The sequence below is a fragment of the Lissotriton helveticus genome, chromosome 4_1, assembly GCF_964261635.1.
Source record: "Lissotriton helveticus chromosome 4_1, aLisHel1.1, whole genome shotgun sequence".
Taxonomy (NCBI): Eukaryota; Metazoa; Chordata; class Amphibia; order Caudata; family Salamandridae; genus Lissotriton; species Lissotriton helveticus.
This window is the reverse complement of record NC_136063.1, coordinates 60629163-60773341: the sequence shown is the minus strand read 5'-3', so window position 1 is coordinate 60773341 and position 144179 is coordinate 60629163. Positions and strand designations below refer to the sequence as shown.

Below are 144179 nucleotides of genomic sequence, written 5' to 3'. Positions count from 1 at the left end.
CTGTGTCCATTAATGCTTGTTCGAGCTTCCTACCATAGTTGCTTACCCTGCCTGTGTCCATTAACACATTTTAGAGCTCTCTACGAAGTTGCTTATACTGTCTGTGTCCATTAACACCGGTTAGAGCTCTTTACATCGATGCTTATACTCCCTGTGTCAATTAGTGCCTGTTAGAACTTTATACCATTGATTCTTACACTGCTGAAGCCCATTATTGCTTGGTAGAGCTTTCTGTTATTGATGATTAGACTGCCTGTGTCCATCAATGCTTGTTAGAGCGCTCTACAAAGTTGCTTACACTGCCTCTGTTAATTAATTCCTGTTAGAACTTTATACCATTGATTCTTACACTGCCCGTGTCCATTAATACTTGTTAGATCTGTCTACCATAGTTGCTTACACTGCCTGTGTCCATTAATACTTGTTAGAGCTTTCTACCATATTTGTTTACCCTGCCTGTGTTCATTTACGCTTATTAGCGCTTTCTTCCATATTTGCTTAGAGGCATTACCTGGTGTGAAATCGGCGAGAGTGTGAGCAGTGCCGGGTTGCGGAGTGCTGTCTGCCCCCCCCTTTGGACGCTGATTATTTGACGGCTCCATACGCAGGTTCAAGGACATCAACTCCCATGGTGCATCTTGACTCGCTCACCTGTGAGTCATTTCTGGGGGAGGCACTTTGAAGGAGAATAAAAACGCTGGACTCCTTCTCTCCCCGTGGGTGTTTGAGGCATTACCTTGTGTGAAATCGGCGAGAGCGTGAGCAGTGCTGGGAGGCGGAGTGCTGTCTGCCCCCTCCTCGGTCAACCTTTGAAAGCAGGTAACAAGGTCTTCAAGCGCCAAGTTAGAACGAGGAAAGTTAAGCCAGCAAAAAAGAAACCAGCAGCGGCTCCCCCAATAGTACTAGAGGATCCTCAGCCAGAGATCGTCTCTGCTAACGCCATCCCAGCCCCCCGGTTTGGGCTACTCACCTTCTGATAGATTTTCAAACACAGATATAGCAGCTTATCAAATCTCACTTTAAAAATCTGTTGAGTCGAATTGATAAGGTTGTCTCCTTGCTAAATAGCAAGGAGGGGGGGCAGACATCTGCCTCTACTAAGAGGCTCTAGTGGAGGTAAACTCGAATCCCATTATGCAGGCTAAACAAAGTGTTATCACCGGTAATAGTACCCACAGTGCAAGCTCGACTTTCATAGTGGAACATGCGACTAGCCCAAAGTTAACCATCGTGAAAAGCCCCCCTGGGTCTGTTACCCCATGTAGGGCAGCTCTTACTAACGGCTGCCCCGGTCCCCGAGCCATAAATGTACATGATGCTAATACGAATAACGCAGGCCAGTCCTTGGGCCCATACAAAATAGCTTCCAATTTGTCATCTAAGGAAACACATCAGTCCTTACCCTGTTTACAGCTCCCCCCTGCGGCCACTCCGTATGTAGTCATATTAACAGGAGTTCCCCCATCTCCCTCAGAGCGAGGTGAAACGTTTCATGAGCTTAAGAATAAAACCACTTTTTGGTTAAATAAGAATCGTCCCCTAATGGGTCTGGGCCAAGGAGAAATACTATTTTTCAGGAGAGCAAGGTGGCTGGGGACCAAATCTAAAGACATTAGTCGGGACTGCGTGGTAGTCCATTAACACCTGTTAGAACACTCTACATAGTTGATTACACTGCCTGTGTCCATTAAAGCTTGTTAGACCTTTCTAGCACAGTTGATTACACTAAATGAGTCCATTGACACCTGTTTGAGCTCTCTACATAGTTGATTACACTGCTTGTGTCCATTAATGTGTGTAAGAGCTTTCTACCACAGTTGCTTACACTGCCTGTGTCCATTGACACCTGTTAGAGCTCTCTGCATAGTTGATTACACTGCCTGTGTCATTTAATGCTTGTTAGAGCTTTCAGCCACAGTTGCGTACACCTCATGTGTCCATTAATACCTGTTAGAGCTCGCCCTCTACATAGTTGCTTACACTGCCTGTGTCCTTCATTGCTTGTTCAAGCTTTGTACCACAGTTGCTTACACTGCCTCTGTCCATTAACACCTGTTATAGCTCACTGTGCTGTCTGCCCCCTCCTCGGCCAAGGAGAAATACTATTTTTCAGGAGAGTAAGGTGGCTGGGGACCAAATCTAAAGACATTAGTCGGGACTGCGTGGTAGTTAACTTTAGGGATCGCAGAGCGGTAAACCACATTCTAGATTGGGGTAGCCCCAAAACTCCGGGCGCAATTTCTCCTTTACCCTTGGGATATTTCTACCCGCGGGAGATAGCACCCGGTGGTTTTGATTTAAACCGACCCCCCCTCGAAGACCAGGCCGGAGTCTTTAATCTTCCTGTTGCAAACCGTTTTAGCGCCCTGGATTATGTGGATTGACTACCTCCCCTTTCCAGGTCGGACAAAGCAGATTCTCCAGAAGCAGGTCTCCCCTTGAAAGAGAGCCAGAGGACAGAGGGTGGGACTCCCGTCATTAGATTAGAGACTCATGAAGATGGATCACCACTGAGCCTAAATAGTATAGCCCATAGTCCTTTTGATTACATGGACTATCCCAGTAATTCGGTTAGAGTGCTCTCACCCAACACGGCCTTATCCCCCGTAATTACTCCCCCTAGGGAATAGCTACATAACACATTGATTGGGTCTTGGAACGTTGCTGGTATTTGCTCTAAACTAGCTCTCCCAGATTGGGGAGAGCTTCTGGACCAGTATGACCTCTGTTCGTTCCAAGAAACATGAGCATTAACAGTACCCAATAGGGTGGGATTTGCATCTTTCCACACCCCAGCCCAGCAGGGAGTAAGAGGGAGACCATACGGGGGCCTGTGCACGTGGGTTGGCACCCACTTGGGTTGCTTAGTGAAGGTAATAGATTCTCACACACTGGATATTCTATGTACCCTTCTTGAATTTCCGGATGGTAGGAGAGTGGCTATTTTAATGTCTATTCGCGCCCTATCCCTCTTAATGAGGTATCTCCCACTTTAAATGCTCTAGATGAGCTCCTTACCTTATTTCATTCACCTATGCACAGAATTGTGGGTGGCGATTTTAATTGTCATTTTGAGCCTCTAACAGGAATTACGCCCATTACACAAGATGAGGACTCTGTTTGGTCCATACAGGAATGCTCCTTGTATCCAGCAAAGCGTTGGTCGCCACTAGCCCTACAGTTAAATAAGCTCACTATATTTCATTCCCTTAGAGCCTGCAATGGCAGATTCCATCCTGACGTTCCTGGTAATACCACTTATAATAGAATGGGGAAAGGCCCAACCATTGACCATTTAATTGCCAGTGTAGAATTTTGGTCCCACTTAGAGGGTTTCAGTGTGATTAAAAGAATAGACAGTGATCACAATCTACTGTCACTAGAATTAAAATACACGCTGGGATATTCCCAAAGTCAGGGTGAGATGGAGTGCCCACCTGCTACAAACTTAATCTTAGCTGCAGGAGGCAGACTTATTAGATGGGCAAATTTTGTGATAGTACAAGATAAGCTAGCTGACGTATACCTTAATGCCGAACATCTCCTTGGGGAAGCCTTTGACCTTTCGGCAGATAACCTTGAGCACTCATACTTTTCTACTCTCTGCACTATCCATATTAATTGAACTACCCTATTGGCAACCTACTTTTACACTACTGTTATAAAAAGCTGCGGCCAAACAATATGGGTCAGTGGTATACCAAAGTATGTAGGCTGGCTAAAAGTGCGCTTCTATGGGAAGTTAAAAATGGAACTCCTGTAAGTATTAGGACAGCTAGGCTCAACTATAAGAACATAATTGCAGAGTCTAAGTCGGAGTGGGAGGCCACAAGATGGGTAAACATTAAGGGAGCACTGCATGGACGTGATTATAGGGCTTTCTGGAATTTAGTTAGAACAGGTTCGGTTGAAGGACCTCCAGCTTTAACCCCTAATCTGAGCGAAGAGGTTTGGATATCACATTTTAAAAATGTGTATGTTCAAAGTGATACTCCAACTGTTGCCGACTCCTCTCCCCCAATGAATGGATTGACTGGACCAGGTTGTCGTGGGGTAAATGTTAACGATTGTCCACCTTGCACCATGATGGAAGTTCAGTCGGCACTGAGGAGCCTATCTTTGGGGAAGGCTCCGGGATTGGATAGGATTCCCGGAGACCTGTTCCTTGGTGAGCAGAAGGTTTGGGCGCCTTACATTTGGCTCTTCTTTAATGCTATCCTCCATGGCATGGAGATCCCCCTCACATGGGTGGGCGCGGAGATTATTCCCGTCTTCAAAAAGGGCTCCCCTCTTGATCCGGCAAACTACCGCCCCATTAGTTTAATTGGCGTCCTCCAGAAACTGTTTGCCCGCTTTTGATTAAGTAGGCTTCAGTGTTGGATCGAAGAACATCAGATCCTCACTTGCTTGTTAGAGCTTTCTAACATAGTTGCTTACACTGCATGTGTCCATTAACACATGTTTGAGCTCGCTGCATAGTTGCTTACACTGACTGTGTCCATTAATGCTTTTTGGAGCTTTCTACCATAGTTGATTACACTACCTGCATCCATTAATGCTCAATAAAGCTTTCTCTCATAGTTGCTTACACTGCCTGTGTCCATTAACACATTTTAGAGCTCTCTACATAGTTTATTACACTGCCTGTATCCAATAATGCTAGCTTGAGTTATCTACCATAGAGGCCTGCACTGACTGTGTCCATTAACTGTTAGAGCTCGCTACATATTTGCTTACACTGCCTGTGTCAATCAATTCCTGTTAGAACTTTATACCATTGATTCGTACACTACCTGTGTCCATTAATGCTTGTTAGAGATTTCTACCATAGTTGCTTACACTGCCTGTGTCCACTAACACCTTTTAGAGCTCTTTACATAGTTGCTTACAATGCCTGTGTCCTGTAATGCTTGTTTGAGCATTCAACAATATTTGCTTAGACTGCCTGTGTCCATTAATACATGTTAGAGCTCGCTGCATACTTGCTTACAGTACCTGTGTGAACTAATTCCTGTTAGAACTTCATACCATTGATTCTTACACTGCCTGTGTCCATTAATGCTTGCTAGATATTTCTACCATAGTTGCTTACACTTCCTGTGTCCATTAACACCTGTTAGAGCACTCTACATATTTGCTTACACTGCCTGTGTCAATCAATTCCTGTTAGAACTGTATACCATTGATTCGTACACTACCTGTGTCCATTAATGCTTGTTAGAGATTTCTACCATAGTTGATTACACTGCCTGTGTCCATTAACACCTTTTTGAGATCTCGACACAGTTGCTTACACGGCCTGTGTCCATTAACACCTGTTTGAGCTCTCTACATAGTTGCGTACACTGCCTGTGTCCTTTATTGCTTGTTCGAGCTATCTAACACAGTTGCTTACATTGCCTGTGTCCATTAACACCTGTTAGAGCTCGCTGCATATTTGCTTACACTCCCTGTGTCAATTAATTCCTGTTAGAACTTTATACCATTGATTCTTACACTATCTGTGTCCATTCATGCTTGTTAGAGCTTTCTACCACAGTTGCTTACACTGCCTGTGTCCATTAACACCTTTTAGAGCTCTTTACATAGTTGCTTACAATGCCTGTGTCCTGTAATGCTTGTTTGAGCATTCAACAATATTTGCTTAGACTGCCTGTGTCCATTAATACATGTTAGAGCTCGCTGCATACTTGCTTACACTACCTGTGTGAAATAATTCCTGTTAGAACTTCATACCATTGATTCTTACACTGCCTGTGTCCATTAATGCTTGCTAGATATTTCTACCATAGTTGCTTACACGTCCTGTGTCCATTAACACCTGTTAGAGCACTCTACATAGTTGATTACACTTCCTGTAACTATTAATGCTTGTTTGAGCTTTCTACTGTAGTTGCTTACACTACCTGTGTTCATTAATGCCTGTTAGAGTTTTCTACCATTGTTGCTTACACTGCCTGTGTCCATTAAAACCTATTAGAGCATTCTATATAGCTGATTTCACTGCTTGTATCCATTAATGCTTTTCGAGATTTCAACCATAGTTGCTTACACTGCCTGTGTCCAATACCAAAAGTTAGAGCTCACTACATAGTTGCTTACACTGCCTGTGTCCATTAATGCTTGTTAGAGTTTCTACCACAGCTGCTTACAGTGCCTGCATCCATTAATACCTGTTAGAGCTCTCTACATAGTTGATTACACTGCTTGTGTCCATTAATGTTTGTTAGAGCTTTCTACCATAGTTGCTTACCCTGCCTGTGTCCATTAAATTTCAGAAGAGGTGTCTCTTGTGGAATTATCTAAATGCAAATCTGGGTCTCCTAGGGACCCCTGGCCAGCAAAACAATATAAGGTATTCGCTACTCTTTTCAACCCCTTTCTTAACTCCATCTGGAACAACTCACTGAGATTGGGTAGGTATCAAGAGATCTGGAAGCATGCCTGTCTAGTTCCTATTTTGAAAAAGCCCAATGCAGACCCTGATAACCCGAGCAATTACAGGCCGATTTCCCTCTTGCCGGCCCCTGCCAAAATCTTGGAGAAGCTGGCGCATCTACAACTTGCCAGCTTTATAGAGTCCCAGGGGCTTCTGCATGACTCCCATCATGGCTTCCGTTCAGGCCATAGCACAGAGTCGGCCCTGATCGAAATGGCTGACTCTGTGCGGTGGACACTGGATCGAGGGTCGAGGGCGGTGTTAGTGCTGCTGGATCTTTAGCAGCATTTGACACCATCTCTCACAAGATTCTTCTGAGAAGACTGAGGGCCAAAGGTATTCAGGGAACCGTGTTAAAGTGGATTGCCTCTTTCTTATCTAACCGTACCCAGCAGGTACATACCCCTCGTTACACCTCTTTAGCTAGGCCACTTAAATGGGGAGTCCCTCAGGGCTCATCGCTGAGCCCGCTCCTTTTTAATGTGTATTTCACCCTTTTAGCTGAATGATTGCACAGGCTGGTATTAAATCCACCTCTTATGCTGATGATATTCAGCTCCTCTTTTCTCACGATGAGCCCTCATCTACTACATTTGATCTCCTGAAGTCATGCCTTCGGAACATAGCAAAATGGATGGACCGGAAGTTTTGTTTTTTAATCTGCCTTTTCTCTGGAATCTAATCTCTGGTGGTCGGAAGATATGAGTGAGGCCCGTGCACCTAAGGATTCGATCAGGAATCTAGTTGTCCGATGGGACAACCAGCTTTCCTTCGGTTCCCAGGTTCAAACAGTTGCGGCAGCCTGCTTTTCAAAGATCAGAACCATAAAAAAATTGATAAATTATCTGCCCGGTGATAATCGCAAAACCATAGTCCATGCCCTGATAACCTCCCATCTGGACTATGCCAACGCTTTATTCCTGGGCCTTACAGCAGGTCTGTGTCATAAGCTTCAGACTGTCCAAAATGCGGCGGCTCGTCTGGTGAGGGCATTCCTCCCAGGCATCACATATCCCCTTACCTCCGCAAATTACATTGGCTCCCCCTCTCGAAAAGAATCGAGTTCAAAGCATTGACAGTGGCCTATCGAGCCACGAAGGGTAAAGGACCCGCTCACCTTAAGTCCACTTTACGTCCTTACTGTAATTCCAGAACTCTTCGTTCCAACTCTCAAGTTCTGCTTGTGAGTCCCAGATTCAAAAGATCCCGATTGGGAGGTAAAACGTTGGAAGGCTATGAACCTCCCCGCGTTGGAATAAGCTTCCGTTGTCCCTCCGCTTGAGCCGGTCTGAGCTTGAGTTTCACAAATATCTCAAAACCTTCCTCTTTGGTTCCTAAGCACCTGTCTGCGCCCATCTATTGCCTGTTCTATTAGCGCCAGGACACCCCGTTGGGGTAGCTGCGTGCTTTACAAAACACACAAATAATAATAATTAACTCCTGTTAGAGCTCTCTTCATTGTTGATTACACTGTCTGTATCAATCAGTGCTTGTTTGAGCTTTCTACCATAGTTGATTACACTGCCTGTGTCCTGTAATGCTTGTTCGAGCGTTCTATCATCATTGCCTAAACTGCCTGTGTCCATTCACAACTTTAAGAGCTCTCTATAAAGTTGGTTACACTGCTTGTGTCCTTTAATGCTTGTTCAAGCTTTCTACCATAGTTGCCTACAATGCCTGTGTGCATTAACACCCGTTAGAGCTCGCTGCATAGTTGCTTACACTGCCGGTGTCAATTAATTTCTTTTAGAACTTTATACCATTGATTATTACACTGCCTGTATCCATTAACTCTTGTTCGAGCTTTCTACCATAGTTGCGTACACTGCCTGTATTCATTTACGCTTGTTAGCGCTTTCTTCCATAGTTGCTTACACTGCCTGTTTCTATTCATGCTTGTTAGAGCTCTCTACATAGTTGATTACACTTCTTGCATCCATTAATGCTTGTTCAAGATTTCTACCATAGTTGCATACACTACCTGTGTCCATTAATGCTTGTTAGAGCTTTCTACCATAGTTGCTTACACTGCATGTGTCCATTAACACCTGTTAGAGCTCGCTGCATAGTTGCTTACACTGACTGTGTCCATTAATGCTTGTTATAGCTTTCTACCATAGTTGCTTACACTGCATGTGTCCATTAACACCTGTTAGAGCACTCTACATAGTTGATTACACTGCCTGTGTCCATTAAAGCTTGTTGGAGTTTTCTACCACCGTTGCTTACACTGCCTGTGTCCATTAACACCTGTTAGAGCTCTCTACATAGTTGATTACACTGCCTGTGTCATTTAATGCTTGTTAGAGCTTTCAGCCACAGTTGCTTACACTGCCTTTGTCCATTAACACCTGTTAGAGCTCGCCCTCTACATAGTTGCTTACACTGCCTGTGTCCTTTATTGCTTGTTCGAGCTTTGTACCACAGTTGCTTACACTGCCTTTGTCCATTAACACCTGTTATAGCTCGCTGCATAATTGTTTACACTGCCTCTGTCAATTAATTCCTGTTAGAACTTTATACCATTGATTCTTACACTGCCTGTGTCCATTAATACTTGCTAGATCTTTCTACCATAGTTGCTTACACTGCCTGTGTCCATTAATGCTTGTTAGAGCTTTCTACCATAGTTGCTTACACTGCCTGTGTCCATTAACACCTGTTAGAGCTCTCTACATAGTTGAGTACACTGCCTGTATCCATTACTGCTTGTTAGAGCTTTCCACCATAGTTGCTTACACTGCCTGTGTCAATTAATTCCTGTTAGAACTTTATACCATTGATTCTTACACTGCCTGTGTCCATTAATGCTTGTTGGAGCTTTCTACCATAGTTGCTAACACTGACTGTGTTCATTGATGCTTGTTAGAGCTTTCTACCATAGTTAATTATACTGCTTGTGTCCATTAACCCCTATTAGAGCTCTCTACATAGTTGATTACACTGCCTGTGTCCATTAAAGCTTGTTAGAGCTTTCTAGCACAGTTGATTACACTAAATGAGTCCATTGACACCTGTTTGAGCTCTCTACATAGTTGATTACACTGCCTGTATCCATTAATGCTTTTTCGAGATTTCTACCATAGTTGCATACACTGCCTGTGCCCCTATCACCTGTTAGAGCTCTCTACATAGTTCCCTACACTGCCTTTGTCCATTAACACCTTATAGAGCTCTCTACATAGTTGTTTACACTGCTTGTGTCCTTTAACCCCTTAAGTGCTGCCGTCGGCCAACGGTCGTCACGGGCACTACCTCCCCAGTGCTGCGTGCGACCGCTGGACGTCCAGTTCAGCACCGGATAATGGACAGCGCAGCACTGGGGAGGTTTGTTTACTAGCTTTAAAGGGGTTAATGCTTCCTCAAGCTTTCTACCATAGTTGCTTACACTGCCTGTGTCCATTAACACCTGTTAGAGCTCGCTGCATAGTTGCTTACACTGACTGTGTCCATTAATGCTTGTTATAGCTTTCTACCATAGTTGCTTACACTGACTGTGTCCATTAACACCTGTTAGAGCTCTATACATAGTTGATTACACTGCCTGTGTCCATTAATTCTTGTTGGCGCTTTCTACCACAGTTGCTTACACTGCCTGTGTCCATTTACGCTTGTTAGAGCTTCCTACCATAGTTGCTTCCTCTGCATGTGTCCATTAATGCTTGTTAGAGCTCTCAACATACTTGCTTACACTACTGTCAGCTGTCTACAATAGATAGTTGCTCACAATGCCAGTGTCCATTAACACCCGTTAGAGCTCTCTACATAGTTGATTACAATGCCTGTATCCATTAATGCTTGTTCAAGCTTTCTACCATAGTTGCATACACTACCTGTGTCCATTAATGCTTGTTAGAGCTTTCTACCATCGTTGCTTACACTGCATGTGTCCATTAACACCTGTTAGAACACTCTACATAGTTGATTACACTGCCTGTGTCCATTAATGCTTGTAAGAGCTTTCTACCACAGTTGCTTACACTGCCTGTGTTCATTAACACTTTCTTAGAGCTCTCTACATAATTGATTACACTTCCTGTATCCATCAATGCTTGTTCAAGCTTTCTACCATAGTTGCTTATACTACCTGTGGCCATTAATGCTTGTTAGAGCTTCCCACCATAGGTGCTTACACTGCATGTGTCCATTAACACCTGTTAGAACACTCTACATAGTTGATTACACTGCCTGTGTCCATTAAAGCTTGTTAGACCTTTCTAGCACAGTTGATTACACTAAATGAGTCCATTGACACCTGTTTGCGCTCTCTACATAGTTGATTACACTGCTTGTGTCCATTAATGCGTGTAAGAGCTTTCTAGCACAGTTGCTTACACTAACTGAGTCGATTAACACCTGTTTTAGCTCTCTACATAGTTGATTACACTGCCTGTGTCCATTAATGCTTGTAAGAGCTTTCAGCCACAGTTGCTTACACCTCCTGTGTCCATTAACACCTTCTTAGAGCTCTCTATATAGTTGATTACACTTCCTGTATCCATCAATGCTTGTTCAAGCTTTCTACCATAGTTGCTTACACTACCTGTGTCCATTAATGCTTGTTAGAGCTTTCTACCATAGTTGCTTACACTGCATGTGTCCAGTAACACCTGTTAGAACACTCTACAAAGTTGATTACACTGCCTGTGTCCATTAAAGCTTGTTAGAGCTTTCTAGTACAGTTGATTACACTAAATGAGTCCATTAACACCTGTTTGAGCTCTCTACATAGTTGTTTACACTGATTGTGTCCATTAATGTGTGTAAGAGCTTTCTACCACAGTTGCTTACACTGCCTGTGTCCATTGACACCTGTTAGAGCTCTCTGCATAGTTGATTACACTGCCTGTGTCATTTAATGCTTGTTAGAGCTTTCAGACACAGTTGCTTACACCTCATGTGTCCATTAATACCTGTTAGAGCTCGCCCTCTACATAGTTGCTTACACTGCCTGTGTCCTTTATTGCTTGTTCAAGCTTTGTACCACAGTTGCTTACACTGCCTTTGTCCATTAACACCTGTTATAGCTCGCTGCATAGTTGCTTACACTGCCTCTGTCAATTAATTCATGTTAGAACTTTATACCATTGATTCTTACACTGCCCATGTCCATTAATGCTTGCTAGATCTTTCCACCATAGTTGCTTACACTGCCTGTGTCCATTAATGCTTGTTAGAGCTTTCTACCATAGTTGCTTACACTGCCTGTCTCCATTAACACCTGTTAGAGCTCTCTACATAGTTGAGTACACTGCCTCTATCCATTAATGCTTGTTAGAGCTTTCCACCATAGTTGCTTACAGTGCCTGTGTCAATTAATTCCTGTTAGAACTTTATACCATTGATTCTTACACTGCCTGTGTCCATTAATGCTTGTTAGAGCTTTCTACCATAGTTGCTTACACTGCCTGTGACCCTATCACCTGTTAGAGCTCGCTACATAGTTGTTTACACTGCTTGTGTCCTTTAATGCTTGTTCAAGCTTTCTACCATAGTTGCTTACACTGCCTGTGTCCATTAACACCTGTTAGAGCTCGCTGCATAGTTGCTTACACTGCCTGTGTCCATTAATGCTTGTTAGAGCTTTTACCATAGTTGCTTACACTGCCTGTGTCCATGAACACCTTTTAGTGCTCTCTACATAGTTGATAACACTGCCTGTATCCATTAATGTTTGTTTGAGCTATCTACCATAGATAGTTGCTTACACTGCCTGTGTCCATTAACACCAGTTAGAGCTCACTACATAGTTGCTTACACTGCCTGTGTCCATTAACACCTGTTAGATCTCGCTACATAGTTGCTTGCACTGCCTTTGTCCATTAATTCTTGTTAGAGCGCTCTACATACTTGCTTACACTACTGTCAGCTGTCTACCATAGATAGTTGCTTACAATGCCAGTGTCCATTAACACCTGTTAGAGCTCGCTACATAGTTGCTTGCACTGCCTTTGTCCATTAATTCTTGTTAGAGCTTTCTACCATACTTGCTTACTCTGCCTCTGTCCATTAACACCTGTTAGAGCTCTCTACACAGTTGATTACACTACCTGTGTCCATTCATGCTTGTTAGAGCTTTCTATCATAGTTGCTTCGTGTTAGACCTGTTTGGATTTTTTGCGTAGTCCCTCCTCATTATTCTTTATTTTGTCCCCTTTTTGCCCCTCATACCCTTAATAATTTTTGTGTCTACTACTTTTTATAGGTGTTGGTCAAGGGGATAGGTGTTCTTTTTCCCCCCATAATCTTTTACCTCAGGCCCAGAGGCCTGTTCTGACAGGGAAAGTTGGAGCCACAAAATGGTGGCTACCAACTGCCCTAACTGCCAAGTCCAGAACTCACCCATAGACCAGCATAGGGCATTCCAGAACCTTCTGGTCCATTCTGGACCACTGAAGGGCAGCCTATAAAAGGCGGAATGCGGGGCAGCCATTTTGTCTACCTGAGAGAGTCAGTTGGAGGACAGGCTGTAGCTAAGGGTGGGAAGAGGTTAGACATAGGGTTGACCTCCTAGATAGGGAAGCTGCCTTAGTGTATCACCTCATTATCCCCTTTTGGGTTACTTGTCCTGACCCCGCTGTTAAGGGTTACTGGAGACCCTGGGCGCCTAGCTTGCCCCTTGTCCAAACCATACAGGGGAAGTCAAAGGAGAAGGAGACTGCAGTGCTGCGGTACGCAGTCCTCTTCCCAGCAGAAAGAGACTCAGGAAGAATAGCCCTCATCCCTAGACCCCAACCTCCATCCAAACCTGAGTAATAGGAGGGACTTTGCAGAGTGGGAGCTGAGGTGAAGAATCGAACTAGCACTGTTCTCCTACCTTCGTGGGTGCTGGGGAAGGCTTGTGCCCTGGTTTCCTGGGAAGCCCTGGTTGTTCGTGCAGTTGGCCGGTCCCTGGAGTTCCTGGTGAAGGGAGCCGGTTTCTTGAGGCAGCGCCGTCCCCACTGTGAGCGGGACCCCTGGGGTGCTGATCGCGTTCTGTGACAGCGCCTGCCCCGGGATCCACTGAGCCTGAGAGGCTTTGTGAGGCTTCTCTCTGTGGACGGGACCCCGGGGGCGCCTTCCGCGCTTCTGGCGCATTGCCTGCAACGTACTTCCTCACTTGGAAAGGGGAGGACGAGTCTCTGCTCAAAAGCGCCTTCGCGCATGCCCCAGTCGTGAACGCGATCCCCACAGGAGGGGCCTAGGATTGAGCAGGCTCAGACGAGTAGTGTCCTTCCTGAGAGCGGCCGCCGGGAGAGGCGGAACTAGAGCGAGCGCTTCCGCGCATGCCCGCCGAGGGAGTGTCTTCATCAAAGAGAGGCGCCGGTGAGGCTCCGTCTGTTTGCCGTGTGATCCTGCCTTCTCCTCCTGCTCGAGTGCCACACTGAGGAGCTGGCCCGAGCAGGGAGGGGGAGTAGAGAGGCCCGGTAGGGGCCTGGGGGGCATCGTGGTTTCTGCCCTTAACGCCTGATAAGAGGAAACCTCCCTAAAGAGTCGGCCCGAGCTGGGGAGCGCTGAGGAGTCTGCTGAGGTGAGGGAGCCTCTTCAGCCTCGGTTCCTTGGCCCCCTCCTCTTCCGCTTTACCCCTCCTTTTGGCGCAGGACGACTGCAGTATCAGCTGAACTCAAGTAAGGAGGTGTACTGCAGGGGGAGAGCGGCACTAGAGGTTATCTGGGAATAACCCACATCCTAGTAATTGCCACAGCTGAGTGACACACAGGAGGGAGTAACTTGAGGGGATCATCAGCAACTGTGTACCAGAAAGTGAGGGTGGTTGGTGCTGTGAGAGACCAGTATTGTGCACAGTACAGTAACCAATTGAAATTGATTCTGGAGTCTTATGAACTGTACCATTGATGTTGGTCATGGACTTGAGAAAGCAAGTCTGAAGTGTTATTAATAATTTATTGACAAGTGTACTGTATTCTTGAACAGGTTAACATCTCAGGAAGTGGAATATTGATTTGAAGACAACTAAATGTAAAGTACTGAAGAAGCTAATTGATAATTTGCTAGTAATTTAAAAGGTATAACTGCTGATTCTAAAGAAACCTGAAATGTTCTAAGCTATATATATTTTGAGAACAAAGAGAATATTATTTTTATAAAGCAGTACTTATTTTTCCACATTTTTGGTGTAGCGTTTTCTTTTTGAGTTCTATTGCGGGGTTTTACTGTTGGGTGGTCTGCAACCTTCACACTGTGCCTCTAGAAATTGCATGTCTTACCCCTAGGCCAGGCTACCCTTGGTGACCTGGCATCTCAGGTTCTAACATTTGGTGCCTAGCGGTGGGATACTGACTTGGTTGCAGCTACTCACTAGTAATTTAACGCAATACACTAACCTACACCAGGAGTTTTCTCCTTGCCGCCCTCCTAATTTGAATTTTGTTTTTTCTAAATTTATTTCTGGTGGTGGGTGGAGGTTAACCTCAGGTCACTTCTTGGTTTTCTCCTGTGAGTTGATTCTATCCCATAGTAAAAGATGGAGTTGAATTTTAAAGAGCTGGAAGCCAATACTGTGGCCCAACTCAGAGATTGGTGTCAGCATCAAGGGGTATTTTTTAATAAAGGTGCCAAGAAAGGAGAGTTGCTGACAAGCATAAGGGCATGGGTGGAAGCTCATTTAAGGGAGGAACCAGAAACTGAAGAGGGTGAAGGGGACACTGTCCCTGAGGCTGCATTGTTGAACCAAGTGGGAGGTGGGAATCTGCTGACAGGTCCCAGGATACCTTCAAGGGCAAGCAGCAGCATCTCAGACAGGGGTTTAACTGAAGCCGAGCTAGAAGATAGGAGGGAGGAGAGGAGAATGAAGTTGGAATTAGCTAGGATGGATATGGAAAGGGAGGAAAGGAGGTTAGCTCATGAGCGAACCATCAAGGAGATGGACCTACAAGCCGTACTAAGAAGGTCTCCCAATCCTGATAATGGTGGCAGCGAAAATAAAGTGAACACCAGGGAATCCAGACCCTATTTACCCAAAGATGTCATTGCTAGCTACACCCCAGGTGATGACATTGCCAAATGGTTGGCCGCCTACGAAGTTTCTTTAAGGGCTCACGGGATCTTAGAAACTCACTGGGGAGGTGGGCTGTATAAATACATGCCACCTGCTGGCAGAGACACCTTGTTGGCTCTGGAGCAGGATGAGCAAACCCACTACCCTGCAATGAAGGTGGCACTGGTGAAAAAGTTTGGACTTACCCCTGAAAGGTACAGACAGAAATTCAGGGGAAGTCACAAAATGAGTACCCAGAATTGGGTAGACTTTTTAGACTACGCCAAGAAAGCTTTGGAGGGTTGGGTCAAGGGCAGCGAGGTGAAAGATTATGAGGGGCTGTACAATCTATTTTTGAAAGAACACCTCCTCGAGAAATGTTTTCCCGAGTTGTGCCAACACCTGGTGGACAGCAAGCTGACCGATCCCCGGAAGCTTGCAGAGGAGGCGGACACTTGGGCAAGTACCCGGGTGTCCTCAAAGGGGACTGGAGGGGATTCTCAAAAAACCGGACAGGGCGCCCCCCAGAAGAAAGAGGGAGGAGATAAAAAGAAGGAGTTCTCCAAAGGTCCCCAAAATAATTTCCAAGGTAAGGGAGCAGGTTTCACCCCTAGGGCAAACCCGCCCAGAAACCCTAATCCTGGCCAAAGCCAGCAGCCAAGGGTTCTCCACTGTTTTGAATGTGGTGGTGTTGGACATTATAAGGGAGATGTCAAATGCCCAAAGAGACCACCCCCTCCCACCGGAGGAAAGTCACCGGGAGTAGCTAGTGTAGCGCTCGGGGAGGAGTTGCCCTTAGATAAGGGGGGTGAGTGGGCGGGTGTCACCTTAGTGTCCCTGGGAGAGCGGGAGATGGTTCCAAAGATCCAGGTGCCCCCAAATACTACAAAGTATGGGCAATGGGTCACCATCAATGGCCAGAGAGGGGAAGCTCTGAGAGATACAGGAGCCAGTATGACTACGGTGAGGAGTCAACTGGTGTCTCCAGAGCAGGTTGTTCCTAATGTACTCCACCCCGCCGCGATGGCTGACGGCAGAATGGGCCACTATCCAGTGGCTGAGGTTCCCTTTGAGTGGGAAGGGGTTGCAGGTTCACTTCGAGTTGCCGTAAGCCCTGCCGTGCCAGTTGATTGTCTGTTGGGGAATGACATGGAGCACAACACTTGGAGAGACGCATTCTGCGATGCTGGGTACACCTGACTGGGCCTGTGTAAGCACACGGTCTGCGACTGCCCGGAGAGGGAGTTCGCCTGGGTTGGAGCCTGGAACAATGGCCCAACCCGCTGCCAAAAAGGGACAGAATCGGAGACAGGGACAGCCTGCTTCGGCTTCCACGCCCCATGTGACAGATCGGCCACCTGCGGTGGTAGGCCAGGAGTCCATGGAGGGGGGAGTAGACTCTTTGGAGGATTTACCCATCCCTGCTGAATGGCATGTGGAGGGAGGTCCTACCAGAGAGGAATTCTGTAAGGGGCAGAGGGAGTGCCCTACCCTTGAGGGACTGAGGCGTCAGGCTGAAGCCCAGGCAGCAGGTGATGCTACGGGACATCACCATATTTACTGTTAGGATGGCCTCCTCTACAGTGAACCTAAGGTACCTCTACCTGGCTCATCAAAGGCCTTGGTGGTCCCGCAGCAATACCGAGCCTTTCTGCTGGAATTGGCTCATGCGATACCACTGGCAGGACACTTAGGCCAGGACAAGACCTTTGCACGGCTTGTCCTCCACTTCTACTGGCCTCAGATGAAAGTGGCGTCCAACACATACTGTAGGACATGTGTATCCTGCCAGGCAAGTGGGAAAACAGGGGTGAAGCTAAAGGCTCCCCTGGAACCACTTCCTGTCGTTAGCACCCCCTCTGAAAGGGTGGGCATCGACATTGTGGGGCCATTGGATCCACCAACAACAGCTGGTCACAGGCCAGAGGTCATCCTGATGCTGGTGACTGATGGTGCTGAGGAAGCAGAAAGCGAGCCTCTCCCAGATCTCTTTTCATGCCAAGAGAAGGAGGGGTCGGTGGAGCGAGTGATTCTCTCCCCATCCCTAACTCCTGAGCAGCGAGAGGATTGCCGCCAGGTATTGGGGCAGTACTCTTCGCTGTTCTCCCTTGTCCCGGGAAGAACCCACCTGTGTACCCATGATGTGGACACAGGAGACAGCCCCCCAGTGAAGTCCAAGACCTACAGGCTGTCGGACAAGGTGAAGGCTAGCATCCATGGCGAAGTTGCCAAGATGTTGGAGCTAGGAGTGATAGAACCTTCCAGCAGCCCTTGGTCCAGTCCGGTGGTGCTAGTCCCAAAAGCCGCCCCACCGGGCACCACACCAGAGCTGAGGTTCTGTGTGGATTACCGAGGATTGAACTCAGTTACAAAGACTGATGCTCATCCAATCCCTAGGGCGGATGAGTTAATTGACCGGCTAGGAGCTGCCCAATACCTAAGTACCTTTGACCTCACTTCAGGGTACTGGTACTGGCAGATCTCCTTGACAGATGGAGCAAAGGAAAGGTCAGCCTTCTCCACGCCTGAGGGACACTTCCAGTTCTGTGTGATGCCCTTTGGGCTCAAGAACGCCCCTGCCACATTTCAGCGACTGGTGAACCAGGTCCTCTCTGGAATGGAGAGTTTCTCTGCTGCTTACCTGGATGACATTGCTGTCTTCAGTAGCAGTTGGGAGGACCATTTGCAACATTTGCAAGCAGTTCTCCAGGCCCTGAAACAAGCTGGATTGACCATCAAAGCCAGCAAATGCCAGATTGGGCAGGGGTCGGTTGTGTACCTTGGACACTTGGTGGGTAGGGGGTCAGTGCAGCCCCTGCAGGCGAAGATTGAGGCAATCATGGCCTGGGAACCCCCCAAGACACAGACTGAGGTCCGAGCTTTCCTGGGCCTCTGAGGTTACTACCGTCGCTTTGTGAAGGGGTATGGCACTATTGTAGCGCCCCTCACAGAGCTCACCTCCAGGAAACAACCTCGACGGGTAGTTTGGACAAAGGCTTGTCAGCAAGCCTTTGAAAAGTTGAAGCAGGCAATGTGTGAAGCACCGGTCCTGAAGGCTCCCGATTTCTCCAAGGAGTTCATTGTTCAAACAGATGCATCTGAACATGGCATTGGGGCAGTGTTATCGCAACTAAATGAAGAGGGCCTGGATCAGCCTGTAGTCTTCCTATCCAGGAGACTGCTTCCCCGGGAACAGAAGTGGAGTGCAATTGAGAGGGAAGCTTTTGCGGTGGTGTGGGCTCTGAAGAAGCTGCGGCCATACCTCTTTGGCTCGCACTTCCTGGTTCAGACTGACCACCGCCCCCTTCGTTGGCTGATGCAAATGAAGGGGGAAAATCCCAAGCTGTTGAGGTGGTCCATCTCCCTACAGGGAATGGACTTCCGGGTGGAACACCGGCCTGGAGTGGACCACGCCAATGCAGACGGTCTCTCCAGGTATTTCCGCCTTAGTGAAGAGGACTCCCAAGGGGTTGGGTAGTTCTCCCCACTTTCAGCTGGGGGGGACGCGTGTTAGACCTGTCTGGATTTTTTGCGTAGTCCCTCCTCATTATTCTTTATTTTGTCCCCTTTTTGCCCCTCATACCCTTAATAATTTTTGTGTCTACTACTTTTAATAGGTGTTGGTCAAGGGGATAGGTGTTCTTTTTCCCCCCATAATCTTTTACCTCAGGCCCAGAGGCCTGTTCTGACAGGGAAAGTTGGAGCCACAAAATGGTGGCTACCAACTGCCCTAACTGCCAAGTCCAGAACTCACCCATAGACCAGCATAGGGCATTCCAGAACCTTCTGGTCCATTCTGGACCACTGAAGGGCAGCCTATAAAAGGCGGAATGCGGGGCAGCCATTTTGTCTACCTGAGAGAGTCAGTTGGAGGACAGGCTGTAGCTAAGGGTGGGAAGAGGTTAGACATAGGGTTGACCTCCTAGATAGGGAAGCTGCCTTAGTGTATCACCTCATTATCCCCTTTTGGGTTACTTGTCCTGACCCCGCTGTTAAGGGTTACTGGAGACCCTGGGCGCCTAGCTTGCCCCTTGTCCAAACCATACAGGGGAAGTCAAAGGAGAAGGAGACTGCAGTGCTGCGGTACGCAGTCCTCTGCCCAGCAGAAAGAGACTCAGGAAGAATAGCCCTCATCCCTAGACCCCAACCTCCATCCAAACCTGAGTAATAAGAGGGACTTTGCAGAGTGGGAGCTGAGGTGAAGAATCGAACTAGCACTGTTCTCCTACCTTCCTGGGTGCTGGGGAAGGCTTGTGGCCTGGTTTCCTGGGAAGCCCTGGTTGTTCATGCAGTTGGCCGGTCCCTGGAGTTCCTGGTGAAGGGAGCCGGTTTCTTGAGGCAGCGCCGTCCCCACTGTGAGCGGGACCCCTGGGGTGCTGATCGCGTTCTGTGACAGCGCCTGCCCCGGGATCCACTGAGCCTGAGAGGCTTTGTGAGGCTTCTCTCTGTGGACGGGACCCCGGGGGCGCCTTCCGTGCTTCTGGCGCATTGCCTGCAACGTACTTCCTCACTTGGAAAGGGGAGGACGAGTCTCTGCTCAAAAGCGCCTTCGCGCATGCCCCAGTCGTGAACGCGATCCCCACAGGAGGGGCCTAGGATCGAGCAGGCTCAGACGAGTAGTGTCCTTCCTGAGAGCGGCCGCCGGGAGAGGCGGAACCAGAGCGAGCGCTTCCGCGCATGCCCGCCGAGGGAGTGTCTTCATCAAAGAGAGGCGCCGGTGAGGCTCCGTCTGTTTGCCGTGTGATCCTGCCTTCTCCTCCTGCTCGAGCGCCACACTGAGGAGCTGGCCCGAGCAGGGAGGGGGCGTAGAGAGGCCCGGTAGGGGCCTGGGGGGCATCGTGGTTTCTGCCCTTAACGCCTGATAAGAGGAAACCTCCCTAAAGAGTTGGCCCGAGCTGGGGAGCGCTGAGGAGTCTGATGAGGTGAGGGAGCCTCTTCAGCCTCGGTTCCTTGGCCCCCTCCTCTTCCGCTTTACCCCTCCTTTTGGCGCAGGACGACTGCAGTATCAGCTGAACTCAAGTAAGGAGGTGTACTGCAGGGGGAGAGCGGCACTAGAGGTTATCTGGGAATAACCCACATCCTAGTAATTGCCACAGCTGAGTGACACACAGGAGGGAGTAACTTGAGGGGATCATCAGCAACTGTGTACCAGAAAGTGAGGGTGGTTGGTGCTGTGAGAGACCAGTATTGTGCACAGTACAGTAACCAATTGAAATTGATTCTGGAGTCTTATGAACTGTACCATTGATGTTGGTCCTGGTTTTGAGAAAGCAAGTCTGAAGTGTTATTAATAATTTATTGACAAGTGTACTGTATTCTTGAACAGGTTAACATCTCAGGAAGTGGAATATTGATTTGAAGACAACTAAATGTAAAGTACTGAAGAAGCTAATTGATAATTTGCTAGTAATTTAAAAGGTATAACTGCTGATTCTAAAGAAACCTGAAATGTTCTAAGCTATATATATTTTGAGAACAAAGAGAATATTATTTTTATAAAGCAGTACTTATTTTTCCACATTTTTGGTGTAGCGTTTTCTTTTTGAGTGCTATTGCGGGGTTTTACTGTTGGGTGGTCTGCAACCTTCACACTGTGCCTCTAGAAATTGCATGTCTTACCCCTAGGCCAGGCTACCCTTGGTGACCTGGCATCTCAGGTTCTAACACTTCCACTGCCTGTATACATTAATGTAAATGTAAATGTAAATGTACATGTATTTATATAGCGCAAATCACCGACACGGTATCTAAGAGCTTGCTTAGGGAACCCATCCTGGTTTTCCCCGGCAGGGTATCCACAAGGTGAAAGCCAGGCATCCCGCCGCGAGGGGCCATAGTGGAGATTAAGCAAGCTATTGCCTAGAGTCGCAGCGTGTGACCCCGTGAGTCGAGTAGGCACCGTAGCGAGAATTGTCGAGTCCGTGGAATTTTTGAGCCCGAGACCCGCCGAGGCGGGGAATCGAACCCTGGTCCACGGCCGATCTCAGCTTCCGGGTCTGCCGCCTCTAACCACTGAGCCACGCTTCTCTTAATACATTTTAGAGCTCTCTACATAGTGGCGTACACTGCCTGTGTCCATTAATGTTTGTCAGAGCTTTCTACCATAGTTATTTACACTGCCTGTGTCCATTAACACCTGTTAGAGCTCTCTACATAGTTGCTTACAGTGCCTGTGTCCATTAACACCACTGCCTGTGTCCATTAATTCTTGTTGACGCTTTCTACCACAGTTGCTTACACTGCCCGTGCCAATTAAGCTTGTTAGAACTTTCTACCATAGTTGCTTACACTGCCTGTGTCCATTAATGCTTGTTAGAGCTTTCTAGCACAGTTGCTTACACTAACTGAGTCCATTAACACCTGTTTGAGCTCTCTAAATAGTTGGTTACACTGCCTGTGTCCTGTAATGCTTGTTCGAGCGTTCTATCATCATTGCCTAAACTGCCTGTGTCCATTCACAACTTTTAGAGCTCTCTATAAGGTTGGTTACACTGCTTGTGTCCTTTAATGCTTGTTCAAGCGTTCTACCATAGTTGCCTACAATGCCTGTGTGCATTAACACCCGTAAGAGCTCGCTGCATAGTTGCTTACACTGCCGGTGTCAATTAATTTCTTTTAGAACTTTATACCATTGATCATTAAACTGCCTGTATCCATTAATGCTTGATTGAACTTTCTACCATAGTTGCTTACACTGCCTGTGTCTTTTAACTCTTGTTAGAGCTTTCTACCATAGTTGCGTACACTGCCTGTATTCATTTACGCTTGTTAGCGCTTTCTTCCATAGTTGCTTACACTGCCTGTTTCTATTCATGCTTGTTAGAGCTCACTACCTAGTTGCTTACACTGCCTGTGTCCATTTATGTTTGTTAGAACTTGATACCATTGATTCTTACACTACTTGTATCCATTAATGCTTGTTAGAGCTTTCTATCACAGTTGCTTACACTGCCTGTGTCCATTAACACCTTTTAGAGCTCTTTACATAGTTGATTACAATGCCTGTGTCCTGTAATGCTTGTTTGAGCTTTCTACCATAGTTGCTTACACTGACTGTGTCCATTGATGCTTGTTAGAACTTTCTACCATAGTTGCTTACACTGCTTGTGTCCATTAACCCCTATTAGAGCTCTCTACATAGTTGATTACACTGCCTGTATCCATTAATGCTTTTTCGAGATTTCTACCATAGTTGCATACACTGCCTGTGACCCTATCACCTGTTAGAGCTCGCTACGTAGTTGTTTACACTGCTTGTGTCCTTTAATGCTTGTTCAAGCTTTCTACCATAGTTGCTTACACTGCCTGTGTCCATGAACACCTTTTAGTGCTCTCTACATAGTTGATAACACTGCCTGTATCCATTAATGTTTGTTTGAGCTATCTACCATAGATAGTTGCTTACACTGCCTGTGTCCATTAACACCAGTTAGAGCTCACTACATAGTTGCTTACACTGCCTGTGTCCATTAACACCTGTTAGATCTCGCTACATAGTTGCTTGCACTGCCTTTGTCCATTAATTCTTGTTAGAGCTTTCTACCATACTTGCTTACTCTGCCCATTAACACCTGTTAGAGCTCTCTACACAGTTGATTACACTACCTGTGTCCATTCATGCTTGTTAGAGCTTTCTATCATAGTTGCTTCCACTGCCTGTATACATTAATGTAAATGTAAATGTACATGTATTTATATAGCGCAAATCACCGACACGGTATCTAAGCGCTTGCTTAGGGAACCCGTCCTGGTATTCCCCGGCAGGGTATTCACAAGGTGAAAGCCAGGCATCCCGCCGCGAGGGGCCATAGTGGAGATTAAGCAAGCTATTGCCCAGAGTCGCAGCGTGTGACCCCGTGAGTCGAGTAGGCACCGTAGCGAGAATTGTCGAGTCCGTGGAATTTTTGAGCCCGAGACCCGCCGAGGCGGGGAATCAAACCCTGGTCCACGGCCGATCTCAGCTTCCGGGCCTGCCGCCTCTAACCACTGAGCCACGCTTCTCTTAATACATTTTAGAGCTCTCTACATAGTGGCGTACACTGCCTGTGTCCATTAATGTTTGTCAGAGCTTTCTACCATAGTTATTTACACTGCCTGTGTCCATTAACACCTGTTAGAGCTCTCTACATAGTTGCTTACAGTGCCTGTGTCCATTAACACCACTGCCTGTGTCCATTAATTCTTGTTGACGCTTTCTACCACAGTTGCTTACACTGCCCGTGCCAATTAAGCTTGTTAGAACTTTCTACCATAGTTTCTTACACTGCCTGTGTCCATTAATGCTTGTTAGAGCTTTCTAGCACAGTTGCTTACACTAACTGAGTCCATTAACACCTGTTTGAGCTCTCTACATAGTTGGTTACACTGCCTGTGTCCATTCATGCTTGTAAGAGCTATCTACCACAGTTGCTTACACTGCCTGTGTCTATTAACACCTGTTACAGCTCTCTACATAGTCGATTACACTTCCTGTATCCATTAATGCTTGTTCAAGCTTTCTACCATAGTGGCTTACACTACCTGTGTCCATTAATGCTTGTTAGAGCTTTCTACCATAGTTGCTTACCCTGCCTGTGTCCATTAAATTTCAGAAGAGGTGTCTCTTGTGGAATTATCTAAATGCAAATCTGGGTCTCCTAGGGACCCCTGGCCAGCAAAACAATATAAGGTATTCGCTACTCTTTTCAACCCCTTTCTTAACTCCATCTGGAACAACTCACTGAGATTGGGTAGGTATCAAGAGATCTGGAATCATGCCTGTCTAGTTCCTATTTTGAAAAAGCCCAATGCAGACCCTGATAACCCGAGCAATTACAGGCCGATTTCCCTCTTGCCGGCCCCTGCCAAAATCTTGGAGAAGCTGGCGCATCTACAACTTGCCAGCTTTATAGAGTCCCAGGGGCTTCTGCATGACTCCCAGCATGGCTTCCGTTCAGCTCATAGCACAGAGTCGGCCCTGATCGAAATGGCTGACTCTGTGCGGTGGACACTGGATCGAGGGTCGAGGGCGGTGTTAGTGCTGCTGGATCTTTAGCAGCATTTGACACCATCTCTCACAAGATTCTTCTGAGAAGACTGAGGGCCATCGGTATTCAGGAAACCGTGTTAAAGTGGATTGCCTCTTTCTTATCTAACCGTACCCAGCAGGTACATACCCCTCCTTACACCTCTTTAGCTAGGCCACTTAAATGGGGAGTCCCTCAGGGCTCATCGCTGAGCCCGCTCCTTTTTAATATGTATTTCACCCCTTTAGCTGAATGATTGCACAGGCTGATATTAAATCCACCTCTTATGCTGATGATATTCAGCTCCTCTTTTCTCACGATGAGCCCTCATCTACTACATTTGATCTCCAGAAGTCATGCCTTCGGAACATAGCAAAATGGATGGACCGGAACTCTTTGAGACTAAATGCAGAAAAGACGGAAGTTTTGTTTTTTAATCTGCCGTCCCCTCTGGAATCTAATCTCTGGTGGCCGGAAGATTTGAGTGAGGCCCCTGCACCTAAGGATTCGATCAGGAATCTAGGGGTCCGATGGGACAACCAGCTTTCCTTCGGTTCCCAGGTTCAAGCAGTTGCGGCAGCCTGCTTTTCAAAGATCAGAACCATAAAAAAACGGATAAATTATCTGCCCGGTGATAATCGCAAAACCATAGTCCATGCCCTGATAACCTCCCATCTGGACTATGCCAACGCTTTATACCTGGGCCTTACAGCAGGTCTGTGTCATAAGCTTCAGACTGTCCAAAATGCGGCGGCTCGTCTGGTGGAGGGCATTCCTCCCAGGCATCACATATCCCCTTACCTCCGCAAATTACATTGGCTCCCCCTCTCGAAAAGAATCGAGTTCAAAGCATTGACACTGGCCTATCGAGCCACGAAGGGTAAAGGACCCGCTCACCTTAAGTCAACTTTACGTCCTTACTGTAATTCCAGAACTCTTCGTTCCAACTCTCAAGTTCTGCTTGTGAGTCCCAGATTCAAAAGATCCCGAATGGGAGGTAAAACTTTTGAAGCCTGTGCCTCACAGCGTTGGAATAAGCTTCCGTTGTCCCTCCGCTTGAGCCGGTCTAAGCTTGAGTTTCGCAAATCTCTCAAAACCTTCCTCTTTGGTTCCTAAGCACCTGTCTGCGCCCATCTATTGCCTGTTCTATTAGCGCCGGGACACCCGGTTGGGGTAGCTGCGCGCTTTACAAAACACACAAATAATAATAATTACCTCCTGTTAGACTAGCTCTCTACATTGTTGATTACACTGTCTGTATCAATCAGTGCTTGTTTGAGCTTTCTACCATAGTTGATTACACTGCTTGTGTCCTGTAATGCTTGTTCGAGCGTTCTATCATCATTGCCTAAACTGCCTGTGTCCATTCACAACTTTTAGAGCTCTCTATAAGGTTGGTTACACTGCTTGTGTCCTTTAATGCTTGTTCAAGCTTTCTACCATAGTTGCCTACAATGCCTGTGTGCATTAACACCCATAAGAGATCGCTGCATAGTTGCTTACACTGCCTGTGTCAATTAATTTCTTTTAGAACTTTATACCATTGATCATTAAACTGCCTGTATCTATTAATGCTTGATTGAACTTTCTACCATAGTTGCTTACACTGCCTGTGTCTTTTAACTCGTTAGAGCTTTCTACCATAGTTGCGTACACTGCCTGTATTCATTTACGCTTGTTAGCGCTTTCTTCCATAGTTGCTTACACTGCCTGTTTCTATTCATGCTTGTTAGAGCTCACTACCTAGTTGCTTACACTGCCTGTGTCCATTTATGTTTGTTAGAACTTGATACCATTGATTCTTACACTACTTGTATCCATTAATGCTTGTTAGAGCTTTCTATCACAGTTGCTTACACTGCCTGTGTCCATTAACACCTTTTAGAGCTCTTTACATAGTTGATTACAATGCCTGTGTCCTGTAATGCTTGTTTGAGCTTTCTACCACAGTTGCTTACACTACCTGTGTCCATTAATGCTTGTTAGAGTGTTCTACCATAGTTGCTTACACTGCCTGTATCCATTAATGCTTGTTCAGGCTTTCTACCATAGTTGCTTACACTACCTGTGTCCATTAATGCTTGTTAGAGCTTTCTCCCATAGTTACTTACACTGCATGTGTCCATTAACACTTGTTAGAGCACTCTACATAGTTGATTACACTGCCTGTGTCCATTAATGCTTGTTAGAGCTTTCTAGCACAGTTGCTTACACTAACTGAGTCCATTAACACATGTTAGAGCTCTCTACATAGTTGATTACACTTCCTGTATCCATTAATGCTTGTTCAAGATTTCTACAATAGATGCTTACACCACCTGTGTCCATTAATGCTTGTTAGACCTTTCTACCATAGTTGCTTACACTGCATGTGTCCATTATCACCTGTTAGAGCACTCTACATAGTTGATTACACTGCCTGTGTCCATTAAAGCTTGTTAGAGCTTTCTATCACAGTTCATTACACTAAATGAGTCCATTAACACCTGTTTGAGCTCTCTACATAGTTGATTACACTGCTTGTGTCCATTAAGGAGTGTAAGAGCTTTCTACCACAGTTGCTTACACTGCCTGTGTCCATTAACACCTGTTAGAGCTCTCTGCATAGTTGATTACACTGCCTGTGTCATTTAATGCTTGTTAGAGCTTTCAGCCACAGTTGCTTACACCTCCTGTGTCCATTAATACCTGTTAGAGCTCGCCCTCTACATAGTTGCTTACACTGCCTGTGTCCTTTATTGCTTGTTCGAGCTTTGTACCACAGTTGCTTACACTGCCTCTGTCCATTAACACATGTTATAGCTCGCTGCATAGTTGCTTACACTGCCTCTGTCAATTAATTCATGTTAGAACTTTATACCATTGATTCTTACACTGCCCATGTCCATTAATGCTTGCTAGATCTTTCCACCATAGTTGCTTACACTGCCTGTGTCCATTAATGCTTGTTAGAGCTTTCCACCATAGTTGCTTACACTGCCTGTGTCCATTAACATCTGTTAGAGCTCTCTACATAGTTGAGTACACTGCCTGTATCCATTAATGCTTGTTAGAGCTTTCCACCATAGTTGCTTACACAGCCTGTGTCAATTAACTCCTGTTAGAACTTTATACCATTGATTCTTACACTGCCTGTGTTCATTAATGCTTGTTAGAGCTTTCTACCATAGTTGCTTACACTGCCTGTGTCCATTAACACCTGTTAGAGCTCGCTGCATAGTTGCTTACACTGACTGTGTCCATTAATGCTTGTTATAGCTTTCTACCATAGTTGCTTACACTGCATGTGTCCATTAACACCTGTTAGAACACTCTACATAGTTGATTACACTGCCTGTGTCCATTCAAGCTTGTTAGAGCTTTCTAGCACAGTTGATTACACTAAATGAGTCCATTGACACCTGTTTGAGCTCTCTACATAGTTGATTACACTGCTTGTGTCCATTAATGCGTGTAAGAGCTTTCTATCACAGTTGCTTACACTGCCTGTGTCCATTAACACCTGTTAGAGCTCTCTGCATAGTTGATTACACTGCCTGTGTCATTTAATGCTTGTTAGAGCTTTCAGCCACAGTTGCTTACACCTCCTGTGTCCATTACACGTGTTAGAGCTCTATACATAGTTGATTACACTGCCTGTGTCCATTAATTCTTGTTGGCGCTTTCAACCACAGTTGCTTACACTGCCTGTGTCCATTTACGCTTGTCAGAGCTTCCTACCATAGTTGCTTCCACTGCATGTTTCCATTAATGCTTGTTAGAGCTCTCTACATACTTGCTTACACTACTGTCAGCTGTCTACAATAGATAGTTGCTCACAATGCCAGTGTCCATTAACAATTGTTAGAGCTCTCTACATAGTTGATTACAATGCCTGTATCCAGTAATGCTTGTTCAAGCTTTCTACCATGGTTGCTTACACTACCAGTGTCCATTAATGCGTGTTAGAGCTTTCTACCATAATTGCTTACACTGCATGTGTTCATTAACACCTGTTAGAGCACTCTACATAGTTGATTACACTGCCTGTGTCCATTAATGCTTGATAGAGCTTTCTAGTACAGTTGCTTACACTAACGGAGTCGATTAACACCTGTTTGAGATCTCTACATAGTTGATTACACTGCCTGTGTCCATTAATGCTTGTAAGAGCTTTCTACTACAGTTGCTTACACTGCCTGTGTCCATTAACACCTTCTTAGAGCTCTCTACATAGTTGATTACTCTTCCTGTATCCATCAATGCTTGTTCAAGTTTTCTACCATAGTTGCTTACACTACCTGTGTCCATTAGTGCTTGTTAGAGCTTTCTACCATAGTTGCTTACACTGCATGTGTCCATTAACACCTGTTAGAACACTCTACATAGTTGATTACACTGCCTGTGTCCATTAAAGCTTGTTAGAGCTTTCTAGCACAGTTGATTACACTAAATGAGTCAATTAACACCTGTTTGAGCTCTCTACATAGTTGATTACACTGCTTGTGTCCATTAGTGCGTGTAAGAGCTTTCTACCTTAGTTGCTTACACTGCCTGTGTCCATTGACACCTGTTAGAGCTCTCTGCATAGTTGATTACACTGCCTGTGTCATTTAATGCTTGTTAGAGCTTTCAGCCACAGTTGCTTACACCTCCTGTGTCCATTAATACCTGTTAGAGCTCGCCCTCTACATAGTTGCTTACACTGCCTGTGTCCTTTATTGCTTGTTCGAGCTTTGTACCACAGTTGCTTACACTGCCTCTGTCCATTAACACATGTTATAGCTCGCTGCATAGTTGCTTACACTGCCTCTGTCAATTAATTCATGTTAGAACTTTATACCATTGATTCTTACACTGCCCATGTCCATTAATGCTTGCTAGATCTTTCCACCATAGTTGCTTACACTGCCTGTGTCCATTAATGCTTGTTAGAGCTTTCCACCATAGTTGCTTACACTGCCTGTGTCCATTAACATCTGTTAGAGCTCTCTACATAGTTGAGTACACTGCCTGTATCCATTAATGCTTGTTAGAGCTTTCCACCTTAGTTGCTTACACTGCCTGTGTCAATTAATTCCTGTTAGAACTTTATACCATTGATTCTTACACTGCATGTGTCCATTAATTATTGTTAGAGCTTTCTACCATAGTTGCTTACACTGACTGTGTCCATTGACGCTTGTTAGAACTTTCTACCATAGTTGCTTACCCTGCTTGTGTCCATTAACCCCTATTAGAGCTCTCTACATAGTTGTTTACACTGCTTGTGTCCTTTAATGCTTGTTCAAGCTTTCTACCATAGTTGCTTACACTGCCTGTGTCCATTAACACCTTTTAGTGCTCTCTACATAGTTGATAACACTGCCTGTATCCATTAATGTTTGTTTGACCTATCTACCATAGATAGTTGCTTACACTGCCTGTGTCCATTAACACCAGTTAGAGCTCACTACATAGTTGCTTACACTGCCTGTGTCCATTAATTCTTGTTAGAGCGCTCTACATACTTTCTTACACTACTGTCAGCTGTCTACCTTGGATGGTTGCTTACAATGCCAGTGTCCATTAACACCTGTTAGAGCTCGCTACATAGTTGCTTACACTGCCTGTGTCCATTAATGCTTGTTAGAGCTTTCTACCATACTTGCTTACTCTGCCTCTGTCCATTAACACCTGTTAGAGCTCTCTACACAGTTGATTACACTACCTGTGTCCATTAATGCTTGTTAGAGCTTCCTATCATAGTTGCTTACACTGCCTGTATCCATTAATGCATTTTAGAGCTCTCTACATAGTGGCGTACATTGCCTGTGTCCATTAATGTTTGTCAGAGCTTTCTACCATAGTTATTTACACTGCCTGTGTCCATTAACACCTGTTAGAGCTCTCTACATAGTTGCTTACAGTGCCTGTGTCCATTAATACCACTGCCTGTGTCCATTAATTCTTGTTTGGCGCTTTCTACCACAGTTGCTTACACTGCTTGTGCCAATTAAGCTTGTTAGAACTTTCTACCATAGTTGCTTACACTGCCTGTGTCCATTAATGCTTGTTAGAGCTTTCTAGCACAGTTGCTTACACTAACTGAGTCCATTAACAACTGTTTGAGCTCTCTACATAGTTGATTACACTGCATGTGTCCATTCATGCTTGTAAGAGCTTTCTACCACAGTTGCTTACACTGCATGTGTCCATTAACACCTGTTAGAGCTCTCTACATAGTTGGTTACACTTCCTGTGTCCATTAATGCTTGATCAAGCTTTCCACCATAGTTGCTTACACTACGTGTGTCCATTAATGCTAGTTAGAGCTTTCTACCATAGTTGCTTACACTGCATGTGTCCATTAACACCTGTTAGAGCACTCTACATAGTTGATTACATTGCCTGTGTCCATTAATGCTTGGTCAAGCTTTCTACCATAGTTGCTTACACTGCATGTGTCCATTAACACCTGTTAAAGCTCTCTACTTAGTTGATTACACTTCCTGTATCCATTAATGCTTGTTCAAGCTTTCTACCATAGTTGCTTACACTACCTGTGTCTATTAATGCTTGTTAGAGCTTTCTATCACAGTTGATTACACTACTTGAGTCCATTAACACCTGTTTGAGCTCTCTACAAAGTTGATTACACTGCTTGTGTCCATTAATGCATGTAAGAGTGTTCTACCACAGTTGCTTACACTGCCTGTGTCCATTAACACCTGTTAGAGCTTTCTGCATAGTTGAATACACTGCCTGTGTCATTTAATCCTTGTTAGAACTTTCAGCCACAGTTGCTTACACCTCCTGTGTCTATTAACACCTGTTAGAGCTTGCCCTTTACATAGTTGCTTACACTGCCTGTGTCCTTTATTGCTTGTTCGAGCTTTGTACCACAGTTGCTTACACTGCCTTTGTCCATTAACACCTGTTATTTCTCGCTGCATAGTTGCTTACACTGCCTGTGTCAATTAATTCCTGTTAGAACTTTATACCATTGATTCTTACACTGCCTGTGTCCATTAATGCTTGTTAGAGCTTTCTACCATAGTTGCTTACACTGACTGTGTCCATTGATGCTTGTTAGAGCTTTCTACCATAGTTGCTTACACTGCTTGTGTCAATTAACCCCTATTAGAGCTATCTACATATTTGATTACACTGCCTGTATCCATTAATGCTTTTTCGAGATTTCTACCATAGTTGCATACACTGCCTGTACCCCTATCACCTGTTAGAGCTCGCTACATAGTTCCTTACACTGCCTGTGTCCATTAACACCTTTTGGAGCTCTCTACATAGTTGTTTATACTGCTTGTGTCCTTTAATGCTTGTTCAAGCTTTCTACCATAGTTGCTAACACTGCCTGTGTCCATTAACACCTGTTAGAGCTCGCTGCATAGTTGCTTACGCTGCCTGTGTCCATTAATGCTTGTTAGAGTTTTTACCATAGTTGCTTACACTGCCTGTGTCCATTAACACCTTTTAGTGCTCTCTACATAGTTGATAACACTGCCTGTATCCAATAATGCTTCTTTGAGCTATCTACCATAGATAGTTGCTAACACTGCCTGCGTCCATTAACACCAGTTAGAGCTCACTACATAGCTGCTTACACTGCCTGTGTCCATTAACACCTGTTAGAGCTCGCTACATAGTTGCTTGCACTGCCTGTGTCCATTATTTATTGTTAGAGCGCTCTACATACTTGCTTACACTACTGTCAGCTGTCTACCATAGATAGTTGCTTACAATGCCAGTGTCCATTAACACCTGTTAGAGCTCGCTACATAGTTGCTTACGCTGCCGGTGTCAATTAATTCCTGTTAGAACTTTATACCATTGATTCTTACACTGCCTGTGTCCATTAATGCTTGTTAGAGCTTTCTACCATAGTTGCTTACTCTGCCTCTGTCCATTAATACCTGTTAGAGCTCTCTACACAGTTGATTACACTACCTGTGTCCATTAATGCTTGTTAGAGCTTTCTATCATAGTTGCTTACACTGCCTGTATCCATTAATGCATTTTAGAGCTCTCTACATAGTTGCGTACACTGCCTGTGTCCATTAATGTTTGTCAGAGCTTTCTACCATAGTTATTTACACTGCCTGTGTCCAATAACACCTGTTAGAGCTCTCTACATAGTTGCTTACAGTGCCTGTGTCCATTACCACCACTGCCTGTGTCCTTTAATTCTTGTTGGTGCGTTCTACCACAGCTGCTTACCATGCCTGTGCCAATTAAGCTTGTTAGAGCTTTCTACCATAGTTGCTTACACTGCCTGTTTCCATTAATGCTTGTTAGAGCTCTCTACATACTTGCTTACACTGCTTGGGCCCATTTATGCTTGTTAGAACTTTCTACCATAATTGCTTACACTGCCTGTGTTCATTAACACCTTTTGTAGCTCTCTACATAGTTGCTTACCCTGCCTCTAGTCTCCCTGCATGTTCCCTGTTGCTGTTTCATTATATGCAGCTTGGTAGAGGATTGGTAGCCTGACTCTACTAACCAAATAGTGACTGGGGCATGGGACTGACATCTCAATAGGAACCTTAAGGGCTTATTATCAGTGATGTTCAAGGAGCACATAGGACTTAGAGGTCCCCTGTCCTGAGAGACACACAGATATTGCATACTAGAGAATTTAGGGCAGTGTATGTGGAGTGTTAAGTATCACTCAAAATGTTGCAAATGAAATATGATGTCACATTAGATTAGATTAGATTAAAGTATTTATAGAGCGCATGGCTGCCTGGGCAAAAAGGCGTCCCAGCGCTAAGACCAGATCAGAGTGGAGAATTTAGGAGGGAACTAAATCTGAGAGAATAACCAGGTTTTTACGAGCCGTCTGAAGATGTTATGATCGGGTTCAGCATGATGGTAAAAAGGGAGGGAGTTCCATAATTTAGGTGCCAGGCATCTGAAAGACTGACCACCAGATCTGGCCTTGCGTATACGTGGAGTGTATGCAAGACACTGGTTGGTGGAGCGCAGTGCTCGGACTGGTGCATACAAGGTGCACAGGCCGTTGAGAATGTTTGGGGCTATACCTATCAGTATCTTATGCATGATACTGAGTGTCTTAAAGCTTAATCGCTGCTCAATCGGTAGCCAGTGAAGACGATGGAGAAGGTTGAAGGCGTGACTGAAGTTCGGTATAGCAAAGATAGCACGTGCTGCCGCGTTCTGGACTCGTTGCAAGCGCGTCATCACCGATTTGTTAGACCCTAGGAGGAGAGCATTGCAATAGTCCAGACGGGCTAGGATAGATGCCTGAACAATCAGCTGGCGTGTTTTAGCATCAAAGAGACCCAGAACTGGTCTCAGACCACGGAGTATCCCAAACATTTTCCGGCCACTGTTTTATCATGTGTTTCAAACTTCAGATCTTTATCTAATAGGATGCCCACATTTTTTAACATGTTTTTAGAGTCTGGGGGGTTACCAAGTGTCCGAGGCCACCAGTCATTAGTCCACTGATGGGAATCTTTGCCCACTAAGTGGATTTCTGACTTCAAGAGTTCAATTGCAAACAATTATTAGTCATCCATTCTGCAATAGCAGAAATAACCTCTTTAAATTTTTGTTTGTCTTGGGTGGGGTTGTTGGAGAGAGTGCACACCAGTTGGGTGTCATCGGCATATGACACCAGGGACATTCCCCCAACTTTGGCTAAGCTGGCCAGAGGGCTCACATACATAATAAAGAGTGTGGGGCTTAGAGCGGATCCCTGAGGGACCCCACATTGAAGTGTGTGGGTCTGGGAGGCAAAAGGGGGAGCTGTCACTTGGAACGTTCGTTCCGAAAGAAAAGAGGCAAACCAAGCAAGTGCTGTATTTCCTATTCCAATTTCCTCCAAGCGTTGGAGTAATATTTCATGTAACAGTGTGTCAAATGCCGCTCTTAGATCAAGCAGCACCAGGACAGATGTGCTGCCTGCATCCACCGCAGATTTGAGGTGTTCAGCAACCGTTAAGAGGGCCGTTTCGGTGCTATACTGGGAACGGAAGCAGAAGATGTTGTTAGTGTCTAGAAATTGCGTAAGTGCAGAATTTACATGGTCTTCCAGAATTTTCGACATAAACAGGAGCAATGAAATAGGACGGTAGTTTTCTGCTTTGGAATCGTCAAGTGTGGGTTTTTTAAGCAGGGGAATTACTTTAGCGTGCTTCCATGTTTCTGGCACTGTTGCAGTGGAGAGGGAGTGATTAAGTAATTCTTGGCATGTAGGCAGAAGATCTGATTGAATTTTCCTAAAAACTTCAGGTTTTAGAGGGTCAGCCGGAGAGCCAGATTTGATTTTATTAACTAATTTCTCTAACTCATTAAGGGTCATAGGGGGGAAAGATGGTAGAAGAGGAGAATCAGAGTCAGGATTCATGTTCAAGTTCCAAACATTGGGGGCAATGTTTTAGGTATATATCTTCAACTTTCTTCACGAAGAAAGTAGCCAAGTTCTCACAGTTTGAGTTAGAGGTGATAGTATTACCAGATTCTGCTGGAGGAGAGGTCAGGTCCTTCAGAAGCGAGAATATGGTTTTGCTCCAATTCATGCTGGTCGAGATCAAACTGGAGTAGTGAGTTGCTCTTGTTTTACGAACCAGCTTATGGTATCAGTTAATAGCAGTTCTATATAGTAGTTTTGCTTGTGTATCAGATGTTTTCCTCCAAGATCTTTCCAGAGTTTTACATGTTTTTTTTGTCAGCGTAAGTTCTTCATTGAACCAAGTGTTGGCGCGAGTACTTTTGGAGTAAGTGAGTTTGGTGGGAATGCATATGTCTAGTGCTTGAATAATCCATTTTTGAAAGACGCAACAGTCTCGTCCATATTGTTGGATTGTAGCAGAGGTTTTGCTCTTAAGGCTGAACTCAAATCTGCTTCCTTAAGTTTGTGCCATGATCGTTTGAGTGAGGGCAGCTGGTTGGGCCGAGATTTGACGCCACTTTTTTTTAACCGTATAGAAGTGGTCGGTCCATATCATAGGAGGGGAGTTAGCACTTCCAAAATCTACAGATTTGATAATATTGGATCTAAGAGGTGCCCTGCTCTATGTGTTGCCCCGGGGGTCAGCTGAACCATCTGACACACTGCCAGATCCACAATGAAGCCGAGAATCTCCGGTGCGTTCTGCAATTCTAGGTGGAGATTAAGATCACCTATGATTTTGGCAGTGTGTAAAGCAAGGGATGTCACCATGTTAGACAGGGCTTCTCGGAAGCGCTTAGAAGGCCAGGCGGGCGGTAGATCAGGAGGCCGGAGAAGGTAAAGTTTTCTCCTAATGTGATTTTAAAAAGTGCATTCTGGCAGTCAGGTAGATCTACAGGAGATAGGCTGCACGAGTGGGTTAACTTATATATGATCGCAATGTCACCTCCTCTCCCCCTTGTTCTGTCCATGCTTTTTATGGCATAGCCAGTAGGCAGAGCGAGAGCTAGTATGGCCCCCGATGATGCACATAACCACGTTTCCGTTAGGAAGAGAATCTCCGGGGAGTGGTGCTGAAGGAGGTTTAGACCTCCGCATGATGTTTAGATAGGGAGCTACAGTTTATACTCAACAGAGTGTAAGATGGCGTAGTATCATTATAGGGAGTAGAGTATATCACTCGGGCCGGACTAAAGGCGCATAACTCACATGTTGTGGGGTGCTCTGTAGGGGCCCAATCATGGGTTTTACATGTAAGTGTCCTGTTAAGTGCTCATAATTCCTCCCCCGAATAGCAGAGTCTTGAAGTATTGGGAGGGGCAGGGTCCCTGGCTCCTGGCGACGGTCCGCGCGGACAGACGCAGACAGGCTTGCCTTTGGCGCGCCTTCGGCGTGCCAGCGGCGCACCCGCTGCGCGTTCTGAAGCCGGTATGCATTTGAGACCTCGGGAGACAACGAGCTCCGCCGGGGCTGTGCGCTGATTGACTCGCAATCAGTCAATCAGCTAGGGTGACAACAAGAATTCTCCAGTGGCGGCAGCCACGCGAACAAACTGCGTGTGAGCCGAGGAGCAGGTAAAAAGGAAAATGAGTGCCCAGTTCAGAGATTCGTGGGTGCAATTTTAAAAGTTTAAAAAGTTTTCTCAAAAATTGTCCCCTAATAAATTCCCATCAACATTCACCACAGCAGAGCAGCGTGAACTGGCTAAGTGAGCTTTCAAGCCTCGGGAGACAACGAGCTCTGCCGGGGCTGTCCGCTGATTGGCTCGCAATCAGCCAATCAGCGACGGTGACAACAAGAATTCTCCAATGGCGGCAGCCACGCGAACAAACAGCGTGTGAGCCGAGGAGCAGGTAAAAAGGGAAGTGAGTGCGTAGTTCAGAGATTCGTGGGTGCAATTTTAAAAGTTTAAAATGTTTTCTCAAAAATTGTTCCCCCAGCAAATTCCCATCAACATTCACCACATCAGAGCAGCACATGAGCATTTCAATAACAATGAAATCTCACACATGAAATGATTAACCCTGGGTGAAGCACTACGCTACGCTCGCGTAGTTTGCAAAGTTTGCCCAACTTCGCACTACGCGAGCTGCATGTAGCACAGTGCGAACACGCGTAGTGTAGTGCAGCGATCATTTTTTGCTTGTTCGCGGTCCTCAACGTCATGTTCGCGACCGCGAGCAAGCAAAATGACATCCCTGCGAGACTCTCCAGGTCAGGTTTCTCATTGCGAGTGGTCGTGCATGCTCACGACTGCTCTCGATGAGAAACTACCAGTTCGCGTTGAGAAAGCTGCCGCTCGAGTAAAAATCTACTCAAGCGGCAGAAAACTACAGCTCGCACTGTGCAAGATGCCATTTTCAATGATTGCACAGTGCCGGATGCTTGTTCGCACTGTGCAATCATTGAATATGCAACTTGCACAGTGCGAACATGCTACAAAGCATCTCGCGAAGTGCTACGTGAAGTTCGCGTAGTGCGAGGTGCACTTCGCGTAGCTTCGCGTAGCGCTACTTCGCGAACTACGCCCACCCTTAGAAATGATGACGCAAGTGAGCATGTCAATAATGTGGCAATATCACACATGTAATGTGATGTCACACGTGAGCATGTCAATAACGTGAAAATGTCACACATACCATAAGCTAACTAAACAATACGCAGCACCCACCACATGTATATACAGTGCCTGTAGGCACCAGTGCATACAAGGTGACTGCTCCAACCAACACACCACACGAGAGAAGTCTCACAGACTTTTTACAGAGTGAAAGGTGCTTTCACTTCTCTAGTCTGCTCTGCGTGTACACCAGACATGGATCCAGTATGTGTAGGCACCCGTGCACACCCTGTGACTACTGCCACCAACACACCACACCTAAGTGTGGAGTGCAGCTCCGAGGCACGTGTTTCATGTGCTTTGCAGCTGTGTCATTAACACATCATATTAATTGTGGTGCCTTGTTTGGGAACAGTTTGGCAACAGTAAAGCTGTCATAGTAATTAGACTGCACCTATGCACAGTGTTTGTGTGTTTAGCAGCAGTGGTAAAGGTACCATAGTAATCAGGCTGCACCGATGCACAGTGTTGATGTGTTTAGCAGCAGTGGTAAAGGTGCCTTCCTAATCAGGCTTTTCCTATGTACAGTGCTGGTGAGCTTGGCAGCAGTGTTGTAAGGGTGCCATAGTAATCAGACTGCACCGAGGCACAGTGTTGGTGTGCTTAGCAGCAGTGGCAAAGGTGTCTTCATAATCAGGCTGCTCCTAGGTGCAGTGCTGGTGTGCTTGGCAGCAGTGCCGTAAGGGTGCCATAGTAATTAGACTGCACCGAGGCACAGTGTTGGTGTGTTTAGCAGCAGGTCTGTAAAGGTGCCATAGTAATCAGACTGCACTGAGGCACAGTGTTGGTGTGTTTAGCAGCAGTGGTAAAGATGCCATAGTAACCAGGCTCCATGAGGTACAGTGTTGGTGTGCTTAGCAGCAGTGCTGTAAGGGTGCCATAGTAATCAGGCTGCACCGAGGCACAGTGTTGGTGTGTTTAGCAGCGGGTCTATAAGGTGCCATAGTAATCAGGCTGCACCGAGCAACAGTGTTCATTTGTTTAGCAGCAGCACCATAAAGGTGCATTAATAATCAGGCTGCAACAATGCACAGTGTTGGTGTGTTTTGCATCAGCACCATAAAGGTGCCCTAGTAATCAGGCGGCACCGAAGCACAGTGCTGGTGATTTTAGCAGCAGTGGTAAATGGGACATATTAATCAGGCTACACCGAGGCACAGTGTTGGTGTGTTTAGCCGCAGTGCCGTGAAGGTGCCACAATATTATGGCTGCACTGATGCACAGTGTTGGCATGTTTGGCAGCAGTGCTGTAAAGTTGCAATAATAACCAGGCGGCACTTAGGCACAGTGTTGGTGTGTTTAGCAGTGTTGTCATTAAGGTGCCATAATATTCACAGTCTGTCTTCAAGCTTCTGATCTCTTGTTTTGTGTTGTTCCAGGTGTGCCACAGTGTGACCCTGCGTGTGCTGATAACGAGCTGTGCACGAACAACGCAAGATACTCCGAGTGCAAGTGCCATCAAGGCAAATACACAAATGCAAGTAAGTTTGTAAGGTTCTTATGTATCGATGCAAACACAGACTCTAATGCATCCCTATAGTGAGCACAGCATATAATAATACCACTCTCATCAGTAACATGTCATATGTTAACACAATTGGGTAAGGCATCACAATATTTTCCCTCTACACAGACCAGAAAATTTGATCCCAGCCGCTTTCTCCAGTATCTACATAAGATACATCTGATCACCTGAGCAAAAAGCCCATGTCCCAGTGATGGACAGATGGCAGCCCATTGTGCTGTGTATGACATCATAACACAATTGATTACATCACTTTGTAGTGTAGTTCCTATATTCCCAATAGGCTCTGCGCATTGGAATAGTATATCCTATAGATGAGACGTAGGACTGAGATCGACTAAGTCTCTATTGAATATACTACACTTAATTTTGTGTGCCAGCTAGCTCAGAGGTCACTAGAAACTTTCTCGAATAAACAAGAAGGGATTAGTTTCTGACAACCGCATAAACCTGACTACTTTGTTTCCCCAAGATAAAACGTATCTTCAGAGTCGTGGAAACAATAGATAGATATTTCTCTCAGTCAATCGTGCATGCTTCATTTCCCCAGAGGTGCAGAGAAATGGATAGACAGGCGTTTTCAATAAAAAGGTTTTATTGAACAGTCTTCTTTCTCAATCATAACTGAACTGCTACAATTGTAAAACTGGTTGTAAAACATAATGCATACAGTAGAAAGAGTAGAATAAAATAATACTGTAAGAGCAATGTATGGTTCTGAAACCATAGATAAATACATACATAAATAACAGTGGCTAAAAGTACTCAACTGGTGCGTCTAAAATACGCCTACTCCGATGTACCTAACCTAAGCTTGGTACAAAGTGAGGTGTAGCATAAATGTAGTATTCTTTTGCCAAGAATCTGCCCAAGATTTCTCTAAGGGTCTAATCAGCTCCGTACCTTAGTTCAGAATGAAGAAGGTCAGACTCGGGTAGCTTGAAAATACTAGAGCTGGATTTCTCGGCAGGAGAAAAGACAGCGTCTCTCTCAGTGCGTCTGCTGGAAGGTCAGCTTCCTTCGGCACTTGCTGTAGCAGGATGCATCAGGCAAGTAGATAGTCGAACTGCTCCAAACCACCGTGTGTTTGCTAAGGCAAGTGTGGTCATATTTATACCTTGAAGTTGCCGAGTTTGACGTAAAGGCGGACATAATAACGTCATTAAGGACTCTCAGTTCATTGAAAACTCCATGAGTTCTTGGATAAGTCAGTTCTCGAGCAAGGAAAGTCCCTAGCTGCTGAAGAAATCGTTGTAGATTTTCAGAACTAGTTGAAATAGCCCTGCCATATTTGGACTGCATGAGCTATGCCTAAGTATGGTTATGATTTCTATGCCTATATAAGGATATGGTGATTTATACCTATATAGGGGCATGAATCTGGAAAATTACAATAGTGTCATTGATGACATCACTTATGATTTCTGGTGAATTTACGAGGTCTGTTGTGTTTGAGTCACAACCATAACTTGATTTACACAGTGGTGGCTCCTCAGAAATGGGGAACAAGTGTTGCCCCACTGCATAAAGTGATAATACCTGTATGTACATTTTATGCTTCCAGCCGCCTTGCGGACAGGTGGGCGGGTGGGCGGGGATTCTGTGCTCTCAGAGCAGGGCAAGAGAGGAGTGGTTTGGTCACTCCTAAGTGCGTAATGACTGTTTGATTGGCCGTCTCGGGCTCTCAATCCAGTCATGCGCACTGCAATCGTTCTCATTGCAGGCTGAATTACAGCCTGCATGGAGTACAAGTCCAGGATCCAATTCCATTGTAGAGACTCTGACCAGGACGATCAACACCAATCACAATGCTGCACTGCTGCACTGTGATAGGTCAGGGGAGCCAGAGTGCCTACCAATCACAACGCTGCAATGCAGCGTTGTGTGTGATTAGTAAGTGGTGCCTGGCTGTGCTTCCATCCGATATGGAAAAGGGCAGAAGTGGAGACGCGGGACCCGGCGTAACAATACATTTTTAAAATGTTTTCTTTTAAATATGCGTGACCCCTCCTCCCCGTGCAACCTGCCCGCCCCGACACCCGAAAGCCATACCGGCTGCCGCTGGATTTACAAAAGTGCATTTTCAGTGAAGCCCATATTTTTTTTGACACCCATCTACACGTGGCTGCAGGGGCTTGGATGTCTGTAGGATTAGGCCTCTCTACCCAATCCACAGCTCGCGGCCATCTCCTACCGTGGGCTGCTGCGAACAGAAAAGGCCGTGTGCCATGAGGTCGACCTTACCCCTGGCTGCTAACTGTGCCCTATCCCCCCCCCCACCCCACAGACACCAAAACCCCAATGTGCAGGCAGTGACATCTTAAGGATTCTGGGGGCCTGGGGCCAAACAGATTTTGGGGGCCCCTGTCCAGAACAGCTTTGAATTTACGATCACGTTTCAGCTGATTCCTGCCCTCTCTGGCCCGGTCACTGACAGTGCACTGACAACCTAATACAAACTCTAAATGTGTGTACATCTAATATTCAGGGACAATGACGTGTGTTTTCAATATACTAACACAGCTACAGCAGATCACCAATATTTCTGCAAACAATCTCCCAGTACTCATATTTGATCTAAAATAAACTTTTTAAATACATATTTGTCAGAAAAATGTCTGTAATAGACTACCCCACATTACCTACATTAATAATAGATTAAAGGAAAACGATATTTACAACAATCTGTTTAAGACATTTTCAAGGTCACCATTGCAAGACTCTCTCATGGGGCCCCTGACAGCCTGGGGCCCCAGACCAGAGCCCACTTTGCTCATGCATGAAAACGTCTCTGTGTGCAGGGCTGGTTCAGGCCCGGCTCTACGCTCAAGGTGCTGTGGCCGGCACGTCCACTCCATCCTGCGAGGCTGATCCCCCTCTATGTGTATGACTGGGATAGGCGAATCCCTCTGGGTCCCGGCCGGAACCTGCCCCAACTCACTGTGCGCACCCACCCCCTCTGCGCATAGGGTTTGGATCACCCAAGTCTGTCTTTACCCAAACCGGTTACTTAACATGTTTGCTAATTTGTGGAACTGCGATTCCAAGGCAAGCTTTGTGCACATGCCCTGCGAATCCGGGCCAAGCATTGCCAACTCCCATACCTGTTGAAAGATGGCGTCTCTGATCCCACGATCTGATCGCTCCCTAGGAGGCCTGTGTGAAATGTAAATTCCGCCAGTGTCATTTGCATCATTTTCAGAATTTTGTGCCATCCAAAATCCCCCCAAATATGCCATTACACGACTGTGAGTAATTGCACTTCTTTTGTGATAAACATTTACCACAAACGTATCATTTGAAATAAAAATTAATTGCAAACCAATAGGAGCAACAGGAAAGCAATATTTTTCTGTAAGATTTTTTTGCTCAAAGCTCACCCTGGCATTGAAAATTGACGCAAGAAGGTGTTTTGGGCTCAATTGTAGAGCTAGAGGGCGGATATGAATTTCACATAATTATGCTCAATTTTGCGTAATTACCTAAAAGCTAATTGGACACATTTCCTCCTACCTACATAGGTGATCTGTGTTTTAGTGAAGCTCCCCAGGGTTTGTGGCACCCAGGTTGGAAGCAAGCCTTGTTACCAAATCTCCTTTCTTGGATCTGCCATTCAGTCTTGGCCCTGGTCCTCTGCACTTGTCTTAGGATCTTAGGGGAATATTTAAAGGGCTTTATCTCCACTGTTTTGGCTTAAAAAGCCTAAAAAGAGGAGATAAAAATATCGCCCTATTTACAAGAGGGTGCTAACATGCATAATCGAATGTTAGCACCCTTTTGCACTACGCCTAACTGTGCATCTCGAATGAGATGCAAAATGGCCGTTCCTGACATACACTACATGTCAGGACATCAATAGCGCGGCTTTGCGCTATCAGCAAGGATGCCCTAGCATTTTAGCAGATGTTAGTCTTTAGAGAAAACTGCTCCCTTTTGCAGGGAACATCCCTGGAAAACCAGCGATGTTCCCGACAAAAGGGAGATAACCTCACTATCTCTGGAATTTTTATCTCCCTGGAGTAACATGTTGTTAGTTACAAGCAGAGATAGCCTGCGATAAACTAATTCTCGCTAAGCACGGCCTGCGATAATTATCGCTGGCGCTTTCTAATATGCCCCTAAATTCTTTCTTGAAATGAGGGAGCTTTGAGGATGGGGGGGTGAGGATCATCCTACATCCTGGAATGGCCACCACTAGAAAAATGTTTATTTTGCCGCAGCAAATCATGTCACTTGGGTCCCAGTTTTTGCTACTCGACAAAAGAAGGATTCTTTAATTTTTGGATTCCAACCAACCAAATATAAAAACGTCTTAACTCTTTAAAGCCCACCTCGCACATTTTTAAAATGTACTTATATTTTATAAACCACAGAACAGATTTAAAATACAAATATACAAACACATCATCTGAGTGAAATACTGCATTCATGCCAAATCTGTTGTAAAACCAGTCAGAAGCTTTGTCTGTAGTAGCAAGAAATGTTCCTATGGCTGCTGAAATGGAAAAATAAATTCTTTTAAGCCGTCCTTCACTTTTTTCTCTTTGCACAGATGCAAGAAAATTGTCATGCTGGAACTTGGATCACTCCCTAGGTGATCATTACATTTGATGCAGATCAATCCACAGGCTCAAATGTTAAACACAATTCAAAAATCCTCTTTTCAGTGGCAAGTGTAGCTCATCCACAAGTACACAGTGGTGACATATTTTCCATATATTCTCAATGCCAAAAACAAAAGGTAAAGTGAAACTTTGGTTAGCTTTAAACATAAGGCATTCAATTCAATGTGTTCAATTCAAGGCGCTTGTAGACTGCACAACTGCCTCCGAAGACTCATCCAGGTGTTAGCGGAGGGTCCAGGTAGAAGAAAAACCTGAGAACTCTGCAAATCTAAATGCTCAATAGATAGGTGTCAAAAGGAAGATTTTGAGGCTACGTCTCAAAATAGTTAACAGTTCATTTTGAAATATTAACATATGTTAAATTCATACAGAAATTCATGATGAGGTGAAGTTAATGTTATGTTATGTTGTGTAGATTTGTAGAGCATACTATCACTTGATGGGGCCGGGTTCCTTTCCATAACATTTCTCTGGAACCCTTGGTCAATGGATCCTTGGTGTCTGCTTAGAACTGTAGATGGGAGAAATACCTTTCCATTTCGGGTTTATGACAATAGAATTTCATGAATTCGAAGAATCGCAGACTCCATGTGCTAAGCTTATTCGATTTATTACAAAGCCAAAAATAACTGGACATGCAAGCATCACAAAACGAGGTTGTAAAGACAAATAGAAAATAATTTGAAGCTGAACCTACGTGCCATTTTGGGTTTCTGGAGCATGACAAGAATTACAAATTCCAAAATCAGAATGCAATCAACAAGAGCTCCTACATCAAGATCAGAATTCATTTGCAAGTTATAAGTAAAGCGTTAGTCTATCCCTACACTACCACTAACATGACAACCCTACTCAGCATTCCCCAGGCCAGTTAGGAAAAGCTGTCATTATGTGAAAACTTCCTAAAAAGTTCCCTTATGTTGTATGGGTCAGGTAGCATAAAGCTACAGAGCTCGTTCTAATATGTTCCTTCCTTCTCCTTCGACCTATTCCCCTCTTCTCCTCATTCAACCACCAGGGCACTGTTCCTAATTACAACACAAAAATCATAGAACACACCCATAGTGGCTGGGTCAGAGTGGAATGGTCAGATCATTGGAGACCTCAGCATACAGTGACATGCTCTTATCATTGGTGACCTCCATGTAGAGTTGCATGGTCAGATCATTGCCGACCTCCATATAGAGTGACATGGTCAGATCATTGGAGACCTCAGCATACAGTGACATGCTCGGATCATGGATGATCTCAATATAGAATCGCATGGTCAGATCATAGGTGACCTACATATACAGTGGCTTGGTCAGATTATAAGCGGCCTCCATATGGAGCGGCATGGTCAGATCAATTGTGGCCTCCATATGGAGTAACATGCTCAGATCATTGGCGACCTCTATATAGAATTGCATGGTCAGATCATAGGCGAACTCTGCATAGAGTAACAAGGTCAGATCATTGGCAACCTCAGCATAGAGTGATATTGTCAGATCATTGGCGACCTCCATATACAGTGGCTTGATCAGACCATTGGTGACCTCCATATAGTGTGGTTTGGTCAGATCTTTTGCGACCTCCATATAGAGTGCCATGGTCAGATCATTGGAGACCTCCATATAGAGTGGTATGGTGAGGTCATTAGTGACCTCCAACTAGAGTGGCATGGTCCGATCATTGGCGACCTCCAAATAGAGTGGCATGGTCCGATCCTTGGCGACCTCTTTATAGAGTAACATGGTCAGATCATTGACAACCTCAACATAGAGTGACATGGTCAGATCATTGGAGACCTCAGCATACTGTGACATGCTCAGATCATTGGGGACCTCCAGCTAGAATCACATGGTCAGATCATTGGAGACCTCCATATTGAATGGCATGGTCAGATCATTGGAGACCTCAGCATACAGTGACATGGTCTGATCATTGGCAACCTCAGCATAGAATGAAATGGTCAGATCATTGGTGACCTCCAGATAGAGTTGCATGTTCAGATCATTGGCGACCTCAGCATACAGTGACATGCTCAGATCATTGGTGATCTCCATATAGAATGGCATGGTCAGATCATTGGAAACCTCCATATAGAATGGCATGGTCAGATCATTGAGACCTCAGCATACAGTGACAGGGTCAGATCATTTGCAACCTCAGCATAGAGTGACATGGTCAGATCATTGGAGACCTCCATATCATTACAGACCTTCATATAAAATAGTTCATTGGAGACCTCGGCATACAGTGACATGGTCAGATCGTTGTACACTTAGCATTTTCGCTTCCCAGAAATTGTGTGACAAGTTATCTTGTTTTTATAAGACAATTTAGCATCTATTCAAGGTAGCTTCACACAGGGAAACATCTGGCTCTTCTATTTCCTCAGCTTTCGAGACCTGGGTGGCTCAAGTACAAACTGCTGGGGGCCTTCTCAACTTCTAGGAGATTTCTCTGGAAGAGAACAGAAAGTTAATTTTAAATGTGCCCTGGCCCTCCTATTGGCTCCTGTCCACCCAGCATTTTGGCTGGTGCAGTGGAGACCATTATCCCTATGTTTAATAAACTATTTAATGGCACATTGGCCTCAGGGGTAGTGCGCAAGGAATGTACACACGCATCAGTGATTCCTTGGTTTAACCTGCATTGGCAGAGCCAATAGGTCTCGCCTCCGGGTGAGCTACTGGCTATGTCAATCTGGTGTGGGTGTTGAACAGAAAGTTGGGTGGTGAATTGTGGATTACAGCACTTGTAAGAAAAGCAGTATGAAGTGGCCAGCACTACCCACTTCATAGGCTTTTTTTTTTGTCTGTTGTGCAGGTGAAAGTTTTGCAGAGAAATAGCGCATTTTGCTTACTTGTTTGAAGTCCCAGAAGGCAGAGCCTCCCAGTGCAAACATACATAACAACCGCATACGTATGTTTCATTCCATTCCATCTGATACCTCCATGCAAAGAGAGAGGATGTGGTGGTACTGCCAAAGCTTTCGACTTTGGAGCTGGGGAACCAGGTTAGAGTCTGTGCTGGTTCAACATTCTTGAACCTTAGCAAATCACTTAAGCTCCCCGTGCTTACACAAAATGAATGTTGCTTTGTGTAAAGCACTCCAACACCTTTGGGTCAAGTGCACTCTATATAAAAACTGCAACAAAAACAAAAGTCAGAGGTTTGGACAAAGCCTTCTGACCTTCTGGCTCATTTGTTGTGCTGGGTTGGGACACAGCAATGGGAGAGAGGGGGAACAAGCAAACACAGACAACGGGGAGGGAGAAAACAACAGTGCCAGCCACTCTATAGAGTGGCTTAAAAAAAAGAAGAAAAATAGCTCCCAAAAGCACACACATAACAATACAAGTACTCGGACCATGCACTAAGAGAGTGTCATGTGCAAGAAGAGAGAAGTGCTGACTGCTTAGCTAAACAGCAGGAGCTCAGTAATTGAGAGTGAATTAGAAGTAATGTGTGGCCTCTAAGTTCACTAAGAGTAAACAACATGTCTCGCCTAGACAGCGCATTAGCTTTCCAGGTGAGACCTAAGAAGCCTACCTTGCAGGGGGGCCCCTAAGACTTTGTTACACCACCAGCATTACACTTAGTGCCCTAATGTCCAGAGTTATAAAGAATAGTGAGATTCAGTTTAGTTCGGCTGAGTCTGGTCCACTGGAGTTGAAATAACATGGACTATGCAGTGGCAGCAGAATAAGGAGCAAGGCCAATCAGAATTGCAGGAAAGTGTGGGCCTGTGTTCTTTCAATGACATCTCATGTATTCCTAACATAATGATTGCACTGCCCCCAGTGTACCTGCATCAAAGAGCTGGTTACTCTGGTAACACAGAGGCTCTCCTTGCAGCCACCATGTTGATAGTCATCCCTACAAACTACCGGGGCAGGAACTGATTAGCTTGTGGGAGAATAGGTAAAGGGTGCAGCAGTTTAAAGGAATGGAGAGGACCCCTTACAGGGGCCCAATTACAAGTCTGGCAGTCCGAAGATTGCCAGACTCATACTGGCATGGTGGTGGCAGGTCCAGCCACTGTTGCACCGGTGGTCCGAGTGCCCCATTAGGAGTTGGCCAGTTGGCCCACCCTGGGACCGTTGGAGTGGCTTTCAGACACTTCAATATGCTTGGTGGACCGATGCGGTCCTTCTAAGTATATTACAGGATTCCTCTTCTCCAAGGTTTACATGGAGGCCCCCCTTTGCCTCAACTGCATGTGGATGCACACAGGGGGCCCTTACATGGGCCCCCTGTGTGCATGTACATAGGTTCCTGAATGACATGGACTTTCAAGTTCATGCCATGCGGAAATCTTTTAGTGTGGTCCCATGTGGAGCCTTTTTCGCCCAATACTTCTCACAGAAAATAGAGCTCATCTACCAAATAATAGTCCGTTCAGGGAGCCAACCTGCAGACTTTTTGTCATCCGATCTGCCAGCACAGCCCCCTCTCGGTTGCTAAAGAGTTTTCCTCCTGTGACACTGACAGACCTAGATACTCTTCTTCTCATGTTCAAATCAGGTTCCCCCTAGATACCATCCTGGCCAAAGTTGTCTCGTCTCTATCCTGCCATTTGTCTTCTCGCATTCAGGGTCTTTTCAATCTCTCACTGAGAGAGGGTCATGTTCCGTCAGAATGGAAAGCAGCACAGGTCATGCCGATCCGCAAGAACAACAAGGCTCCACTAACGGACCTCTCTAATCTCTGCCCCATTTTGCCCCTTCCCTTCCTGAGCAACCTTTTGGAGAAGCACATAAATAACACCTCTCTTACCATGCTGAAGAGCCTGGTTGCCAAGACTCCTCTCAGTCAGGCTTCAGGCCCAAATACAGCACAGAATCAGCCCTGCTTGCAGTCACGGATAACATCAGGATGGCCCTATATAGGGCCCAATCTATGATTCTGGTGCTGTTGGACCTATCAGCTGCGTTCAACACGGTTTCACACCAGATATTGCTCAGGAGACTGAAGGCGGCTCGACTCATAGATTTGGCTCTGCAGTGGATGACAAGTTTTCTTTCTTCTCGTTCTCAGATCGTCATCCTTGGCCTGTACTGCTCGGGGCCTATGGAATTAACCAAGGGAGTGCCCCAGGGCTCCTGTTTGAGCCCCACCTTGTTTAATATCTATGTTGCTCCCTTGGCCGACCTCCTCAGGGTGTGGATGTTCATTACCATCTCTTACGCCGATGACACACAACTGCTTTTCCAATTTGACAAAGTCACTCCAACAGTACAGGCAACCTTCTCCTCTGGTATGAGAGCTATCTCTAGCTGGATGGAGAGTAACTTCCTCCAATGTAATGTTGGGAAGACGGAGATTCTGCTCATTGGGAGGCTCCCCTACTATGGACTCCAGATTGGTGGCTGGCTGACCTTGGGGTTCACCCTGATCCTAAATCCCTGGTCAAAGACCTAGGCATTCATCTTGATCAGGCTCTTACCTTGAAGGAGCATGCCGCTCAGACAGCCGGTTCCTGTCTTCACACAATGGGCCTACTACGCCGAGTCTTTCCTTTGCTTCCTGACTCAACACGAAAGACCTTGACTCAGGCACTTATATTAAGTCATCTGGACTACTGCAATGGCTTGTTGAGTTCTGCTAATGAGGTCTCGCTTAGCAGACTGCAGTTTGTCCAGAACAATGCAGCATGATTGGTCCTCAATGCCCCTTCCCAGGACTATCTCCCGCCCTCTTCTTTGCCAGCTGCACTGTCTTCCTATACGCAAGCAGGTCAAGTTCAAAGTCTGTTGTACCATCCACAAGGTTTTTTTTAACCTTGGCCCCATATCCCTCCGAGAAATTTACACCTTTTCTGCCTTTTGGTTCCCTCTGCTCGGGATCCAAATCTCTTCGTGTGGTCCCTCGAGTCAAGAAAGCCATACTGGGTGGCAAGGCTCTTTCCCATCTCGGTCCCCTACCCTGGAACAAACTTCCTCTGCATCTAAGACAATGTTCAGACCACCTACGATTTAGAAAACAGCTTAAAACCACTCTTTTCCATCTGTGATGTTGCAATTCAGCCACATGTTCTGCCTCCAGTGCAAAGCGCAGAGATACCCCTTCGGGGGTCGATTCAGGCGCTATACAAACAAATAAATAAATAAATAAAGACACTGCCACCTTTAAAAGAGGCACCGCCACGCCACCAGCCTACCAGACTACTTAAAAGTCGTAATCTGGAGGGCAGGCGGGGCGATCTTCGGCGGATTGGAGGCACTGCTATTTGCACCGCTACGCCACCTCTCCACCGAAAAATCATTATCAGGGCCATAAGTGTTACTGCCATGGCTGCCATCTTCCTTGGTCCTTGTAGGGGAGTGGTGACAAGGCGGTATTTCTTACCTCATATATTGATCTTCTAAATCCCATGGGCTGACCTAAATTGTGAAGGCTTGACTATGGAGCTAATGTCTTAATCACTGCCTCATTCAAGAAGCTGGAACTGCCCGAAAGCCCATGTCTGTATGTCTATGCATATGTATGTGAATACATGCAAAGTGTGTGTGTGTGTCGATAACAGGCCTGCCCACACAGCTAAAGCTTCCTGTAGCAAGACCTAAAAAGAGGCAGTGAACAGTGTCCTGTAGGGGTGATGTCTGTGATGTTCTGCTAGAATGTGTGCGAACCTTTCAGAACAACTGCAAATAAGCTGAAATATTCAATCAGAACGAAACAGTACATGTTATGGTTATTGTGTTTCTATGTTCGCTACCCATTAAAATGATACGCCTTGCAGAATGCTACACTCCTGGAGTGGTAAATAAGCTGTTCGTGCATGTATTTCTCAACGGGTCGTGTTTTGTTGCAGGTCGCAGTGACATTGTTCCCACTGTGCAGTGTGAAGGTTCAGCAATGACATTGTCTCTCAACAAGTGCCTCCTGGAGATGTTCAGGTACAGCCTCACACAGATGCATTTTGCGGATACGAACTGCACGGTCACAACTTATGTGCAGTTGGAGGGAAATGAACGGGTGATCCAAGTTAAAGCCATTCCACAGGCAGGATGGTGTGGAAATGAGATGAAGGTAAGAAAGGACACACTCTGTGCACACATACAAAATTACTTCAGGAGATAAATGAGAAGGGATCCTACACTCAACTCTGGACTCCTCACAGTAGGATTCAGTACTTCACAGTCAATGACTCTTCAGCATGAATGTATGTATGTATGTATGTATATATATCACTGCTCCTCCACTAAGGCAGAGGAGCATTGCCTCACTGCCAGGAGCAGCAAAGAAAGGAAAAAATAAAATGATAATAACAGAATGTTTATTATCATTTAATTTTTTCCTCCTACTGCGGCAATGCGTGAGGGGGTGCGGAGCTGCCTGGGAGGAGTGGAATACACTCCTGTGAGCAGTGACTGTTTGGTCGGCCCTCTCGTCATCCACAATCCCCTGTCCTCCATGCAGCCTGCATGGAGAACTTGCCCACCCTGCAGCCCTGGCTGGGCGCCGTGTCACGGGGCTCAGATCAATCAAAAGAGCGTTGTGATTGGCTTAGGGGTGGGAGCCTGACTGCCTGCTTCCTGTTCCTACCTGGAGTCAGATACCGGCAGCAGGGAAGAACACGCAGGACCCGGCGGCAGCAAGGTAAGTTTTTTTTGTTTTTTTTAATGCCTCCCACGAGCCCCTCTCACACCCGCCCCTCCACCTACGAGCAGTGCCAACCCCCCTGATATATATATAAGTGTGTGTGTGTGTGTGTGAGTGGGTGTGTGTGTATGTGTGTGTGTATGTATGTTCATATATATGTATGCATGCATGTTCATGATACTGCTGTAGTGTGAACCTTGGCAAATTTATCTTGTCCAATGCCCCCCACTCTTTTCTTCCATCCCATCTTCACTTTGACTGCTGTTGTTTATTTTCTTAAAAGATGTTCAATGATTTGTTTCTATAAATAAAGTTGTAATTTTAAACAAGCCTGAGCGTTTTATTCTTCTGAGAAAATAAAATATGAACATGAGTAGAAGTTTGTCTGATATTTTTCATAAAAATTATCTTTAATATCTCTATTCCTGTCTTTTCTGTTCTAGATACATAATGATAAGAGGATGACTCTCTCCAATGTCCTCTATATTCTCCCTGACAATTCAAGTGGCATTATAATTAGCAACATCCTGATGTTCACCTTCTCATGTACATATAACATGACAATGCAGACCAGCCTGCTCACGGCGCTACATCCTATTATTGGGTAGGTGTCCCTGGAAAGGGCTGAATGTAGAAATATAGCCATGAGTATTTGTCGATCTTCAGTTTTATGATGTAGATTTGTAACCCTCCCTTACTCTTCATCCAAAATTGCTTTTACTTTCTCATTCTGCTCTATTATGTTTTGTCTCTTTCCATTTCTTTTTATATGAAGCATTTTCTGTGGCAATGAAGGCACTGTGCATTATGTTTAATGGCAGAATTGGGTCCTCTCAGGAGTCTACAGACATTAGTTTCCCAAGACTGGTGGCCAAAAATGCTAACATTCAATATTGAAAAGAAAATGTAAAAACAAATACTGTGGCGGATCACTTTTAAACAGATGATGACGAGACAATGTTAGCATGATTCAACAATGAATATGCAGTGCAAGAAAACTAACTTGGATCATTTTTATCCATCAGACACCTCTGAGCATGCCTCAGAATAGGGAGGAGGGTGGGACTGGTGAGGAATCTGCAGGTAGAATATCCAGCAGAATGGTTGGTACCATAGGTAAGCTTCTTTATATTCTGATGGATACTTCTACCCGCAGATTGCTCACCTTCTCATTAGATACCTTAGCAGCACCCCCTCCTAGACGGTAGGTCTGAAAGAGTAGTAATATCAAGAAATCCCAATGCATTGAACATGCAAAACGCTCATCCATTCTCACTATCCGATCCAAGCAAAAATGCTTTGTGAATGTGTATGTGAAGGTAAGGTCTGGTCACCACGCAACATATATCTGCTATGGGCACTCCTGTGGCAGCGGTAGGGTAGATGTCTTTGCTCAGTTGGAATGAGCCTGAAATCCTTCTGGTGGATCCTTTTTTTGCAATGCAGAGCACAATCCATAGTGATAGACTCCTCTTTTAGAAAGCCTTGTTCTTCTAGACGGTCACATGACCGACAAAGAGCTGATCTTTGAACCTAAATGTCTTCATCCTGTCCAAAACTGACCACCCCACAAAGATGTAACCTCTCCTCCTTTTTCGTGGGATGCGGTGAATGAAAAATTAAGAATGTGTGATGAACTGCCCAAAATTCAGTAGTCTTTTTAGTGCTCAGAGATAGCTTGTTTGAGTGACAGTAAACAACAGGTAGTGATGCACAATGGCCCACTGGGCCAATGGGACAGCCACTAAGAGCATGGGGATGATTATGATGGCGGTCGTATAAGTATTCAACCACCATTATTGTGGAAACGGGACCGACCGACAGGTAGTCGGTGGTCCCGCCCTCCATGGTGGTCGGAAACATGCCTATTTTTATTGAGACTTGTTCTGCGGCCCAGAAAGGGGCAGCTGCACAAGCCCCAATGCAAAGAGGCATGTGTTCAAACATCCCTGCAGCCCTTGGCAGGCACCATGTGGTACCTGCCACATGATGCCCCCAAGTCCCATAGCGGAGGGCCACGGGGGACAGGGTGCCTGATAGGGGCCCCAAAAAGCTTTCCCGCCAGTCTTTTCATGTCAGAAGAACCAACATGAAATGGCTGGTGGAAAGGTGGATCGGAATCCCCACGGCGGTGCCTAAAAAGTCACTGCCTCCAATGTGGGGAGTGCGCTTGGATCGCCCACCTGAGAAGGCTCCTTGAGCCCATCGGAAGCTGTTGATCGGTCCCTGGGTCAATGCGGTCAGACTTACAGCATCCTAATGCGGTGGTCTGACTGCAGTTAGAGATGTAGGTGAGACCAAGGGCACGTCTGTGTCGGTCCCACTGACATCATAATCGGACCAACATTTTTCAAAGTCAAATACTGCAACCTTTAACCTTATCTATATAGAATGGTGGCTGGGTGAAAATTAGCATACACAAACTTTTTACTAGTAGTTTGGAAGTAAGCACAGTTAAAATAACAAGATAAACAAAATACAGTAAAACGAAACGAGATGCCAGGTGGTCAAAGTCTTAAGTCTTACAGTTTTAAGATGGAGTGTCAAGGAGGTGGCCCAGCCCAGCCTCGTCCTGCCTCAGACTGCCCCGCCCTTGTCCCGGGCTTCGCCCGCTCCCGTCCCGCGTAGCGTGACCTATAGGTGTGTAAATAGAGGAAGAGGGCGGGGCCGTCAGCTGGGGCACAGGTGAGCTGGTCCCAGAGGCTCCTGGTCCCTGGAGTCCTCTCCGGTGGTGCTGGCGCTTTTCCTGTGGTCGCGTGTCCCCCAGATGCTGCCTCACTCAGCACAGATACCCCCAGTGGCAAAGACACGTCCTCGAGCGGCTCCCGCGAAGCGGGGGCCGCGAGATGTTAAGAGGAGGAAGGGGGCGGGGCAGTCAGCTCGGGCACAGGTCAGCTGGTCCCAGAGGCTCCTGGTCCCTGGAGTCCTCTCCGGTGGTGCTGGCGCTTTTCCTGTGGTTGCGTGTCCCCCAGCTGCTGCCTCACTCAACACAGATACCCCCAGAGCCAAAGACACGTCCTCGAGCAATAAGTAAGTACGTAGCAATAAGATAAGCAGTATGCTAGGTTATATTACTAAAATCAAGAATTGGGTGTTTCAAGATGAAGAAAAGTCACACAAAAAATTCTTCAGAAACAACAAAGTAATGAAAAGTCTTTATGTGAAGAATTTTTAATACTTTATTCTCATAACACAACAGTCACATTCATGGTGTTCAACTCCTCCATAAGCTAGCCAGCACATGTTTCGTTACTGGATAATAATTTCTAGCTGACTTCTTCAGGGCTAAAATAATAGCAAAGTTCAGGGCATTTATCAAAAAATTAATAATTATTTATTATAAAGATAAACTAAAACCATTTACCATCAGCCACCACAAAAAAAGTTTTTAAAAAAGCATAAGAGCAATAGGAGAGGAAGTGAAAGACAGCGTTCAAATGAAATATACGTGAAACATACATGCTAAGAGTGAGTACCTAAATAGTAGCAACCATAGTAGATTCCAATTACATGTGTTACAACACAAGATATATTCCCTGATGTGATACAACAGAGCAGTGACACCCTCAAAGCACCCTTAAAGCAGAAACATTCCACTGATTGTTTGATAAATGCGCTTATATCCTTTAACCATGCCTTCCTCACCATCTTACTGGACCGACAAAAAAGAAAAGCAGAGATCTTCAGAAAGGTGAGCGTCGAAACCAACGACCCTTTCCTTTGCACACCACATAACACCGCTATTCAATTGTCTTGTAAAAACCAACTTCATAGGGGGCAGCAAGCTGGAATATTAATGTCAATGACCTCCAGCAAAGATTAAATCCGTTCAACAGTCCCTGATCAGTCACTGATCTTTCTCCATGCATGAAGATGGAGGAGGCTCTGCATAATGGTGAGCTGCCAGGCTGACTGAGAGAGGAGGTCAGCTCTGAAATACTGCTAGAGCAGGGGATGCAGAGAGAGAGTCTCAGGAGTCTGCACACCACACCATCTTAGACCAGTCTGGATTGATCAGACTACCGTGGACCCAGTCCTTCAGCTGTTTCCTCAACATTCAAGGATTCAAAGTATGAGGAGAAATGCCTAAGGGAGTGGAAAAACCAACATCAAGCTAAACGATTCCCACAAGGGTCCCTAAATAGTAAATGGATTGAGGGCACAGAAATGTGGGCAATTTGCAAGGATGGGATAAGATGTCCTGAACCACCTACTGATATACACGTCACACATGGTCTGCAAGATGTCACCGACTCAGGCTGCCAGCTCTCATTTTCAGAAAGTCTGCCATATGGTTGATGACCAGCCAGGTGCATCCATCTTCACTCAGGACAGGAGACTCAAAGCTTCTTGGCAGAGAAGACAGGACCACACACCTCCATGTTTATTTATAGAACACATTGCAGTTTTGTGGTCTCTCAATATCTGGATGACTCAATTGTGATGGGTAGGCAGCCTCTAATCTCCTGGTGCGCACTCTAACCTAAGATGGAGGCAACCGTCACTGCTATGGTGACTGCTGGGGATGAGCAAGTTCTCCTCTGCCAACCACTAGACAAGAATCGAAACAGTGTCTTAGAAGACCCTTATGGTGTTCGTTATAGTGACTCATGTTGGAACAACTACAGACACATGCACCACTGGAAAGCTCTCATGTGCCAGCACCTATGGGTGGCCAGTAGGATGCAGGAAGTAAGAATAACTAGCATATGAATATCAATCAGGGCTGGGACATTTGGTCCCTCAAAAACATCAGAATCATATCCACAATGCCCCTTGTCCTCTAAGAAAGAGGAATTACCGGAGGGTGTTATGTCTGGTACAGTCCTTATGAACAGGCATTGCTGAGAAGACTCTAGGTGCAATTTGGGCAGGTTGATGGAAAAGCCCAAGTCAAACAACAGAAATACATTGGCCTACAGATGGTCTGACATCAACTGCTGCATGCCCACTATGAGCAGCCAATCACCCTGGTTAATGGAGAACTGAATGTAGATGTGCCATCACCATCCCCTTGGTGAAGACCCTGGTGGCAGATATCAGTCCAAAAACAATTGAACTAGGAATAGCATATAGTATAGTTTCTAAAGTTCTAAGAAGGGAAAGTGGACATAGCACCGAGGGGAATATCTATTTTGTTGTCTTCTACCTGGACTATATTATATTATTTTAGTCCTTCTTGAATTTGAATTTGAATATAAAATATTTATAGAGCGCGCTTTCACCAGCGGTTTCATGGCGCTGCAACAGACAAACCTCAAAGGGTGGAAAATGAGAGAGGGTAAATGAAATAAAAACAAGAGTAACAAGTGGTCTAATTAAAAGCTTTGGCAAATAGATAGGTCTTGAGCTTTTTTCGAAATTGAGGGTAGAGGGGTGTGGACCTAAGCTCTAAAGGCAAGGAGTTCCATAGGATAGGTGCGAGGGTGGAAAACTTTGAGCCTCCCCATTTCTTCCTCCGGAAGCGGGAAACTGTCAGAAGGGCTTGCGAGGCTGAACGTAGTGCCCTAGTAGGAACGTAGGGGACTATCTCTGATGTAATGAAGGCCGGAGCCATGCCCAGTCGTGCTTGGCAGATGATAGACGCAAGCTTAAACTGGACACGTTCACGAACAGGAAGCCAGTGAAGGGATTTGAGAAGGGGTGTTACATGATGGAATTTTGGGAGATTGAATGCCAGCCGTGCCGCCTGGTTCTGTATCAACTGCAAACGCCTTAAGCTATATGCAGGTAAACCTGCATATAGGGCGTTGCCATAATCCAGGCGGGAAATAACCATTGCCAAGATGATCGTTTTCAGGGCATCAAAAGAAAAGAAACGGGATACCTTGCGTATGGTACGAAGTGACAGAAAGGAAGAGGACACCACAGCGCTAACCTGGGAGTGAAGGGTGAGCTCAGAATTGAGTTTAATGCCTAAAGTTTTAACTGAGGTAGAAGGGACGGGGGGAGGGCCAAGGGAAGGGGGCCAAAAAAGTGAGGACCAGGGACTGGATGAACCACCCGTCAACACCAGCTCGGTCTTGTCTGGATTAAGTTTCAGATGATTGTGGCTAATCCAGTCCCGGATAAAAATCATAATAGACTGAAAGTTAAGGATGGAAGCAGGGGAAGAAGATAGATTGAACACAAGTTGGAGGTCGTCCGCATAGTTGTATACGTCGACCTCCATTTGCTGTAGTGCAAAAATTAAAGGGGAGATATAAAGATTAAACAAAAGGGGAGAGAGGGAGGAACCTTGGGGGACCCCGCACTGAACTTTCTGGAAGTCCGCAGAAAAATCACCCAGGCGGACGGCCTGAGTGTGGTCCCTCAGGAAGGAGGATAGCCATACCAGGGCGGTCCCTCCGATCCCAGCCGCCCTGACACGGGAAAGCAAGATGGTGTGGTCAACCGTGTCAAAGGCGGCTGAGAGGTCGAGGAGGATCAAGGCCTGGGTCTGGCTGGTATCCATACCCTCCCTGAGGTTGTCAAGGACCAAAAGTATAACGGACTCAGTGGAGTGTGCGGGGCGGAAACCAGCCTGGCGGGGGGCTAAGACTCCATGCTTCTCCGCAAAAGTATTTACAACAAGGGGTGGTGAGGGACAGAGTCTCTGAATTAAGCAGAATCCTCTCACCCTGTCAAGAGATCAGGGCTAGATCCAACACCGTTTTTTAGCTCACTGCACCATCCCAGTTTCAGAACCTGGCTGTATGCAAATTAGTCTGTTCCTGTCCCAGTGCATGATGGGAACAGGGCAAATGAAACTACAAAAGCCAATTCTTACACTGGGAAGGAAACAAGCTTCCGGGGACCGGTTTCTGGCATTACAGCCGTCTTCGGCCCGGCTTGCTTGAATCCTGATGGTGCAATGAGCAAGGGACTCATGTCTGAGTATACCCTTCCACGCTTAGGGTGGACAAAAATATTTACAACAAGGGGTGGTGAGGGACAGAGTCTCTGAATTAAGCAGAATACTCTCACCCTGTCAAGAGATCAGGGCTAGATCCAACACCGTTTTTTAGCTCACTGCACCATCCCAGTTTCAGAACCTGGCTGTATGCAAATTGTGCAGTGAGCTAAAAAACGGTGATGGATCAAGCCCTGATCTTTTGACTGGGTAGGAGTGTTCTGCTTAATTCAGATACTCTGTCCATCACCACCCCCTTTTGAATCGTTTTGGCCACCACAAGTGTGGAAGGGTATGCTCAGATGTGAGTCCCTTGCTCACTGCACCATCAGGATTCAAGCAAGCCGGGCCGAAGACGGCTGTAATGCCAGAAACCGGTCCCCGGAAGCTTGTTTCCTTTCCAGTAAAGAATTGGCTTGGTAGTTTGGTCTGCCCTGTTCCCATGATGCACTGGGCCAGGGTCAGACTAATTTGCATGTAGCCAGGTTCTGAACTGGGATGGTGCAGTGAGCTAAAAAACGGTGATGGATCAAGCCCTGATCTTTTGACTGGGTAGGATTGTTCTGCTTAATTCAGATACTCTGTCCATCACCACCCCCTTTTGAATCGTTTTGGCCACCACAAGTGTGGAAGGGTATGCTCAGATGTGAGTCCCTTGCTCACTGCACCATCAGGATTCAAGCAAGCCGGGCCGAAGACGGCTGTAATGCCAGAAACCGGTCCCCGGAAGCTTGTTTCCTTTCCAGTAAAGAATTGGCTTGGTAGTTTGGTCTGCCCTGTTCCCATGATGCACTGGGCCAGGGTCAGACTAATTTGCATGTAGCCAGGTTCTGAACTGGGATGGTGCAGTGAGCTAAAAAACGGTGATGGATCAAGCCTTGATCTTTTGACTGGGTAGGAGTGTTCTGCTTAATTCAGATACTCTGTCCATCACCACCCCCTTTTGAATCGTTTTGGCCACCACAAGTGTGGAAGGGTATGCTCAGATGTGAGTCCCTTGCTCACTGCACCATCAGGATTCAAGCAAGCCGGGCCGAAGACGGCTGTAATGCCAGAAACCGGTCCCCGGAAGCTTGTTTCCTTTCCAGTAAAGAATTGGCTTGGTAGTTTGGTCTGCCCTGTTCCCATGATGCACTGGGCCAGGGTCAGACTAATTTGCATGTAGCTAGGTTCTGAACTGGGATGGTGCAGTGAGCTAAAAAACGGTGATGGATCAAGCCCTGATCTTTTGACTGGGTAGGAGTGTTCTGCTTAATTCAGATACTCTGTCCATCACCACCCCCTTTTGAATCGTCTCCGCAAAAGTGCTCAGAGAACTGGTGACATGACTTTCGAGCACTTTTGCCAGAAATCTTCCCCATCATTCTTATGGAGAGCTCAGGCGGGGATCTTTTTACTAACTATTGATGACACTTCTCCCTATTCCTGAAATCATGCTGGTGAGGTAAAGCAGCAGGTACTGAAAACAGCATTCTCCTATTGAGGAGGCTGTACTTCATGTGGAGAGGTTGAAGCTGCATCATTTTTAGGTTAAATTTTTTCCCGGCAACAAGAATGTTACAGTCACATCTGAAAGCTCTGCCACAGAAAACCACAAATGAGCAACACTGTTCCTGGACTTTTGTATGCACAAAACATCTGTTCATGAGAAAAAGGAGAGTCTGGGATATGAGAGTCCTCCAATGTCAAATATCCCTCAAAATTACCAGGTGCCTTGATGTTGAACTAGAAATCTTAGTACCTCTTGATATGTGTGTGAATCTTGAAGTTATGTTCCTCACCATCAACCTTCTGCTCAAAATTGAGTGGCTCAATGTTGACCACCTACATGTCAATTAGAAGTGCCAGTGGTGACGAGTTGCTACCCAAAGGCATTCAGACGTGGCGTACTGGGTGAATGAGAGGGTGAAATAGTGGCCTTCATGTCTGAAATAGATGTGCACACAATAGGCACCAAATTTCCCCTTACTGGACACTAAGGGAAATCCCCTTGCAGTCTATCAGCCTCCCAAATGACATATTTTTTCAAGTTCCACAATACATGATGGGGTGAGAGTCGGGATTCAGGAAGAAACACCAAACGGATATCATGGTTATCTTTCCTCAAAATCTCTCACCCCAAAACCCCAGGCCTAGCACTTATCAAAATGTTCCTTAATAGTGGTCAAAAAGAACAGGGAGGTGATGACAAAACAAGGGAATTCAGGCAAAAACATTTTTCTAGAAAAGTGTTTATGTACAGGTAATGTTCTAAGACATTGATTGAAAGCTAAATACATTCAAATATGTGGTTTTAGTAGCCCAAAAATACTTGAAGTAAAGCAGGATTTTTGTTAAAAATTAGGTGTCTGGTGGCAAAGGTATACACCCTGTCCAAGCAGGAACCATGATCCTAGTCAGGGTAGGTTGCTTAAGAGGCATTGTGTCACGCATTTGTGCAGTTTTTATATTTTATGAACCAAAAATGACAACATTTCTATAAGTATATCCAAGGTTATGAATTCTTAAACATTAAATGAAAATGTAGTGCTTAAAATCTTGACATGCCAACCCGGACTATCAGGTTGCACTAAACTGAGGTAAATCCAAAAGTTGAGGCTGACCGTGATGGAGTGTAAATGTAAATGTAAATGTAAATGTAAATGTTGGAATTTGTAAAGCGCACAGCTACCTCCACCGGAGGTGTCCCGGCGCTGTCCGTATACCGCTTAGGAACCCTTCCTGGCTTTCCTGAGAAATGTCCACTCCTGGGCACCCTCCAGGTGCAGCCAGGCATCCCAGCGCTATTGGGGCCGTTGTGGAGACTAAGCAAGCTATTGCCCAGAGTTGCAGCGTGGGACCCATGATCAGAACAGGCACTGAGGAGAGAATATCCAGTCAGGGGAATTAATGAGCCAGAGACCCACCGAGGCGGGGATCGAACACTGGTCCCTGGCCAGAGCTCTGCATCAAGGTCTGCCTGCTCTAACCATTGAGCCACACTTCTCTAGTGTGGGTCCGCTACAGGGACCAGCATTGGACTGCTAAAAAAAAAACCTTAGAAGCAGTGTTGATGGAGCAGAACTGTGAGAAGGAAAGGGTGATGCGTTGTTGTCTAAGCACAAGCTTGAGGGCAATGCTTCGACACCAAGCTGCACAAAGTCAGATATGCATCGAAACCTGGAGGTGATGCATCAGACAGTCAGTGGCGCGGTGTCCATGGTCCTAGTAGCAGGGGCAATGCATCGACATGGAGGGCAGCAGTCACCAATGGTGTGTTCCCAGCCCACACAGCAGCAGCAATGCGTAGGTGTAGAGGGTGATGCAATGGTTCCGATTGGCACATGGGAGTCGATGTGTGGGTTCTGTTTGTTGCAGCACTTTATACCCACTTCCAAAAGTCCAGGGCACCACTTGACAGGGCAAGACTTGCAGCAAGCAAAGTCCATGCTTCGTTGTAGGTTGATGGGAAGTCTTTGATGTCCCTCAGAATTACAACAGTGGGCAAGTCAGCATGCCCTAGGAATCTATTGGTATTAAAGAAGGGGACACACAAGCATCTGCGGCACCTTCTGTAATTACAAAGAACACTGGGGATGGGAAAGCCAGTGCAAACGCCTGTTGGACTCCATGGGAACTTTTGTAAAATGGCCGCCGGGGTCCTAAGTACATTCCAGAACCCTGCCCTATGTGGCACCTTCTGGCCTTGATAGTCAGTCCAGCCTTCTGCAGGGGCTGAAGCACTTCCTACAGGTGAAGAGGTGGTCTTTCCAGCTGCTACTGAAGGCAGCTATGTCATCCAACAAGGCAGATCAGCCAAAACCTGTTCCCCAGTCTCTGGAAGGTAGCAGGGGCACTCTTTAAACCAAATGGCATCACTCTAAATTTGTAGTGGCCCTCTGGAGTGGAGAAGGCTGATCTCTCCTTAGATTCTTTAGTTAGGGCATTCTGCCAGTGCCCTGAACTAAGATCAAAGAAATTCAGGAACTGGGAAGACCCTCCCTAAACTACCAATTAGCTCATCAGCCCGGGGGATGGGCTGAATTGAGCAGAATCTGAGTGTGGGTGTAATGCCCAGTAGGGCAGCTTTTGGTATCAGCATCACAGGGCTGGACCATGGGCTACTGAAGGATTCAATCACCCCCAACTCAAGCATTTTAGAAACCTCATTTTCGATGCTAGCCCTCACTTTGTCAGACAACCTATAGATTTTTTTTCTTGACAGGGAAGCTGTCTCATGTGTCCACATCATGAATAAACAGATAGGTAATCCCAGGAGTAGGGGAAAGAGGGAATAGAACTGAACCAGGACCTGGTGGCAGTCCATCTGCTATTCTGAAGTTAGGGTAGAGGAAAGGTTCTTTGGAGAGGATGTGGCGTAATGACCTGAGCTACAGATTTTGGAGCCGGTTGAGCCTTTTTGAAATCTTGGCATTGGCGTCAACGTCCTATGATTCTGGGTAAATCACTAAATCTCCCTGTGCCTACAATTCAGCATCTTGAGACTCTCACAGGTGATTTGCCAAATCCTACATTGATTGGATTGACCTTCCACTGACCTACTCTTCTCTTTAGAGGCTATCCTTTCCCTCTCCTTTATCTGTGCAACAGTGACATGGGGACCTCAGAGCTCTCAATGTATTGTTTGAGGTGGTTGATATGGAGCACCCTCTGAGGTTGCCTGGGGGTCTTGAGGTCCACCAGGTAGGTGGACTCCCCCTTTCTCTCAAAAATATTATAGGGACATGTCTAATGGTCTTTGAGGGCCCAGAGCTATACGGGTCCCATCCCCATATTTTCTACCCAGGCTGAAATTGCATAGGCATAGCCACTTGTACATGCCACTGCGTCATTATTTCCTGGCTGTTCTTCAAGTTGTCAGTAGCTTGCATCCTTACCTTTGCCATCTGGCTCAAGAAGGCTAGCATGTAGTTAACTTCATCATGGGGAGGTTTCCGGGAAGCTTGCTCCCACTCCTTTTCACCAGACTGAGAGGTCTCCTTACAGGATGACGATACAAAAACTCAAAGGGTCTAAATCCCCTCCTGGGGTACCTCTCTGTAAGCAAAAAGATGGTCTGGCAAAAGGATGTCCCATTTATGCCTTGAGGCCTTAGGCAGGCCCTTGATTAAGTCTTTGAGGGTCTTGTTGAATCTTTCAACAAGCCCATTGGTTTGTGGATGGTAGTGGGGTGGAAAACTTGTAAGTAACATAACACTCCTTCCACATTGACTGCATATAAGTAGACATGAATTTGAAAGCAAGGTTGCGTCCTTGCACCAATGTTGTTTAATCTATACAAGGCGGACATGTTCAGGGCTCTAAACAACGCTAACCTAATCCCTCCAAAAACTGGCAAAACTAAGATCACAATATTGCCGTACTCAGATGACATAGGTCTGTTAGACAATTCAAAAATAGGACTACAGAGAGCATTTAACTCTCTGCACCAATACAACATAGCAAACAAAATGATAGTAAACGCCTCCAAAACAAAGGTGTTATCCTTCGAAAGGACGCAAAAACACTTAAGTAGCAACTGGTCTCTGGGTCCCTTAAAAATCTCAGGAGCCAAATCCTACAACTACTTGGGTACATAGTTCTTTGCAAATGGCGCACTTACAGCACACAAGTGCCACTTAAAGGATAAGGCGGCATTGATAACAACTAGACTCTGCCAATTACATACATCCCTTGAAAGTCCCACCTCAGCCCCAATGAGAAAAGTGCTCAGGGTGTATTACCATCTGCACTCACTTATGGCAGTGAGGCCTTCCCAGGCCAACTCATTCATACCATTGAAAAACGACAACTAAAAGTCTATAAAAGAATGTGCAAATTGCCGTATTACATTAGGGGATTCCTGGTGAGACTTGAATTTGGCTTGGAGGGCCTCGCATGGTCCAGTATGGGATATTTTCTAAAGTACTTCTACAGATGCATCAGGGCGATGCCAGGCACCCTGAAATTTTTTTGCAAAATATATTCAAAATCAATAATAACTCGTGGTCCACCTACCAAACAACGCCGGCAGCCACCCTTCTTATCGACTTGAACACTCCACTACTTACGCATACTGCAGTAAAAAGCATACTGAAAAAACAGATCAACTTCCTCTCAAAGTCTGCAGACCTAGAAAAATATTACGTCCACCTTGCCACTACGGGCTCTGGCACTATCATACAATAACAACAACCAAGTCGGTCTTCATGCTCAATCATATCTCAATTGCACAATTGGAAAAGCCTGCCTGACCCAAATTCTGGCAGTAAGGATGTTGGCTTTACACATTAAAGACGTCAACCCCAAGTGGCCAATGCATTCCAAGATAGTCAAGTGTAAACTTCGTGGCTACAAATCCGAAACCTTTTTACATTTACTTTGCAGTTGCCCGATGTTGCTCGAGCCCCGGCGAACATTATTAAAGCCACTTTTTTTAACCCATTGTCTAAGAACATGCAACAATGCAATGAACTGGATTTTTAGTACCATGGTTCCCCTTAAATTGGCAACAATAGGCACATTTTTTGAAGCCGTGCAGGACCTTCTTAAAAACACACAATTAAGCAAAGAGATGCTTGTGGAATGACACATCTTAGTTCTCGCACCTCGGACATTAGACATAGTAATGTTTGACGTCCTTGCACTTGAGTTGTAATATCTGTCATGCATTCACCTTACTTTGCGGTTGATATAAAAAAAAATGTTTTACTTCTTGCATAAAAAATTGAAACTAGCTTTCTTATAACAGTTTTTAAATAGTCAAACACCTTTGTAACCTTGTAATTAAAACTGTCTGCATACGTTGAATGTTATGTTTGGCCACCAAGTGCCAGCCACTGAACGGACCCATCATTCTCCTTTATTATTAGCCTAGTATGCCTTTTAAATGTTTTATATTGTCTTGGTTTTAAGTAATCCACACAATAAACTTTGTATTGAGTTGAAGTTGATTCCCCTGTCAGATACCGCATCCTTGGGGAACCCCACTCTGGTAAAAATCCATATTGGGGCTTTAGCCGCTGCAGGAGCAGGGGCAGTCCTTAGAGGCTGTCTGGGGATCCATAAGCCCTACAATGTCAATGCCTACTCTTTCAAAGGGGTGGCTAATGACAGGCAAGGCATTCAGGGGAGCTTTCACACTCTGCCTTGTCTTCCCTCTGGCCTGGCAAGTCTAAAACATCCTATAGAAGGTATTTTAGTAAATCTTCATCAGGGACCAATACAAGTAGGGTACCATCATCGTGAAGGTGTTCTCCTCAAATATCCTGCCAGGGGTATCTCAAGAGCCAGCTCCAGCAGGAAGGCCTTGTAGCAATGGCGAATGACCAGTCTCTTTGTTGCCCCATACATAGGTGCCTTAGGCTCACTGTACAGTAGGTTACCCTCCTAGTAAATTTGGTGATTCTTAGAGGCATCACCTGCTGACTTGGCTTCAACCTTTTGCCACATGATTTCCAGGGTTGAGCACTCGTTCTTGTGCATTGCAGAACTCCTCCCTGGTGCCCCCCTCCATTTGCCACCCAGCAAGTTCAGGTAGGTCGCCAAGGCAAGCAATGTCATATTCAGTGGTCTAGGGTTGTCCTCCTCTGGTGTCTAATCCACCTCAGCTGGAAGACATTCAGGGGATGGTTTCCCACTCCCCTTACCCTTCTCATTTGTGGCAGTTATCTGGGTAATTTGTCAAGGCTCTAGACTTTCTTGACTCCATTCCTGGGCAGCCATCGACCTGAAAGTTGCTCAAATCCACTCAGGCAACCCTAACATTTCCAGATGTGACTTAGGCTCTACTCCCTTCTAGGTAGTGTGCTCAATATCATTCCCTAACAAGCAGTCTACAGGCATGGCAGGGGTCACAGCAACTTTCAGAAGACCTGAGACCCCCACTCTCAAATAGAATAAGGGCCACTGAATAGTGACCCTTGTGGTTGTCAGCAACCAGAACCTGGTGGAATGCATTGGATATAACTTGCTCTGGGACCATAAGCAGAGACTACTTACCATAGTCATACTGGCTTGCGTGTCCATCAGAGCCTTACCACCTTGCCTGGTAATGGTAACCCACTTCCCATGTGGGTTTTACGCACCAACTCAATGTCACCCAGTGACACTATGTTAACCTCACTGAGTTGCCCCCCCCCCCACTTACTGGTACATACCCATCCCCAAGCACTATTCTCAGAACCTCTGGTGTCTTACCTGCAGTGGGAGTCTGTGCTGTTTTTGGCATTTGGGATCTCCCTTGTAATGCCCCTGCACGTGACTTTCACAGTATTTGGAATTTTCGTTCTGACTCTTGTCAGGAAAGCTCTTTTTCTGGTAACCAGATTGGAAATAGCACTCTTTTGCCTGTGAACTGTTTTAGAGACCATGAGAGCACCCCTTCTCTTTATCTCCCCTCTCTTTCTTCTGTTCGGATCCCTGACCACTCTTTCCAGGTTTTGCTACAGCTCTGGAGAACAAATATCAAGATTGTGCTCTTTCACAATTAAGCTGTACAGGCCCAGTATAATCATGTATCTTGCTTTCCCTCATCCAGCCCGTCAGTGCTTTATTGGCATTATTAAGAAAACCCACCAAGGTGTGTGATGAGATTGTGGGGCTGCCCCTGAATCTCTGCCTATACCTCTGAGGTGTCAGCCCAAATTAGTTGACAGCCATGGCTTTCATGGCAATGTAGAGTGTTTTGTCTTTCTCTTCCAGTGTTAAGACTGTGTCCCTCCCCACTGTTAGCATGCACCTCGACAAGCTACCCCACAGGACTCCTCAGGAACTTTGTGCACCCTTACAGCCACTTCATAGGCTGAGAACCATTTGTCTATGTATCCCCCCCTCATAACTAGGTACCAAATATTTTGGAATGTGGACCCTTCTTCCACTAGTGGGCACCCTAGAAATGCTGCCATCATTGCTTCTGTATTCCATCTGTTTAGATCTGGGATCCAGCTCTTTGAGACTGACCTCATGAGCCATTCTGTGCTCTTCTATGGCCACTGGAGCCTGCTCCTTCTCCAATTGTGCAAGCTCTAGTTTTAACTTTCCCTCTTTTGTCCTGTCCTTCAGCTCATCAGTGGACAGGTTCCTAGATGACGCACTGCTTCCTGCATGTGAATAGACTTCCAGTCTGAGAGAAGTAATTGCACTGTCAACCTCAGGCAGGTCTTGCTGTAATTGCTCCTCAGATTCTGACCCTTCCTCCTTATTGTTTGTGCGGGTCTTTTGGACCTCTGCCTATACTCTTAGTTTTTTGGGGCTCTAATTTGTTAGAGCTTGCTTTGGTAAACACCCTCTTCTCCTGGCAAAATCCCTTGATATGGACTATTGTGTAGCTCTCTAAGTTGGCCAGCTCAGTTTCTATCTTGGCAAGTGAAGTCACAGACGCAACAGAAAATATGGGATTTGGGAGAATTTTGGGAAAAATCAAAACGTGTAAATCAGAGAGAATTTAAACTCATGGTGGTTCCTGTCCAAGCAGTAACAACAAAACCTAGTCAGGGTAAGTCAGATACGCACCGTAAATCAACCAGTGCCCACCCTTTGATAGCTTGGCTGGACTTAAGAGGCAATGTGTAAAGTATTTGAGCAACACTTCAGTAACACAGTGAAAACACCACAAAAAGACTCCACATCAGGTAAAAAAATTGCTTATATAGATCAAAACAGCAAAAATCCAATAAGTATACCGTAGTTATGACTTTTTCAAAGATTAAATGAAAATGTAGTGCTTAAAAGCTTGAAGCGCCAACCAGGGCATTATGACTGTGCTAGGCCAGGGTAAACCCAAGGGTTCATGCCAACTGCTATGGAACATGGGTCGGATTAAGGAACCAGCCTTGGCCTCTGAAAAGCACCTTAGATGCATTGTAGACAGAGTCAAAATGCTTGAAGCAAAAGGCAATGCGTTGTTGTCAAAGCAGGGTAGAAGGCGATGTGTCGACGCTTAGCCAGGCAAAGTCAAAGATGCATCAAAACCTGTAGAAATTGGAAAGTGTCTCAATAAAAATCTTAAATGAAAACAAAACATGTAGGAAATGCATTGTGCAGTCTATGGTACAGTGTTAAAAGTCCTCGCAGCAGTGACTGTCATCAATGCAGAATTTGGGGTTCTTGCAGCAGCAGTGATGTCTCTAGGGTGGCAGTCATCGGTGCAGTGTTTACGGCCCTCGCAGCAGTGGGGATATGTCAGTGTCAAGGGAGATATGCCTGTTCCGATATAGCGAGCAAAGTCTAGGTGCTGTTGCAGGTTGATGTGAAGTCTTTGATGTCTTAGAGACTTAGAACAGGGGGCAAGCCAGCTGGCCATTGGAGTCACTCTGGATTCAAGTAAGATGGGTCCAGTCTTTCCTCAGCAGGGCAGAGGATAGCAGCTAGCAGGGAAGCACAACAAAGCACAGCAGAAAAGCAGTTCTTCCACACCAGAATTCCAGCAGAGTAACACACTCGTCCTTCCTCCTGGCAGAGTTCTTCACTGGTCCAGCAGTGAACTGATTTGGCAGTGTCAGAGATCCAGGGGCGCCTTTGAAGTGGGACAACTTCAAAGAAGGGCTTTGAAGTGCAGTGATGTCTTCCCTCCCAGCTCTAGCTCCAGACTCACTAGATGGTGGTATGCAGCAATGTTGTGTGGGGATAGGACACAGCCTATTCAGGTGGAAGTGTCAAGTCCTCCCTCTCATCCTGCCCAGGATGGCCCATCATGATGCAAATGACCACTTAGTCATACCTAAGCTCCCTTTACTTAACTTTACTTTACTTGTGGATTTATAGAGCGCAAACGAATCATCCCCGAAGGGATCTCTCGGCGCTTCGAGGAGACGATCATAATGAGTAGGTGCAACTAATAAAGCCATGTCTTTAGAAGTTTCTTGAACGTGGTTAGCTCGTTACAAGCTCTGATGTTCTGTGGTAGATTATTCCAGTGGCTGGCTGCCAGATAGGAGAAGGCTCTACCACCCATCCTTACCGTGTGTATTCTCTGGGAGCACAACAAGTTAGCATTGCCAGTTCTTAATTGTCGCACAGGCTGATACCAACTGATTTTATTTCTGAAATACGCAGGTCCCCTCCCTTGTAGTGATCTGAAGACCACGCAGAGCATCTTAAAGATGGCTCGCTTCTTAACCGGGAGCCAGTGTAACTGGTTCAGCAAGGGAGCGGAAGGGGTCTGTACCGGTTTATTGAGGGCTAGACGGGCTGCCGTATTCTGCACCACCTGGAGCCTTGATGGAAGATCCTCCCTTGCCCCCCACCAGCAACGAGTTACCATAATCCAGCCGGCTCACCAGGAGTGACTGGGTGAGGATTTTTCTTGCTGACAGGGGGACCCATGGGAAGACCTTCCTGAGCATCCTCATTGTGCCATAACAGGCCCCGGCCACAGTCTTGACCTGCTCCACCATAGACAGTTTGTCGTCTATTCTGACGCCCAGGTTCTTGGCCCAGCTCCTAGGGAGGGGGGCTTCGCCCAGCTCGGTGGGCCACCATTCTGGGGACCAGATGCTTTTGGCCTTCCCAAACATCTCTGTTTTTGAGGAGTTGAGTTGTAAAAAATTTCTCCTCATCCAGTTCAGTTGCCATAATGTCCTCCTCAATGGGGACAATTAATTGTGTGTCGTCCGCATGAGAGATGGCCGCGAAGCTCTTTAGAGGGAATACACAAAGTCTATCTGTGACCCACCCAGATGTGTATTGGAGGCAGGCTGCAGGCATGCCAGGCTCAAAGCAGAAAAATGCCAACTTTCTAAAAAATTATCATTTCTAAAAGGGTAATAGTAAATTAGTCTTTACCAGCAAGGAGTATTTATCATTACCATTCCAGTGATATGAAACATTACAGACCTACTCCTTTCCAATCTGTAATTATAGCTTATAATGTTTAATAAGGAATTCCCAATCCTAAATTATGAGCGAGGTAGGCCTCACAGTAGTAAAACATTAATTTGGGTGTTTTTTACTACCAGGACATAAGAAACTTAAACATACTTGTCCTACGTTTTGATTACACAGCACTCTGCCCTACGGGCTACCTAGGACTACCTTAGGGTTGACATATATGTAATAAAATGTCTGTTTAAGGCTTGCCAAGGAGTTTTAAATGCCACGTCGACATAGCAGTGTAAACTTCACACACAGCATATGTAGTGTCAGGCCTGAGGCATGGTTAATAATAATAGTAATAATAATACAGACACTTGTAAAGCGCGACAGCTACCTCAAAACAGAGGTGTCCCAGTGCTAAAGCAGACAGTAGTGTAACAATGGACAGCTAAAAGTCAAGTCATCTGGCCTTTAGTCTGCCCGGAAGAGCCAGGTTTTAACCATTTTCATGAAGAGGGTCTCTGTTTCTATGGTGCGGAAGGTACTAAGCAAGGAGTTCCACATATTTGCTGCACCTCGCGTAAAAGATCTGCCCCCATTCAAGCCTTCTTGAAACGGGGAATGCACAGTAAATTTTGCGAATTGGACCTCAAGGATCTAGACTGCTTATATCCACGTAGTCTGTGTTTTAGGTAGCTGGGACATTTGCCATGCATGGCTCGGAATGCCAGTGTCAATGCCTTAAATTAAATTTGTATGGCCACTTGGAGCCAATGAAGCGCTTTTAGATGTGGAGACACATGCTCGCGAATGGACACTCGCCTGATCAGTCTCGCAGTCCCATTTTGCACCATCTGCTGGCACTTAATCAGGTACTTAGGCTGACCCAGGTAAAGGCTGTTAGCATAGTCCATCTAGGATGTCACTAAGGCATGTACTATGCTTTTCCGTCACTCCTCAGGCAGCAGATGCAGACATTTCTTCAAATTTCTCGGTTTACAGAAGTAGGTAGCTGTCACCTGACCTATCTGAGCCAAAAATGGGAAGTCAGCCTCCTACTTTACGCCCAGGGCTTTTATACCATCTTCCGGGGAGGGAGGGGGACCCATTTCTTTAGGCCACCAGAGGTCCGAAGCTGGGAGTGGCTCTTTCCTAAAGAACAGCTACTCTGTCTTTCCTGTGTTGAACTTGAGTTTGTTGTTGTTCATCCACAACGCATTGTCTTTCAGGCACCCTTTGAAACTCTCAAAGGCGACCTCGGTCTGTTCTTTAATAGTGAAGACCAACTGGGTGTCACCGCATAGGGGATCGCTTTTACCCCCCAGTTGGCTATCAGTGTGAGCCAGGTACATATTAAATAGGAGAGGGATCAGTGCTGACCCCTGGGGGACTCCACAGCAGAGCTGTTTTGGCTTAGGCATAAATGGTTGGAGTGCAACCTTCTGTGTGCAATTAACCAGGTAGGATTTCAACCAGGTCTGAACTGTGCCTCCAATGCCCATTTCCTGCAGTCTCTCAGACAGCAAGGTGTGGTGAAAAGTGTCAAATGCCACCGACAGATCCAGGAGCACCAACATCGTGGATGCCCCTGAATCCGCCACCTGATTCACCCGCGCTAGCTGCCTCGAGCACCAGTAGCTGTTTGTTGCTCGCATCTCAACTACCCGGATCCAATCCATCTCAGCTAACTACATGCCCCACTCAGGCAGTCTGGAATAGCCTGATTGAATCCATGGAATCCCAGCCCTGATCCGCTCCCCGTTTTCTCTTACAATTGCCCCCGGTGATTGAATGCAAGGATTTCTTGATTGAATACTGGATATCCATCCCTTAAGCATCATAGAAACTGTAGACCGCACATTTCCACATCCTACCGGCTCACACGTCTTTTTGTCCTGATGATGATCTCTTAATAAGGAGATCGAAATGCCGTTGACTCTCACAACCAAAACTCCTCAAACATAACATAATTCTTTTGGAGTTTTTTACAATGGTGTTAATGTGATGTAAATGTTAAGTCACCGACCCCTATCACTACACACACTTTTCACTGTTTATGTGTGAGTACCAGGACTAGCTACTTAATAGTGGATGATACTCCGTTTATGATGTTAATAAATGCAATGTCATTCGTACAACCTTGTGTCCCTGCATACATTGTATTTCCAGTTCTACCTGAACTCCCTCTTCATTACTAAAACCTAGACGTAAGCTGCACTTTAAATAATAGTAGCCCAGGTTACCTGAGGACCTCTGTGGCCTCTCCCAGACCTTTGTTCTTTCAACTACACTTATGACCCCTGGTCCTACTAATGGGGTACCCTTGTTCTCTTCACTGTGTCTAAATAACTCAGCCAACTCCAGGAGGGGTGCCTCTGTACATAATTCCAACCTGAAGCCAGATTGGGTATCGTGTAAGATGCCCTCCCTTTCGATAAAGCTGGATATTTGCCGATGCATCAATTTTTCCAACATCTTTGCAGGTGCTGGCAGCAAAGAGATGGGCCTGTAATTGGTCAGATCCCCAGGATCCCCATTTAGTGTTTTCCTCAGCAGGAGGAGAGAAGCGTGTTTCCAGATATCTGGAAAAGTGCCAGACATCAGGAAAGAGTTCCAGATGTGTGTCAGTGTGTGTGACAGGAGGGAGAGGTGTGGCGCCGCGGCCAGGGCGACTGACGCTGGAATCGGGGGACCACGGTTCGATCCCCGGCTCCGGCGGCAGGTTAGCCCAGCACTATGTGACTCTGGGCAATAGCTCGCTTAATCTTCCCGACGGCCCCCAGCGCCTAGAGACCCTTACGGGTGATTGTGCGCTTTACAAATGTGGACTTTACAGGCAGTGACCCAACCCATTCCAATGTTTGCGGGGGTCAAGGATCATCAAGTGCCCCCGACTTACATCTAAAATTTCTGCTAGGGCATCCTGTTGGGAGATAGTGGTAAACTCCGTGAGAGTAACTTGTGCTTCCTTATTGTCACATTTCTCCATCACCGACGGAACTGAGAATGATTTGGACACTTCCTGAATTTTTTTGGTCAAAGGAGACGGAGATACTTATGCACAGAGAGACTAAAGGTTGCACAGTGGTATCTACAGCTCTGGGTTTGAGAAGGAGTTGATCAATGTGAATACGTCTTTAGTAGGGTTGAAAGCCTTGTAACTGCAATAAGCCAGCTACTCCCTTCTAGCTACAATAATCAGGTTTTGGAGTTCTTTCAGAGCATTTCTATAGATGATCTTGGCAGACTCACAGTAGCCTGACCTCCACTGCCGTTCCAGCTTAAAGTGTTACTTGTCTGGGTGGCACAATCAGTGCAGCAGGCCCACTAGTAGCATTTATTTTATATGCCATTGGCACATGTAGTGCACTCTACTAGGGTCTTATAAATACATATATGCCAATTGTGCATAGGGAAATCAAACCATGATTAGGGGAGAGAGTTCACGCACTTTAGCTCTGGTTGGCAATAATAAGGTACTCACAGTCCTAGGGCCAACAAAAAGAATTCATCAAAATTGGAGGCAAGCAGGCAAAAAGTTAGGGGGAAGAGCATCCCGAGGCTGATAGGTCTAACAATTGTGCTGAAAACAAGCTACTGCCGAATATCACCCTGCAGGTCATGATAGGAAATAGACAATGATCATCCTGCCGGTCATGATAGGAAAGCAGTGGATTCTAGCGTTCTTAAAACGTTCAGTTGTGTTTTGTGCTAGGTGTACTATTTACATTGCAACACCACATAATGTTTTTTTATTTTGTCTTACTTGTCATATTTTGAGTGGTATTTTTCAGCTGATCGCATTGCTATTGTACTATTTTCTCTAACAGGATTGAAATAAAAATATTAATGTAGCTGTGTAGCTGTTAAAGTATGTTTTCGTTTATTGATTGCGTTAAAAATATGAGAAACTATCTTTATATTTGTGTATTCCTGGACCTTGCACATGCTCTGAAAAATCCTGCCTTTCATGAATATGAGAAGAAATCCCCTGGTGAAGAACTAGTTTTATAATAATGTGGCAAATGTTGTCTGAAGCAAGAAATCTCATTACAGCAAGGACATCTAAATGCACCAGTAAAAATGTTGTGTGATCTGGTCTCATATTTCATAAATTCCATTGAGAAGAGCACAGTTCTTTTAATCCTCAAATGTATGACTTCCCTTGCCCTTCTGTTAAAATCAGCACAAAAGTCTCCCTTGAAATAACTCAGGGTCTGTAACTCCCCTGAATCAGGTGCATCATCTATAGTCGCGTAAGTTGTCCTCAAACCTCTTTCTTAATAACTAAAGCGAATAACACTCTGGGTTTGTTAATCAATAATTCAAATTAATAAACCATAAATCTCTTCATGTAATTCGCATAAACTCTCTTGTACGTATCCTGAAATCTCTTTTTTCTATATCCAGCATAGGTACTCTACCATCAGTGAATGGCTCTGGACCAACTACTGCCTCCATGGCTGCCTTCAAGTCTAATTCCTTTACTGATCCGCTCACAGAAGATGACACCCTGACAGTGGGCACTCCGCTTTACATTGGTATTTCAACTACATTCTCTGATGGAGACAAGTTTACATTAAGGGCAGAGAGGTGCGTAGCTGCCCCTAGCAACAACCCGGCTGATCCCAGCGTTGAACTCATTGCAGGCGGGTGAGTGACCATTTCTCAATACTGATCTACGTGTCTTCTTCTTCTTCAATAACACATTCGCAGTCTGTGCCCAGTGCAACGTGGGCACTACAGTATGATTGCAATAACCTGAGTTTCAGCAGTGAATGTTCTGGATTAAATAAAAGAGGAAAAATGATGAACAAGTGATTGAAGGAGAAATAAAATGACAGTAAAATGAAGGCAAGTGCAAATAATGCGTGTATGTGAATATTAACCAAGAACGATGAGTCTTGTTTTATAATGGAAGTAGAATGCATGAACTTTGAGTGAGATAATATTGCTGATATGCATGATGGGGGCTTCATGAGGGTAAATCATCCCTTTGTGTGAGGGCAGGACACAACCTATACAAATGTAAAGTGTGAACGCCCCTCTCTCTCCCAGTCCAGGAAGGCTATCAGTATGCAGATGTAAACCTGTCACACCCAACTCTTCCCCTGTGAGGGCTGTCCAGAAAGTATGCACAAAGTGCAGCTGTAACTCTGCCGTAGACGGGGATTTGAGTCAGATTACAAAAAGACTAGTTATAAGCACAGAGAAATGCCCACTTTCTAAAAGTGAGAACAATGAGGCACGTAACGTACGCACCAGGCTAGCGCACTGCAGTGAATGGGACCTTTTCCCTTTCAATCCATCACTTTCAACCATTTTTTCTCAAAACTTGACCTTTGATTCAATATTTAGTTCCATCTTTTCCATATCCATGCCACGGAGACAGCGAAATTCCATGAAGCTGTTTATTACACATTTTCAAATGCTGCTGCTTTCCAATCCAGGTTTTTGAACAGCAACACGTGTTTTCTAAAACACCAGCGTAGGCCATGTTAGTATTACCCAATGCATTTCGAGCCAAAGGCTCTTCGTCAGGGGTTTCTGGAAAAGAACAGCTATACCAATTGCGCAGAATTTAAAAGTGCTCTTTAAACAATAACATAATACCAGCAAAATCAATTAAATCTTACTAGCCTCCCACCCCCTTAAAAAAGTGCTATCAAAATAATATTCTCATCCTTATTATGACCAGCGTACTCGTACCCACCCATGAAATTGTTGCCCACTTTACCCTAAATAAAATAGTCAACACTCTAATCTATGCTTACTTCACGCTAGGTGCTCACATGCCCGTACTCTAGATTCGGCCGGTGACCTCCTCACCAACTCTCCCAAACAGCTCTCCCAGCCACACTCACACGCAAACCGGTATAAGACAAATTCTCACACCCACATGTCCTCAATCAATGTCCACCCACCTGATACAGTCACAACCCATTCGAAATACAATAATCCCCATAATGCACCTCGCTTGTACCAGAAAACACCTAAATCCTACCTCACGCAATTTCACTCAAACTGCAAACAAAACCATACGTGCAAACGAAACACCCACTTTCTAAAAGTGGCATTTCCAAAATAGTAATGTAAAATCTAACTACATCATTAAGCAGGATTTCTCACTACCATTCTAAACATACCAAACATGACAACATCACTCTTTTCATATGAGGAATTACCACATAAGCATGTATAAGGAAATTCCCAATGCTTGCCTATGATAGGAGTAGGCCTCACAGTAGTGAGGAAACAAAGTAGGCAGTTTGCCACTACTAGGGCATGTCACACAATAAGGAAACATGTCCTAGCTTTAACTTACACAGCACCTTGTCCATAGGGGTACCTAGGGCTTAACCTATGGGTGACCCATATGTAATATATGTAATACAAGGGGAGTTTATGTCTTAGCAAGTAGTTTTAAATACCAAGTCAAAGTAGCAGTAAACTGCGCACCCAGGCTCTGAAGTGACAGGCCTGAGGCAGGTTTGAAAAGCTACTTCTGTGGGTGACCAAGTAGTGCTGTATGCCCACTGCCATTTAATTTATAGGACATGGGTATAGGGGATACCACTGTACAAGCGACTCACCTGTAAATTAAATATGCCATACAGGTGTAAACCAATCATATGATGTTTAAAGGAGTGAACACATGCATTTTGGCACTAATTAGCAGTGGTAAAGTGCCCGGAGTTGAAAGTCTACAACAAGAGGGACAGAAAAATAGGAGGAGAATGGGAAAAGGTTAACCCCCCAAACAGCCTGTGTCAATAGTTTTTTAAACTATGGCCTGGGATACCAAACTACCCCTAAACAGTAACTGTTGTATTCCCTTCTGCATCTCAAGAAAGGAAAGAGCCTGGAACTAAACTGTACTCCGCTTGGGTTCATGATAACAGAAAAGTGCATGACCATCAGGAGGACAACATCAAGGCAAGCTGTAATGAGTTAGCCAAAGTTTCAAAATGTTCTATTACTAGATACTGCACAACACTGGGTTATGGTCAAAATGTACAAAGAATATTGTGAATTTCCTGTATGTCTTGCTAGTATATTCCCACCAGCATACTAAGATATGATAGGATAGAATAAAGTTTATAAAGCACACTAAAACCCAAGGGTGTCAAGGCACTAAACAGGCGGAGGTGAAGGGATGAGCGTAAGACAGCCAACTAAAAGCCATGTTTTCAGCAGCTTTGTAAAAGCGGAAAGAGAGTCCGCTTTGGAAATGGGCGAAGGCAGGGAGTTACAAAGTTTAACTGCCGCTACCAAGGAGGAGCTTCCACACCCACCTGGTCCTGCGGTATCTGGAGAGATAATTTTTTTCTGGTTGGAGGATCTCTGACCTCTCCTGGGAGTATACCATTGGAACATGGGTTTCAACTGTAGCAAGGCTTTACTATGCATGGCTTTGTATACTGTGCTCAGAACCTTGAATGAGATATCCTGCTTAATGGGTAGCCTGTGCAAGGCGTGAAACCCCCTCCCTGGCAGATAGTTGCTTTGGAATTTTCAGGATCAGCCTTGCTGCTGCATTCTGAACAACCTGGATTTTGTTCAGAGAAGTTGCATTGATAAGGTATAAAGCATTGCAATAATCAAGACGGGCGGTGGTAAGTGCGATGATGGTCAACTGATTTAAATCAGGCGGGATACAGGGTAACACCTTTCTGAGTATCGTTGGTATGTAGAAACATGTGCTGACCGTACTTTTGACCTGAGCATCAAAGGTCAGACTCCTCAAAAATTACTCCTAGATTTTTAACTGTCATTGCTGGGACAGGAAGGGGACCACAATCTGCAGGGTACCGGACACTTGACCAGATAGAGTTCTGTAAGCCAAAAACCAGTATCTCGGTCTCATCAGCAGTAATCTTAAGGGAGCTACCCTTCATCCAGCAGATAATGCATGCCATACACTGGTTGAATTGCAGATCATTAAAGATGGAAGCAATGATTTGAGTTTTGTATGAGATCACCTGAAACCCAAATGATCTCACCAGCTCATCCAGGGGTGTCACATAAATGTAAAATAAGGTGGTGCTCAGGAAGGAGCGCTGAGGGACCCCACATGGAAGGCTGAAAGCCTTGGCTCTAAATCTTCTGCAGCTGACGATATTCCTTCTTCCCGACAAGAATGAATGGAGGAGCTGAAGAGCTTTATCCCCAACTCCCAACTCCCACTTCCTGCAGATGCTGGACCATGTGCATCAGGGAGACTGTATGAAAAGCTGCAGGCAGGTTGAGCATAATCAGCACCGCAAAGCCTCCCTGTTCCACCTGGATGCGGATATGGACAGTGGATATAAGGGCGGTCTTGGTGCTGTGACCGGGGCAAAACTCATTCTAAGATAGGAGGAAACAGTGTTTATGAATTTTTCTGCAATCTTGGCGTGGGAGGGGAGAAGGGAAATATGGGCGATAATTTTTCAGCTCTGAGGGGTCTGATTTTTTTGGGGGGGGAGTGATGAGACAATAACCTCGTTCCAGGTGCCCGGGTAGTTCCTGGATAGAAGACTGTTGATAACATGGCACAGGAATTTGGCTACAGGGTCAGAAAAAAAATTTAAGTAAGGACGGCATACAGGGGTCTGACGGTGCACTGGATTTAAGCCCCTTTAGAAGATCTTTCGTTTGATGAGCAAAAATTTGAGGTAGGAAGGAAGGGCAAGCTTCTCACTGTCCTGAGTGGTATCCTCAGCATCATTCAGATGCTGGGCTGTGGAAGCAGGGGAGGAATTACGTACATGCCTCTCGCGGGCCTGAGAAATCTCTTTGGCCTTAGGGTCTTCAGTTTTAGTAGGACTAAACTCCTGGAAGATAAGGAGGACCTTGTCTTGAAAGTAGGTAGGTATACTATCACAAGAATCTTGGGAGGGGGTTAGCGACTGATTTTTTGGTGGCTCAGAGATCTCCTTGATGACCCCGAGGAGCATACTAGATAGAATCTTTTCAGTAAGGAAGCAGGATTTGACTTGAAAAATTGCATATTTGTATTTCTGTAGCAGGGATTTCTGCTTTGCCTTTTCCCTAGAACAGGGGTCCCTACGCCATTTACGTTCTTGCCTGCAGCACTCCTGCCTAAGGGATCTGAGCTCTTCTGAGAACCATGGGACTGATGAGGCTTTGAGTGATGCAGTTTTTAAAAGGGGCAGCAATATCAAAAGCCTTCTTAGTCCAGTTGTGGAAACCCTCGTCCGTGGAGGGGAGCAGAGTATGCTTCCTCTCCCAGACTGTACACAAAGCAGCCTCCCATTTAGTAGATGTGAGATTGTTCAGACCCCTATACCGAAAAGTCCTCAGAATATAGCTCTCCTTCCCGGTAAATTCAATTAACCAATCATCCACCCAGTTGAGATGCTGAACAGCCTCCATCCCTAAATTGTTGTGGTTGGTAAAAATGCCGTCCAGTGTGTGGCCGGCGGTGTGGGTTGGAGATTTATTTTCTCAAATCCCAGAGATGTCATGAGCTCAAGGCGGAATGCTGAATCTTTATTTTGTTTGTTTTCTAGATGGGAATTGAATTCCCCTAGTATGGTAAGATGAGGGGAGGTAACAAATAGTTCCAACATTTTACACCATGACTCTGTAAACCTGGTTCTAGGGCCAGGCGGGCGGTACACAAGGAGTCCTGAGAAGTAATAATTATTGGATAGCTTAATCCCGAACAGTGGCAAGCCAGAGTAACCATCCATCAGGCACAGAGTGCATCTATGAGATCTCCAAGCAACCAAGGCTAGTCTGCCACCTCTACGGTCAAGGCAGTCACATCTGAGACAGATATAGCCGGGTGGGACAGCATCTGCCAGGTCTGGACCAGAGTTCCATATCTCAGTCACAAAGAGGCAGTCTAAGTTAAGAGTTTGAATAATCAAAGCAATTTTGGTTTTGTGTGTAGGCCAGGAGCGTGTGTTTATTAACGCTCCTTGAAAAGGACTGGATTTGGAACCAGTTTTGACATTAGTCCCAGAGACAGAGACCGGACCATGTGTGGGTCTGAAATTGCAATGCTGGCAGTGTTCAGCATACCCAGTAGTAAAGACAAGTTTATTTGCACACCCCACCTGGAGATGTTTGGGAAGTTGTATGCCTTGGAACATTGTTGTGCTCAGAAACATTCTATAACTATCAGTTTAGAATTCTCCTGTGAGCTACTTGCTCTTGGGATGTCATTTTATACATCAATAAAGTTACCTTGATTTTGACAGAGACTCTGACTCTGATTTTGATCCCAGGTGCAGGAAAGTGGAGTATTATGTCCTAGTGTTGTGGAAATCAGCAGCTATACTTTACTAGAGGAACATGTGTTAGGATTTCGGTGTACCATAATGGCTATAAGTAATTGACATGTCTCAAAAGCAATCTGACACCAATTCATGAAAATGATGCATATTTGAATATATTTTTAGACACTAAAATGAACACAGTTGGATGCCTACAACCGGACTTTACCATTGCGGTCAATGGGAAAAAGCACTATTACACTAAGCACTGTTGACAATCGGTCACTTGTAGGTCGAGTTATATGGAACCCACAGAGGGTTAAGGCAACGTGGGTTCCAAAACAAAGCCATAACAGTCAGTTCAATTTTACCTGGTGCAAAAGGCCTGGGTGCAGAGTTGTCTTGGCTCTCCTTGCTGCTGAAGCGGGAGCCGTGTGAGAGCTGGGTTTACCTCTTAGATGGTTCAGGGCAGAAAACTAATGCCATGGTTCACTGAAGGTGTTGCATGGTTCCCTCTTGTTGCAGCCTCGAGTAAAGGGGGTGGTAACCGAATGGTCACCAACCATTATTTGTAAAGGTGAGTCCAGAAAGATGACTTTTGAATGTCCGGAGGTCTGGGGAAAAATGGGAGCTGCCTAAAGCTTGCTCGAGGTCAGGAATACTTTCCCACAATGCAATGGACCATCTACTTTTAGGCAATTCCTCAGAGGGCCCCATGGTCTGTGATTTTTTGTATTTCTCGTAGGGGATTTCCATGTATAGTCATAAGGCACCGTTTTGCAGCCCTTCTTCTGCCGGGGATCCCCTTAGAGGCTGAAGACGGAGCCCTGTAGAGGATTCAATCAATCATATCATTTGTAAAGCGCACTACTCACCCATGAGGGTCTCAATGCGCTGGGGTGGAGAATGCTGCTACTGCTCGAAAAGCCAGGTCTTGAGGAGTTTTCTGAAGGTCAGCAGGTCTTGGGTCTGCCAAAGGTGGATGGGGAGGGAGTTCCAGGTTTAGGCGGTGAGGTGGGAGAACGATCTGCCGCCGGAGTTCGCTCTTCGGAAGCGGGGGACTGTGGCGAGGGCGAGGTCAGTAGAGCAGAGCTGGCGTGTGGGGGTGTAGAAGCTGAGTCGTCTGCTGAGGTACATTGGTCCGGTGTTGTTGAGTGCCTTGTGTGCGTGGGTGAGGAGCTTGAAGGTTATCCTCTTGTTGACCGGGAGCCAGTGCAGATCTCTCAGGTGGGGTGTGATGTGGCTGCAGCGAGGGATGTCGAGGATCAGGCATGCAGAGGCGTTCTGGATGCTTTGGAGATGTCTCAGGAGTTTGGCTGAGGGTCCTGCGTAGAGGGCGTTTCCGTAGTCCAACCTGCTGCTGACGAGGGCCTAGGTGACCGTTCTTCTCGTTTCAGTGGGGATCCACTTGTAGATCTTGCGGAGCATGCAGAAGGTGTTGAAGCAGGAGGAGGAGACGGCGTTGACCTGTTTAGTCATGGAGAGGGTGGAGTCGAGGATGACCCCTAGGTTGCGTGCGTGGTCGGTGGGTGTTGGAGCAGTTCCCAGTGCGGTCGGCCACCAGGAGTCGTCTCAGGCCGAAGGGAAGGATCTGAGGATGAGGAACTCTGTCTTGCCCGAGTTCAGCTTCAGTCGGCTGTTCCTCATCCATTCAGCGATGGCATTCATTCATTCATGAAGGTTGGTTTTGGCGGTGTGGGGGTCCTTGGTAAGGGAGAGGATCAGCTGGGTGTCATCGGCGTAGGAGATGATGTTGAGGTTGTGCCGACAGGCGACGTGGGCGAGCCGTGCCATGTAGATGTTAAACAGAGTTGGGTTGATGGATGAGCCCTGAGGTACGAAGCAGATGATCTCGGTGGCTTCGGAGCAGAAGAGGGGAAAGGCAGATGCTCTGTGTTCTGCCGGAGAGTAAGGAGGTGGTCCAGTCCAGGGCCTTCTCTTGGATCCCGGCGCTGTGGAGGCGTGTTCGTAGTGTGTGGTGGCAGACCATGTCAAAGGCGGATGACACGTCCAGGAGGATGAGGGCTGCCGTTTCTCCGTTGTCCAGCAGGGACTTGATGTCATCGGTGGCGTCCATGAGGGCAGTCTTGGTGCTGTGGTTGCTGCAGAACCCGGACTGGGAAGGGTCCAGGATGTTGTTCTCCTCAAGGTAGTGGGTGAGTTGTTCATTGACGGTCTTTTTGATGACCTTTGACGGGAATGGGAGCAGGGAGATGGGCCGGAAGTTCTTGAGGTCCTTGGGGTCCGCTTTGGGTTTCTTGAGTAAGGCGTTAATCTCTTGTGCTTCTAGCTCTCCGGGAAGGTTGCTGTCTCGAAGGAGGTGTTGATGACTTTCCGGAGATGGGGTGCGATGGATGTGCTGGCTTTTTTGAAGATGAGGTGTGGGCATGGGTCTGACGGAGATCCGGAGTGGATGGTGCTCATGATCTTGATGGTATCATCGTCATGGATGTTGGTCCAGGAGAGCAGGCGCTTGGTGCACATGGTGTTCGTGGGGGCGGAGGTCTCAGTGGTTGCCGGCAGTCATGGCGTAGAAGCTGTTGTGGATGTCTGTGATCTTGCAGGAAGACAGTGGCCAGCGAGTCGCACAGGTCTTGCGAGGGTGAGACGTCGTTGGTGTTGGAGCTGGGGTTGGAGAGGTCCTTCACGATGTTAAAGAGCTCTTTGTTGTTGTGCGCGTTGTTGTCTAGGCGGTTTTTGAAAGGGCCCCTTTTGGCAGATCTGATGAGGTGATGGTGTCTGCGGGTGGCGTTCCTGTGGGCTGCGTGGCTGTCTGGTGTTTGTTCATGGAGCCAGATCTTCTCCAGCTTTCAGCAGGCTTGCTTGGAGGCCCGGAGGTCTTCATTGAACCAGCTGGCTTTCTTGTTGGTGTGACTGCTGAAGGGTTTCTTACTTGGGGTGAGGGTGTTGGCGCAGTCGTTGATACACTGTCTGAGGTTGCGGGCGGCGGTCTTGGGGTCAGTGGGGTCAGCAGGTGGGCTCTGGGCGAGGGTGGTGGTTAGCTTTTCTTCAGTGACTTTGCTCCAGCAGCAGCGAGGCATTCGTTGGGGCGGTGGTGTGTGGTGGGTTTCTTGAAGGTGAAGAGGATGCAGCGATGGTCAGTCCAGTGGAGTTCGGTGGTGTGGTTGAAGGAGACATGGGGGCTTGCGGAGAAGATGGGGTCAAGCGTGTGACCGGCGGATTGGGTGGGTGTTGTGACGAGTTGTCTGAGTACGAGGTTGGCTAGGTTGTCGATCAGGGTGGTGGTGTTGGTGTTGTTGTTGTTCTCGAGGTGGAAGTGCAGGTCCTCAAGGAGGGTGTAGTCTGGGGAGGTGTGGGCGTGTGTGCTGACGAAGTCGACGATGGAGTCACTGAACTGTGGTCAGGGTCCCGGGGGGTCTGTAGATGAGGGTACCTCTGAGGGTGGTGTTGGGGTCAGTGTGGATCTGAAAGTGCAAGTGTTCGGCGGTTCTGAGGGTGTCGTCGGTGTTGGTCGAGACTCAGAGTGTTCCTGTGGACGATGGCGATTCCTCCTCCTGCTCCATTGGTGCGGTCCCTGCGGGTGATCTTGTAGCCTTCCAGGACGGCTATGGCTATGTCGGGTGCCAAGGCTGGGTTCCGCCAGGTCTCCATCAGGAAGGCGACGTCTGGGGTGGTTGAGTCGAGTAGGTCCCAGAGTTCAACGGAGTGTTTGCGGGCGGAGCAGGTGTTGAGAAGGATGCACCTGAGGTGGTTGGGTTCTTTCCTGGTCGGCAGCATGGTGGGGCGGATGCTTGTGAAGCTGCAGTTCCGGCAGGTGAAAGCTCCATGGGTGCGCTTCGGGGCGGCCATGAAGCAGGTGTGTGATTGTCCAGTGTTGAGTGCGTGGAGGGTTCTGGCACCGTAGCGGTGTCTGAGTCGTGGCGTTCGCTGGGTCCAGGGGTCCTTGCGCTGGGCGCGGTCCAGGCGAAGACGTGCTTGACTTAGGCACACCTTTGGTGTGCCAGCGGCACACCCGCTGCGCGGACTCCATATGAGGGGATGTGGGAGGTAGGAGCAGCTGTGAGGCGGGAGCGGGACAGTAAATAGGCAGGGACGCAGCAGCGGGAAAAACAGGTGGGGCCGCGGGAGAACTGGGTACAGGAAGGGAAAACAAGTTTAGGCAGGAAAGCAAGTACAGGCACAGGGGAATAAAAACAAGTCTGGGCAATAAAGCAAGTACAGGCACAGAGGAATAAAAACAAGTCTGGGCAAGAAAGCAAGTTAGGCACAGGCTAAACAATAAGTCTGGGCAAGAAAGCAAGTACAGGCACAGGGGAATAAAACCAAGTCTGGGCAAGAAGGCAAGTTAGGCACAGGGGAAAAAAACAAGTCTGGGCAAGAAAGCAAGTTAGGCACAGGGGAAAAACAAGTTTAGGCAAAAACAATGCAGGCAGAGCCATGCAGCAGTGTGGGGAGCGACCTGCCTGCGAGCAGGGTAAGAGGATTGACCCTCTCCTCACCCTGAACTCCCACCTGAAGACTTAGCCTGCTGTTTTTTTTGCTCTTCTGCTCCCTGAAACCTGATCATCTCTCTGTCATACAGAGTACGCTTACAGAAGGTTTTACAGATGGAACAGGAATCAGGAATATGAGAATCGGGAAGATAAATTAAGTACACTCTGTAAGGATCGGTCTTGGCCTTAATCCTACCACAGGCAGGACACTTATCAAAAAGAGATGGCATTTTGGAGCGATAAACTGCAAACTTTCTGTCAGAAAAACAAAGAGGAAGACCAAAGACGTTAAGTGAAGTAGTTATTAGCTAAATTCAGAAATGATTTTCTGAAGAAAACCATCAAATTGGTAGAGCTCAAAGCTCCAGGGTCCTTAAAGCAGGAGCCGGAAAATTGAACTGAAGTAACAGCCACTGGCTGGGCATGATGGGATACTGGTGGTCACGGGATTCTTAAAAACACAGCTTCTATTTTCAAAGACACATAATGGCAGACTATGTGGCTTCTCTGTTCTTTCCTTTCAGCTCTATCATGAAAAAATAGGTTTTGTGAAGGAGATTATTCTGTGTGTTTAATACTACAAAAAACTATACAAAATGTAGTATACTGGCTTCCTTTTTTCAATTCTAATGGTAGTGGTATTAAACTTTATTGTTTAATTACTTAAAATTGTTATTATATACTATCATTATAAAAAGGAAAAAGAGTTAAAATCTCACACAAATTGCTACAAACTAGAAGGGAGTAAAACATTAAAAACTGATATCCAAACTGGCAGTAAAGTGCAGGTGCATAAAACTTAGAGGGGAGATTGTCCAAGTTTCTCTTGCTTGCAAGCCGGGTAGTTTCTTTGTGTAAATCAATTTTCTTTGTCAGTGCGGCCCAGATTGATTCTGTAAATTTCCCTAGCCACACAACTGTTTGAGCTGTTTTAGCAGCGAAAGACAAGTCTGATGCTTCTTTGCATCTTACAAGACCGTGCGACCTACAGATGGGAAGTACAAGTCGGTGCCGCTCGCTAGATACCTTTGGGCAACAGCACAGCAGATGGAGTCAGGATTCACGGTGGTAACTACAAAGTTGACTGTCAGTACTTGCTGAGGGCTGTTAATAAGGCTGCGGTTTTCCCACTATGAAGGAGGTGTCCAGTGATGAGAGATTGGGTTGATGGTGTAAACTTTCCAGGTCTCTTTCATTGGATATTTTCTTGACCTGCGTATTCACTGATCTTTTCCATGCAGCTACAGGAATGTTTAAGTTGTGCAAGTTTTGAACGTCTATTTCTAAGAATGTTATGGCTGCTGTCAACTGAATCTGCCATGGAGCCCCACCTTCTTTGAAGATTGTTTTAATTTGCATTTTTAAAGAGGGGTTGCTGGAGCATGCAGGGTGCCAATATAGTATTTTATAATCTCCCCTGTACAGGTAATGTCCGGAAGGGTGAGTCCTAGCTCCAACCTTACTCTTGCTTTCCTGGCCTGTTGTGGGATGCCTATAACCTTTTTGTATGGAGAAATGTGGTGGCTCGTAAGGAACTTGGTGAAGGCTCCAATGACGACTAGGTGGCCGTAGTTAAGAGTGGGAACTAGTTTTGCTTTTAAGACTTTCAGGATGGGGTCTGCAGTCGGACTGTGTAGTCTTTGATTGAGATCTCTCAAACTGTAGATGATGCCGGCCCCCTTGCTTCTTAGATGTTTCAGATGGGCTATGGGTTCGGCCCCTTCCAATAGCCTGAGACCCAAATAGTTATAACTTGTGCATGTTCTAATTTGAAGGTCACCTAGGTGCCATTGTGCTGTCTTCTTTCGGTGATACTTCCCAAAGATAATTATCCTGGTCTTCTCCTGGTTCACCAAGAGATTGTTCTTTTGGCTAAACCTGTGCAGAGCTTCTAAGTCTTTCTGTAGGCCTGTTTCAATGTGATCCATTATAACTATGTCATCGGCGTATTGGAGAATTTGGAGCCGCACATTCCCCAGCCTTGGTGTTAGTAGATTTGCCCACTCCAGGGCTTTTCCCAGGTCGGCTGTATAGAGATTAAAAAGTAAAGGGGCATGAACGCACCCTTGTTCGTCCCCCAAGAACGTTTTTTAATTGAACAAGGAGTACTTTCCAGAGCTATAAGGGGTATACAGTACTTAAGTATGTGGGGCTCGACTCTTTATGTATCCACTCAAGGAGTTTTGGACCTGGAATTGTGAACCATTTTATTCTGCTCAAAACTGCGTGGTGCCAGTTTTTTGCAGGTTTCCCATTTAGCTGAAGAGATACCCTCATTGGTCTGTGATCGCTCTCGTCCCTATTTCCCACTTCAAAGGTATTAAAGTATGTTATCAGGTTATCCGATATAAAGATGTAATCAATTGTGGACTTATCCCTGAAGGTGGAGAGAGGAAGCCAGAAAGGATCCGCAGCTTTTTTGATTGTGTGGGCAGAAATCATATTTGCTGAACGGGGGCTGGTTCAGTCTGGTTCTTAAAGTCTGTTTTAGAGTGCCCCAGCTCCCGGGTGTTCATGTCCCCGACAATAATTGAAAAGTGTGAGACATATTTATTCATGAGGTGGTCCATTTTTGTTGTCAATATTTTTAGCACATGGTTTTTTTTGCTGAGAGGCAGGGTTGACATAGCAATTAATTAACAAAAGACTAATTGAGATGTTGTTGCTTTTTAATTCGCAGATCAATACCGCTTGCAGATTGCCGGTGTTTGTTGTTAATAAGGTTGCCTCTATTCTGCGGCTTGATTAATAAAGATTGAGAGCCCACCAGGTGCTCTCCCAAAGATGTTATGTTCTATGGCTGCAGAGTGAAATTCGTAAAAAACTGGGAGAATTAGGGTTTTGGTGGCCCATGTCTCTTGTAGTCACTGGATGTAATTTTCTCAAAGGTAATTGCTTACTGAATTGTACCCAAGCAATCTTTTTAGCCCAGCGACGCTCCAGGATGTGATGGACAGCTGTATGTTGTTTCCCGGTGTTCTGTTCATGATCTGTTGATGAGCAGCATTTATTGTGTTAGAAGTGCAGTTGTGGTGGCTGGCCTTCTGGACCAGTACAAGTGCCATGCATGAAGATATTCTTTGGCCCACTGATGTGGACTGTCCTGTGGTCAAGCGTACTTGTTATCCTGTAGGCGTTGTAAAGTCTTGGCTCTGCGGCTTAGCTATTCCCTGGTTGATTGCTCGCTGTCCCCCTTACTGCTAGTACATGTGGGTATTTCTCGTGTATGGGAAAAGCGATGTCAATACCCCTATCAGCCATTTGAGCTATTTCTTCTGGTGTTAGCCCCACCTGGGAGTGGCGACTCAACCCCATTGATGTTGATTCCCTGGAGAGACTCAGGAACTTAACCCAGGCTAGGTCGTCTGAGTGTGTTTCTGTAAGGGTCTGGATCTGCTTAACTAGTCGAAGTACGTTGCCCCTGTTTAGGATGTCATGTTGGCCTTTAATGAAGTATCTAGGGGTAAGGATTACCTCGTAAGTAGTTTTACTGACCTGGTTTGCTTTGGGCTGGATGCTTAGACCCGTCTGAACAATATTTAAATTAAGGCTTGGGGAAGGTTCCCGTTGGTGTGGTTCTGGACTGTATATCGGGCTTTGGAATGGGTGTGCTGATTGATCGCGGGGCATCTGGGAGACTGAGGGTAAAAGTTCTTGTTCCTTGGTTGAGCACAATAGACTGCTCTGCTCTAAGTTCATGATGTTCGATGAATGAGGTAGTTGAGTTACTGTTGCCGGGCCTGATGGGCTGTGAAAGTCCCCCGTTCAGAGAATTGGCTGTAAAGGCCTGTCAGTCTCTTGTTTGGCATCCAAAGGGTTTGGTGCTGTGGATGTTGAGTTGCTTGGGACGTGGTTTTTATTGAAAATTGGATAGAACTATGTTTTGTCTTTGTCAATTTGTGAATTTTGAGTTAGGGTTGGTAATAGGAGAGCAACTTTTTTTGATGCCTTGGCCTTTTTCTCTTGTTTGTTTAATTTTTTCTTGGCCCTCCTTGAAAGAGGTTCTTCTTTCCTTAACTGAATGGAGGCATTGCCCTCGAGGTACTTCCCTGGATTTGAGATTTGTGAGCTAGGATTGAGACTGGGTGGAATGATGGGGAGTTTAGTTAATACGAGAAGTCCTTGTGCGTCGGGCTTTGTTAAGGGGTTGCCCAAATTGTTCGTGGCTAAGTTGCCGTGAGGGTCAGCGAGGTTTGAGATTTGCTGCAGTGCTACTATTGTTTGTCGGGCCGATGGCGCCTCTTGTTTGAGTTTTTAATGAGACTACAAGGTCTGTTAGGATTTTTGGAAGTGTTGCCCATTTATCTATGAGATCTACACATGAACAGGTGTAACGCTGGTTATTCTGATTGACACTAAGCTTGTTCTCTATGAAGTCAACCTTTTTGGTCAGTTCCACTAGGCGTTGTGCAATAGTGGTTAGGAGGTCGATTTGCAACTCCATTATGTTCGATTGCCAGAGTAATGCCCTGGCCATAGTGTGGACTGTTTCACCAGGTGAGGTTGCTTCTGGGTCGTTAATGAGACTGCTACCGTAGGTACTATAGCTTTGAGAGATTTGTGTTGGGGAGGGGGAAACCGGGTTCCATTGACTGTTCTGAAGAGCTTTGGGGTGAGCTCCAGTGTACTTTGTATCTTTGATTCCAGGTTTTGAAGAAATATCTGTGATAGCTACCCAAGGTTTTTTTAGATGCTCAGACTCTTCTGTCTTAGTTGGTCCAGGACCTGTGCATACTAGAAGAAGTGGCTGAACAGGAGACTGCATGGTGAGTTATTTCTGGTGGTGTATTTGGGCTGTCACAACCTGCTCATGGTTTCCTTGAGTTAGAGCAATCAATCAATCAATCAATCAATCATGCCATTTGTATAGCGCACTACTCACCCGGGAGGGTCTCAAGGCGCTTGGGGGGAGCGGTATGCTACTGCTCGAACAGCCAGGTCTTGAGTTGTTTCCTGAAGGCGAGATGGTCCTGGGTCAGCCGAAGGTGGATGGGGAAGGAGTTCCAAGTCTTGGCAGCCAGGTAAGAGAAGGATCTTCCTCCGGCGGTGGCTTTTCGGATGCGTGGTATGGCTGCGAGGGCGAGGCTGGTGGACCGTAGCTGGCGGGTGGGCGTGTAGATGGTCAGGCGGTCGTTGAGGTACTTGGGGCCCAGGTTGTGGAGAGACTTGTGTGCGTGGGTGAGGAGCCGGAACGTGATCCTCTTGTCTATGGGGAGCCAGTGCAGGTTCCTCAGGTGGCTGGAGATGTGGCTGCGTCGGGGGACATCCAGGATGAGTCGGGCGGAGGCGTTCTGGATGCGCTGGAGTCTTTTCTGTAGCTTGGCTGTGGTTCCGGCGTAGAGGGCGTTTCCGTAGTCCAGTCGGCTGGTGACGAGTGCCTTGGTGACAGTCTTCCTGGTCTCGGTCGGGATCCAGCGGAAGATCTTGCGAAGCATACGCAGGGTGTTGAAGCACGATGAGGAGACGGCATTGACTTGTCTGGTCATCGAGAGGGAGGGGTCCAGGATGAAGCCCAGGTTGCGTGCGTGGTCGGTTGGCTTGGGTGCGGTGCCCAAGGCTGGGGGCCACCAGGAGTCGTCCCAGGCGGAGGGCGAAGATCCCAGGATGAGGACTTCCGTCTTGTCCGAGTTCAGTTTCAGGCGGCTGTCCTTCATCCACTCGGCGACGTCTTTCATCCCTTCATGTAGGCAGGTTCTGGCGGTGTCGGGGTCTCTGGTGAGGGAGAGGATCAGCTGGGTGTCGTCGGCGTAAGAGATGATGTTGAGGTTGTTCTGGCGTGCGATGGCTGCGAGAGGTTTCATGTAGATGTTGAAGAGGGTGGGGCTGAGTGAAGATCCTTGCGGGACGCAGCAGATGACTTCGGTGGCCTCGGAGCGAAACGGGGGGAGGCGGACTCTTTGTGTTCTTCCGGCGAGGAACGAGATGATCCACTCCAGTGCCTTCTCTTGGATACCGATGTTGCTGAGGCGCTGGACTAGGGTGCGGTGGCAGACCGTGTCGAACGCAGCAGACAGGTCCAGGAGGATGAGGGCCACTGTTTCCCCCTTGTCAAGCAGGGTCCGGATGTCGTCGGTGGCTGCGATGAGGGCGGTCTCGGTGCTGTGGTTGGCTCTGAATCCGGACTGCGAGGGGTCGAGGGATCCGTTCGTCTCGAGGAGGGCGGTCAGCTGTCTGTTGACGATCTTCTCGATGACTTTAGCAGGAAAAGGGAGGAGCGAGATGGGGCGGAAGTTTTTGAGATCGGTGGGGTCCGCTGTAGGTTTCTTCAGGAGGGCGCTGATCTCGGCGTGCTTCCAGCTCTCCGGGAAGGTGGCGGTGTTGAAGGAGGCGTTGATGATGTTCCGGAGTTGGGGTGCGATGGTGGAGTCGGCCTTGTTGAAGACGTGGTGTGGGCAGGGGTCGGTCGGTGATCCGGAGTGGATGGTGTTCATCGTGCGGGCTGTGTCTTCGGTGGTCACCGTGGTCCAGGTGCGAAGGGTGGCGGTGGGGGGCATTGGTTTGATGGTTGGGTGCGTGGGTGGGGCGCCGAAGCAGTTGTGGATGTCGGCGATCTTGCGGTGGAAGAATGAGGCGAGGGAGTCGCAGAGGTCTTGTGACGGAGTGATGTCGTTGGTGCCGGTGCTGGGGTTGGAGAACTCCTTGACGATAGTGAAGAGCTCTTTGCTGTCGTGGGCGTTGTTGTCCAGTCGTTCCTTCAGGGATTTCTTCTTGGTGGTGCGGATGAGCTGGTGGTGCTTGCGGGTAGCGTGTTTGAGGGCGGTCATGTTGTCGGTGGTCCGGTCGAGGAGCCAGGCTTTCTCGAGGGTGCGGCAGGTCTTCTTGGAGTCCTTGAGGTCGTCAGTGAACCAGGATGCCTTCTTGCTTCTGGGTCTGCTGGGAGGGTTCTTTAGTGGCGCGAGGTCGTCGGCGCAGGCGGTCAGCCACTGTGTGAAGTTGCGGGCTGCTTCGTTGGGGTCCGTTGTGTTGGCGGGTGGGCTCTGGCTGAGGGAGGTGGTGAGCTGGTCTGCGGTGATCTTGCTCCAATTCCTGTGAGGTACCTGTTGCGGGTGGTGGTGGGTCGTGGATCTTTTGAAGCTGATGGTGTCAACAGGTGGGTCACTTGCGTGTCTATGTTTAACCCCTGGGGGGCTACACGGCCCAGAGCAAGATTGAGACCGGCATCTTTCAATGTTTATGCTTCCGATGTTTGTACTTTGTACTTGCATTGCAGGGAACTTTTTGTTGGAAGGACTCCTTGGCAGGTGGTTCATTCCATTACTGGCCTTGGCCCTTCCTGATTCGTTTGTCGGGCGAGGGAGCACTCATCATTAGGAGGACGTTTATATAAAAATTTAGTTATGAGACCTGCTGCTCGGGACTTTAAAAAGGACTTTTTGTCAGGGACTACGTTCTGTGCACTCCTTAGAATTCTGGGTGATACTTTAGTCGGGGGAATGCATTTATTGGGGCGTTTTCTTGTCGCTGAGAGGCTTTTTATTTTTTTTTCATCCTTCAATAGGGGTGCCCTGTTGTCAGTGGCTATATAGTGCCACAGTACAATTAAACTTACTCTTTGAGTAAGGCAGGTGTCTGTACCCGGGGTCCTAGCGTTGTGGCTGAATGATCTTTGTGCCACTGTCTTCGCCTGGAAACTACCATTGTGAGCCACACCACCGCTAGCCACACCACCGCTCAAGGACTTGGATGTCAACTGTTCACTTGGCTTCCCACACCGGGATCCAATCCTTGTCCCTCGATTTCCTGCAACCTCTGGCCCCCTGCAGCACACCCAAAATATTAGCCCTCCGGGGGTGAGCCGAGACAGAATTTACCTCAACGGGGACTCTGGAAAGCCCCGGGAGGGCGCGACGATACGGAGAGAGTCAGCCCTGCTTCCCACGACATGCAGCGCTCATTTACCTTGAGCGTACCTCTCTGCCGGTCACGGGTGCCACTGAAGCTCCCCCCACTGGGCGGCTCTAACCGAGATGGCCAGCAAAAGTCCAATGGCGGGTGGCCGCGGGCCACACCTGGCCTCACTAGGGTCTAAGTGGACCTGGCTTGTACTGCAGCAGCGGCTGCAACGAGACCAGGAATTGATTCCGGCCACTGTTTATAGAGATTGCAGGAAGAGCAACAGTTTATGGCAGTCTGGGCATGATGGGGGGAGAGGAGAGTGGGAGGACCAGGGGGAGTGCTTGAGCCTTGTTGCTGCCTCGGTCGTGGCCATTAATCATCTGCTGACCACTGGAGGGGCCCTTAAAAGAACCACTGGGACCGTGGGAGCTGTGGGACTGTGACGAGGCCCGGACAGACCCCCTTGTTAACTCCTCTGCTCTTCAGCTACCATCCGCCTCTCCGCCATCCTTGGTTCCGCCTCTCTGGTTCTGACTCCTTCTCGCAGCTCAGACGGAGTGGTATGGGTGGTACAGTGCAATTTGGTACCCGCACCTACTGCTGCTGCTGCTACTCGCATCCTGCCGCCGCCACTGCTGCTCCGATGCGCTGGGAAACCTGGACTGGATCGTAAAGCAAGGAATGCTAGATAAAGATGTGGCCAGTGTAGCCTACGTATTTAGGCTGTATTATTGTCTTTCTATCTCTTAAATGTCTTTTCAGGCCTTCCTGAAGAAACCATAAACATACAAAAAGGGCACTTCCTTACCCTGGGTTACTACCAGAACCTGCCTACCAATGGGAAGCTTCTGGAGACTTTCAGGTCCCCTACATGTCAATACAATATGACAAAACTCTATTTTATCTGGTTCTTGAGTAAAAAACAAGATTTATCAAGGATGAAAACTTTCACTTGATGTCAGCATCTGTGCCACTCTACTTGCATGACACTGCCCAGGTGAAGGCCACAACCTCTTCCAGTGACTGCAGTTGTGCTTTGCGTGCTAGCATTCAGAATCTCAGTTTTTCCCCGGTGGATGTTGAGGCTAAGTTGTGCTCGTTTGATTTGTCAGTATTCTCTTGCATCTGCTGATAGGTATATGAAATTAAATGAAATGAAATGAAAAGAAAATTTATAGAGCGCGGTAGCTGCCCTGAGGCGTCCTAGCGCTTGAAAAAAGAAGGTGCTTTCTGGTGAGACTGCTAACATCAGGAGTTAGTCAGATTTCTTAAAAAGAAAGGTTTTTAAATGTTTGCGAAATGAAAGCAGGTTGGGCTCGGATTTCAGGTAAAGGGGGAGAGAGTTCCACAGTTTAGCCGCGTTGTAAGAAAACGACCGGCCCCACATCTTGATTTCTTAATCGTGGGGACTGTGGCAAGGAAGGCATGCGCAGAGCGAAGCCGTTTGGTAGGGTGGTAGGGGGTGATTAAGGAATGGTTAATGACTGCACCTGTTTTCCAAAATGCTTGATGGGAGATGCAGAGAGTTTTAAAATTGATTCTTTCCCTGACAGGGAGCCAATGAAGACTTCTTAGGCTGGGTTTTGCTGAGAGACGGTGGGGGAGCTGAAGCAGAGTTCGGGCAGCACAGTTTTGTATTATCTGGAGCTTTCGTAGGGTATATTCAGGGGCTCCTAGGTAGAGGGCATTGCCAAAATCAAGGCGGGACTGGATTAGGCCTTGGACCACAATCTGCCTAGCCTCAAAGGGCAGGAGGGGAAGAATCTTTCTAAGAAGTCTGGGAAGGCCAAAGCAGGTGGCTGATAATTTGGCTGCCTGACTGTTGAAGCTGAGACATTTGTCCAGCCAGACGCCGAGGCTTTTTATAGTGTCTTTGGGTGTGGGGGAAAGACCAAGGCAGGCGGGCCAGATTGAATTGATCGTGGGGGAACTGAGCTACCGAGGAGCATCAGCTCCGTTTTGTCTCCATTAAGTTTGAGACATGAAGAGGTCATCCAGTTGTTAACTTCTTCTAGGCAGTCCCTCAGGTTGACCTGTGCTAGTTGGCTGTCTAGCTGATTGAGGGATACCACTAGCTGAGTGTCGTCGGCATATGTGATGATCTTTATACCGAACGGATGGACAATCTCAGCTAGTGGGCTCATATACACATTAAATAACGTAGGGCTCAAAGATGAGCCCTGCGACACCCCACAGCCCAGGGGTTTGCTAAGGGATATGGGGCCAGATGTAGGTAAATCTATTTTACCGACTCATAAATACAGAATTTTACCGATTCGGTATTTATGAATCGGTAAAATAGAAGTACTGATATGTAGGTAAATACAGATGTGCATTTACCGAATCGGTAATATTCGGTATTTACCGATTCGGTAAATACCGACCGGTAATGCCCATTCATTCCTATGGGCTTTGAAGCCCATAGGAATGAATGGGCATTACCGATTCGGTATTTACCGAATCGGTAAATACCGAATTTCACAAGGGTGCAGGGGGTGTCACTTTGACACCCTCCAGCACCCCCAAAACTGGTTTGTGAGCCGTGTGGCAGGCATACATGCCCTAAGGGCAGGTCTGCCTGTCATATGGCAGAGGTGTGCATGCACACATGTGCATGCACACCGGAATCGGTATTTTACCATCAAATTGAATTTGATGGTAAAATACAGATTCGGAAAGGCTTGTGGGACTCAGAAGAGTCCCACCTACATCTCAAAATTACCGAATCGGTAAAAATACCGATTCGGTAATTTACAGAATCGGTAAATTTACCGATCGGTAAATTTACCGATTCTGCCCCCTACATCTCAAAATCCATTTACCGGTCGGTAGCGGCTGAAATCGGCCGTTACTGACCGGTAAAAGCCTACCTACATCTGGCCCATGGTGTCACCTTCGAGGACCTGGAATGATCGGTCGCCCAAAAAGGATTTGAGCCAGGTTATTGCTGTCCCTGGCACTCCCAACCTGAGGAGTCGATGCAGTAGAATTTTATGGTTCACCGTATCGAAAGCGGTGCTTAGATCGAGGAGGATGACTGCCACTGATCCCCCCAGATCCAAGATCCCCCTAGCTTCTTCCGTTACCGCAATCAGGGCGGTTTCTGTCCCATGCTTGGGGCGGAAACCCGTCTGGGAGAGTAGGGCCATGTCATCTGAAAAGTCCTTGTCATCTAGCTGTGTGCAAGGGGTCCACTGGATTTCCTTTATTTTTCTTGCTGTGGATGTGTTTATGATCCAGTCTATTGCCAGCAAGAAGAGACAAGGCAAGAGCAAACAACCCTGATGGACTCCAGTCCTCACTTTCAAGGTTTCTGTGAGTTGTCCTCCATGGACTATCTAGCAGGTCATTCCCTCGTAAAAGTTCCTAATGATTCCTATAGGTTTGTCTAGTACACCACAGTAGTGGAGGAGCTTCTAATGGGTCCCTCTGTCCATTATGTCAAATGGCTTCTTGCAGTTGATGAAGTTGGCATAGAGGGAGGAGTTCCATTCCTTCGACTGCTCAACGATGATGATGTGCATGACTATACACAAGGTCATGATACCTATCATGGACCATCAACGCAACATACATTGTCATTGCACTACGATCTAACTCACTACAGACTTTTTGGAACAAGGGCACAATGGGAACATAATCAGGGGGACGATAATTGAAAACCCCAAATGAATTAAACTATTCCTGCTTTAAGTTGGCTTTCTCGTAATGAAAGAACAGCAGTGGGTGTATGGACACAAGACCCACATAGTCGGACTCAATAAAAAAATCTCATGGATGATGTTGTCACCAACATAACTCCTTCACCTACAGGGAGGTATCCAGACTGCCTCTTCCATTTATATGGCCTGTTTCTGGATCAGAACCTCTGCAAACTCAACCTGGCCCCAAGGTAACTCCTTGTTTCAACATTTACCTACTCTGTTTTGACTGATGATATGTACTTGCCCTTTTTTGATAATATTTATGAGGGTATTCTCCTTTTTAAAAAAAAATTTGTATACATTATGGGGCATATATTGAAAATTCACCTTCCTGCCCTGAGCTGCATGAAGGAGAGTGGGTAGGAATGTGCAATATTTATTATTATACAACACATTCCTGCTCTCTGTCTTTGCTGGTGCACAAATTGCTGCAAGCGCCAATTCAGGTACCTTTGCACCATGGTGCAAGGGTGCCTGCGTTGTAGGCAGGATTTGTTTTGTGCAGGAACGGACACCTTCCTGCATAAAAACAATCCTCTGAGGCTTTTTCCTCTACCTTTGTGTAGAAAGAAGAAAAACAAGGAGAAATAAACATATTTATTCTCATTACGCTTCCACTGTGGAGGTGCAGTATTTTGACACATTTCCAGGAATACTACTAATGGTAAATCTAGGAATTCACCAACATCCATTGGTGGGAGCATGGGGACACCCACCTTCCACCTATGGAACGCCTGCTGAGGCAGAGTAGCACCAAGCAGCGAATTGGGCTGCCTTGCATTACTCCACATTTACCACTAGGTGGCCCTGTGAAGCTTGGTAAATGCAATTCTGGAATTTAAGTCACCCTTGCACCCCCTTGTGTGAGAAATATGGTGCTAAAATATTAAGAACTGATAAGGTTTTCTCTTCCTTCACTTATTGATTATTACCCTGATCTCCAACCTTTCCTCCCCTTATATTCTATCCTCCTTACAGTAAGCCATCAATAACCAATGTAAATTACATTGCCTGCTCCTTGTAGCATTCTACGCTTTGGCCTTTAAATTATGAAACAAACTGCCATGGTAACACATACACATGGGTCTACATTTTCAGTGTACCATTGATGCTGATGCAATAGTGACATCACCCTGTACAATCAGCATCTCAGATTCTAACCGGAAGGGAGCCTCTGTGACTCCCCACCCTGGTGAGACTCATTTAAACACAGTAGAATTGAAGGCCAGCTGCAACAGTGCTTTTGCTGGCAGCCCCATGAGCCCAACTGACTACAAAACCCCATCCATGCTATTTATAAGCCCCGAAGGAGCAACACATTAATAGAATGATTGTTAACACACAAGCTGGCTTTAACTCCCCTTGTGCTATTAAAGAGGAACTAGAAAAATGGAAAGTGAAATTTGTTTATACATGATTCAGAAGCAAATGATTTCATATTCATGTCACTAATAAAAAAAAGGGAAGCCAAACCCATCCTTGAGTTAGCCCTGTTGGACATCAGTTTTGATTAAAAAGGACTGAACATCTTTCACTTTCATACACTTACACAATATCTGTACAATAAGGACATCTCACCCAGTGCCCTTGTAGGGCAATTAAGCACACATCATGGGTCAGCTTCCTTTAGGGGGTGTTGTGCTTTATAAACAGTCTTTTAATTTTACCTTCACAATGCTCTTCTCTTTGCAGCTGTGCAGTGACCCAGGACGTGAATGTACATTTGATTCAAAATGGCCACTCCCTGCAAGTCATGTTTGAGATAGAGACATTCATCTTTAAAGACCAGTCTGAAGTATATATGAAGTGTGATGTGTCCCTTTGCCCAATCACACCGTCAAATACCTGCCAGGTAAGTGATGAGGTTGATGCACAAAAATAATGTAAATTCTTTTTTAAACAAGCTGATGCATGAGCCCCACTTGAAGCAGGTGTGAGCACAGTCAGTGAGTTACTGGCATGAAAGGTGGAACTTTTCTCTGTGAGGAGTGTGAGTGAGTACAGCAAGACGTGAATATTCAAACAGAATCAACTTATTCTTTATTTTTCTAAATTAGGTTGGGGTTTTTATTATGTTGTGTCATGACTTTAGTACAGTTTGGTACTGCGTAAATATTTTCCTTCAAGTTAAGCCTGACTGCACTACTAGGAAAAAAGCTCGGGTCTATTTGGTGACTTTAGTAGCTCACCCTGACAAGGATTTAGATTATTACTTGAGGTAGGTACTCCACCACCCCAACTAATATTCGCATGTCTCACATTGTGTAATTGGTTAATAGCTAGTAACTTAACAGGAATTTAAATTTGATGCGGAATAACCATTAAGCAAAACACGGGGTAGAAGAGTAAGGGGCCCATTAGGATGTCGGGTGGATCGCCACCACCATGCAGGCGGTGGCGATCAGCCCGACATCCTTGCACGCACGCCACCCGCCCGCCACCCATTTTCCCCCGCCATATTTCAATGGCAGGGGGGACTGCGGCAAAAGGAAACACCGTCCATCGCTTTTCCGTCCCGGTCACCTTGCAACCAGGTCAGAAAAAGTTTAATATGGTGGCGCTGTCTATGAGACACCGCCATCCATATTAGTATGGGATTTTTGAGAAGCCTTTACGTGGCGGCATTGCCGCCACGGAAAGGCTTGCGGTCTTCACTTTGGGGGCCCCCTGCTTGCCCCCATGTTGAAGGTGAGGTGGGGGGTGCACATGGGGGGGATGTGTGGTAGCCCCCAGCATTTGCATAGACAAAGCGGCAGGACCGTGCGGTGCCTGCCGCTTTGTCTATGCAAATGCGTCACATGCATTTTTCGCATAGTGGCGGGCGGTGCTGAGAGCACCGCCCACCACAATGTTAAAAATGCATGATGCACCTGCCACTGTGGCGGGCGCATCCTAATACCCCCCACGGGACCCCTGCCCTTATGGCCGGCGGTCCCGTAATCTGATGGGATGGTGGGCGGACTAAGGCCGCCCGTCATCCTAATGCCCCCTATGTCTTAAGGATATTTGGACAAAATATGGGGAAAAAACCTATGGAATACAAAAATATTGTGTCAAGAATATCGGCATGTAAAAATATCAACAAGAGTAAATTTGAAGATAAAACAATTCTTTTAAGAGATGTTCTTAATATTGGTATGAAATATGTCAATTTAGCACATATAGTTGTATGTAATACAATTTGTAAATGTTAATTAGTATGTCATTTATTGTAGTGTGTTTGATTTAGCATGTTTACTAATTTTTTATTTGTATTCTGAGAAAAAAATATATTAATTATGACATTTTGGAAATGTCTACTTATGTTGTAAAAATAAAGGTGTTCTAGTTGTATTTGAAGTGGTATATTGGGTTTTTTATGGTATAGGCGTATGGTGAATTCTAAAAAGTGAATATTCAAAAGTACGTAGTAGATTAATTTTTATAATGATATGCAAATAAATACTTAACATAATGTTAATAAAAAAATATTTTGAATTCTAATTGTTACATCAATTTTTTTAATTAAACTATTTATTGGCATTTATTAGAATTACATATTTCAATGCAATTAACTCATCACAATATATCCTTAACGGATGGTACAGCACCCTCTCCCACTCCGTATAGTATTTCGAGTTAGCCTTGTTGGCCCATGCTCTAGCATCAATGGAGAGAAGCAAGTATTGCTTCAAAATATATTCCATTTCCCCCACACCATGTCCCACTACTTAGGGCATCCTCTATTTGTGAAGACTGCTCGTTCAGCCAACATGCACCCATCAATATCCTGTTCCCATCCAACTATATATACAGACTATATTACGCTTCGTTAACATAAAGTCAGTGGCTGCCCATATTTGGTCTATTCGATTGAAGTCTGTAGCGTCCCATGTATTGAGCAGACATTACTTGGGGATCATCCTAAGGCTACCCCACTGACCTCTCTGACCACCATGTTGAGAGCCTTCCAGAATGACTGGATCTAGAGACATTCCCAGAGTATATGATATATGATAATATGATAAAACATGCCTGTCTCCCCACATCCCCGTCTACAGTCTGCGGAGCTACTTCGGCCCATCTTAACCAAGTGTATGTGTGCTGCAAACTTTTCAATTGGAAAGCCGCAGTTGGGATGGTATTGCCACCTCTCGTGGGGAGGACAGCACCTTGCACCAATCCTCCTCCTTATCCAAGTCCCCCACATCATTCTGCCAACTCATATATAGCTGTTGCAACAGGTCTGGTAAACTGTTAATTATTTTCCGTTAAATAAGTGAAATAGCTTTACTTTCCATGGGATCTGCTAGCAGTCTGGCCTTGAGTGGTGTGGCCTCCGGGATCCCATCCACCTTTCTGGTTGCCCAGTAAGGCATGTCGTATTTGCACTGTTACATAATTTGAATAAATTATCATTTATAATTAATGTAAATATACATTTAGTTTTTATATTTTAAATTGTATTATTTTATATTTATTTTGTTACATTAATAATTTTGATAAATTATAATTTGTAATTAATTAAACTACATATGAATGGTATGATATTTTCAAATATTAAAAAGCAAATACATGAAACAAATGAAAAACATAGAAAAATATATGCAAAATAATTTAAGACAAGTAAAATAATCTTACATTTTCTTTTATAAGATATTTACATGCTATGTTTGTGAAAGATAAATATTCATAATACAATTAGTATTAGAAATATATTTTTTAATTGTAATATTTTAGTACTTTCTATTGTTTTAATTGATTGTTTGATTTTGTGTTTTTATGATTGTTAATTATAGAATATGATTTTCTTTTCTGTTTTATGGTGTTAAATTTAATAATGTTAGCAGATATTTTGGGAAATATATAAATGATTATTAGGAATAATACATATCTTAGATATGTTAATGTTTAGATATGAATATGAAGGATTGTAGTTCTGGTTAGTGTATTTTTAAATTACATTTATTTTATTTTATAGATACAAAATTGTGTGTTTGGAAGGGAGTATTTATTGTGCATATGACGTTTTTAATTGTATTAACATAACATGTTTTAGATTGCAGTGGAAATAGGGCATTTCACCTAGTTAGTGTCCAATACATTCCTCAAATAGGCTTTGATTGGAGTGGGAATAGGGAATGTCACCCCTTTAGTGTTCAACACCTTCCCTCAATATGGTTAGATTGAAGTGGGAATAGTAAATGTCACCATTTTAATATCCAACACCTTCCCCAAATTGGACTAGATTGGAGTGGGAATAGGAAATGTCACCCCTTTAGTGTGCAACATTTTCTTAGAACTGGTTCATGTTAGAGTGTGATTATTACATTTTCGAATTTTAGTATTGAGTCCTCTGTTTTAATTTTATTTGTATGCAGTCGAAATAACTGTTGGTCTATCGAAATATATATATTTTTATTTTTACGTTTGTAAACAGTAATATAAATAAATACGTTTTCTAGAAGTAACACATGTATAGTTAAATAAAGAAAACATTTTTTATTAAATAAAAACAAAATTATGTTTTAATAGTATTGTATGTTGTACATTTTTCACTTTTTCCATTGATTAACAGTTTTTACGCTGTTTTAAATACATATTTTCAACATAATGATAACACTTTTTCAGTATATATTATATTATTATATATATTTGATTTATATTTCTATTTTGTTAACATTTTTAACAACATTTTTACATGCTTTACATGTTTAATAATTTTATACATTTTTCATACATTTATTCAAAATATGTATTACTCGTTAAGCTGCAATTTTTATTTTACAACTACCTTTTTTTCTAATCTATATGTGTTATTTTGTAATCCCTTTTCTTGATTCATGTTGTGCTATGATGCTACTGTTCGTCAGGACAGGTAAGTCCATTTTTAAAGATTGTTTATGCAGTTTTAAAGTAGAGGGTGTTGAAGGAGGATTAAAGCTTAGTTATTGTGTTTTTTTGGTTGTTTTTTTATACTATGTCCATACAGAAAGAAATTTGCAACGATAGAACAGAAAGTCGGAAAGTCGTATTTATTTCATTTCTTTTGGGTAAGAAATGCTATATTTAATTGTTTGTTTACATATTATGCGATTGTTACTTGGAATTGTGAGGTTTATGTGTTGCATTTATTTTATGTAATAGATTAAGTTTGTTTTTCAGTTGGGAATTTTTCCATTTTTTGTTTAAATCATGTACAGGTTTAAGTTGTATTTAATTTTTAGACTGATGTAATAAAATAGGATTAATATTTATATTAAAAATGATTTGTTTACATTTTACGGACTTTTATAGGTTACTATTGATTCTATAGTATGCCTTTGGCTATTATTTCTAAGTAATCTACTTCTTTGTTGCATTTGATGAGTTTGACTTTAAATTGTTGCATGTCATAAAATATTTTGGTTTATTTGCTACGTTTAGGTGCAATTTGCTTTAAACATTTCTCCAATCATAGTTGTTTGTAACCAAGGTATCTTTATAATGCTTTTATATATTTGTAGAGGGTATGCTTGGTTCTGCCTAATGTGGACTGTGAAAAGTTGGCCTGGCATATGCTTTCCACTATTCTAGTGGGCACATTGCATCAGTCCAAATAACCCTTATTGATAGTATGTTAAAGACATCCTTTATAAAAAAGCTATCCTAGTGGTACCTGTGGAGAGCAGCCTTCAGGCTAAGTCTTGAAGGAATATAAAGCAGCTTGTTTTACCAGTCTATAATCTGGTGAATTACCAAATGAAGGGAGAACCACACCAGGTATATATATATAAAATATATGTATTTATTCCAAACACATCCCACTAGTTTCCATATGAGGCTGGGGGCAAAAGTACATTCAGTAAACTTTATATCACACAGTAAATTAGCACAACATATGTTGAGCCATAGGGGCATACCAAACCATATATTAAGAAAGTGGGATAAGAACCACGATTTGCATAGACACAAGGTCCAAGAGCCTTAAGAGCCGCTGGGGCCACCAGGAACCACCAAAGGTAGTGACACAGGGGACCCACTGGGGACAAGTGCAGGGTGTGAACACAGCCGCGAATCACCATTAACTTCTATGGGGAAAGTCAATGTTTGATTTTTAAAGATAAAGGACATTTAGAAGAGGTCTTAGAGCAAATCCCTTCAGAACTAGGGGTTCTAGAGCCAACACCTACTGGAGCACCAGAGTACTCAAGTTACCTCCCCCAGGGAAGCCGGTGCATAGGTGTCTTTTGGTGTTGTGTTTCGTCAGCCTTTTCAATGGCGATCGGCTGCAAAGTGCTGATGGCTTCTAAGTGGAAAGTGTACGGTGTGATCCAAGCCTGAATCGAAGATGAAAAGAACCTGAAAGCAGAGGGGACAGAGTCTGGGTCATGTGCCAGGAGCATGATAGTCAAATGCCCATCGATGTTGGGTGATTTCACGTGAAGAAGGTGAAGCTTGACTCTTCAGCCACAAGGACCAGGAGGCTTTGGTGATGACCAGGACCTGGAATCGAGCTGTCCCACAAAGGATGTTGAGTACTGCGGGTGTCGGTTTCCGGATTGGACCCAACAATCTTTGGCAACAGCAAACGGTGCAGAAAGAAGAGATAGGCTTCGGTGCAGACCAGCAAAGTCTGAGGGACTCACCACTTGGTAGGGAGTCAGGGCATGTCTGGAGAAACCCGGAAACCCCAAGGAAAATTAGAGTTACCTTCAAGGGGACCCACCAGTCAACAGACCAGGGATCGTGAAGGAGCCTCAAGCAGAATTTCAAGAAATGGGCCCATGCAACACTCATGGAGTGTAGGCCCACAATCTTTGGTGCAGATGATGCTCGGGGCTTGGGCTACAAGTAACCCAAAGCACAACTTCATGAAATCTCGGGAAGTAAATGCACTTAGCCAATGTGCAAGTTGTCAAGGGGTTCAAGTAGTGTCATAAAACAAACAGCAAGTATTTATTTAAATATTTATGTAGACCTTTACAATTTATATGTAAGTGCACTACCTCACACTTTTCACCTCTCTGCCACACCCCACCACCCCGTACCACTCTCTCTGCTACCCACCGCAGACAACTTTATAGATAGTATTTTTAAACATTTGAATCTATGTACTTAAGATATTATCACCCAAACAGCACACACAACAATTTCCATTATTAGCCTACAATTTTATCTGCAACTTCCCAAACATAACACTGCTCCCCTGGCTTTAAGTGGGGGGTGGGTGTCTGTGGGGGTCTGAGCACCAGCACTTTATTTTTGAGGGACTCGTAATAGGTCTTTATGGGGGTCTATTTTTGGGCCTTGAAAACCTCATCTGTTTTTTTTTTCTTTATTGCACTGCAGCGAGACTGAGAAAACATGCACATTACTCACTACTTAGAAGTGCAGACAACATGCCAGGTGACTAGCACTTAGGAGAAGGGAAATCCTTTAAAAAGACACATTTCATTTTTTCTCAGAATTTCCCTTCTCCTATTGCAACACAGGTGCAACATCATCGTGGGGTAATTAGCAAACAGACCACCAGGCCCGCATTCCTACTTATTTACAAACATACATACATCTGTTCCTGCACTTATCTTAATTATCTATGTGCCCACTCGCCTATTGTAAGCACTGTGCCATTCATGCAGCCATACGCCTATATATCCATAGATACATCTGTCCCAGAACCAATCTCAAGCATCTATCAGCCCACTCGGCTATCGTAAGAACTGGTCCCTGTTTTCCTTTATCCTTCCATCCATACATTGATACATCCATTTATGCATCTATGCATTGATGCATCTGGCCATGCATCCACTCGCCCTTTATTCAACTATACTGTCTTATTTCCGTGCATCGTCCTTCCCAATCGGAAATATGACGTATTATACTCATCATCCAGCCTCTTAAGGGGTCGAAAGGCTTGCGAAAAGCATTGACAGGCAGATTTTTTTATAACAAATAACAACGCTTTGAGTTGCTCTTTGTGGAGCATACTTCACCACTCTTCTCTGGTGGAGTTTTAAAGAAAGGTCCATCTAGCAAAAGAAATGTAAAGGAGCTTTTAAGTGTGAGATGTTAATTTAGGAACATAACAATTTGTCGAGTTGTACACTGTTTTAAAGTGGCCGTGACTGACAGATACTGAATACGTGTAATTCTTACATTTGAGAAAGTATACCAGAGAGCTAATTTGGGGTGGTGAGAACCTTGAGTTCTATATTTCCATGTGAAGCACAGTATAGGATTATAAATGTAATTGAAAAGCTTTTATGTTCATATTAACCCCTTGCGTGCTTAGGATGAGCCGGGCTCGTCGTGAGGCACAGTAAAGCTGTGCTCATGACGAGCTGGGCTCGTCATAACGGCCGCCCACTCCCCCATGCGGCGAATTCCACGCCAGTGCGGGCGTTCTATTGGAGTGGGCGGAGTCATGACAAGTCCAGCTCGTCATGAGCCCAGCTACACTGGGCAGATGCCTCATCATGAGCACTGCGGTGCCACGCGTGGCCACTCCCCCCGCACCGCATGGAATTACCCCGCCTGCGAAGTGGTTAAAGAGGGGGTGTGAGAACTAAGTGAGGCAAGCAAAGCGTTTGTTTTCATAGCACTAAAACAAGAGAGTGTGTAAGGTCAGAGCAGGTTTGTGCTGGAGTTGCCTGCTTGTGGTCATTTCCAGAGGCGCATCGAGAGCGAAATTTTGGGGGAGTCTAATTCTTTCAGCATTAGGCAGAGTGGGGATGTGGGGGCTATAAAAAGGGGTGGAAAAGAACAGAGTCTTCTTTACCCAAAAATTATCTTTTGAAGACCTGTGAAGTACTAGGGTGCGGCTGTGTGTGTTTGCACCCGGGAAGCTGTTTGCGAGAGTCACCCAGTCAAAATTCTACCTTTTGGCTCATTCTCTGAAATGAAAGTCAGAATCCTCCAGCAGGACAAGGATGCCGGCTATATTTGATTAAGTCTTCTCAAAGGTGGATAGCTATTGGATGAGGTCTCACCGAGGCCTTTGGGTTTGACAGGAAAAGCTCACAGTGGGTAAAATCTAAAGTTAGCTGATGCTGCAGGTACCCCATTGGCTGCATACTTTGCATCCTTGTCACACCTTTGCCTGGTCAAAATTTCTACCTTCAAATTTAGTAATTTTTATGGAGCTCTGAATCCTCCAGTGCGGCAAGCCTCAAGATATATCTGGCGAGATCCACTGGATATCAAATACCTTTGCCACAAGTTCCCACTGAAGCTCCTGACGTCCAAACATTTTTCCAATCTCAGAGATTCTGTTGCAGGCTCTTGGCCACTTCCACGGCATCCAGGACCTCAGGGACAGCAATTACTGTTTATCGCTCACTCTAGCAGGGACCACCAGCAGTGTTCAGTTATTACTAGTCAACTTATCAGTACATGGCTCTTGCAGCTTTTTCTCTGCCAATAGCCACAACAAAGTTTAGCCAACTGACTGGGTGAGCTGCTTTTGAGTGAGAAGTCAATCCCTTGTGTTCCGCTTGTAAAGTGGGCTTGGATGTGAGAAGGTGCTGAATATGAGTACCTGTTAGAGACAAATGCTGCTTTTCATACTGGACATGGTAGGAGCATTTGAATAGGTAGTGTTCTAGATGTAAAGGTTAGGCTTGGTAGGAATCTCAAATTTGAGGGGTATGCCGGGTCATGGTGCAAAATGTGAGCTGAAATGAGGGGTGCCAAGAGTCAGTGTGGTGTTGAGTGTGGTAGTTGAACGAGAATTCCAGATTTGATAGAGCCTCCAGATGTGAAGTGAAAACTTAAACATCCTTGATTTTCTTTTATTCCCTTTCAGTGTTCATCTTCATCTCGTTCTGCTAAAGAAGACACTGTAACTCTTGAAATGGCTCCAATTGGGATTTCAGGTATAAACCATTGCTTTCATATTGTGTTCTACTGCACTGCTGTGGTTATTCGATTTGCAGTTTACATAAGAAGCCCACCCAAAAACACCCTGCTCTGCAAATATTTACTATCCGCTATTATACAGAAATGTTGTGCTTGAATAGTTTTGGAAGTGTTTCTTGTTATGTGTAAGTGGTTGTGGGACAAAAGTAAGTATGGGCAGAAACTTCGTTCTGCTTGCGTAATTTTGGCAATTTCCCGATTCGCGGATCGCGCCTAATTGCCCAAAAATCCGCAATTCGCGAGTTGGCTGATTTTTTTTCTTGTGCGCGCTTCAAAAATAAAATCTCGCGTGCACGCCATTGACTCACCATGATTCTGCGTTCGCTGATGAGTTTTCCTCCCTGTTTGTGAGCGCCGCGAGATTTTGGTAGCTGGCCGAGCGACGCCGCGATCACGAACAAGTCATTGCGACCCAAAACAGGAAATTGCTAACGCGAACACATCATTGCGACCCGAAATAGGAAAAAGCCATCGCGTGCAGGCTGGTTAAGTGGAAACAACATGTATGCGACCGTTGAGACCGCATGCGCAAGTTCGCGTTCCCGAACAAGTAAAAAAAATCAAGAACTCGCAAAAAAAATAGCATAGGATTTTGCGAATCGCGATTACGAATTCACGCAAATTCGCGTATTTCATATTCCCACATTCTGCCCATGCTTAGACACAATTGTGTGGGGTGCATGTGGTCCATACTGATGGGGAAACTGACAACTACTGTTGTGTAAAAGTAAACACTCGAAGGAAGAGTCAGGACACAGAGGAAGATGGCTACTTTTGTGTAGATCTTGATGACTCACAGACCTCTGCCACCAGCATCATTCTCAGATGAAGTGCGAAACTCTTCCCCCTCTGGATAGAATACAATCAGAAACCAAGGAGGTTCATGAGAAATTGCTGACTCATCATGTTTTTGGACCGCAGAGACCTTGAAAATGTGAGTAAATGCCTCTCCATCCTCTTTACCACGCTTTCTAATTTGAGGATCGAGGGCAGCCCTTAATGATAGTAAGCTCAAAAGGAGAGCTTGCACAGCACACTGACTCCAGGGATACAGCACTGAGGCTTCCATACCTCTGGTACCCTAGCCATCGACTCTGCAACTACAGATCTGTCCACATGGTGGAATGTATGACTTTACAACGCAAACATTTACAACGCCTGCCTTCACAACACAGTTTCGGACTCGCAACTTCAATAACAACGCATGATTTTACAACGCATTCCAAAACAATTTTTTTTTAGAAACTACATTTACAATGCATTCCATTTCAACGAATACCATTACAAGACATACCATTACAACGCGCATTACTTTAGAGCAATAGTAGGGTAAGTGTTGGATAGTGTAGGGTTACAAATTACTATTCCCCATTACTTACCTTATAATGCGTTGTAATGACATGCTTTGTAGTGACATGCGTTGTAAAGACATGCGTTATCGTGACATGCGCTATAATGGCTGCATTGTAATGGCATACAATGTAAAGGATGTTGTGTTGTAATGACTGCGTTGTAACGGTAGTGCGTTGTAATGACCGTGTTGTAAAGGTTGTTTCCAACATAGTGCAGTTGTGCATCATGTTCATGCCATTACATGTCCTAGAAGACCCAAGAGGCCTCCTCTGTAAGTGCTGTACTTCTGGTGCCATCTGCCAAGGGGTCCTATCTACCGACCAGATGATCATGAATGTGCGCATGGACTTAGCTGTATCTCCTTCAAAATCCTACCCTAACCTGGGCGTTAGTGGCTGCCCCACCCAATCTGGCCTTAAATACCTTAAGAGATGAAGACATACAGAATAGACCCTGGGTTCATTCTGGCAGGCCAATGGGAAAATCAGGATAAACCGGTGAGCAGCATTACATCCCCACAACAATATAACAATAAGATGGCCTCAGTCATGAACTCACAAAACCTTTCTTCACCAAGTTTATGGGGACCCTTGGGGTCAAATAACAACCCTACAGTCACATCTTCAGGATTATAAGTCTCACTAGCGAATATTCTCAAAGATATGTATGTGGTAGGAACGTTATTGGGGTGCAGTGTTTTCATATTCAATACTATCAGAAATGGGTATTTTCCCTCAATAAGGTGGATGGACTTGAAAAGAAACTAACTATCACTGGAAGGGGCTGACTCTTGGGGTCCCTAGTTTTTAGTACCTTAAGCAGAAAGGGACAGTATGACACAACAAATAATTCTATGGAATCTCAGTAAACCTAGAGCAAAACAACATAAATGTTTTTTGGTCAAACATTTACCACACCTTACAGGATTGGCTTACTTTCCACTTTTATAACTTCCTAGGGCACACAGAGTCCAGGCCCAGATACTACCTAATAAAAACACAGAGAGACCCAAGCTGATCATAGCATGTCTCCTCTGATATGAACAAACACGGCAGACAGATACTAACAACGGTGTGCAAATATGTACCAAATGATTATGAAGGAAATACGTTTCAAAATGCTCCTGTCTTAGTAGAAAACAAAATACCTTCCTACGCCTTAAGCTGAAACTCAAAAAAAGAGCCTTGGCCTTTTAGAACTAGCCATAATGTGGATAGCCTTGGGGGTACAGCTAGAGATTATGAGTGCTCTTAGGAATGGTCAAAACGCTTAGACATAATTTATGAAGCAAGCATAAATGCCACACCACCGTCAATGCAAATAAATAGATCATCTGAAAGGAACAAATGGGTCTCCCAATGATCGTGGGGGCAACCATTCAACACTTTTCAAAAGTCAACAGAAAGTAACAAGGAGATAATGACTATGGAAGAGATCACACAAGGTAAGTACTGAGACAATTCTAGATTCTCAATAAAATCTGCCATATCACTAGATAAAGAATCTATGCCATAACACCCCAATGGTTGTTACTATGGACAGATGAGTATCCTTTCATCGAACCTTTGTTTACCTGAATGAATGAAAGAATAGAGTCTTATAAAGCACAACTTAGATCAAGGGCATCAAGGCGCTTGCGCAAATCATCCAACACACAGTCAGAGGGGTCAGCTTTACAAGTACGCCTCAGAGAAAAGCCAGGTTTTTAAGGCCTTACGGAACAGAGAAAGAGAGGGCTGCCCTATAAGCTCAGGAGGGTGAGAGTTCCACAATCTGGGCGCCACAATAGAAAACAATAGAAAACGCTCTACCGCCCCATTTTGCCCTTACAAACCTAGGGACCACAGGAAAGTTTTTATTAGAGGAACGAAGAGATCTACTGGGGGTATAGAGATGTACAAGTGACTTGATACCCTCCGGACCAGTGCCATAAAAGGCTCCATTGGAAAGACATTGAATTTTAAAAGTGATCCTACAATGTATCGGAAGCCAGTGTAAGTTCTCATGGGCTGCCAAGGCTGAGGCAGGTCTAGGGAGGTTCAAAACCATCTTCGCCGCAGCATTCTGGACCATTTGAAGGTGATGAATAAGACTCTTGTTAATGCCCAAATAAAGGGCATTACAATAGTCCAGTCTGGAAGAGACTAATGCTACCGTAGCCTGTTTCCGAGCATCTGGGGAAAGAATAGTGGGAGATCTTTCTAAGGATCCTAATAATGCCACAGCAGGTGGAAACAGACCTATTAACCTGATGGTCAAAGGAAAGGGCAGTGTCCATTAGCACCCATACGTTCTTGCCATACTGGCCTGGATGGGGGCATTCCCCAAGTGAGGGCGGCCACCAGTCCCTTGACCAAATTTCCTGATTGCCCCCAAAGATTAATACCTCAGTTTTCTCCCCATTCAATTTCAAGAAGCTCTGAACGATCCACTGAGAGACGGCCTCCATGCAGCTCCTAAAATTCTGAGCAGAATCCTATACTGAGTGAGTGAGCGAGACTATTATTTGGTTGCCGTCTGCATAGGACAGCATCTCCAACCCAAATGAACTCACCATCCTGGCAAGGGGGGGCCACATAGATGTTAAAAAGTGTAGAGCTCAATGAAGAGCCCTGGGGGACCCCACAGTGCGCAGGTTTAGAGGCGGAAAGAAACGGACCCAGTTTCACTCTCTGTTCCCTTTCATTAAGAAAGGAGGCAAGAAGACCCAGGGCACCCATCTCCCTGAGACGAGATACCAATATAGATGGAGAAAGAGTGTTGAAGGCCGCTGTGAGGTCCAACAGAACCAAAAGAGTGGTATGGCACTTGTCAACCTGAGAGCGAATATTATTAACAACTGCAGTAAGAGCAGTTTCAGTGCTATGATGTCTCCTGCCGACCCAGTGCCTTTTTATCAACATATCAACCAACCCTTGATAGGCTGAGCCCTAAGCCCAGATCTGTTGCTCTTCCGCTTAATGCCCACAACAGAAGGGAGAGGCAAGTTGAGGTGCAACCGGAGTGAGACACAGGGGTACCTGCCCGGGGGACCGGGACTTCCCACAGAGTGGTCATTCTAAGCTTCGACAGAAATGTGCAATATGGAGAAGAACTACAAACACATAGGTGGGACCTGGACTGCCAGGTGGCATCCGGGACTAGCACCATTCAATTCCATCCAATCTGGTTAGACCACTACGGGGGCTCAAGCTTCCAAGCTGCTTGGTCTTTGCTCTGCTGGGTGGCCTCCACAAAAGTCATACCCTTGAGTCAAACAATCATGGTTGGTAGCTTTTTACTTGAAACAGCAGCCAAAGCTAGAGAAGCAGTCCATCCCTAAATAGACCAATGACCGAATTCACAAAGGTAAACTGAGGTGAAAGTCTCACTTCACGACTTTTGGTATTCCCAAAAAGCATTTGCAAGTCAAAAAAGTTAGAAGTTTAGCTCAGTTAAACTTTACTTTTGATCTTAAGTTTAACTAAGACCAGGACTTTTTGTCCCATTTACACTTAAGACCAAAATGTAAGTTAAACTGAGAAAAAGGTCTAATTTCGATTTTTAAATGGATTTTCACTCAATGAAACAGAGGAGCCCTTCCTGGGCCTACAGAACCTTGTCCAGGGCTCCAAGTGGCACAGTGCGCTAGAAAATGGAGCCTAAGGCTTCTACCCTTCCACCCACTGCTGCTTTGACTAGCGGTCTATTGAGAGGTTCCTAACCTGGAAATGTCGGCAAAATGTCCCCGGGCATGTAGGGCTCCATCTAGAGATTAGTGCACAGGGATTTCACCTCTGGGCCAGCTAGATCTCTGACTTGGTGCCTCCCTGAGATACCAGGATCCCATAATGGGCACTTTAAGACATGATGGGATGGAGAATAGACCCTAGGGCTGGGGACTTCCACCTGTTGCCCTGCAGAAGCTCTGACCTGGTGCCCTGTCAGAGCTTTATAGTCTGGGCAGATAGCAGAGGCCTTTCTGGGGATGTGGGATCCTTTCCTTGGTTCCAAGTGACAGAGTAGGCAGGGACAGGGAGACCAGGGCCAGACTCCTGAGCCAGCTAAAGTACTCATCCAGGCCTGGTCCGAGCTTTAACCTGGGCAGGCAGGGGAAATATTGCCAGGCCTGTGGGACATGGTCATGGGCACTTTGCAATTCAGTGGGCCAACAAACAGACCCCAGGTCGCAATTTCCTTACTTTGGCCTGCTAGAGCACAACCTATTCTTGTGATCAGTGCATTCCGAGTGGCAGAGGTACATTCAAGTGAATATATCCAGCCTCCTGGAAAACTGACTGGAATTGAAGCTTCAATTTAGCCTCTCATTGGGACTACTAGGGTGACTCAGAATTCTGAACACTGAGTCATGTGAAGGAAATAATGTGTTTTGTTTATTTGATTTAAGTGAAGAATTTCACCAGTGGCGTTGTCATGGCACACTTTGCTTTACCTATATGGGCGTGAACAAAGACGCCTAATTATATTTTTGTACAGCCCAGATTATCTGGTGCATTCGGTTTGCCTTATGATTCTCACACGATTAGGGGTACTGGGAAGCTTTGCGGAGCTCTTTTTTAGGATTCGATAGTAGGAAATATTGTTTTCTTTTGCTTTCAGTCTCTTGGACATGTTGAGAAACTTTGTATGGATTTCCAGAACTGCAGAGCTCCGTCGGTTCCTTATTGATGGCTCAGGAGGTGCTACGCAGAGGCTCCAGGCTCTGGGTTTACCTTGATGTCCCACTAGCTCAACAAGTAAGAAACTACTCCCTCCTCACAGTCCAGCATGGGGTGCCCTTGATGTCCCACTAACTTCCCAAGTGAGAAACTATTGCCTCTTCCCGATAAGGCATTGGGGGATCTTGATGTCCTACTAGCTGGACAACTGAGAAGCTACTCCTTCCTCTCATGAAACATGGGGTGCCCTTGATGTCCCACTAGGTTGACAAGGAAGAAACGTTCCCTCCTTTCAATGAAGCATGGGGCACCCTTGATATCCCACTAGCTGGCCAAGACAGAAATGACTCCCTCCTCCAGATGAAGCATGGGATGCCCTTGATTTCCCATTAGCTGGACAAGTGAGAAACTACTCTTTCCTCCTGATGAAGCATGGGGTTGCCCTTGATGTCCCCCAGCTGGCCAAGTGAGAAACAACTCCCTCCTCCTGATGAAGCATGGGGTGCCCTTGATGTACCACTAGCTAACCAGGGGAGAAACTACTCCCTCCTCATGATAAAGCATAGGAGTAATTGATGTCCCACTAGCTGGACAACTGGGAGACTAATCCCTCCTCTCATGAAGCTTGGGGTGCCCTTGATGTCCCACTAGCTTGACAAGTAAAATGACTCCCTCCTCCCGATGAAGCCTGGGGGGCCTTTAATGTCCCACTAGCTGGACAAATGAAAACTACTCCCTCCTCCCGGTTAAGCATGGGATGCCCTTGATGTACAACTAGCTGGCCAAATTAGAAAAGACTACCTTTGACCCTGCTCACTGGCAGGTCACTCCCCATGCCACCACACAGCCACCAGCTGCCTCGTTGCTCCTGCTGCCTTCCGCCATCTCCCTGCTGCCTGCCACCATCTCCCGCTCCTTCCTTCCTGCCGCTGCGTTCCTGCGGCCCTGCCCCCCTGATACCCATTGGCCAACCTGCACCCTCCTCCCAGCTGCTCCTCCCTCCCTCTCACCCTCTTATGGAGACGGCGCAGCAGCCGTGCCAAAGGCAAGCACGTCTGTGCCTATCAGCGCCCATCCACGCCCGTCTGCATCCATCCGTGCCTGGACCGCGCTCAGCGCCAGAACCCCTGGACCAACCACGCCCCACTGCACCCAACAGCTGCCTCACCGCTGCTGAAGCAAAGTCACGAAGAACAGTTGATCACCACCCTCGCCCAGAACCCACCCACCGACCCCACCAACCCAGACGCCGCAGCCCGCAACCTCAGACAGTGAATAGACGATTGCGCCAACACCCTCACTCCACTCAAGAAACCCTCCAACAACCAGGCCAGCAAGAGAGCCACCTGGTTCACTGATGTGCTTCAGACCTCCAACTCACCTGCCGGAAACTGGATAAGATATGGCACCACAAACGCACTTCAGACAACCACGTAGCCCACAAGGACGCCACTCGCAGACATCACCACCTCATCAGAATAGCCAAGAGATCTTCCTTCAATGACTGCCTGGATAACAACGCACATGACAGCAAAGAGCTCTTCAGCATCGTAAAGGAACTCTCCAACCCCAGCGCCAATGCCAACGACATACCGCCCTCACAATAATTGTGCAACTCACTAGCCATCTTCTTCTATGACAGCTTCAACACCATGACCGCCCCGACTACGCCAGACCCCACCACCCCTGTGAACACCACCAGCGCCAACCGACTGACCTCCTGGTCCAACGTCAACGATGACGAGACACGCAAGGTCATGAACTCCATTCACTCAGGATCTCTGTCAGACCTGTGCCCACACCACGTATTCAATAAAGCAGACGCTGCCATCGCACCGCAACTACGGAAGGTCTTCAACATCTTCTTTGAAACAGCGACATTCCCAGAAAGCTGGAAACACGCTGAAATCAACACCCTCCTCAAGAAGCCCAAGGAGGCCCGAAGGACCTCAAGAACTTATGCCCCATCTCCCTGCTCCCGTTCCCGGGAAAGGTCATCGAGAAAATTGTCAACTTGCAACCGGCCCACCGCCTGGAAGACAACAACATCTTGGACCTGTCCTAGTCCGAATTCAGACAAAACCACAGTCTGAGACAGCCCTCATCGCCGACACAGACAACATCAGACGTCAACTAGACAATGCGAAACATGAGACCTCATCGTCCTGAACCTGTCAGCCACCTACGACGCGGTTTACCATCGCACTCTAAAGACACACCTCCTAGAAGCCGGAATCCAAGAGAAGGCCCTTGACTGTACCAGGTCCTTCCTCTCCGGCAGAACCCAGAGCGTCCGCCTCCTGCCCTTCCGATCCGAGGCCACCTACATCATCTGCGGCATCCCCCAGGGCTCATCCCTCAGCCCGACGCTGTTTGAATTCTACATGCCCCCCCTCCACAAGTGGCCTGCCAACACGACCTCAGCATCATCTCTTATGTCGACAACACCCAGCTCATCCTCTCCCTCACCAAGGACCAGCACACCGCCAAAACCAACCTCCATGAGGGAATGAAGGCTGTCGCCGACTAAATGCAGAACAGCCGTCTGAAGCTGAACTCGGACAAGGCAAAGGGTGCTACTCCTCGGAGCAAACGTTTCAGCCTGGGATGACTCCTGGTGGCCGACCACACTAGGAACAGCACCGACACCCACCGACCATGCACGCAACCTAGGATTCATCCTCGACTCGTGCCTCTCCATGTCTGAGCAGGTCAACGCCATCTTCTCCTCCTGCTACAATACCCTCCTCATGCTCCGCAGGATCTACAAGTGGATCCCGACCGAAACAAGAAGAACGGTGACACAGGCCCTCGTCAGCAGCAGACTAGACTACAGCAATGCACTCTACGCAGGAATCCCAGCCAAACACCTACAACGACTACAGCGCATTTAAAATGCCTATGCCCGACTGATCGTCAACGTCCCCCGGCCACAGCCACATCACCCCCACCTGAGAGACCTACTCTGGCTCCCCATCGACAAGAGGATCACCTTCAAGCTCCTCACCCACACACACAAAGGACTCCACAATGCCGAACCAGCCTACCTGAACAGCAGACTCAACTTCTACACGCCAGCCTCGCCACTGTCCCCCCGCATCCAACGAACAACCTCCGGCGGCAGATCCTTCTCCTACTTCGCCGCCAAGACCTGGAACACCCTCCCTACCCGCCTACAGCAAACCCAATACCTACTCGCCTTCAGAAGACTCCTCAAGACCTGGCTGTTCGAGCAGTAGCGGCACCACCCCTCCTCAGTGTCTTGAGACCCTCATGGGTAAGTAGCGTGCTTTACAAGTACTCTGGTTGATTGATTGATTGATTGATTCTCTCAATGAATCATGGGGCGACTTTTATGTACCACTAGCTACCTAAGCAAGAAACTACTCCCTCCTCCAGATGAAGTATGGGGCACCCTTGATTTTCCACTAACTGGACACGTGTAATACTCCTCCTTACTCCCAATGAAGCATGGGGTACTCTTGATGTCCCACTAACTGGACAACTGAGAAACAACTCCCTCCTCCTTTGATACATGGGGTGCCCTTGATGTCCCACTAGCTGGACAAGTATGGAACTACTCCCTCCTCCCAATGAAGCATGGGGTAGTCCTGATGTCCTACGAGCTAGACAAGTGAGAAACTACTCCCTCCTCCTGTGATTCATTGGGTACCCTTGATGTCCCACTAGCTGGACAAGTGAGAAACTACTTCCTCCTCCTTATGAAACATGGGGTGCCTGTGATGTCCTACTAGCTGGACAAGTTAGAAACTACTCCCTTCTCTCGATGATGCTCAGGGTCCCCTTGATGTACCACTAGCTGGCCAAGTGAGAAACTACTCCCTCTTCCAGATGAACCAAGAGGTGCCCTTGATGTACCACTAGCTGGCCAAGAAAGAAACTTCTCCCTTCTCCAGATGAACCATGGGGCGCCCTTATGTTCCACTAGCTGGCTAAGCAAGAAACTACTCCCTCCTCCAAGTAAATCATGGGGTGCCCTTGATGTGCCACTAGCTGGACAAGTGAGAACCTGCTCCCTCCTCCAGATGAAGCATGGGGTGCCCTTGATGTCGCACTAGTTGGACAAGCGAGAAACTACTCCCTCCTCCAGATGAAGTATAGAGTGCCCTTGATGTCCCACTAGTTGGGCAAGCGAGATACTACTCCCTGCTCCCGATGAAGCATGGGGGGCAATTGATGTTCCACTAGCTTCACAAGTGAGAAACTACTCCCTCATCTGGATGAAGCATGGGGGCCCTTGATGTCCCACTAGCTGCAACTTTCTAGTGTTTCTGTTGATCCTGGTGGGACACCCGCTCCTAACCCTGTTTCATTATTTGAAGATGTGGTAGTTAGTGTTAATGAAAACAGTCTGAAAAGAAAACGTAACTGTAAAACAAGTGCCTGTAATAACTTATTGTATCACAGAACCTTTCACCTATTGTTAAAAACTATAATTTGAGTATGAAAAAGGAGAGCATTTCAGACCTGTATTTATATAAAAACACTATCAGGTGTAGTATAAAGTAACAGAGTTCATAAAAATCTAAAGACATGTAGAACAAGAGACGAGAGTGTCATAGATGACCTCAATATAGCCTAGCATGTGCTGTTCTAAATTGCTTCTTTTTTAGAAAAAAAAATGAAATGGTCACTTACTTGTAATCCTTATTCTGTATCACAGAGATCTTCACTGACATTATAAATGTTGAAGCAATTCCCTGTAGAGAGAGTCTGGGCCCTAGAACACTATAGGGTTCATTATTATGTTGGGCTGACTTGCGTCTTCCCAACACCATCATAGATACAGGTCTGACCAGCCACCAGTTGGCGGTCCCAACCGCTTAATTTTGATGCACCTGCACACGGTGCGGTCGCCAGCTCCCTTTTCTGTATGGGAGATTGTGCTGCAGTCAGAAACTGGCTGCAGGACAAACTCTCATACAGAAAAGGGAGTTTGTGTTCATCCCTGCACAGTGTGGTAGGCACCTCTGCCAATCGGTGCAGGGATCAACACCTTGGCCTCTAAGCGGAGGGAGCAGAAAGTCGGGACCCCACTAGGAGTACCCAAACTTGATTTCCAACAGGCTTTCCATGTCGGAAAGCCCGGAAAGGTAAGCATTTCAGAAACAGAGCATCGTAATCTGGTCATTTTAAAACGCCGTTTATATGGATTACATGCTGTTTCCGACTAGCAGTACAAAAGGGGGTGGTGATGGACGGAGCATCTGAACCAATCAAACACTCACACCCAGTCAAAAGATCTGGGTTTGATCCATCACCGTTCTTTAGCCCAATCTGCCACCTCAGTTCAGACATGGCTATATGCAAATCAGTCTGACCCTGTGCCTCATGGGAACAGTCCAGCCCGAACTGCCAAGGCCTGCCTTCCCTGGACCGGAAACAAGCTTCCGAGGACCGGTTTCTGGCATTCCAGCCGTCTTCAGCCCGGCTTGCTTGAATCCAGTGGCAAAGTGAGCAAGGGACTCACGTCAGAGCATACCCTGCTACACTTATGGCGGCCAAAAGGGGTACAAAAGGGGGTGGTGATGGACGGAGTATCTGAACCAATCAAACACTCACACCCAGTCAAAAGATCTGGGTTTGATCCATCACCGTTCTTTAGCCCACTCTGCCACCCCAGTTCAGACATGGCTATATGCAAATCAGTCTGACCCTGTGCCTCATGGGAACAGTCCAGCCCAAACTGCCAAGCCATGCCTTCCCTGGACCGGAACCAAGCTTCCGAGGACCGGTTTCTGGCATTCCAGCCGTCTTCAGACCGGCTTGCTTGAATCCAGTGGCATAGTGAGCAAGGGACGAACGTCTGAGCATACCCTGCCACACTTATGGCGGCCAAAAGCGGTACAAAAGGGGGTGGTGATGGACAGAGCATCTGAACAAATCAAACACTCACACCCAGTCAAAAGATCTGGGTTTGATCCATCACCGCTCTTTAGCCCACTCTGCCACCCCTGTTCAGACATGGCTATATGCAAATCAGTCTGACCCTGTGCCTCATGGGAACAGTCCAGCCCGATCATGAGGCACAGGGTCAGACTGATTTGCATATGGCCATGTCTGAACTGGGGTGGCTGAGTGAGCTAAAGAATGGTGATGGATTGAACCCAGATCAGTTGACTGGGGGTGAGTGTTTGATTTGCTCAAACGCTCCGCTCCGTCCATCATCCCCTTTTGTATCGCTCTGTTTCCGACTGGCAGACATGCTCCTTGAGCCTTTTGGAAGCCAACTGGAACATCCGGACAGTTTCAAAACCGACAGCCTCCATTGTATTGAGGCTGTCGCTTTTTAAACCGGAAATCTCAGTCGGAGGATTGTAATCTGACACTTAATGTTAAATACCCTCCCAGTGCTTCATTTGAGCCAGTGGTTTTCCTGTGCTCAGCACCATACTTAATTGTCTGCACCTGCTCTAATGGGAGTCTACCACCTGGTGGCGATGTCTGTTTAATTTTGGCATGTACACTACAAACATGTTTATTAAGTCAACTCAAATTGAAAATGAATAATAAGTAGCCTCTCACACTATTATTATAGCTTAGTGTGGCCTGAAAACGTCTGAATTATCACACTTGTAGGATTGTGATGGTTAGTGTAGTAAATACCTTCTTCACTGTTCCTCTCTGGCTAGACAATACTATTATACTTATGACATCATAGAATGCCTTGCAAAAGAGACTAGTGCATGATATGCATGCCAGAGTGTCTCTCTAGCTGACTGTACCTTTCTATTACCTATTGTGGCAGTTGGTCATCTGAGGCTGAGCTACCAACAGCGAGCTCCTGGTGGGGTTTCTCCTGTTTTCCTTATAACTTAACTTATCTGTCTAACCTGGAAGGAACCTACAATAAAGGATCTTAACCTATCAAGTGGACTCTGCACCTTTCATTTATTACAGTTAGCTGTTATGTTGGTACTGTCATTGGCAGCACTGGCAGTGCCAATGCATGCTGCAGACTGCAGTGGCCTTCCAAGAAGCGCCCTGGCACTTAATTTTTGACAAATTAAGCACTGCTGATCTGTCCACAGAACTTGTACACAGGGTGTCATTGTCAACATGTTCCTGTGGTGAGAAGCACCCTTCAGCGCTAGAGTACCACCTATTCAGGAATATCCAAGATAATCCCGAAATATATATGAATATTTTCCTAAAAAAGGCTTTTTCAAGACAAAAGCTAAAAATCAGATTATTTTTTAGGAAAAACGGCAGCCTGATGGGCTTCTGTCTCTTTAAGCCTCCAGGAGCTTCAAATACCCAGGATGGATTGCACCATCAAACTCTTTCCAGAGTCAGTTCTTGTTTTCTGGCTCACAAGAGAAGGATGTCAAAACACTTGGAGATTTTCACATCTCTGGTTATTAGAGAAAAATTAAAAAATGTGATATTTTTTTCAGCTTCACTTGACATTTCCAACTATAATCTTCTGCAGTTTCTTGGCTTTTGTGTGGCCCCTCAGTTAATCCTACTGTGACCGGAGACCTCCCCCTGAGAATTTCAATGATTAGAACCTCAAAACAATAATGAAGAACAGAAAATTAAGTATATTCAATTCAAAATGTATTAAAGATTTGGAACTCCTAGGAGGTCCACCAAAAAATACAAACTTATTGTCAATAATCATGAAACATAAAATAATTGAGGTTTACAACATTACTTATCCTGGACTATACATAGGACATTAGAAAGTTCCCAGTTCGTACACAGAATGAAATCAAAAAGTTCAATTTCTGCTAAAAAATCAAGTTAGAATTAGGAGCAGGAAAAAAGAGTAATGAACATCTCCCCCAAAAAATGCGAAGGGCAGTATAGATATGCCAGGTCATATACAGCAAAGTCCAAAGTTCATATTTGACTTTAAATTTTCAAATTGGAATTAGCAGCAAAAAAAGGATAGGTGAGCATGTCCGGACCTGTGCACAAGAGCAATTCAGTAGCAACCAGTTCATGTGCAAGATACAACCTGTGATCCACTTCAATTAAAATTCGAGGTTGGCAACAAGAGCATGGTGGAAAACAGAATCAACCTAACCCTATAGGGCAAAATAGCAGTAAATAGCAGCCAATCAGTGTGCAAAATGCAAAATTGATGAAATAAAACAATGATACTTCCTAAAAAGCTGTCAAACAGAAAGAATATCTGCCCAATAAAAAGATATGCTAAAATGTAAAATATATACATAAACTCCTTTAAAATAATTAAAACGTTTTACACACACTGCTTAGTTTTTTGGACAAGAGATAGTCTCGGGCTGATGTTACGTTTTTATTACTATTTTGTTAAAACATGGGTCGAAGCCAACGATAACGACTCAATGACAATGCAAGGCAAGCAAACACAACATGGTCCAGGGCCTGAGTGCGCAGCAAACACAAGTTACACGTTTTTACATTATTCAGATTCTGGGAACAGTTTGCTGTTAGGTCTTTTAAAGGTACGAGATTCATAGAGCATAAAATGAGCAGGCGAAAAATTCTGTGTTCTAAATTCCAAAATAAATATTAAATTAAGTGTACATCACACAAATACAAATTATGAAATATTTTATTTAATTCACACAAACAAAATGAAAAATAGTTTTATTATCTCAATGTGTAAAAGAAATGTACATTAATTTCTTAAACATACATCAATATGGTGTTCTCTAGCATATCATTTTGTCATCACTATCACTGCTGGCGATACACTTGGTCAACATTGAAGGAGAATGGGTCTTAGAAAAATCATGCACAGCCTACACTACTGTCACGATTATCACAGTGACAGTGCTGGTGATTTGCTGATGAGTCTCTCTATCACACTACCAGGACAGCATTGTAGCACTGCCGGTGAGTCTATAGCACTACCGGGCCGGTATCATGATAGCACTGCAGGTGCCGCATCAGTGGTGCAAAGTACCACTGCCGGTGAGTCTCTCTATAGCATCATGATAGCGCTGTGGGTGTGGCATCAGTAGTGCTTTGTACCACTGCCGGTGAGTCTCTCTATAGCATCATGATAGCGCTGTGGGTACGGCATCAGTAGTGCTTTGTACCACTGCCGGTGAGTCTCTCTATAGCATCATGATAGCACTGCAGGTGCCGCATCAGTGGTGCAAAGTAGCACTGCCGGTGAGTCTCTCTATAGCATCATGATAGCGCTGTGGGTGCAACATCAGTAGTGCTTTGTAGCACTGCTGGTGAGTCTCTCTATAGCATCATGATAGCGCTGTGGGTGCGACATCAGTAGTGCTTTGTAGCACTGCCGGTGAGTCTCTCTATAGCATCATGATAGCGCTGTGGATGTGACATCAGTAGTGCTTTGTAGCACTGCCGGTGAGTCTCTCTATAGCATCATGATAGCACTGCAGGTGCCGCATCAGTGGTGCAAAGTAGCACTGCCGGTGAGTCTCTCTATAGCATCATGATAGCGCTGTGGGTGCAACATCAGTAGTGCTTTGTAGCACTGCTGGTGAGTCTCTCTATAGCATCATGATAGCGCTGTGGGTGCGACATCAGTAGTGCTTTGTAGCACTGCCGGTGAGTCTCTCTATAGCATCATGATAGCACTGTAGGTGCGACATCAGTAGTGCTTTGTAGCACTGCCGGTGAGTCTCTCTATAGCATCATGTTAGCACTGTGGATGCGACATCAGTAGTGCTTTGTAGCACTGCTGGTGAGTCTCTCTATAGCATCATGATAGCACTGTGGGTGTGGCATCAGTAGCGCTTTGTAGCACTGCTGGTGAGTCTCTCTATAGCATCATGATAGCGCTGTGGATGCGACATCAGTAGTGCTTTGTAGCACTGCTGGTGAGACTCTCTATAGCATCATGATAGCGCTGTGGATGTGACATCAGTAGTGCTTTGTACCACTGCTGGTGAGTCTCTCTATAGCATCATGATAGCGCTGTGGGTGCGACATCAGTAGTGCTTTGTAGCACTGCTGGTGAGACTCTCTATAGCATCATGATAGCGCTGTGGGTGCGACATCAGTAGAGCTTTGTAGCACTGCTGGTGAGTCTCTCTATAGCACTAACGGGCCGGTATCATGATAGCACTGCAGGTGCCGCATCAGTGGTGCAAAGTAGCACTGCCGGTGAGTCTCTCTATAGCATCATGATAGCGCTGTGGGTGTGACATCAGTAGTGCTTTGTAGCACTGCCGGTGAGTCTCTCTATAGCATCATGATAGCCCTGTGGGTGCGACATCAGTAGTGCTTTGTAGCACTGCTGGTGAGACTCTCTATGGCATCATGATAGCACTGTGGGTGCGGCATCAGTAGTGCTTTGTAGCACTGCCGGTGAGTCTCTCAATAGCATCATGATAGCGCTGTGGGTGCAGCATCAGTAGTGCTTTGTAGCACTGCCGGTGAGTCTCTCTATAGCATCATGATAGCACTGTGGGTGCAGCATCAGTAGTGCTTTGTAGCACTGCCGGTGAGTCTCTCTATAGCATCATGATAGCACTGTGGGTGCGACATCAGTAGTGCTTTGTACCACTGCCGGTGAGTCTCTCTATGGCATCATGATAGCGCTGTGGATTCGACATCAGTAGTGCTTTGTAGCACTGCTGGTGAGTCTCTCTATAGCATCATGATAGCACTGTGGGTGTGACATCAGTAGTGCTTTGTAGCACTGCCGGTGAGTCTCTCTATAGCATCATGATAGCGCTGTGGGTGCGGCACCAGTAGTGCTTTGTAGCACTGCCGGTGAGTCTCTCTATAGCATCATGATAGCACTGTGGGTGTGGCATCATTAGTGCTTTGTAGCACTGCTGGTGAGTCTCTCTATAGCATCATGATAGCACTGTGGGTACGGCATCAGTAGTGCTTTGTACCACTGCCGGTGAGTCTCTCTATAGCATCATGATAGCGCTGTGGGTGTGACATCAGTAGTGCTTTGTAGCACTGCCGGTGAGTCTCTCTATAGCATCATGATAGCGCTGTGGATGTGACATCAGTAGTGCTTTGTACCACTGCCGGTGAGTCTCTCTATAGCATCATGATAGCGCTGTGGGTGTGACATCAGTAGTGCTTTGTAGCACTGCCGGTGAGTCTCTCTATAGCATCATGATAGCGCTGTGGATGTGACATCAGTAGTGCTTTGTAGCACTGCTGGTGAGTCTCTCTATAGCATCATGACAGCACTGTGGGTGCGACATCAGTAGTGCTTTGTAGCACTGCCGGTGAGTCTCTCTATAGCATCATGACAGCACTGTGGGTGCGACATCAGTAGTGCTTTGTAGCACTGCCGGTGAGTCTCTCTATAGCATCATGATAGCGCTGTGGATTCGACATCAGTAGTGCTTTGTAGCACTGCCGGTGAGTCTCTCTATAGCATCATGATAGTGCTGTGGGTGCGACATCAGTAGTGCTTTGTAGCACTGCCGGTGAGTCTCTCTATAGCATCATGATAGTGCTGTGGGTGCGACATCAGTAGTGCTTTGTAGCACTGCCGGTGAGTCTCTCTATAGCATCATGATAGTGCTGTGGGTGCGACATCAGTAGTACTTTGTAGCACTGCTGGTGAGTCTCTCTATAGCATCATGATAGCACTGTGGGTGCGGCATCAGTAGTGCTTTGTAGCACTGCTGGTGAGTCTCTCTATAGCATCATGATAGCACTGTGGATTCGACACCAGTAGTGCTTTGTAGCACTGCCGGTGAGTCTCTCTATAGCATCATGATAGCCCTGTGGGTGCGACATCAGTAGTGCTTTGTAGCACTGCTGGTGAGACTCTCTATGGCATCATGATAGCACTGTGGGTGCGGCATCAGTAGTGCTTTGTAGCACTGCCGGTGAGTCTCTCAATAGCATCATGATAGCGCTGTGGGTGCAGCATCAGTAGTGCTTTGTAGCACTGCCGGTGAGTCTCTCTATAGCATCATGATAGCACTGTGGGTGCAGCATCAGTAGTGCTTTGTAGCACTGCCGGTGAGTCTCTCTATAGCATCATGATAGCACTGTGGGTGCGACATCAGTAGTGCTTTGTACCACTGCCGGTGAGTCTCTCTATGGCATCATGATAGCGCTGTGGATTCGACATCAGTAGTGCTTTGTAGCACTGCTGGTGAGTCTCTCTATAGCATCATGATAGCACTGTGGGTGTGACATCAGTAGTGCTTTGTAGCACTGCCGGTGAGTCTCTCTATAGCATCATGATAGCGCTGTGGGTGCGGCACCAGTAGTGCTTTGTAGCACTGCCGGTGAGTCTCTCTATAGCATCATGATAGCACTGTGGGTGTGGCATCATTAGTGCTTTGTAGCACTGCTGGTGAGTCTCTCTATAGCATCATGATAGCACTGTGGGTACGGCATCAGTAGTGCTTTGTACCACTGCCGGTGAGTCTCTCTATAGCATCATGATAGCGCTGTGGGTGTGACATCAGTAGTGCTTTGTAGCACTGCCGGTGAGTCTCTCTATAGCATCATGATAGCGCTGTGGATGTGACATCAGTAGTGCTTTGTACCACTGCCGGTGAGTCTCTCTATAGCATCATGATAGCGCTGTGGGTGTGACATCAGTAGTGCTTTGTAGCACTGCCGGTGAGTCTCTCTATAGCATCATGATAGCGCTGTGGATGTGACATCAGTAGTGCTTTGTAGCACTGCTGGTGAGTCTCTCTATAGCATCATGACAGCACTGTGGGTGCGACATCAGTAGTGCTTTGTAGCACTGCCGGTGAGTCTCTCTATAGCATCATGACAGCACTGTGGGTGCGACATCAGTAGTGCTTTGTAGCACTGCCGGTGAGTCTCTCTATAGCATCATGATAGCGCTGTGGATTCGACATCAGTAGTGCTTTGTAGCACTGCCGGTGAGTCTCTCTATAGCATCATGATAGTGCTGTGGGTGCGACATCAGTAGTGCTTTGTAGCACTGCCGGTGAGTCTCTCTATAGCATCATGATAGTGCTGTGGGTGCGACATCAGTAGTGCTTTGTAGCACTGCCGGTGAGTCTCTCTATAGCATCATGATAGTGCTGTGGGTGCGACATCAGTAGTACTTTGTAGCACTGCTGGTGAGTCTCTCTATAGCATCATGATAGCACTGTGGGTGCGGCATCAGTAGTGCTTTGTAGCACTGCCGGTGAGTCTCTCTATAGCATCATGATAGCACTGTGGATTCGACATCAGTAGTGCTTTGTAGCACTGCCGGTGAGTCTCTCTATAGCATCATGATAGCGCTGTGGGTGCGACATCAGTAGTGCTTTGTAGCACTGCTGGTGAGTCTCTCTATAGCATCATGATAGCACGGTGGATTCGACATCAGTAGTGCTTTGTAGCACTGCCGGTGAGTCTCTCTATAGCATCATGATAGTGCTGTGGGTGCGACATCAGTAGTGCTTTGTAGCACTGCCGGTGAGTCTCTCTATAGCATCATGATAGCGCTGTGGGTGCGACATCAGTAGTGCTTTGTAGCACTGCTAGTGAGTCTCTCTATAGCATCATGATAGCGCTGTGGGTGCGACATCAGTAGTGCTTTGCAGCACTGCTGGTGAGTCTCTCTATAGCATCATGATAGCACTGTGGGTGCGACATCAGTAGTGCTTTGTAGCTCTGCTGGTGAGTCTCTCTATAGCATCATGAAAGCATAGCACTGTGGGTGCGACATCAGTAGTGCTTTGTAGCACTGCTAGTGAGTCTCTCTATAGCATCATGATAGCGCTGTGGGTGCGACATCAGTAGTGCTTTGTAGCACTGCTGGTAAGTCTCTCTATGCGATACAAAAGGGGATGATGGACGGAGCATTTGAGCAAATCAAACACTCAGCCCCAGTCAACTGATCTGGGTTTAATCCATCACCATTCTTTAGCCCACTTAGCCACCCCATTTCAGACATGGCTATATGCAAATCAGTCTGACCCTGTGCCTCATGGGAACAGTCCAGCCCGAACTGCAAAGCCATGTCTTCCATGGACCGGAAACAAGCATCCTGGGACCGGTTTCGGATTCATAATCCTCATCAGCCAGGCTATCTTGAATCCAGTGGCCAAGTGAGCAAGGGACTCACGTCTGAGCATACCCTGCCACACTTAGGGCGAACAAAGCGATACAAAAGAGGATGATGGATGGAGCATTTGAGCAAATCAAACACTCACCCCCAGTCAACTGATCTGGGTTTAATCCATCACCATTCTTTAGCCCACTCAGCCACCCCATTTCAGACATGGCTATTTGCAAATCAGTCTGACCCTGTGCCTCATGGGAACAGTCCAGCCCGAACTGCAAAGCCATGTCTTCCATGGACCGGAAACAAGCATCCTGGGACCGGTTTCGGATTCATAATCCTCATCAGCCAGGCTATCTTGAATCTAGTGGCCAAGTGAGCAAGGGACTCACGTCTGAGCATACCCTGCCACACTTAGGGCGAACAAAGCGATACAAAAGGGGATGATGGACGGAGCATTTGAGAAAATCAAACACTCACCCCCAGTCAACTGATCTGGGTTTAATCCATCACCATTCTTTAGCCCACTCAGCCACCCCATTTCTCTCTATAGCATCATGATAGCACTGTGGATGCGACATCAGTAGTGCTTTGTAGCACTGCTGGTGAGTCTCTCTATAGCATCATGATAGCACTGTGGGTGCGGCATCAGTAGTGCTTTGTAGCACTGCTGGTGAGCCTCTCTATGGCATCATGATAGCACTGTGGGTGCGGCATCAGTAGTGCTTTGTAGCACTGCTGGTGAGTCTCTCTATGGCCGCATGAAAGCACTGCAGGTGCCGCATCAGTGGTGCAAAGTAGCACTGCCGGTGAGTCTCTCTATAGCATCATGATAGCGCTGTGGATGTGACATCAGTAGTGCTTTGTACCACTGCCGGTGAGTCTCTCTATAGCATCATGATAGCGCTGTGGGTGTGACATCAGTAGTGCTTTGTAGCACTGCCGGTGAGTCTCTCTATAGCATCATGATAGCGCTGTGGATGTGACATCAGTAGTGCTTTGTAGCACTGCTGGTGAGTCTCTCTATAGCATCATGACAGCACTGTGGGTGCAACATCAGTAGTGCTTTGTAGCACTGCCGGTGAGTCTCTCTATAGCATCATGACAGCACTGTGGGTACGACATCAGTAGTGCTTTGTAGCACTGCTGGTGAGTCTCTCTATAGCATCATGATAGCACTGTGGATTCGACATCAGTAGTGCTTTGTAGCACTGCCGGTGAGTCTCTCTATAGCATCATGATAGTGCTGTGGGTGCGACATCAGTAGTGCTTTGTAGCACTGCCGGTGAGTCTCTCTATAGCATCATGATAGTGCTGTGGGTGCGACATCAGTAGTACTTTGTAGCACTGCCGGTGAGTCTCTCTATAGCATCATGATAGTGCTGTGGGTGCGACATCAGTAGTGCTTTGTAGCACTGCTGGTGAGTCTCTCTATAGCATCATGATAGCGCTGTGGGTGCGACATCAGTAGTGCTTTGTAGCACTGCTGGTGAGTCTCTCTATAGCATCATGATAGCACTGTGGGTGCGACATCAGTAGTGCTTTGTAGCTCTGCTGGTGAGTCTCTCTATAGCATCATGAAAGCATAGCACTGTGGGTGCGACATCAGTAGTGCTTTGTAGCACTGCTAGTGAGTCTCTCTATAGCATCATGATAGCGCTGTGGGTGCGACATCAGTAGTGCTTTGTAGCACTGCTGGTAAGTCTCTCTATGCGATACAAAAGGGGATGATGGACGGAGCATTTGAGCAAATCAAACACTCAGCCCCAGTCAACTGATCTGGGTTTAATCCATCACCATTCTTTAGCCCACTTAGCCACCCCATTTCAGACATGGCTATATGCAAATCAGTCTGACCCTGTGCCTCATGGGAACAGTCCAGCCCGAACTGCAAAGCCATGTCTTCCATGGACCGGAAACAAGCATCCTGGGACCGGTTTCGGATTCATAATCCTCATCAGCCAGGCTATCTTGAATCCAGTGGCCAAGTGAGCAAGGGACTCACGTCTGAGCATACCCTGCCACACTTAGGGCGAACAAAGCGATACAAAAGAGGATGATGGATGGAGCATTTGAGCAAATCAAACACTCACCCCCAGTCAACTGATCTGGGTTTAATCCATCACCATTCTTTAGCCCACTCAGCCACCCCATTTCAGACATGGCTATTTGCAAATCAGTCTGACCCTGTGCCTCATGGGAACAGTCCAGCCCGAACTGCAAAGCCATGTCTTCCATGAACCGGAAACAAGCATCCTGGGACCGGTTTCGGATTCATAATCCTCATCAGCCAGGCTATCTTGAATCTAGTGGCCAAGTGAGAAAGGGACTCACGTCTGAGCATACCCTGCCACACTTAGGGCGAACAAAGCGATACAAAAGGGGATGATGGACGGAGCATTTGAGAAAATCAAACACTCACCCCCAGTCAACTGATCTGGGTTTAATCCATCACCATTCTTTAGCCCACTCAGCCACCCCATTTCTCTCTATAGCATCATGATAGCACTGTGGATGCGACATCAGTAGTGCTTTGTAGCACTGCTGGTGAGTCTCTCTATAGCATCATGATAGCACTGTGGGTGCGGCATCAGTAGTGCTTTGTAGCACTGCTGGTGAGTCTCTCTATGGCATCATGATAGCACTGTGGGTGCGGCATCAGTAGTGCTTTGTAGCACTGCTGGTGAGTCTCTCTATGGCCTCATGATAGCACTGCAGGTGCCGCATCAGTGGTGCAAAGTAGCACTGCTGGTGAGTCTCTCTATAGCATCATGATAGCACTGTGGGTGCGGCATCAGTAGTGCTTTGTAGCACTGCCGGTGAGTCTCTCTATAGCATCATGATATCGCTGTGGAAGCAGCACCAGTAGTGCTTTGTTTTACTGCTGCTGAGTCTCCCTATAGCATCATGATAGCACTGTAGGTGCGGCATCAGTAGTGCTTTGTAGCACTGCTGGTGAGTCTCTCTATAGCATCATGACAGCGCTGTGGATGCAGCATCAGTAGAGCTTTGTAGCACTGCCGGTGAGTCTCTCTATAGCATCATGATAGCACTGTGGGTGCTGCATCAGTAGTGCTTTGTAGCACTGGTGGTGAGTCTCTCTATAGCATCATGATAGCACTGTGGGTGCGGCATCAGTAGTGCTTTGTAGCACTGCTGGTGAGTCTCTCTATAGCATCATGACAGCACTGTGGATGCGATATCATTAGAGCTTTTTAGCACTGCTGGTTATTCTCTCTAAAGCATCATGAAAGCACTGTGGGTACAGCACCAGTAGTGTTTTGTAGCACTGCTGGTGATTCTCTCTATAGCACTACGAAGCTGGCATCATGATAGCACTGTGGATGCAACATCAGTAGTGCTTTGTAGCACTGCCGGTGAGTCTCTCTATAGCATCATGACAGCGCTGTGGATGCAACATCAGTAGTGCTTTGTAGCACTGCCGGTGAGTCTCTCTATAGCATCATGATAGCACTGAGGATGCGATATCATTAGAGCTTTGTAGCACTGCTGGTTATTCTCTCTAAAGCATCATGAAAGCACTGTGGGTACAGCACCAGTAGTGTTTTGTAGCACTGCTGGTGATTCTCTCTATAGCACTACGAAGCTGGCATCATGACAGCACTGTGGATGCAACATCAGTAGTGCTTTGTAGCACTGCCGGTGAGTCTCTCTATAGCATCATGACAGCGCTGTGGATGCAACATCAGTAGTGCTTTGTAGCACTGCCGGTGAGTCTCTCTATAGCATCATGATAGCACTGTGGGTGCGGCATCAGTAGTGCTTTGTAGCACTGCTGGTGAGTCTCTCTATAGCATCATGATAGCACTGTGGGTGAGGCATCAGTAGTGCTTTGTAGCACTGCTGGTGAGTCTCTCAATAGTATCATGATAGCACTGTGGATGCGACATCAGTAGTGCTTTGTAGCACTGCTGGTTATTCTCTCTAAAGCATCATGAAAGCACTGTGGGTACAGCACCAGTAGTGTTTTGTAGCACTGCTGGTGATTCTCTCTATAGCACTACGAAGCTGGCATCATGACAGCACTGTGGATGCAACATCAGTAGTGCTTTGTAGCACTGCCGGTGAGTCTCTCTATAGCATCATGACAGCGCTGTGGATGCAACATCAGTAGTGCTTTGTAGCACTGCCGGTGAGTCTCTCTATAGCATCATGATAGCACTGTGGGTGCTGCATCAGTAGTGCTTTGTAGCACTGGTGGTGAGTCTCTCTATAGCATCATGATAGCACTGTGGATGCGACATAAGTAGTGCTTTGTAGCACTGCTGGTGAGACTCTCTATGGCATCCTGATAGCGCTGTGGGTGTGGCATCAGTAGTGCTTTGTAGCACTGCTGGTGAGTCTCTCTATAGCATCATGACAGCACTGTGGGTGCGACATCAGTAGTGCTTTGTACCACTGCCGGTGAGTCTCTCTATAGCATCATGATAGCGCTGTGGGTGTGACATCAGTAGTGCTTTGTAGCACTGCTGGTGAGTCTCTCTATAGCATCATGATAGCGCTGTGGATGCAGCATCAGTAGGGCTTTGTAGCACTGGTGGTGGTTCTCTCTATAGCACTATGAAGCCGGCATCATGACTGCACTGTGGGTGCGGCATCAGTAGTGCATTGTTGCTAGGGTATATTTTTAGCACAGCTGGAGTTGATTCGTGTACCATTACAGGCACAGTCTCTCCAAAGAGCTAGTCTCGCAGGATGAAGTTACCGCTGGGTCTACAGTAAGGCTATAGTATTTTTCGTTCCTCTTGACTACAGCAAGTTAAAGTTCAATTCAAATCGACATTTTGACAAGAAGTGAAGAAAGGAAATATTAACCTCCTGCAATTTTTGTTCATTTTCAGTGTCCCTGGATGTAAACTCTGGATCGCACACAGGTAACCAACACCTTGTTGTTTGTTCCTTTTCTTACTCCTGGGGTTAAAGTTTATCCATCCAATCCCTGAAAGTCAGAAAATGGTTGTGTCTTTCACCTGATTAGGAAGAAAGTGCTTTACTAAAGAAATCATATTTTAGGGTGTGAAGTTTTGGTCTTTGAAGGATGGATTTCTTTTTGCCAAGGCCCTGAACTGTTTGTCAACATCTCAAACTTGGACACAAGGGAGTTCGCCTGGTTTGGACACAGTCCTGATATAGTCATGAGGGCATCACCAGGTTTGGATCACAGATCTGTTTGTCAGTGACAAAGCTCTCTCCTCAGCAAAGAGGACATCTCCACTATAATGCATGCCATGGAGGTAGCTGGGCTAAGGATAGTTGTTACTCTCACGCATCTCCTCCAAGGGAAGCTGGGCACTGTAAAACCTAAAGGACAAACCCTACTGAGGTGGGATAGGCAAAGGGTTAGGGCTGCAGATATCAAAGGAAAGGCTGAGGAGATGAAGCTGATGTGTTCTAAGAAACTTGTATTTTCTTGTGTTCCAAGACATCACATGAGCATTTTCCTTTTTGCTTCCAGATGTCTCCTTATTGGCTGTGGTAGGGAGCTCCCTGCTGGCACTGCTGAGTCTCAGGTTGATGTGAGGAGGACTGACCACACCCAAAGCCAGATATGGACCTGCTACTGACACCCACAATTATCATTATACAAACTGTTTGATTCCAGTGTGTGTCTTTTGCCTGGGATGATGTGTATGGGAATCTGCTTTCTAATAATTTCTTTCCATAAGATTTAGAATTATGAACATGTATAGGGCCTGAGTTATGGTTTGACAGACAGAGTAAAGGCAGGCATCTCTCTCCCTTGGCCTTGTTTATGTCTACTTCTGCTTTAGACTTGCCAACCCTCCCAATCACTGACAGATATCCCTTTGATTATCTTGTTTCTCATTCCTATGTCCTTGCCTCTCTCCTATGCATTGCTCCCTTCCACTGCTACAGCCATGCCTTTTTCTTCACCTTTTCTAACTCCAACAATGCTTGTTCCTACTTTCCTTCTATTGGTCTGTTCCATCTCTCTGTGTCTTGATTCTTCCTTTGCATTACCAGTCCTCTTTCAGTATCTCTCATATTTGATCCTTGTCCTTTCTCGATGATATGCCTTCAATTTACACTCAAGCATTGCTTCCAACACTGATTTTGGACAGATCCCTGGGCCGAGGAGTTGTCTGTATGTTCCTGATGGTAGCACTGGCTCTTTTGTCCTCTATATACTCCTTCATTGATTCTTCTCCCAACTCTTACTCTCAATGTTTCCTCATAGTTCCTCCATCCACTGCAGCTACCCCTGTTTACTGATTCCCCAACCTATCCAGCTCCTTGCTGTAACCCCACTGATGTTCCACTCATGATTGCTTCTGTACATGCTTGTACACTTACTCCCCATTTCCACGTCCCACATACCCCACTGATTTAGCTCAGTTTGCTCCTCCTCCCCATGACAACAATTCACACCACAGTTTTTATTCATCATTCGCTGAAACTCTTTTCGCTGAAGCAAATGTTGCCCTAATGATTCCCCATCATTTGATGCATTGTTTCCTGTGTCCACATATCTCCCCACCCATTGCTACTTCCCTCACCCTTCCCAAATTACTGTTCTTCCCTGTGCTGCATCTCCCCGTCCACCCCTTGTTCATGTCCTTGTGCTTCGTATCTGGTTGTTGCCACATTGATGCTCCACCCTTTGTTCATGTCCTTATGGTTCCTATATGGATGTAGCCCCAGTAAGTCTCAACTCTTTGTTGCATTTCCTTATGTTTCCTATATGGTTGTTGCTCCATTGATTCTCCACCCGTTGTTGCATGTCCTTATGCTTCCTATATGGATGTTGTCCCATTGATTCTCCACCCTGTGCTGCATGTCCTTATGCTTCAAATAAGGTTGTTGCTCCATTGATTCTCCACCCTTTGTTGCATGTCCTTATGCTTCCTAGATGGTTGTTGCGCCAATGATTCTCCAACCTTTGTTGCATGTCCTTATGCTTCCTATATGGATGTAGCCCCATTAAGTCTCAACTCGTTGTTGCATTTCCTTATGTTTCCTATCTGGTTGTTGCTCCATTGATTCTCTATCCGTTGTTGCATGTCCTTATGCTTCCTATATGGATGTTGTCCCATTTGATTCTCCACCCTGTGCTGCATGTCCTTATGCTTCATATATGGTTGTTGCTCCAATGATTCTCCACCCTTTGTTGCATGTCCTTATGCTTCCTATATGGTTGTTGCTCCAATGGTACTCCACCCTTTGTAGCATGTCCTTATGCTTCCTATATGGTTGTTGCTCCATTGATTCTCCACCCTTTGTTGCATGTCCATATGCTTCCTTTATGGTTGTTGCACCACTGATTCTCCACCCTTTGCTGCATTTCCCTTCACTTCCTATACCGTAGTTATACACTGTGCTTTTTTCCCTTGTGCCGTCACCTCTTGTTTACCTGCACTCCCTTATTGGTTCTTTATTCTCCTGCTTATTTCTGTGACACGTCTGCTGCCCACTGATGCTTCTACCCATGACCGCTGCGGCTGCTCTCTTCCCTGGCTGTTGTGTTCTGCTGTGCCAGCCTGCCCCCTTCGGCTTCTTTTCCTTTAATGGTTGACTCCTTGCTCAGCATTACCTCTCCCTTGTTCAGCAGTTTCCAATCATGCTGTCCTGCATCTCTTAGTTAGGTTACTTCTTCAGTAATCCCCACTGCTTTTCTCTCTATCCTCAGAGGCATCTCTCCCCTATTTCAGCTAATTTGCCACCAGTTCTACCTGCCTTTAGAGCTGCTTCTTCCTCTGCTCACCACCTGTTCTGCAAACTGTATCTCCCTAAAGCTCCTCTTTGCTTTTTACCTTTTGCCTTCTCATAATCTCACTGCACTTCTCTTCCAAGGAAGATCCTTCTCCCTGTGCTTTGTGACACTTCTGTTCCCATCCACATTCTTCTCTGAGTGCTTCCTGCTCCTTTCTGCCAGTCAGCGTCTTCTGCCAGGCTTCCTTCTGCTTATTTCCAGTTCACCTCCTTCTCCTTTTCTAACTGCCCTGTACATTCCCATTCAGTGGCATTTGCCCAAGCATGACGGTCCCTTCCTTAACTCATCCTCTATTTCTCTTTCGATCTTTATTGTTACAGCTTTCTAATTGGATATTCTCAGCTTGGTTTTCTCTATGCCACTTTCTCTCTCATCTCTGCTCACGATTCCCATTTTTACAAACTTTTACTCATGTTTGTTTTTCTTTAGCCACTTTTATTCTTTTTAACTTTCTTGCTATTTCATGTTCTTTCCCCCCTTCTCCCACTCTTTTCCTCTCCCTTCCTCTCTATGAGCTCCTTAGCTGTTTTTACACCTCCAGTCTTCTCTTTCGTCCAACGCCCCTATCCTTCCCAGTCCTGCCACTGCCACCTGCTCTCCTACCCCTTTGACGGACCTACTTATTGGCAGCAGCAGGATGAAGCAGCAATTGGTGTACACACCTGGCATTCTGCTGGTGCACTGAAGGCAAGCCACAGGAAAGCCTATCTTTATCCATCCATGGCCCAACTGCATCCAGCTCCAGGAACACTAGTCCTCCTCCCACCACGGCTACCCAGCTAGGACCCTCCGTGTCTCCACCCTGCCCGCCTCTCGCACCACCCTACTGTATTGCACCACACAACACTAAAGAAGTGTTCTCCCACCCCTCAGGCCCACCAAAGCTACCAGGACTGAGGCCAATATGTACACGGAGGAACTCAGGATAACAAAGCAACATTTTCCACAAGCTTCCAGCCACTTCTCTGCAAGCTCATCTGTTTTTTTTTGTCTTTTCCTTTACTTCTCCCCTCTTAAGAGGTATCTCTACATTCTCTCTCATAATTCTCCTCCTTGGCATTCTGCGAGACTGTTCACTTCCCAAGTTTCATCTGAATGGATGGCTCTTTCCTGCCTGTTCCCTTAGAGATGTCTCTGCTCAGCTGCTTTCTTACCTGTGCAGTCGCTCCATGCTTCTTCTGCCCACAGTTTCATTCCCTCTTTAACTGTTTCCAGAGAGAGTGCTAAAGGTGTAGCTTTTGCTAGAATATACTTTGCAAAGGGTTTTCAAAGCAAACAATATATATTGCCAGTAATTCCATTCTCCATGATAGGAATTTTTCCTGGAAAGTAGGGCAGAACACCCTGCGATTAACTAGATATACATCTCACTGATTTGAACAGAGGCCTGTTTTAAGGAGAAGAAACATTAACTGATTTCACTGGGCAAGAGGAGAATGCATTGGGATAAGCATTAGCTGTATAAGGATATTGAATATCGGATTCAAATGATCAACAGTCACATCACCAGTTTGTAGCCAGCTAGCATTTTATGTCAAAATCTACATATTGAATTAATGAGAATGACTGACTACTTATTAACTATAAAAGACTGTAATGATTGACAACTATGATATGCTAATGACTGTTTATTCTTCAAATGCAGGTAACTGTTGTGGGAAATCACCTATGCTTCTATAATAATGCTGATATCTGTTTCTGCTTCTATCAATTAAAGTATGCAATCATCACATTGGTGTGGGTGTGTCCTCTGTTTCTACCTGGGCATTTGTCATAAGCTTAATGTAATTTACCATATGATGCCTCACTTTTTTCCTTCTTCTTTATCTTTACATTTTCTATCTACCTTGGAACCTTCAGGTAGAGCGGTTTTCGAATGTTGGACTCCTGTCAGTGGTGAAGCACTTTAAATTATATCTCTTGGCCAACATTTTGAATTAAGAAAAGATCACAAACCTTTGGTGCCCTTATAATCTAAAAAGCAAATAGAGAAAACCACACCCAGGATTTCCAAATGGGTAATAGGGCTGCAGGTTATCATTTCAAAGTTAGAGTAGGGATATGAGCGTGTGTTCCTCCCTTCCAGGGATTCTCTTTTGAGATCAAATGGATAACTCCAAGGCGTGAGTTGATGGGCGAGACGGTGCTTCGATGCGGTGCTTGCAGCTTGCGGTGCAGCAAAAGAGCCGGAGTTTGGGAGCTGTTGTCGATCAGTCCAGACAGCGGTGTGAGTCGGGCTGTGCATCGCGAAGCGTGCAAGGCGGTGTCCAACTCCGGTGCGTTCACAGGACTCGAAGCCAGCAGCAGTGACCGGGTCAGTCAGACCAGTACGAGTCAGAGTAGCGAGGCAGTGCACATCACGGTGTCCACCAGTCGCGGGGCAGGCACCGGCTCAGTGACGGCATCAGGACGGAGTTGGTGAGCTCAGAGCTTGCGTTATTCGAGGTTGACGTTGGGCGATGCAGTGCCTGCAGGACACCGGGCCGGTCGTGAGGGTCGGTCACAGCTCCCTGCTTCTGTAGCCACTGAAACAGCATTTCCAGTAGCAATCCACAAAAGCTGGTGGAGTCTACTGGTCCTGAGACTTCGGTCAGGGTGCAAGCTCTCTTCCAAGCCCTTGGAGATCTTTTCACACGTTGAAAGTAAAGTCCACAAAGTTCTTTCTCCTTTCTTTGGCAGTCAGGCAACCACTGCAGGCCAATCTCCCAAGCAGCACATCAGCTTGGGAATAGTCACTCCTCAGTTTCCTCAGGTTCCTCTCCTCAACAGGAGTTTTGTCTTGTAAGTTCAGAAGTGATCTAATTTCTTGGGTTCAGGGTCCCAATATTTATTCCCCCAAATCCTTTGTTCTCTGAGGGGAGAGGGGCGTTTGCTTAGTCCAAATTAGTTCCTGAGCACTATGGTTACCAGACCTCTCCTTTCCTTTCACAGTGTAGGGCAGAAACATCAGACGCCCCACAGGATGTGGAGCCAGCATTGTGGAAGGCAAGTACAGTCCCGGAGCAATTTGTTGACAGTCTTCCTTCTCTTCTTTCGGTGTGCAGGGCAGAGACATCAGACGCACCACAGGGGTTGGAGCCGGCATTGTAGCGGGAAGGCCCAGCCCTATTCAGGTCCCAGGTGCAAATCCTCCCTCCCATCTAGATGCAGATCTCTCTATTCTCCACTGGGCTGCCCCAGCCTGTCTCCTGGAATCCCCCAGCCCTGTCACTCACAAACCCAGACAAATGAATACACAACCTAGCAGAAGCAGGCTTGAAAGTTTAGGCAAGAAAATGCCTGCTTTCTAAAAGTGGTATTTGCAAACACAGAATATTAAAATAAACTTCACTAAAAGATGTATTTTATTATTCTGAGTCCAGGCATACTAAACTCGAATTTCTACCATGTTCTCTGAGTAGGTTAGGATTATAAAATGTAATAATGTTAACAGCCCATTCTGGCCTACGGAAAACAAGTAGCCTTGCAATAGTAAAAAACTAAAATGGCTGTAATTCACCATCAGGACATGCCACACACACCAGGGCTTGTCCTACCTTATACTTACAATGCACCTGCCCTTGGGCCTACCAGAGGGGTGACTAATATGAAGAAAAGGGAAGGTTTAGGGACTGGCAAGTGGGTTCACTTGCCCAGTCAGGATGACAGTACCAGACTGCACGCAGGCTCTGCAATGGCAGACCTTAGACACATTTTACAATGCCGCTTCTGGGGGTGGCACAACCAGTGCTGCAAGCCCACTAGCAGCATTTAGATTTACATGCCCTGGGCACACTCAGTGCACTATACTAGGGTCTGACAAGTAAACCAAACATCCAATCATGGAACCACTAATCAATATATCAATTTACAACAAGGTTCACTCACACTGTGGCACTGGACAGCAGTGGCGCAGTGCCCAAAGCACCTAACACCAGCAAAAACACACGAGGCAACTGCAAATATGGAAGGGAGACCTACGCCAATGGTGCCCGGTCTAACAGACATGATATAGTTGATGGTTTGCCCAAAAAGTGAAAAGATCTACCTGAGGAATTGCCACCTTTTTGGAACGTAAGGGTTGAATTATCCCTAGAATGTAATATAATCTTAAAGTCAGGCAAAATCATACCACCAGCAGGTTTAAGGGAACACATTGCTAACAAAGCACACAAGAGCCATTTAGGGAGAAATCTCAGAAAAGCCAAAGTTCCCTTCCATGAACCAATTATAGAAGAAAAGGTAAAAGTAGCTAAGTGACAAATCCAAGAACACACACAGGACACTGTTGATACATTTTGCAGGTCCTATTCAAGTGCAAGGGTTCCAAGACAAATATATCCTAGTCCTCATTGATTATTATGCTAATTGGATAACCTTCACCTACTGACATCAGAATCGGCCCCCTAAGTCGGTTGCTTGAAATAAAGAGGTTTCCATTAACAAAGAGGGTTTGAAGGAGTAGGTGGCCACATACTAAGAGTGGTATGATAAGAAATGGGATGTGAGAAAACCTGAATGAAAAACAGCGCTTAAGCCGGAACAAGTTCAATACATTCCACAAACCGAAGAAAATCAAGGAAGGTGAAAACAATGTTGTAATTCTAGAAAATGAGAGCATATAGAGCATGGACAGGTTAACATCATGTCCATGAAACATGCTTCCTGCCAAAGAGTATAGTAGAGTGGAAAAAGATGACTCTAATAATGTCAATTCCAGTCAAAGACCCAAAAAGGCGGGTCCATAGTCCAGGATGACACAAAGACTATGATGTGAGTAAAGTCCCACCATTTATATATATGCCACTATTGCTGTTTCTCTCCTCACAGGTTTTGGACTTCCGAAAAATAATATGATGGCAATTTGTAATATTCTGTGTTGGTTTAGAGCATTGGTACTAATAGTACGGCCCGCGGGCCGTCAGTGGCCCGGCATGCCTTCCCTGGTGACCCGCCGACATTGCAGACAATTTACCCATGTTAAAAGAAAAAAAACATGTACAGTATCTGCAAACACTAGGGGCCGAGACTCTGCTGCTCTGTGGAGACCCGGGTATTACGTGATAGTCAGATTGGAGCTGCAAGGGCAGGGGCGCTAAGAGGTGAAAGACAAAAGCCTCATTAACATACAAATGGTCTTTTAAAGACCTGTGAAGTGCTTGTGCTGCTGTGTGTGTGTCTGTGTGTGCCTGGAAACTGTCTCAGTCCGGGCACAGACAGGCAGGGAGAGATGAAGAGGGTGACAGAGGGAGGTAGAGGGAGGAAGACAGAGGGAGTGAGAGAAAGGGAGGGAGACAGAGGGAGAGGGAGGGAAAAGGAGGGAGAGGGAGGGAGGGAAAGGGAGGCAGAGAGGGGGAGAGGAAGGGAGGGAGGGAGGGAAAGGGAGTTAGACAGAGGGAGAGGGAGGGAGGGAGGGAGGGAAAGGGAGGCAGAGAGAGGGAGTGAGAGAAAGGGAGAGAGACAGAGGGAGAGCGAGGGAGGGAGGGAAAAGGAGGGAGAGGGATGGAGAGCAAGGGAGGGAGGGAAAGGGAGGCAGAGAGAGGGAGAGCGAGGGAGGGTGGGAAAGGGAGACAGAGAGAGGGAGAGGGAGGGAGAAAGACGGAGACAGACAGAGGGAGGGAGACAGGCCGAGACAGACAGAGGGAGGGAGATAGACAGAGGGATGGAGAGGGTGACAGAGGAGACAGGGAGGGTGACAGACAGAGGGAGGAGGGAGGCAGAGGGAGGAGGGATACAGAGGAAGGGAGACAAAGAGAGGGAGACAAAGAGAGGGAGCTAGACAGAGTGAGACAAAGAGAGGGAGAGGGAGGGAGACAGAGGGAGATGGACAGAGGGAGACAAAGAGAGGGAGAGGAAGGGAGACAGAGGGAGACGGACAGAGGGAGACAAAGAGAGGGAGAGGGAGGGAGACAGAGAAAGGGAGAGGGAGGGAGACAGAGAAAGGGAGAGGGAGGGAGACAAAGAGAGGGAGGGAGACAGAGAAAGGGAGAGGGAGGGAGACAGAGAAAGGGAGAGGGAGAGGGAGGGAGACAGTGGGTGACAGACAGAGGGATGGAGGAGAGAGGGAGGAGGGTGACAGACAAAGGGAGGAGGGAGGGAAGAGGGAGGGAGGAAGATGACAGACATAGGGAGGGAGGAGGGAGGAAGGAGGGCAACAGAGGGAGGGAGGAGGGTGACAGACAGAAGGAGCGAGGAGGGCGAGAGAGTGAGGAGGGCCACAGAGTGAGGAGGGCCACAGAGTGAGGAGGGCCACAGAGTGAGGAGGGCCACAGAGTGAGGAGGGCCACTGAGTGGTAGAGGGAAGGAGAGAGAGGGAGACAGAGGGAGAGGGAAGGAGAGAGAGGGAGACAGAGAGAGAAGGAGAGAGAGGGAGACAGAGTGGGAGACGGAAGGAGAGAGGGAGACAGAGAGAGAGGGAGTGAGACAGTCAGAGTGAGTGAGACAGAGGGAGTCAGGGAGAGAGGGAGAGAGAGAGGGAGAAGGAGGGAGCGAGAGGGAGTGAGAGGGAGTGAGATAGTCTGAGTGAGACAGAGGGAGAAATAGGGAGAGAGGGAGGGAGAATGGGAGAGAGAGGTTGAGAGAAGGAGAGAGAGGGAGATAGAGGGAGAGAGAGAGAGATGTGTGTATGCCGGGTCTGGTTGCTCAGTGGATGAAGGCGTCCGCTGCAGGGACCTGTGGTCAACCTCATGGTCACAGTTTTTTTGTGCTCTAGCCCCGCCCCCTCCTCCACTGACCCCGCCCCCACCCCCACCGGTGCGGCCCTCAGACACAAACCACACTGTAAATTTGTCCCCCGAGAGAAAGTTTGTGAGTACCCATGGTTTAGAGTTTACTTATATGCAGAACAAAAGCTGGTTTGTTTTATGTATATTTTCTCTGTTATAGGGGGGATGTGTTAGAATCTGAATGTAAGGCCCCGCATTATGCCTCACCTGTTTCCCCCTCCTTTATCTCCACCATATGGTTTCTTCCTTAGAACCCTCAGATGGAACTGGTTTAAAGGTTGGGCTTATCTGTCACTTGTGAGGCACAGTTGTGCTGTCAAGACTGGCGGTGTCATATTCTTTATACTTAATAAAGTATATTTAAGTTCTGCTGGCTTTGCACTGTCTTTTCACTTTGTGTTGTAATTGTCCACCTATCTCCAGTTCTTGAGTTTGTATCTCTGGGAATAGAAAGTGACCATAATATTCTCAAAGCAAAACTTACGAATATGGCCAGACCAGCGACTCAGCTTATATCAGAAGAAAATGTTGACTTAAATATACTCTAAAGTATCTGTAATCTTCCTAAATCTTGTGTATGAGGAGGCAAGTGAGTGTTATTTGCTTATGCTGGCCATGATTACCACACTCTCCATTAATGTTTGACTCCTAGAACATCTTCTATTCAATGCATCATATTTTTCATGGCGTACGTTCTGTTCCTTATATGCAATTTCTATATGCTTTTAGTTCATGTACTTCTGCTTTCTGAGAAAGGCATTATTGTTATTAAAGGCCCCGCAATAAAAACTGTCACATTACTGTAGCAGGCATCAAACAATGGAACATTACAGAAGATTTATCTTTGGCAATTGTTAGCTATGCAGGGCTAATTAAAAAAAAATGTATTTACATTTGACTGTGACATCATCAAACAAAGTAATTGTTAGATCTAGACCTGGCATTATTAGAGTGGTCTTCCCTAAAACCATTATGCCTTCTCCACTCCTGTTTTGCTGAATTTGCTTTCATTGCCTCAAGATTTTTTGCACTTTACTACTGCTAATCAGTGCTAAAGTGATTGTGCTCACCTCCTAAAGCATGGTAAAATTGGCTTACACCTGATTGACATATTTAATTTATTTAAAATTCCCAAGTCAAGTGATATACCATATACCCAGGGCAAAACATGTAAATGCTACTAGTTAGGCTGCAGCACTTATTGTGCCACCCACTGAAGCAGTTCTTAAAACATGTCTCATGCCTGCCATTGCAGCCTTTGTTCAGTTAAATGTTAATGCAACTTGACAAAATAATCATTTTGCGTAGCCTAAAGCTCCCTTTTTAATACATATTGGTCCCCCTGAAAGGAGTCCCTAAACGTCCAATAGAGAAGCTTGTTCCGGGGTCACATGACTAAGTGTGGTTGGCAGTTGGCTTTTGTGTGTTATTCCCAGACATGATAGGGGGACTGGGTGTTGGCAGAATGGGCACACCTGACAGGATGGGAGGGATGGAGTCTGCACAGCCCCATGTGCACTTCAGAGGAACTGCCCCAGACAAACACACCCAAAAAATCCGGACTATCTGTTTGCAATTCAAGACATCCTGGGACCAGGGCAGGGCGGCTGAAAATTCCAGGCACTTCTGTGGGGGGAAAACTCCAGAAGTTTAGTGTATTCCACTTCAAAGCTGGCACCAGTAACAAAAGAAAGACACTCAGGTCTAGTGTTTTACAATAGGAGGCCTAGACCTTAGATACCGCACCTATCACAATGTAGGCATGGTAACAAAGAGTGGTACTTTGAGCAGGGGGCAAAGCCTCCTAATCCTCCATAAGTGGAAAATGTTCACAAACGTATGCACTGGAGAGATCAGCACTCACTGTGATTGGTTTTCTTTGGTTATATTTCTTAATTAAGGCAGTATTTAGAAATACCAATTTGAGTACAACACTATTTATTCAAAGTAGTTCATGTCCACATCACACTGGTTTCAATTAAATGTATAGCGGTGCATTGCCAGTTGCGAAATTCTTTATTAAAAAATGCTCATGCCAATGTAGCCAACGCGTTTCATCCCTTTCTCAAGATTTTTTCGGGGCTTAGTCCTTGTGTACTTATATCTCATGTCACTTGTATATATACAGATTTCCAAGACTAATATTGACCTTTGTTATTTGGCTGATGTTCGATGTTCCTAAAGAGCAGTCATGTTCACCAACTGTAAATTCTGGCTCATTCTTGGCAGTCAAACCTTTCAGTATGCTGGCATGTATGCAAAGTCTCACTGCTTGAAGTAGGACACTCAGACCTACTCTACACCTCTGAACCTGCAGAGGACTCTCAGAGAAAGTACTTTATTGCCTATGGCCGGCTTTGTACATCAGAGGACTGCCCTATTGGCTATGGCTAGCTGTGTACCTCAGAGGATTGCCCTGCTGCACTAAGAGGACTGCCCTGATGCCTGAAGCTTGCTTAGTGTCCACAGGGGACTGCCCTGCTGCTTGAGGCTTTCTTTTGTGTTCGAACGCAGAACTACCAGAGTGACTCCAAGGGCTAGTTGGCTAGCTTCATGATCAGAGCTTTAGGGGCAGAAAAGGCTCCAACTAACTTGAATCCATTGCTGGAGCCTGCCTCAGTGAGTACTGAAGCTCTAAATGTGCTCAGGAAATCCTGGACCCTTGGAAGTGGTGATGAATATGCCAAAACAGGTTACTTTGAAGCCTTTCTACCAAACAGTGCTCCAAGAACCCAAGAGGAGACCAGGACACCTGCTCGACGATTCGCCCAAGATACACAGCCTTTTTGACTCA

The 144179-nt window shown here is 46.1% G+C and overlaps 1 protein-coding gene across 1 annotated transcript; it reads left to right on the top strand.

Moving 5' to 3' along the window:
- Positions 1–54815: 54815 nt before the first annotated feature.
- LOC144827860 (pancreatic secretory granule membrane major glycoprotein GP2-like) lies at positions 54816–135305 on the top strand. Its single transcript, XM_078686025.1, has 6 exons — positions 54816–54874; positions 74279–74521; positions 97781–97940; positions 106854–106923; positions 131791–131823; positions 132405–135305. Exons 1-6 carry the CDS (start codon positions 54816–54818, stop codon positions 132467–132469), a joined length of 630 nt encoding a protein of 209 aa, XP_078542151.1. The 3' UTR covers positions 132470–135305.
- Positions 135306–144179: the final 8874 nt, after the last annotated feature.

Bases quoted from the DNA above. Each gene is read 5' to 3' on its own strand.
- LOC144827860 (XM_078686025.1), top strand. From the start codon at position 54,816: ATGCCTTCCTCACCATCTTACTGGACCGACAAAAAAGAAAAGCAGAGA. The intron at 97,941-106,853 runs GTAAGTGATGAG...ATTCCCTTTCAG, and splicing joins CACCGTCAAATACCTGCCAG to TGTTCATCTTCATCTCGTTC. The intron at 106,924-131,790 runs GTATAAACCATT...GTTCATTTTCAG, and splicing joins GGCTCCAATTGGGATTTCAG to TGTCCCTGGATGTAAACTCT.